General features: G+C 45.1%; 2 protein-coding genes across 3 annotated transcripts in view; one reads left to right on the forward strand and one right to left on the reverse strand.

The window, feature by feature from the left end:
* Positions 1-6,222, reverse strand: part of sult6b1 (sulfotransferase family, cytosolic, 6b, member 1) — a gene marked incomplete at its 5' end in the record, with an annotated part of 59,688 nt that extends 53,466 nt beyond the window's left edge. The window contains one exon of the mRNA XM_079249142.1: positions 6,027-6,222. Coding sequence (XP_079105268.1) covers positions 6,027-6,222 — 196 coding nt within the window. The remainder of the gene's footprint in view (positions 1-6,026) is intronic.
* Positions 6,223-16,284: 10,062 nt separating this feature from the next.
* slc30a6 (solute carrier family 30 member 6) lies at positions 16,285-93,465 on the forward strand (the record flags this gene model as incomplete). 2 transcript variants are annotated; one of them, XM_079248613.1, is made up of 14 exons in its annotated part: positions 16,285-16,468; positions 17,514-17,560; positions 20,984-21,070; positions 28,942-29,026; positions 53,920-53,962; positions 54,330-54,395; positions 55,551-55,631; positions 57,589-57,624; positions 58,949-59,043; positions 70,094-70,142; positions 80,368-80,487; positions 81,796-81,946; positions 82,176-82,244; positions 89,299-93,465. In XM_079248613.1, the coding sequence occupies 14 exons, from the start codon at positions 16,285-16,287 to the stop codon at positions 89,893-89,895; spliced, it is 1,710 nt and encodes a 569-aa protein (XP_079104739.1). In that variant the 3' UTR covers positions 89,896-93,465. The 2 variants fall into 2 exon arrangements, with proteins under 2 accessions (XP_079104739.1, XP_079104740.1); XM_079248614.1 differs by lacking the exon at positions 80,368-80,487.
* Between the last annotated feature and the right edge of the window lie 50,714 nt (positions 93,466-144,179).

Below are 144,179 nucleotides of genomic sequence, written 5' to 3' on the forward strand. Positions count from 1 at the left end.
ATCATGATGAGGTGGAACGGGAGATTCTCATGGTGATGAGGTGGAACGGGAGATTCTCATCATGATGTGGTGGAACGGGAGATTCTCATGGTGTTCTGGTGGAACGGGAGATTCTCATGGTGTTCTGGTGGAACAGGAGATTCTCATCATGATGTGGTGGAACGGAAGATTCTCATCATGATGTGGTGGAACGGGAGATTCTCATCATGATGTGGTGGAACGGGAGATTCTCATGGTGTTCTGGTGGAACGGGAGATTCTCATGGTGATGTGGTGGAACGGGAGATTCTCATCATGATGTGGTGGAACGGAAGATTCTCATCATGACGAGGTGGAACGGAAGATTCTCATCATGATGTGGTGGAACGGGAGATTCTCATCATGATGTGGTGGAACGGGAGATTCTCATCATGATGAGGTGGAACGGGAGATTCTCATTTTGTGAGAATCTCATGGTGATGAAGTGGAACAGGAAATTCTCATCATGATGAGGTGGAACGGGAGATTCTCATGGTGATGAGGTGGAGTGGGAGATTCTCATGGTGATGAGGTGAAACGGGAGATTCACATTTTGATGAGGTGGAATGGGAGATTCTCATCATGATGAGGTGGAACGGGAGATTCTCATCATGATGTGGTGGAACAGGAGATTCTCATTATGATGTGGTGGAACGGGAGATTCTCATGGTGATGAGGTGGAACGGGAGATTCTCATTTTGTGAGAATCTCTTTGTGATGAGGTGGAACGGGAGATTCTCATGGTGATGAGGTGGAACGGGAGATTCTCATTATAATGTGGTGGAACGTAAGATTCTCATCATGATGTGGTGGAACGGGAGATTCTCATCATGATGTGGTGGAACGGGAGATTCTCATGGTGTTCTGGTGGAACGGGATATTCTCATGGTGATGTGGTGGAACAGGAGATTCTCATCATGATGTGGTGGAACGGAAGATTCTCATCATGACGAGGTGGAACGGAAGATTCTCATCATGATGTGGTGGAACGGGAGATTCTCATCATGATGTGGTGGAACGGGAGATTCTCATCATGATGAGGTGGAACGGGAGATTCTCATTTTGTGATAATCTCATGGTGATGAGGTGGAACGGGAGATTATCATCATGATGTGGTGGAGTGGGAGATTCTCATGGTGTTCTGGTGGAACGGGAGATTCTCATGGTGATGTGGTGGAACGGGAGATTCTCATCATGATGTGGTGGAACGGAAGATTCTCATCATGATGTGGTGGAACGGGAGATTCTCATCATGATGTGGTGGAACGGGAGATTCTCATGGTGATGAGGTGGAGTGGGAGATTCTCATGGTGATGAGGTGAAACGGGAGATTCACATTTTGATGAGGTGGAATGGGAGATTCTCATCATGATGAGGTGAAACGGGAGATTCTCATCATGATGTGGTGGAATGGGAGATTCTCATGGTGATGAGGTGGAACGGGAGATTCTCATCATGATAAGGTGGAATGGGAGATTCTCATCGTGATGAGGTGAAACGGGAGATTCTCATCATGATGAGGTGAAACGGGAGATTCTCATCATGATGAGGTGGAACGGGAGATTCTCATGGTGATGAGGTGGAACGGGAGATTCTCATCATGATGTGGTGGAACGGGAGATTCTCATCATGATGAGGTGGAACAGGAGATTCTCATTATGATGAGGTGGTACAGGAGATTCTCATCATGATGAGGTGGAACAGGAGATTCTCATCATTATGTGGTGGAACGGGAGATTCTCATCATGATGAGGTGGAACAGGAGATTGTCATCATGATGAGGTGAAACGGGAGATTCTCATCATGATGAGGTGGAACAGGAGATTCTCATCATTATGTGGTGGAACGGGAGATTCTCATCATGATGAGGTGGAACAGGAGATTCTCATCATTATGTGGTGAAATGGGAGATTCTCATCATGATGAGGTGGAACAGGAGATTCTCATCATTATGTGGTGGAACGGGAGATTCTCATCATGATGAGGTGGAACGGGAGATTCTCATCATGATGAGGTGGAACAGGAGATTCTCATTATGATGAGGTGGTACAGGAGATTCTCATCATGATGAGGTGGAACAGGAGATTCTCATCATGATGAGGTGGAACGGGAGATTCTCATCATGATGAGGTGAAACGGGAGATTCTCATCATGATGAGGTGGAACGGGAGATTCTCATCATGATGAGGTGAAACGGGAGATTCTCATCATGATGAGGTGAAACGGGAGATTCTCATTTTGATGAGGTGCAACGGAAGATTCTCATTTTGATGAGGTGCAACGGGAGATTCTCATCATGATAAGGTGGAATGGGAGATTCTCATCATGATGTGGTGGAACGGGAGATTCTCATCATGATAAGGTGGAATGGGAGATTCTCATCATGATGTGGTGGAACGGGAGATTCTCATCATGATGAGGTGAAACGGGAGATTCTCATCATGATTTGGTGGAATGGGAGATTCTCATCATGATAAGGTGGAATGGGAGATTCTCATGGTGATGAGGTGGAACGGGAGATTCTCATCATGATAAGGTGGAATGGGAGATTCTCATCGTGATGAGGTGAAACGGGAGATTCTCATCATGATGAGGTGAAACGGGAGATTCTCATCATGATGAGGTGAAACGGGAGATTCTCATCATGATGAGGTGGAACGGGAGATTCTCATGGTGATGAGGTGGAACGGGAGATTCTCATCATGATGTGGTGGAACGGGAGATTCTCATCATGATGAGGTGGAACAGGAGATTCTCATTATGATGAGGTGGTACAGGAGATTCTCATCATGATGAGGTGGAACAGGAGATTCTCATCATTATGTGGTGGAACGGGAGATTCTCATCATGATGAGGTGGAACAGGAGATTGTCATCATGATGAGGTGAAACGGGAGATTCTCATCATGATGAGGTGGAACAGGAGATTCTCATCATTATGTGGTGGAACGGGAGATTCTCATCATGATGAGGTGGAACAGGAGATTCTCATCATTATGTGGTGAAATGGGAGATTCTCATCATGATGAGGTGGAACAGGAGATTCTCATCATTATGTGGTGGAACGGGAGATTCTCATCATGATGAGGTGGAACGGGAGATTCTCATCATGATGAGGTGGAACAGGAGATTCTCATTATGATGAGGTGGTACAGGAGATTCTCATCATGATGAGGTGGAACAGGAGATTCTCATCATGATGAGGTGGAACGGGAGATTCTCATCATGATGAGGTGAAACGGGAGATTCTCATCATGATGAGGTGGAACGGGAGATTCTCATCATGATGAGGTGAAACGGGAGATTCTCATCATGATGAGGTGAAACGGGAGATTCTCATTTTGATGAGGTGCAACGGAAGATTCTCATTTTGATGAGGTGCAACGGGAGATTCTCATCATGATAAGGTGGAATGGGAGATTCTCATCATGATGTGGTGGAACGGGAGATTCTCATCATGATGAGGTGGAATGGGAGATTCTCATCATGATGTGGTGGAACGGGAGATTCTCATCATGATGTGGTGGAACGGGAGATTCTCACGTGATGAGGTGCAACGGGAGATTCTCATCATGATAAGGTGGAATGGGAGATTCTCATCATGATGTGGTGGAACGGGAGATTCTCATCATGATGAGGTGGAATGGGAGATTCTCATCATGATGTGGTGGAACGGGAGATTCTCATCATGATGAGGTGGAATGGGAGATTCTCATCATGATGTGGTGGAACGGGAGATTCTCATCATGATGTGGTGGAACGGGAGATTCTCATCATGATGAGGTGGAACGGGAGATTCTCATGGTGATGAGGTGGAGCGGGAGATTCTCATCATGATGAGGTGGAACGGGAGATTCTCATCATGATGAGGTGAAACGGGAGATTCTCATCATGATGAGGTGGAACGGGAGATTCTCATCATGATGAGGTGGAATGGGAGATTCTCATCATGATGAGGTGGAACGGGAGATTCTCATCATGATGAGGTGAAACGGGAGATTCTCATCATGATGAGGTGGAACGGGAGATTCTCATCATGGATATACAGCAACTATATGATGCTTTATGTCAATGTGGAGCAAAATTTCTGTGGAATGTCTCTGGTATTCTATTCTATTCTATTCTATTCTATTCTATTCTATTCTATTCTATTCTATTCTACAGTCATGTTGCAGACACTTTTATCCAAAGCGACTTACATCTGAGTGAGAACAACACAAGCACGAAATCAAACAGTAGAGGATATCGTGGGAAGATGCTGGTGGACTGTCCAGTTGGACGCAGGTCCTTTCATGAAGTGCTACAGACTCTTTTTTTTTTGTTTTTGTTGTTTACTCCCTTCCCTCCCCGTAATATCGCCTATAATCTTGTTCAGTCTACTAAGAATTGAAAGGCGGTTCGGAAGGGAACTCGAAGGTGACCCAGAATAAGAGGACAACCTAGTACTTGAAGAATGTCCTGAGCTCTGGAACTTTCTGCCAACAGATTCAGACAGTCTTGCCATCTTCAAATCCAGACTGGAAATTGTTCAAAACAGCTTTGTCATTGTAGGTCTAGACTGTATATTTACCTGCCAGTCAACCAGTCTGCCATGTTGTCTTAATGTGTTTTGTGTCTCATGTTTATTCTCTATTACTTTACTTTCTGAAGTGTTCTTCAGGGTCTTGAAAGGCACTTTTAAATAAAATGTATTTTTATTATAAGAAAAACATGCAATGTGTGACTGAGCGTATAATTTGTAATGACGGGGGCGGAGACATTTTTCTTTTTATTCAGGTGGATGAATAGAAAAGATAAACAAACTCTGTTTGTAAGAACATTCCTTCCAGCGTTTCATATTTACATTCCAGGCATGGTGTGGTACAAACCAGTTTACCTTTTCCGATCATTACAATCAGTAATGTCATAACCAGTGGACAAAGGTCACAGCGTGGACGGGTGGGACAATGAGCACGTGGAAGGATCTTCACGCTGCCTTCAGCAAGATAAACCTGACGCGCAAGTTCAGACACTGAAGGGTTGTACTGGTTTCTGCATACTGCATACAACATGCAAAATACTTCACACCAAATACTACATCCTAGACATTGTACGCTACATACTACACGCTAAATACTGAACGCTAAATGCTGCACACAAAATACTACCTGCTACACGTTGTACGCTACATACTACATGCTAAATAGTACACACAACATACTACACGCTACACATTAGATGCCACATACTAGATGCTGTGCTACACACTAAATACTATGCTCTAGATTTAACAAGATAAATACTCTGCCCTAAATACTGAACACTAAATACTGAACACTAAATACTGAACACTAAATACTGAACATTCTGCACTGGACACCAACTTGGCCGGTTGCACAACTAACACTGTGTGCTGCTGGCTAAATGCTAAATGCTATGTGATTAATGCTAAATGCTAAATGCTATGTGATTAATGCTAAATGCTAAATGTTATGTGATGAACGCTAAATGCTATGTGATGGATGCTAAATGCTATGTGATGGATGCTAAATGCTATGTGATGAATGCTAAATAGTACATGCTACATTAAGGATGCTGAACGCTAGCACAGAAAGCTACACGCTTTTCCCACAAGGCTCAGGAGACATTCACGCTGCTTTCCGATCAGTCTGAGACTTCTCGAGGAGTCCATCGAGATGCAACAAAATGTACAAAGATAAATCAACAATTAGCAACTTTTGCTTCAAGTAAATATTTCTGCTAATTATTTGGAGACTGAAATTCTATACTAATGTTATAAAACCTGCAGGATGAGACAAGCACATCCCCCATGATGAGTTCACTGAGCTGTTGGTCAGAACTGAAACTTTCCTCTTTTATATCTGGACTCAGGAAAGAACAGCAGAAAACCTCCAGGAGGATCCTGTAAAGTGCTGGTTCCCAGTGGACGGGTCAAAGGTCACAGCATCAGTTGATCTTTAACAACTATTTTAAAGATGAAATAATTCAATCTGCCAGCCTGGTTACTCACCGCATTTGGGATAAGCCACAAGCATGACGTCGTCCTCTCTGGCTTTCATGCCGTCTAGAGCCTTTAGATGCTCCTCAGGACACATGAGGCTTGGGTACAACACCCCGTTAAATCTGTACAGCTTCTCCTCATCACTCATTTCCTTTGCCGTCTGCATCCTGGACTGCATCTTGGTGAGGAGGGGGTTGCTGCTCATCCTGCTGAAGAAGAGACGTGTAAAAGTTTCACTTTCCTGTTTGACTAAACGTCCATCTGCTGCTGAAAGCCAGAGAAAGCAGCCGGACGAACAGAGGAAAGGGTGTGTTCAGTAGTAACAGGAGGGGGAGGAGGAAGAGGAGGCGCCAGACACCTCCTCCCCATGCACATGCAGGAAAATGTGTGTTTGGGTTCATGGAGCTGTGACTGATGGAGGATGGCTGTAAAATGTTCACCAGATGGAGGAACACTCAGAAACAGACCGGCATCAGTTTCTTCCTTGGTGGAACGGGACCCAGGAACTCCAGCTGGACGCTGCGTGTCTTTACTGACGGAACTCAGTCTCAGTTTCCTGAAAATAAAACCTCTTCCTGTCCTACATGTCTCTGTCCACCATCCTCCACCCTGTTCAGTTTTAGACTAGAAGTTTGTTTTAAGTCCTTCATGTAGCATTTGTAGTGAGAGAAAAAAACTTCCATCTCAGCAGGACCAACCTCCAACCGAACCAGGAGCAGAGGACCACCACCAGTCTCAGGTTTCTAAGGGTGAGGGACAGAAAATACTTAACCTGAAGCCCCAACTGCTGGGTCTAACCTAGGTTAAGGTTTTACCTGTGAACAAAGTGGTGTCAACAGTTCATCTGCTGCTTCAGACCAGGTCCTGGACCAGTCCCTGGTCTGTGGGACCATCTGCTGCTTCAGACCAGGTCCTGGACCAGTCCCTGGTCTGTGGGACCATCTGCTGCTTCAGACCAGGTCCTGGACCAGTCCCTGGTCTGTGGGACCATCTGCTGCTTCAGACCAGGTCCTGGACCAGTCCCTGGTCTGTGGGACCATCTGCTGCTTCAGACCAGGTCCTGGACCAGTTCCTGGTCTGTGGGACCATCTGCTGCTTCAGACCAGGTCCTGGACCAGTCCCTGGTCTGTGGGACCATCTGCTGCTTCAGACCAGGTCCTGGACCAGTCCCTGGTCTGTGGGACCATCTGCTGCTTCAGACCAGGTCCTGGACCAGTTCCTGGTCTGTGGGACCATCTGCTGCTTCAGACCAGGTTCTGGACCAGTCCCTGGTCTGTGGGACCATCTGCTGCTTCAGACCAGGTTCTGGACCAGTCCCTGGTCTGTGGGACCATCTGCTGCTTCAGACCAGGTTCTGGACCAGTCCCTGGTCTGTGGGACCATCTGCTGCTTCAGACCAGGTCCTGGACCAGTCCCTGGTCTGTGGGACCATCTGCTGCTTCAGACCAGGTTCTGGACCAGTCCCTGGTCTGTGGGACCATCTGCTGCTTCAGACCAGGTTCTGGACCAGTCCCTGGTCTGTGGGACCATCTGCTGCTTCAGACCAGGTTCTGGACCAGTCCCTGGTCTGTGGGACCATCTGCTGCTTCAGACCAGGTCCTGGACCAGTCCCTGGTCTGTGGGACCATCTGCTGCTTCAGACCAGGTCCTGGACCAGTTCCTGGTCTGTGGGACCATCTGCTGCTTCAGACCAGGTTCTGGACCAGTCCCTGGTCTGTGGGACCATCTGCTGCTTCAGACCAGGTTCTGGACCAGTCCCTGGTCTGTGGGACCATCTGCTGCTTCAGACCAGGTTCTGGACCAGTCCCTGGTCTGTGGGACCATCTGCTGCTTCAGACCAGGTCCTGGACCAGTCCCTGGTCTGTGGGACCATCTGCTGCTTCAGACCAGGTCCTGGACCAGTCCCTGGTCTGTGGGACCATCTGCTGCTTCAGACCAGGTTCTGGACCAGTCCCTGGTCTGTGGGACCATCTGCTGCTTCAGACCAGGTTCTGGACCAGTCCCTGGTCTGTGGGACCATCTGCTGCTTCAGACCAGGTTCTGGACCAGTCCCTGGTCTGTGGGACCATCTGCTGCTTCAGACCAGGTCCTGGACCAGTTCCTGGTCTGTGGGACCATCTGCTGCTTCAAACGAAAAGTGGACAGTAAATCCGGATGGATGGCGCCCGCAGCAGGCTGTAAGCCCCGCCTACATATGGATGGCGCCCGCAGCAGGCGGTAAGCCCCGCCTACATATGGATGGCGCCCGCAGCAGGCGGTAAGCCCCGCCTACATATGGATGGCGCCCGCAGCAGGCGGTAAGCCCCGCCTACATATGGATGGCGCCCGCAGCAGGCGGTAAGCCCCGCCTACATATGGATGGCGCCCGCAGCAGGCTGTAAGCCCCGCCTACATATGGATGGCGCCCGCAGCAGGCGGTAAGCCCCGCCTACATATGGATGGCGCCCGCAGCAGGCGGTAAGCCTCGCCTACATATGGATGGCGCCCGCAGCAGGCGGTAAGCCTCGCCTACATATGGATGGCGCCCGCAGCAGGCTGTAAGCCCCGCCTACATATGGATGGCGCCCGCAGCAGGCGGTAAGCCCCGCCTACATATGGATGGCGCCCGCAGCAGGCGGTAAGCCCCGCCTACATATGGATGGCGCCCGCAGCAGGCTGTAAGCCCCGCCTACATATGGATGGCGCCCGCAGCAGGCGGTAAGCCCCGCCTACATATGGATGGCGCCCGCAGCAGGCGGTAAGCCCCGCCTACATATGGATGGCGCCCGCAGCAGGCGGTAAGCCCCGCCTACATATGGATGGCGCCCACAGCAGGCGGTAAGCCCCGCCTACATATGGATGGCGCCCGCAGCAGGCGGTAAGCCCCGCCTACATATGGATGGCGCCCGCAGCAGGCGGTAAGCCCCGCCTACATATGGATGGCGCCCGCAGCAGGCGGTAAGCCCCGCCTACATATGGATGGCGCCCGCAGCAGGCGGTAAGCCCCGCCTACATATGGATGGCGCCCGCAGCAGGCGGTAAGCCCCGCCTCCATGTGGAGGAAACAGAGCAGGCAGAGAAATTCAATGAGAGGAGAAGAGAAAGAAAAATGGAACTTTTTGTTTTTTTTGTCCCAGTTTTTAACATTTTTAATGTTTTATTTTTTATTTTTACGTTTTTGCTTCCGAACTTCAGGTTTATTGATTTGAACAGGAAGTAAGTCGCCTGCTTCCACAGCCAAACAACTTCACTTACAGTTAGCAAATATTTCTGGAAGTAAACCGATTTCTTTTTCATTCTTCTGACCTTTGTTATGAAGGTCCCACCTGGAGAAGACGGCTCTTCCCTTCACCTCCGACCGCAGTTGGAAGAGAATTAAAGAATGGTGAACAGTTGTCCAGTCCAACGGTACAAAGCCCATCTGAACCAGCCATGTTCACCCCTCTGGGATGACAAAGTCTCTCTGAAATGCCATGAAATGATGAGGTTGAACGATTCCCCGTCTCGTAACTTGCCTTCTGCAGGAGACAGACAAGGAGGTAAAAAGAGGCGTGGATGGACCTTGTTGGCCTTCTGGGCCTGTTAGGCCTCCTGGTTCCCGGGGGCCAGTCGACTTTGGGAGCTGGTCGACCTCCAGAGACATAAGACCAGTGGACGAGATGAGACCCAGGAAAGAGACTGTGTGGACATGAAAAGATTGTGGAGCAGTTGTAGAACCGTTCCAGACCCGATGTGGTTGGACCAGATCCAGATAAGGGGGCTCCATCCTGTTCTTCACCAAACACATGTCTCTGGATCTTTCTCTGCATCATTCATGTTTTTGTCTCGCAGAAGCTCTTTGACTTCAGATGTCAGCACTTCCACCCTCCCCCAAAGCGTCACTTGACAAACTGTTTCCATTCAGCGCTTCACAAATGAGCAGCCGCAGACACACAGTCAGCTGAGACTGAAACCTATCTCCAAACACGCATGTTTCCATGGCATCGGAGACGAGAAGCCAGAGGACGTCTCAAGAGACGGACAGGCTGGGGGTGGAGACCAAGCGGCGACCTCCAGCGGTTAAAAGTGAAGACTAAGCAGTGATGTTTGATGAGCCTGTCATCCACGAGGGGCTCCAAAGCAGAGCTTAGGGTTAAAAAGACCAAATAAACATGTTTACAGCCTGCTGCAAAAAACATTTTAGGTTTAATAGCTCAGGTTTTCCAAACCAATTTCATCTCAAAATTTGGCATAATTAGGGGCGTGTCCTTTTGATTGACAGGTACCTGGTAAGAAGGCAGATTGTAGCACAACTTTTAGCCGACTAACAGCGTGATTTAGCTTTAGCTCGCCTACCCATAGACATCATATATACGTTGACGCTTCGTTGAGCGCTGGAGAGTAAACCAGCGTCGCCGCCATATTGGATGGGTCTCCGCCATATTGGATGGGTATCTGCTTTGGAGTCTTGCTGCAGATCAACGTAGTTTCCCCACAAAACTGTTTTCTGTGGAACAACGTGTATATATTACACACAAACAAAACACTTTTCTACATGACTGGTTTATAAATAATGTTCACACAGTGAATAATCTACTAAATGCAAATGAAAAAGTTTACTCCTATGAGGTTTTTATGGAAAAAATGTAAAACTCTCTTTGTAAAACTCACAAAGAGAGTTTTACATGGTAGCATAATTACCGCCACCAAGGAGGTCATGTTTTTACCAGCTTAATCTGTCTGTCTGTTTGTGTTCAAGATAAATAAAAAAGTTATGGGCGGATTTTCATGAAATTTCCAGGACGAAAAGGAATAAATGGTTTAATTTAGGTGGTGATCCGGATCATCGTTTGGATCCAGGAACACTCTCCGAGTGTTTTTCTGGGTAACTTTTGAATTGCAAAGTTTTGATACAATACTTTATTTTCAGACTTTGTACAACTGTACTTCTATTTTGATAAATTAATACATGTAAATAAAAGGAAGAGTCCGCTGTAGTCAAGAGAAAGCAGCAACTATTCCCGTATTTTGTTCAGCATACGGTTGCAATAACCAGCGAAATGTTGAAAGCAAATCGTGTGGAATTACATTTCACAAGGTTGAATAATAATTTATGTAACCACATAAAAACAAATAAATCCAAATGCATCAATAAACAATCAATCATGTTAGTGTCAAAATCATTTATTCATCTATTCATAATGCAGCTACCTTATGTCTGAGTTAAACAGCATATAAAAATACTTTAGCATAAAAGCATGTTGTTTTTAATGTTTTGCAGTGATCTGTATCATAACAACTGCGATGGACTGGCGAGCTGTTCATGGTGTACCCTGCCTGTCACCCAAAGCCAGCTGGGATAGGCTCCAGCTTCCCCGCGACCCTGAATTGGATTAAGCGGTTCAGAAAATGAATGAATGAATGTATCATAACAATATCTCTGTCCTTTGTAACAAACCAAACTGAGAAAAATCAGGTAAAAATTAGTGAAGTTATTGTCGTGGTTGGACCTACACCTTACAGATAAATGCATTGGAGACGCATGGAGACCCATCCAAGATGGCGGCGCGATGAGACGTCAGCTCGTAGAGGCAGCATGATACGATGCAGCGTCTATGTATATATGTCTATTCCTCCGTTAGCTGGTTAGCTGATGTTAGCTAATGGGATTGGTTAGCTCTTAGCCACAGACAGGCAGGATTTGATGGGTGTCAATCCTCCACCCCCTCACAGCTTCGCTCTCAGCGCCACCTCTTTGTCCAGCATTGTATTTTCCAGAAGAGACGGCATGATGCTGACAAGATGGCGATGGTGGAAACCGCCCAATTAGCCTAATTTGGAAAAAAAATATTATTTAAATTTTATTGGGCTTCAGAAATGATGATGTTACAGGCTCCATTCATCTTTTATTTATTTGTCTATGGTGGATACAGAGGAGGTTTCCGTAGAAGTGGAGCCAGATGGAGTTCAGGTCCATGAGTGGCGGCGTGAAGGGAAGCTGTTGATCATGGATCATGTGTCTGTTGGTAGAGCATGTCTAGATCAGACCAGTCCAGACCTCCATCAGGCTGGTCCCCCTTTAACTTGAAGCTGGAGATCTTCTTCATTCCTGACCACACATCCCTCAGGTTATTCTGCTGGAGCTGCTTCCCTCCTGCACTTCTTCATCATTGTTTGGAGTTGTTTTTGTGTTGTCTTCCATTACTCCAGCCCTTCCTGGAGGCTTATTTAGTAGTTTTTTCAGGTCTCTGGTGATCCAGGGTTTGTTAGTGGGAAGCGTCTCACTGTTCTTGTTGGGACGATGGTGTTCACACAGAAGTTGATTTAATCTGTCATTCATGCAACAGATGTCCACTTCATGAGGTTCACAGAGGAAATCCCAGTCTGTGTCCTCACAGCGTCCTCTCAGAGCATCTTCAGCTTCACTGGACCAGGTTGTAACAGTCTGCGTGATGACTGGTTGCTGCTGAACGATGGGCTTGCAGGTGGAGGTGAGAAGAACCAGATTATGGTCTGATGTTCCTGGAAGACGCAGGACAGAGCAGCTGGATGCAGAAAATCAGTCCAACATCTGACAGACTGCTGGAACATTAGTAACGTTGCAGAGAGGGAGTCGATAAAGTCTCGAGAGATCACAGTGAATTTGTTGGAGCTGAAGATGGGACAGGCTGTCTGCAGCAGTACCAGGTATGATATAACCTGCTACCAGAATAACACAGGTAACTCTGGGTCAATGATACAGAGGAAAACTCAAAAAAGATCTTTACACACGGGACTGATGCAAATAAGCAGAATGAAATTGCTTATAATTTGGAGGTGAAAAATTATATGGTGAATAAATCAAGAAGATTCTAAAACAAATTCCCAAAGTGGCAAAAAACAAAGATGGTTTCCACATGAAGCGACAACGATGTTGTGTTGATGCTGGAAAAGAAAGAAAAAGACTCTGGGTTCATCCAAATCTAGAAAAGAGAAGTTGTTTGGTCCAGGATCTGAAGCTGTACCGCAGTCGCTTCAGGACAGACTTTAGGACAGAATTCAGGATAGACTTTTGGACGTTTGTGGGACAATCTGAGGATCTGCTTCAGCAGCTAGCTACTAGCTTGAAGCAGCCATGATCGTTTGAGGTAGCAGCGACAAAGTGACACCTGCGGAGCCCGCGACAAGCTCTGGTTGGTCGCCCTCTCTGATTGGTTGACTCTGTCTCCATCCATCAGATGAAAAAAACTTGACCTAAAGTTGGGCTGCATGGTGGTGTAGTGGTTAGCACCGTGGCCTCCCAGCAAGAATAGACAAGGAACTTACATAGTCCCATCTGGACAGTCATCTTGACCACTAAAAGCCTTTTAATACCACATTAACTTCTACATTATATATATACACACACACGCACTTTTTAAACTCTATCACACACATCCCTACCATGACAGACACATCGGGAGGCAACATGCTAGTCAGGGGAAGCCTGGACTCAAACCAACAACTTCCACATTAGCAGACGCCTTACTCTTTCACCTGAACCTTCGCTGCCCTAAATGGGTCGCTGGTTCGAGTCTCAGCTGGAGGGAGGTTGGAACAACGGCATTTCTGTGTGGAGTTTGCATGTTCTCCCCGTGTATCCGGGTTCTCCGGCTTCCTCCCACTGTCCAAACACATGCGTGTTAGGTTGACTGATCAGTCTAAATTCTCCTTAGGAGTGAGCACGGAAGGTTAACTGTCTCTCTGTGTTGGCCCATTCAGGTTGTACCTGCCTCTTGCCTGATAACTCCACCCCTGCGACCCAGAAGTGGATGGAAGTGTAGAAAATGAATGAATGAACCTCTGTTGGAATCCACAAACTTCTGAATGAAAGGCAATTCATTTTACCATTATGCCACTACAGTCCGTCTTCACACCCTGGTAGGAGCATTAATATTTTATTTGTACAGAGAGTCCACACTTTAACAGCTAAAGACTTTGACAGAACAGTACACAGCACTCTGCGTACAACAACTGGCATACTACTATGCCAGGAGATATGTGCTATGACTTTTGGTCATAGCACATATCTCCTGAATGAGATGAACAGTTCAACGTTTGAAGGGTAGAAGTGAGGCAACAGGTGTGGGAGGAGTAGTGTCTCAAACATTTTGCAGGAAATATAACCATTTTATCTGAAGCATTTTAGGAAAAACTTAATATTCAACTGCCACTTCTGCACATTTTATTTTTTACTTCAAACAAAATCTTTGCATTTTGTGTTCAACTTTTGAAGACTGACATTACACAAACTTTAACATATTTATGCAGACAGCCCACACCAACTACACTGTTTGAAGCTGAAGTCAAAGCACTTCAATGGGTCAGTGTGCAGTACACTGGGGGTGTCAACTAGCATGCCATCATGGTGCACAATATTTAAGACTGGATTTGAACCCTTGCATTGTATACAAATGCGTACCTGTGTACCGGTTCAGAAAATGGACCAATCGCTGAGCAGAATTCTGTTTTGTCTAATCACAGGAACGGATTTGAATACATTGACAAAAGCTTGAATAACTTGAAAAGTTCACATGTTACAAACACCAAAAGTCGTAGAAAATATCTCCTGAATCTGAAGAGTTTGATACTTGAATGGTTGAAATGAGACAAACGGTGTAGGAGGAGTAACTTTTCAAACATTTTACAAGAAAGACAGTGGACACCGGGACTGAGACGAAACCGGACACTGCAAACCGGTGCAGAGCTCCGAACCCCCGATGAAGCTGTTTTCAGCTCATTATGCAAAAACTGACCAATCGTAGAGCTGAATTCTTTTAACGTCCGATCCCCATTTGGTTTGAAGGACTTTCATCCAATCACAAGGCTGAATTTATCTTTACAAAATGCTAAATATCTCAAAAACTACAAAGATTTAAAATGACAAAAGTCGGAGCACACACACGTCCTGAAGGAGCTGCAGGATTTAAGATCGGAATGATTCTGAATGACTTGAACAGTGCAGGAGTAGTAGCATGTACAGGAGTAGTAGCATGTAGCATGCCAAATTTTGGCATGCTACATGCAACTACTTGAATAAAGATGTTAATAACATATTAATAAAATAAATTATTAATGTGAAAGCCCTATGGGCATTCACTTTAATAATCAGTTGTTTCTGTAATCAACTCTAATCAGTTGTTTCCGGAAAAAGGCACCAACAAATCTCTGTATAATATGAACCTGGTTTTGGAGAATAGTGACTTACAGACATAGATGCATAGACGCTGCGTAGTATCACGCTGTCTATACGAGCTGACGTATCATCACGCCGCCATCTTGGATGGGTCTCCATGCGCCTCCAATGCATTTATTTGTAAGATGTAGGTCCAACCACGACAATAATTTCGCCAGTTTTTACCTGATTTTGGTCAAAGTTTGGTTTGTTACAAAGGACAGAGATATTATGGTTTAGATACCTGCAAAACATTTTAAAACGACGTGCTTTTATGATAAAACATTTTTATAATGCTATTTAACTAAGACATAAGGCAGCTACTATATAAATAAATGTATAAATGAAATTGGTACTAACATGTTTGTTTATTGATGCATTTGGATTTGTCTGTTATTATCTGGTCAAATAAATTTTTATTCAACCTTGTGAAACGTAATTCCACACGATCTGCTTTCAATATTTCGCCGGTTATTGCAACCGTATGCTGAACAAAATATGGGAATAGTTGCTGGCTTTCTCTTGACTATGGTTGACTCTTTCTTTTATTTAGATTTATTCATTTATCAATATAGAGATGCAGTCGTACACAGTCTAAAAATAAAGGATTGTATCAAAACTCTGCAATTCAAAGGTTACCCAGAAAAACTCGGAGAGCGCAAACTTCCACCAAGGCCTTTAAAAATTTCTAGATCCAAACAGTGATCTGGATCACCACCTAAATTAAATCAGTTCTTCCTTTTCACATTTCCTGAAAAGTCCTGGAAATTTAGGATATAATAGGAGTAAATTTGTCATTTGCAATTAGTAGATTATTCTCTGTGTTAACATTATTTATCAACCAATTATGTAGAAAAGTGGGCTAGGGTTAGTGTAGTATATACGTGTTGTTACACAGAAAACAGTTATGTGGGGAAACTACGTTGACTTTGCAGCAAGACTCGAAAGCAGAGACCCATCCAATATGGCGGCGAGGCTCTCCAGCGCTCAGAGAGGCGTCGATGTCTATATGATGCTTATGTCTATGTGTAGATGATGTCTATGCTTGCAGATCTAGGAACGGCGCATGCGCTTTCCAGTTGAACCGAACAGACTTAGGGGTATAGGAAGTCCAAAATGGCGATGGACGGAATGATGTCCACGTCTTCGGGTCTGTCTTATCACAATGCGGCAGATTTTTACCCCCGAAAGTTCGGGCCGAAGCCGGACGTGGTTCCGTCCGGGGTGACGGAGAGGAAGGTGGGCCCGCTGGATAAACCTGACATGGTGTCGGTGGATGTCATTAACATCAAAGATCCAGGTTTGTTATGCTAACAGCTAGCTGCAGTTTGCTAACAGCTGTTTCATCCCAGATGGCGCGTTTTGGTCGCGGTGGAAACATCAGTTTACAGGCAGCGGTGCGCCGTGAGGCCCTCTGCCCTAAGCCTGCACCACGAAGCTGGGGTTTGTCTTTAGGGTTTAGCTGGGTTTCCAGAACCAGGACGCTGCTTCACTTCTGGATGGAGGACGTCACCATGGTAACCTGGGCTGGAGGACGTCACCATGGTAACCTGGGCTGGAGGACGTCACTATGGTAACCTGGTCGGAGGAAGTCACCATGGTAACCTGGGCTGGAGGACGTCACCATGGTAACCTAGGCAGGAGGAAGTCACCATGGTAACCTGGTCTGGAGGAAGTCACCATGGTAACCTGGGCTGGAGGAAGTCACCATGGTAACCTGGGCTGGAGGACGTCACCATGGTAACCTGGGCTGGAGGACGTCACTATGGTAACCTAGGCAGTAGGAAGTCACCATTGTAACCTGGTCCGGAGGAAGTCACCATGGTAACCTGGGCTGGAGGACGTCACCATGGTAACCTAGGCAGGAGGAAGTCACCATTGTAACCTGGTCCGGAGGACGTCACCATGGTAACCTGGGCTGGAGGACGTCACCATGGTAACCTAGGCAGGAGGATGTCACGATGGTAACCTGGGCCGGACGGCTGCTCCGGAGTAGGTTATGCGATGTAAAGGAAAAACGGAGGAAGTTCTGCCCAAACTGGGCTGTACCGAAGTAATCAAAAGACTGTCCATTTATATTGTCTGATAAATCAGGGATGTTCTGCCAGCATCTCTTCCTGGCTGTTGCTATGGTAACATCGTCACGTTTTGCCTGGTGAGGTAGCTGATCTGCAGGGTTTCTCCATGTTTGATTAATCAGAGGTTACAAACTCCGTCCCCTTTTTACCGGTGAAGGATGACTAGTTTATGGTCCAGTTAATGGTAGGAAACTGGTATTTGCATATTTTCTTTCACACAGTCCTGTAATTGTGTTGTTTTGGTTAACATGGACATTTCTTTCTCAGACATTCCTGTGCACAAGAAGAAACACGAACATGACACCTTCATCCTGGTGAGTGATGTGATACTTTAGATGTTTCTTTCATTTTCCATTTAATGTCAACCATTAATCTGGGTAAAATCTAGATTACAGTGTCAGTTCCCTGGATTACAGTGTCAGTAACCTGGATTACAGTGTCAGTAATCTGGATTACAGTGTCAGTAATCTGGATTACAGTGTCAGTAATCTAGATTACAGTGTCAGTAATCTGGATTACAGTGTCAGTAATATGGATTACAGTGTCAGTAATCTAGATTACAGTGTCAGTAATCTAGATTAAAGTGTCAGTAATCTGGATTACAGTGTCAGTAATCTAGATTACAGTGTCAGTAATATCGATTACAGTGTCAGTAATCTGGATTACAGTGTCAGTAATATGGATTACAGTGTCAGTAATCTAGATTACAGTGTCAGTAACCTAGATTACAGTGTCAGTAATCTAGATTACACTGTCAGTAACCTAGATTATAGTGTCAGTAATCTGGATTTCAGTGTCAGTAATCTGGATTATAGTGTCAGTAATCTGGATTATAGTGTCAGTAATCTGGATTACGGTGTCAGTAATCTAGATTACACTGTCAGTAACCTAGATTAGTGTCAATTACCTGGATTACAGTGTCAGTAACCTAGATTATAGTGTCAGTAATCTAGATTACAGTGTCAGTAATCTGGATTACGGTGACAGTAATCTAGATTACAGTGTCAGTAATATGGATTAGTGTCAGTAATCTGGATTGCAGTGTCAGTAACCTAGATTACAGTGTCAGTAACCTAGATTATAGTGTCAGTAATCTGGATTACAGTGTCAGTAATCTGGATTACAGTGTCAGTAATCTAGATTACAGTGTCAGTAATCTAGATTACAGTGTCAGTAATCTGGATTACAGTGTCAGTAATTTAGATTATAATGTCAGTAACCTGGATTATAGTGTCAGTAATTTAGATTGTAATGTCAGTAACCTGGATTGTAGTGTCAATAACCTCGATTACAGTGTCAGTAATCTGGATTGTAGTGTCAGTAATTTATATTATAATGTAAGTAACCAGGATTATAATGTCAGTACCCTGGATTATAGTGTCAGTAACCTGGATTACAGTGTCAGTAACCTGTATTATAGTGTCAGTAACCAGGATTATAATGTCAGTAACCAGGATTATAATGTCAGTACCCTGGATTACAGTGTCAGTAACCTGGATTATAGTGTCAGTAACCAGGATTATAATGTCAGTACCCTGGATTATAGTGTCAGTAACCTGGATTACAGTGTCAGTAACCTGTATTATAGTGTCAGTAACTTGGATTATAGTGTCAGTAACCCGGATTACAGTGTCAGTAACCTGGATTACAGTGTCAGTAACCTGGATTATAGTGTCAGTAACCTGGATTACAGTGTCAGTAACCTGGTTTATAGTGTCAGTAACCTGGATCATAGTGTCAGTAACCTGGATTACAGTGTCAGTAACATGAATTGTAGTGTCAGTAACCTGGATTATAGTGTCAGTAACCTTGATTATAGTGTCAGTAACCTGGATTAAAGTGTCAGTAACCTGGATTAAAGTGTCAGTAACCTGGATTATAGTGTCAGTAACCTGGATTACAGTGCAAGTAACCTGGATTATAATGTCAGTAACAAGGATTACAGTGTCAGTAACCTGGTTTATAGTGTCAGTAACCTGGATTACAGTGTCCCTAACCTGGATTATAGTGTCAGTAACCTGGATTAAAGTGTCAGTAACCTGGATTAAAGTGTCAGTAACCTAGATTACAGTGTCAGTAACCTAGATTACAGTGTCAGTAACCTGGATTATAGTGTCAGTAACCTGGGTTACAGTGTCAGTAACCTGGATTACAGTGTCAGTAACCTAGATTACAGTGCCAGTAACCTGGGTTACAGTGTCAGTAACCTGAATTACAGTGTCAGTAACCTGGATTACAGTGTCAGTAACCTGGATTATAGTGTCAGTAACCTGGATTAAAGTGTCAGTAACCTGGATTATAGTGTCAGTAACCTGGGTTTACAGTGTCAGTAACCTGGATTACAGTGTCATTAACCTGGATTACAGTGTCATTAACCTGGATTATAGTGTCAGTAACCTGGATTACAGTGTCAGTAACCTGGATTATAATGTCAGTAACCTGGATTATAGTGTCAGTAACCTGGATTATAGTGTCAGTAACCTGGATTACAGTGTCAGTAACCTGGATTATAGTGTCAGTAACCTGGATTACAGTGTCAGTAACCTGGATTATAGTGTCATTAACCTGGATTATAGTGTCAGTAACCTGGATTATAGTGTCAGTAACCTGGATTATAATGTCAGTAACCTGGATTATAGTGTCAGTAACCTGGATTATAGTGTCAGTAACCTGGATTACAGTGTCAGTAACCTGGATTATAATGTCAGTAACCTGGATTATAGTGTCAGTAACCTGGATTAAAGTGTCAGTAACCTGGATTATAGTGTCAGTAACCTGGATTACAGTATCAGTAACCTGGAAAGGTTTTTGCTATGGCCGGGGTGGGCGACCTACATTACCTAGAAGCCAACACTGCTTCCTCGTTGGAACTGAAATAATAGAAGGAATGGAGTTATCTTACACCCGCAGGGAAACCAGTATTTACAACGCAACGTATCAGTATTGACAATTAGGTTGGCAGAATTTAGTCATTTATTCAAACTATTGCCTAAAGACTAAATCAATTCCAAAAACTGGGAGTGAGAATCCTTCTGAGTGGGAGTGGGATGGGATTGGGAGTAATTTTATTGGGATTGGGACTGACAGGTCTTTTTATTTTGCTTTGGCTCAGGATTTGGATGGGACTAGATGTTTTCTGTGGGATTGGGGTGAGACAGTAGTAAAAATCCACTCCTGTGTCTCCTGTGAAGATGTTTTCATTAGTAGAGAAGTCAGACCATCAGGACGGTCGTCCTTACTTTCCTGTGGACATGTTTTCTGTGGAACTGGATGGATGTAAAACATCTTCCAGGCAGATGGGACAATGTGTGTGTCCCAGGACTGCTGCAGTATGAACGGTCCTTCTGGGACAAGGAAAGGTCTGCTGAAGCCAAACAGCTGTTGTACCCCAAACCTCCACCTGGTGGCAGCGGAGGACAACCTTAGATAACTGCTCCGCTTCCTCATCTCAGTTGTTTCATCATCATCATCACCTTTCCTTCACATTAAGGAGCGCGGTTTCATCCTCTACAAACTTCCCATGTTCAGCACACATGTTCAGAGCATGACCTATGGTGTGTGTGTGTGTGTGTGTGTGTGTGTGTGTGTGTGTGTGTGTGTGTGTGTGTGAAATCGGACTTGTGCAGGTTTTCTGTGATAATTGTTTGCAACGTTCATGTTTTTGTTCCTGTCAAGCAGTAAATCTTCGATCCCATGCAGTCATCTATATACTCACGCCCGTGTGCTTTGACCTGCAGGGCACCATCCATCCCTTTAGGAAATCCCACAGATCCATCTTTGGGAAACTTCAGCAGGAATTCCGGTTGGTGGCCTCAGACAGACGGGTGAGTGAGATCAAACCGTTGTTCCATCCAGCCGTCAGCATCAGGAGATCCTCAGATTATAATCCAATTACACTGTAAGCTTGTTAGATGCTGGAGTCAAAGCTGAGCACCTCCATTAATCCTGTTTTCTGACTGGGTCACCATGTTCTGGTGAAAGGAGGAAATACACCGAGATAACATCAGCTGGATGCCGCCGCCGTCATCTTCTCTGCAGGTCGTCTGCTTCATGGAATGGGAATCCAGAACTGGTTCCACCAGAACCGGTTCCTCCAGAACCATAACTGTTCATCTGAGTTTCTGTAGATGGACCTGAGGTACATTTGTACCTACATATGTCAAGGGTTCCCCCTCTTGGATCTGTGCCACAACACTAACTGTCCCAGTATAGGCGTATAGAAGCCAGTATATACTGGTATGAATTTGTAAAAGCTGATATGAGTTTGTATAAATCATAGACCGTATATGAAAGATGGACGGAGCCCTTGGCGGTTAAAAGTGAAGCCTATGCGGAAGTGTATAAAACTGCAGTTCCCCCTTCATCCACTAGGGGCTGCAAAACAGAGCAAATCCCTATAGACTCCCATGTTAAAAAGACCAACTTCACAGCAGAAATAAACATGTTTACAGCAGAAATAAACGTGTTTACAGCATGAATAAACATGTTTACAGCAGAAATAAACATGTTTACAGCCTGGTTCAAAAATCCATTTTAGGTTTAATAGGTCAGGTTTACCTTCATGACAACTGTGGGGGGAGTGAATTTTTCTCTAACTCGCCCGTTTAAAAGTAATTTTATCTCCAAAGTTCTGCATATTTAGGGGCGTGTCCTTTTGATTGACAGGTACCTGATCTCCCACTTCAAGTCAGAAGAACGTAGAACAACCGCGGTTTTTTGCCGGTTAACAACGTGACTTAGCTTTAGCCCACTTACCTCTGTTAGCTGGTTAGCTCCTGTTATCTTCGGGTTAGCTCGGTTAGCTCTTAGCTACAGAAAGCTCGGAGTTCGCTCGATGTCAATCATCCACCATGACGCTCACAGCCCCCCTCTCAGCTCCACCTCTTTGCCCATATTTGTATTTTCCGGGCGAGACGACACGCATGCCCCTGCCAAGATGGCGATGGTAGGAACCGCCCACCGAGCTTCAATTCAGCTCTTCAGAAACCGACGGGTGACGTCACGGAGGCTCCACCCATATTTTTATATACAGTCTATGGTATAAATCCATAAGAATCCATGTTTGGTGTTATCTACTGTTAGCCAGCGTAGCAGGTGTTAACCGTTCTCAGATGCTGTTTTTAGTAGGGTTGCGCGGTATACCGGTACCAGTATAGTACAGGAATACTAGGACTTTGAAAACTGTTCTATACCAGCATTTAAAAACAAATGGTACTTTTTTTTTTTAATGCAAAAGAATTTGTAAATTGTCGCCGCATCTTAAAGTGCGATGAGGCCAGCGAGTGCGATGTCGCCGAGGTGGAACTGTAACATGAGGAGACTCCCACTGGTATAAGATGCTGCTTTTTTTCACAAAATTTAAATCCTGCGGCTTAAACAATGATGTGGTCACTGGCCAACGGGTCATTTTGTGCTTCATGATCACATCCTCATCATGGAAAACACACGAAGAAATGCATATGATGCAGCTTCCAGTTAAAAACCATTGATGTGGCTGTTGAAGAAGGAAATATAGCTGCTGCAGCTCAGTAAAGTCGTCGTAGTAGTCGCGGCTTACTCCTGGTGCGCTCAATAACCCGAAAGTTTTGGTTGACAGAGATGACTGGTCAGTCCCAGCTACAGAAAAACTCGTACATGCTGACAAAATATTCACCAAAGGTACGGTTTGGAAACTGAAATATGAAGGCGAGCACCTTCACCCCGAGACACCGCAGTGCAGCGATGCTACAGAGGAAGCAGTGAGCCTACAGTAACCAAAACACACAGAGCTAAAACCATGTATTTTAAAGATATTTTACGTTCTCAAAATCACCAGATGAGTTTAAAAGAAATTAACTAAAGTCAGCCACACAAACATGATTTTATACAGACATCCGATTGCCCGTTTAATCTTTCATATATGTTAGGCAAAGCCTTATATGAATGAACTATATTGATATGTATCTTTTTATAAAACATTCTATTAGCATACAACACTTTAACTTTTTTATATATTAAATATCCAATTTATTTTTCTAGTTTAGTCCATATGATTTTTCATTTTGTGAAACACAAACCTGTTGGAACAATGACAATGAGTAGAATAAAGCATTCAAATTAAAATAAGCGTAAATAAATGAAAATACTGCACCCCTTCTATACTGACCGAGGAAAATGTAGACACGCTTGTTTTCTTGACTAGAACGCTGAAAAACAATGCAACCAGCCAGCGAGGAGGAGTATTTGCAACTGCCGTGTTTTATTTTACATGGTTGTTTTAATTTGAAAGCCATTTCTTTGTTTTACTGGTTCTCTGAAAGGACTGAATTTCATTCCTATGTCAGTTATTTATTTTATTATTTGTGTTATTATTTCCAAAGTCTGTTTTAAAATAAATGATATATTAATGTTAGAGTGTGTTTCATCATTTTACAATAAGGATCAAAGTATCAAAAAGTATCACAATAAAATGGTGTCGGTATTAAAATAGAAATTTGGTAACAACTCACCTACCTAATTTGTAGGTGTCAGCTCAGAGACCATACAGAAAGATGGATGGAGCCTCCTGACGTCACATGTAGGTTTCTGAAGAGCTGAATGGAGTCTCAGTGGGCAGTTCCGATCGTCACCATCTTGGCAGCGTCACGCGTGTCATTGCTCCTGGAAAATATAAAAATGGGCAAAGAGCTGGAGCTGAGAGGGGGGTGTTGTGAATGTGGGGATGGATTTATCCATCTAACTGACACCAACAAACTGCGAGCTACCTGCAGCTAAAAGCTAATTCAGCTAGCCTGGAGCTAACAGATGTTAACTGAGGTACCGTCTCCCGCCAGATATCCAATACCTGATGGACATGAAGCTAATTATGCCAAATTTCAATATTAAATATCTAAATATTAATATCTAAACATAGCTAATACTCCCCTACCCCTCTGTGGATAAAAAATGGATACAGTTAATAAATATTATCAGTATATCAGAAAAGCACTGCAACCTTATTGATACCATATTTCACTACTACTGACAGACTGGCAGGCGGATGATGGACTGGCAGGTTCATCTAACAGATTTTCAAAATTATATTATAAAAAAAAAAAAAAAAAAGAAAAAATGTATATATATATATATATATATATATATATATATATATATATATATATATATACATACATACATACATACATACATACATACATACATACATACATACATACATACATACATATATATATATATATATATATATATATATATATATATATATATATATATATATATATATATATATATATAAAACAACCTGGGGCCGAGCCCCGCTGGGGTTGAAGGGTTAACACGGGAGTCTGTGGAGATTGACTGTTTTAGCCAGTTTGAGCAATTGTAAGCAACAGTTAGCAGATGTTGACAACTGTTAACCAGTGTTGTCTGTTCTTAGTAGGTGATATCCAGTGTTAGGCACTTTAAACAGTTGTTAGCCACAGTAAGCCTTTTTTTAGCAGGTGTTTTCCACCTTTAGCAGGTGTTACCCAACGTTAACCACAGTGAGCTGTTGTTAGCCACTGTTCGCTGTGTTAGTAGGTCTTAGCCAACTTTAACCACAGTAAGCTGGTGTTAGCCACTGTTCGCTGTGTTAGCAGGTGTTAGCAAGTGTTAGTCAACGTTAACCACAGTAAGCTGGTGTTAGCCACTGTTTGCTGTCTTAGCAGGTGTAAGCCAGTTTTAGCTAGTTGTAATTGTTGTTAACTGATCTTATTAACTGTTGCCTGAGTTAGTAGGTGTTTACTTGTGTTATCCAATGTTAGCTTATGGTAACAGTTACATGAAATTAGTAAATGCTAGTTGGTCTCAGCAGAAGCTGTCGTTTGTCACAGTTAAGTGGTGTATGCCGGTTTTGGCACACGCTTCTATATGCTACCTGGTGTTTGCAGTTGTTAACTAATCGTATCCACTGTTAGTTGGTGTTAGCAGGTATTAGCAAGGGTTAACTGATCTCAGCCACTGTTTGCTGATGTTAGCAGGTGTTAGCAGAACACCTATTAGCCAATATTAACAGATATTAGCCAGTGTTAGCCTGTACTAGCAGCTCCACCAGATGTTATTGGGTATCAATTGATCTTATCCACAGCTAGCAGGTGTTGCCCAATATTAGCTGGTGTTAGCCACAGTTAGCTAGTGTTAGCCACTGTTGTTATGTATTAACAGATCTTTTACCATTTTAGCTAATATTAGCAGGTGTTAACAGGTGTAAAGTGATCTTAGACACAGTTACGTAGTTTTAGAAGTCTTATTTACTGTTAACGTGTGTTAAGAGGTGTTAACCAATGTGAGTGGTTGTCAGCAAGTGTCAGCTGGTGTTAACTTTAGATAAGTAATGTTAGCAGTTGTTACCTGGTGTTAGCCACTGCTAGTCGGGGTTAACTGTTGCTATCCGCTGTTAGCTGGTGTTAGCTGGTGTTATCCACTGTTGGCTTGTGTTAGCAGGTGGAAACTGATCTTATCCACTATCAGCTAATGTGAGCAGGGATTAACCGATGCTAGCAGGTGGTATGATGTGTGAACTAATGTTAATGAATATTAGCTGGTTTTGGCCACTGCTAGTAATTGTCAGCAGCTTTACCTGGTGTTAATGACAGTTAGCTGGTGTTAGCAGGTATTAGTAGGTGATAACTGATTTGATCCACTTTGTTGTGTTAACAGGTGTCAACTGGTGTTATCCACTGGTTTTAGCAACTGTTAGCTTTTGTTAACCACGATTGTTAGCCACTGTTTGCCAGTGTTGACAGTAGTTTGCAGGTGTTGCGGGATCGGAGGTTGGTTGAGTTCTGTATTTTATGAAATTGTTACCCATAAAAATGTTTCGTCACATCACTGCCCGAAACTTTTGCACAGTCTGAACCGGATGTCTAACCCAACAAACAGAAGTTCACTCTTACCGGTGGACATGAAGCGGGTTGTTGACATAAAAAGTGAGCCATGTTTGGTTCATTCAGGACACTGTGTAATCTAATCCCAGGGCTCTATAGGGAAGCAAAACCCTTGCTTTAATCCACTTTGGGCAGTGTGTGGTCAAAGTGGATTAAAGGAAAATAACACTGAAAGATCCTTTCAGATTTATCATCTTATCTGCTGCTTTGTATCTTTTATTTATGATTTTTCTGCTTTTCCTTGGGTTCTAGCTCCACATCTGTCCAGCGTTTTGCTGTGAAACACTTTGGTTTGCATTAACTCCGCTGTGTTCAGGACAAACAAAGTCACTGGTACCTTGTTTTCCAGTAAACAGAACCAGAAAATTATAGAAGACTGAACTGGACTTGACATCATCATAACAGCCCTCGTTCCAAAAGTCTGTTGTTACGCAGGTTTTCATTGTTAGATAAAGTTATCTGACAGATTTAGCGCTCTGTCTGGCATCATATCAACCCATCTCTGATCTGCTGTAGACCCGTTGGATCGTCTAGCCAATGTTTTTTTTCAAATTAAGACTCAATAATTAAACATAAGCATGACATATATGACACATACAGCTTTATGAGACGTTTGGCATCACTTTATGACACAAACTTTGCTCAAAATAATGTGGAATACATTCTGATATTTGTCTTCTGCCCCTTAATGGACACCAGAAAGCAGAAGATTAATTTTTTATTTTCCTTTTTATTAAAGGGATAAATAAAGACATCATATTCAAATAATGGGACTTAACGATGTTTTGATGAGTTAAGTCTTTGCGGGTTAAAACCGCAGCTTTCTGTGGCAACGATGCTCCATAGCAACGCTTTGAGGCAGCGGTGGTGGCTCGCCAATGCAATGAAGCACCAGGTGACATCATGTCCGAATGTGGCGAGGACATCAGGACATGTCTGCAGGACAGCAGTGAGACGGGCTGGCGTCATCAGCCGGGTCGGAACAAACCCATCTGCCCATGCTCACAAGCTGCCGTTGAGTTGTTATGTAAGAGTTTATTTTGAGGGGAGAACACAGCTTCCCCGGGGACGGAGGTCCCTGATGGCATAGATGGCGCGTGCGTGCGTGTGTTTGGACAGCACCGTCCGTCTGAACACACTCCTGGTGTGATGAAGCCGCCTCCCTCCATCTGACTGATGATGTCATCAGAAGGAGCCCCAGATCGACCTCATTACCTGTGGAACGGGCCGTTCTGTCACTCCAACGCCGGCACGCCGGTGGACAGTCGACGTCTCAGCTGACGGACAGGTGGGGGCAGCAGAGCGTCACGATGAGCTGCCCCCTCCCTCTGGGCTACGTCTGCGAGGGGGGGGTCGAGGATGTTTTGGGTTGAGAGCTGTCTCTCTGTTTGCACACACAGAGTTGTGCACGCCCGTGCACGCACACACACACACTGCAGGTCTCCGGCGGCCGGCGCTGTCACCAGACGCCCGGCGCTGTCATAACACAGAACACCACCGTAATTGTAGATTTCACAGCACTCGCCGTTCCTCAGCTCACCGTGAGACGCCAACAGGAAGTGACAGGCCAGGACACACACACACACACACACACACACACACACACACACACACACACACACACACTTACAGAAACACACACTCTAACACAAACACACACATTCACACACACTAGCGCTGGTCCTGTGTGAGTCTCCAACTCACTGCTCTGAGGTTGTTTATGCTCCAGGTTTCAGTTTTATTCATCTGGAGGCAGGAGAGCCCTGCAGAACCAGAACCAGTGCCAGGACCAGTGCCAGAAGCAGAACGAGCAACAGTACCAGAACCAGAACTGGAACCAAAATCAAAACTAGAACCAGTTCTACAATAAGAAGTAGAACCAAAACCAAAACCAGACTTCCCTCAAGGAACAGCAGTGTTGGTCGCATGTCCATCTGGTCGGTGGATGAGGCTGTAGGTCACCATGCACTGAAGAGGTTCAGGAGGGCAGTCTGGGGATTGGTGTGTTGGTGTGGTGGTCTGTTGGTTCACTGGTCAAGTGGCCTGGTGGTCCAATGGCCTGGTGGTCCGTTGGTTCGTTGGTCAAGTGGTCTGGGGGTCCAATGGTCTGGTTGTTCGCTGGTCCGTTGGTTGGCTGGTACGGTTATCCACTGATCTGGTGGTTCGTTGGTCTAGTGGTATTGTGGTCTGGTGGTTTGCTGGTCCGTTGGTTCGCTGGTCTAGTGGTTTGGTTGTCCAATGGTCTGGTGGTCCATTGGTTTGCTGGTCCAGTGGTATTGTGGTCCAGTGGTCTGGTGGTTTGCTGGTCCGGTGCTTAGATTGACGGAAAAGCTTCTTCTGAAGGAAAACTTTGGATCGTTGAAACATTTTGTGAATGATTTAAGAAGTTCAATAGAAGAAGGAGAAGTAGAGAAAGGAGGAAGAGGAGGAGGAGTAGGAGCTGCAGAATGTTTCAGGCGTTGCATGTGGTGGAAAACTGCATTTTCTGCAGATGAAGATGGACGGAAGCATCTGGAGCTTTCACGTCTCCAGCTTTCCTGAAATCAATCCTTTTTATTCAGAGAATCCAGGACTGAAACCTTTCATGGCTCTTAAGTTCAGGAGCGCCGCTTATTGATTGGCTGTCATAAGTTTGCCATAGTTTCATGATTTTTTAAAAAGATGCTCGACTCAGACAGGTGGGTGTGGTCCAGGTTCCAGTTTGAACTGGCAGATGACATGATGAAGACCCAGGTCTTGATCCCTCCTGCTTCTGCTGATCTCTAACAGTCACTGTTTGATGTTGTTTCCAGTCGTGGAGGATCCTGCTGTTCGGGGCGTTCAACCTGCTGTGTACCGGCTGTCTGCTGATGTGGTGCAGCTCCACCAACAGCATGGGTCAGTTCACACACACACACACACACACACACACACACACACACACACACACACACACACACACACACACACACACTGACATGCAGATGGAGACATGCAAACTGACACAGAGACATACTCAAACTGACAGTAACACACACACATGCACAGTTTGAGAGTCGGATGTTAACATGCTCAGATACCTGTCCACACACACAAAGCACACACTGACAGCTACACGCACACTCTGTGTATGTGTGCATGTTATGTTACCATAGTGAGGACCACCATATGCTTCCAACCTTCAAAGTCAGGACATTTTATAACGTGAGGACATTTTATAAAGTCAGGACATTTTATAAAGTCAGGACATTTTATAAAGTCAGGACATTTTATAAAGTCAGGACATTTTATAAAGTCAGGACATTTTATAACGTGAGGACATTTTATAACGTGAGGACATTTTATAACGTGAGGACATTTTATAAAGTCAGGACATTTTATAACGTGAGGACATTTTATAACGTGAGGACATTTTATAACGTGAGGACATTTTATAAAGTCAGGACATTTTATAAAGTCAGGACATTTTATAACGTGAGGACATTTTATAAAGTCAGGACATTTTATAAAGTCAGGACATTTTATAAAGTCAGGAAATTTTATAACGTGAGGACATTTTATAACGTGAGGACATTTTATAACGTGAGGACATTTTATAACGTGAGGACATTTTATAAAGTCAGGACATTTTATAAAGTCAGGACATTTTATAAAGTCAGGACATTTTATAAAGTCAGGACATTTTATAAAGTCAGGACATTTTATAACGTGAGGACATTTTATAAAGTCAGGACATTTTATAACGTGAGGACATTTTATAAAGTCAGGACATTTTATAAAGTCAGGACATTTTATAAAGTCAGGACATTTTATAAAGTCAGGACATTTTATAACGTGAGGACATTTTATAAAGTCAGGACATTTTATAACGTGAGGACATTTTATAAAGTCAGGACATTTTATAAAGTCAGGACATTTTATAAAGTCAGGACATTTTATAACGTGAGGACATTTTATAAAGTCAGGACATTTTATAACGTGAGGACATTTTATAAAGTCAGGACATTTTATAACGTGAGGACATTTTATAACGTGAGGACATTTTATAACGTGAGGACATTTTATAAAGTCAGGACATTTTGGCACTTGGATTGTTTTTCTGTAATGACCTTTAGGTTTATACAGAAATGTGGTAAAATGAGAGAAAAAGTCAGCAGCTACATCTGAAATTTACATTGTTCATATGTACAAATGAAAAAAGAATAGAGATATTGATGTGTTTGATGTCAAAATGAACCAAGGATCTACTTAAACATTTGCAGGTGGACTGGTAAGTGTCTGAACCAATAACATTTGTGTCTATATTATCACCAGAATGTTGACAATCCCAGATACGAGCAAGCTGTGTGTGTGTGTTAAGAATATAAGACAAAAGTAGTTCATGGCAGTCCAAGATGATTTCCAGCTCTGAATAATTTGAGTTTATAATCTGGTCTTTAGATGTGAGATGGAACTTCTTCTCATCAATGTAGTTACAGTCCTCATCTCAACCTTACACAGGAATCTGTGTAAGGTTGAGATTGCTGCTTTGTGTGTGTGTTTGTGTGTGTGTGTGTGTGCGGTTTTGCATGTGGATGGGTGGGTTTGGGGGTGGGGGTCACTTCAGTAAAGATGTGGTGCTTTAAAGGGCATGTTGTAGAAACATAGTCCTTCACAGCGTCTGTTTTCCCCTCTGGTCATACAATACAGAGAACACATCTGTCACATTGACAGACGACCCCCCCCCCCCCCCCTCCCCGTCAGCCACTGGATGGTTTAAAGATGGCAGAAAGATCATAGCTGGGGCATAACCGTGGTCTTCCTGGTGGTTCTGAACCAGCAGGGGCCTTGTGGTTCCCAGCACTCCAGCCTGCTGAAACCTTATTGTTTTTGCTTAGTTATTTCTTCTTTTTAGCAGCTAAACTGTACGCGTATGCATGATGACATTTACAGGACTTGTACAAAATGGCGTCATTATGTATTGGCATCTATTATGACAACTGAAAGGTGCCAGGTCAGTCTGGATACATTCCCAGATTCCTTGGATTTTTGCTCATCTTTTATCTGCTTTATTTTTATGGGTCTGCAGCAGAATTTGTAAAAACTTATTTCTCTTCGCTTCTCTGAGGGCATTAACCCGATCAGTGGGAAATGTTGGCTCCTCAAACTGCAGTCCAAGCTGAAACAAAGGACTAGAACGGACTCTGCAATTTCAACTCTGTTGCTAAGTTATGCATATCAAAGCAAAATGTAAAAACTTTTTAAATGATAAATGGTCTATATATACCTCTAAACAATTTGAAAACATTTAAAATCTAGGGGGTGTGACAGCAGAGTAGTTTATACGACAAAAAATGCTTGACGGCTTTCTGCACATATTGTTCAAATCCTCCTGAGACGACATGTAGGAGATAATGAGTGGTGATAATTTGAGAAGATATATCCCTTGCATCAAACCAAGTATCCGCTTCCTTTCAACTTGCAGGAACCGAAGTTATGCAGTCTACTAACTATGCAAATGATCTCAACATGTAACTTTTTTACCAGGTATTTCAGTTGCCATCAAACTTGCCAAAGCCATTCTGTGGATGGCATAGTAGCATGTTGGATTTTTTACATTTGCTCCTATAATGGCTAATTTATTTCAGCATAATGTCAGTTTGAGGACGGGCTGGCAATATAAATCTTTTGGACAATAGAAAATGTCTATTGTTTCATATGAGGCTCTATTGTTTACACCACAATAAGATACGCTTTACGGCATGCATGCTGCAAGAAAGAAACAAACGTGGAGAAAGACGGTAGCAGATGCTAGTTTGAGGTGCATCCAAAAAACTGATGAAACTCTAAACACGTTCTTGATCATCTGAATATTTTCATGAATTTTACCCAAACAGAAGGCGTGAAATGGATAATATTATAAATTTAACATATTTTACATTCCTAACGTGGGCTTACCTGCAATTGATGCACTGGCTTGAAGTCGCTGTTTTTTTCATATTCTCTTGTTTCTGCCCTGAATCGTGATGTCTGAAGGCCATGGCGTACTTAGGCCTTCGTCTCAAGCCAGCGTTAATGCTCGTTTTGTTTTGTTTATATTTTATATATTAAGATATAAACTTACCTAACCTCCTGTGGGAGGACACCCCAGGGACACGAAGGAGGCATTATATCTCTCAGTTGGACGAGGAACACCTTGGAATCCCCCCCCAACCCTGCAGAGAATGTGGCTGGGGAGAGGGAAGGCTGGGCTTTCCTGCTTAGGCTGCTGCCCCAGCGACCCGACCCCGGATAAGTGGAATAAAATAGATGGATAGACATAACCCTGGATATGGTACACTGATTGTGCCTTAGCTGGCTGATTTTTGGGCCGCCCCAAAGAAAATCATTCTGGGGCCCTACAAAGAGTGCGTTATGGGCGTGTTAGAAGCTGCGGTCCTGAGTAAGATGGTGCATTTATGTGTAATCAGGTCAATGTTGGTTCTTTGCTGCATGCCGACATGCAGGGAGATGGTGCGTTTACATGTCATCAAGTGAACGTAGGCGCTTTGCAGCATGCTGATGTGCAGTAAGATAGTTTCTGTATGTTCAGATGAATGTGAGCGCCTTGTCACACCCGAATGTACAGTGAGATGGTGCGTTTACATGTCATCAGGTGAATGCAGGAAGTTTCCTGCATCCAGACGTGCAGTGAGATGATGTGTTTATGGAACCGGAGATCCTCAGAGGGATTCCATGGCACAGATCCGGAGCAGGCAACCTGATCTCTGGCTGCAGGAGAACGCTCTGTATCGTACTGGGAGTGGGGGTGGTGTTGGGTATCATGCAGACAGGAAGTGGTATTGAACGACTGGGACAAGGCGACACCCCCGTCGATACTCGGCCATGATGAGAACACAGACGGGAGTCCGGTCTCAGTCCTGCTAGACTGTCCTCGTGTTGGACTCGTCTCCTCTCCCAGGAGGACCGGAAGTTTTCCTGAAGCAGCGCCTCTGAAATGAACTTTATTGATGTTGTGATAGTCCATCAGTGTTCTGTAAGGGACTGTTTAGGAACCAGTTTAGGATCCAGTCTTCTTTGTAATGTCCCAGATTGTTCCAGTTTCAGTAAAAGTGACACAATTCCAATCTTTCCTAACGGAGACCTGATCCTGTGGTAGCGGGACCCCCTACACTTGGTCTGGATTAAACTGGCTTGGGTGGGAAACATCCTGATGAGTGTTGTGTTGGGAATTCAGGGTAAACTGAGTTTATTCTGATCAACATGATTGACACATTGTATATAATCAATTCTTTGTGTAAACGTGACTTTGCAGCAGAAAGCCTTCATGCCTGAAAGATTCAATTCCAGTCATTTCTAATGATTTGTTGCCAGTTTAAACATATTAGTAACATGTAGTTTATGCATGGGTTGCACGTCTGTCCTCATATTGGATGCTTGTTTCCAGGAACGTGCACGGGAGGTGCCGAACGTGCACGCTGCCTTTATTTTAAATGAAGCAGAAGACACACAGAAATAAAAACACACACATGCACAGCGTCCCCACTGACCTCCCTCTGCAAGTCTAATACCATGTTCCAGAGTGGTGACGCAGACAGAGGTACAGACTGTTCCGTCTGCAGAGGGAACACGGGAACACCACCACGCTGCCTCTCTGGACGCATCACGGCTTAGCGGGCGGCGTGGAGGCGTGTAGACTGCTCGGCAGGATAATCAGAGCACTGCTGATCCTCTAACCAACGGCATGGCTTGGTTCTCCTCCGCTGACCTGCGATCCACTGTTTTCTAAGAAGGATTTATGCATGTAAACATGTTTCTGAGAACATGTAAACAAGCCACGTTTGCTGGTGTTGGCATGAACAGAAATCAGCTGATCGATCTGCAACAGATTAATCTGTGATGATCGATGGATGCTGGATGATCATCTGATGCTGTGCTTCAGGTTTCCTCTCAAAGTCTGACATATTTATATATATGTATATGTATGTATGTATAATATAAATAATTTTTTACGAGGTAAAAAGTATTATTAAATTAGAATTGCTAATTATGATTTGATAGTGAATGTGGTCCAGGTGTGGAAGATAGATTAGGATCGTGGTCCAGGTGTGGAAGATAGATTAGGATCGTGGTCCAGGTGTGGAAGATAGATTAGGATCGTGGTCCAGGTGTGGAAGATAGATTAGGATTGTGGTCCAGGTGTGGAAGATAGATTAGGATCGTGGTCCAGGTGTGGAAGATAGATTAGGATTGTGGTCCAGGTGTGGAAGATAGATTAGGATTGTGGTCCAGGTGTGGAAGATAGATTAGGATTGTGGTCCAGGTGTGGAAGATAGATTAGGATCGTGGTCCAGGTGTGGAAGATAGATTAGGATTGTGGTCCAGGTGTGGAAGATAGATTAGGATCGTGGTCCAGGTGTGGAAGATAGATTAGGATTGTGGTCCAGGTGTGGAAGATAGATTAGGATCGTGGTCCAGGTGTGGAAGATAGATTAGGATTGTGGTCCAGGTGTGGAAGATAGATTAGGATCGTGGTCCAGGTGTGGAAGATAGATTAGGATCGTGGTCCAGGTGTGGAAGATAGATTAGGATCGTGGTCCAGGTGTGGAAGATAGATTAGGATTGTGGTCCAGGTGTGGAAGATAGATTAGGATTGTGGTCCAGGTGTGGAAGATAGATTAGGATTGTGGTCCAGGTGTGGAAGATAGATTAGGATCGTGGTCCAGGTGTGGAACACTGACAGCATGTCTCTGAAACTCAAACTGTAACTTTGACTTTCAGAACTGAAACATAATGTTTTGTATAGAGCATGTGAGGCTTTCACTGTGGATACATTTCTAACAAATAATAAATGTAATGAAAAATGCAATGTCTTTGACCATTACCAGTTTAGATATTTCTGCATTGTAAATACATTTGTTCTAATGTTAAAACCAAGTACAATACGAGCTGCTCTGCTCAATCATGTCTGCTAAGGAGTTAGACCAGTAGACAAGATTTGACAAGATTAAAGCTTGTATTAATAACCTGATTAATATTTGTGATAAATGAGGCTTGCATCATCTGACGACAGAGATGCCACTTCCCATTTTTATTAACAAGTTTATTTATGTGTGATTTCCATGAAAGTTTGTCATCTGCGACGACTCCCAGCAGCTTGGTCTCTTGCACTTTGATTAATTCCTCGTCCAATTTCAGCTTTAACTGTGTCTTTTTGCTGAGACTGTGATGGGAACCAATGACCATACAGTTGGTTTTAGATGCATTCGAAACTAGTTTGTTGCGTTTTACCCAGTTTACAACTGCTTTTAAATCTTCTTTAAAAACTGAATTGAACTCATCGATGCTCAGTGCAGATGTGTACAAGGTTGAATCTTCAGCATACATTCCTATATTTATATTTCTCAAACAAGCGGCAGGTCATTAGTAGAAAATGGTAAACTGTAAAGGTCCCAAGCGACTCCCCTGTGGTACTCCGCAAGACACGGAAATATGACCTGTTCCATAATCTTACTTATTAGAGGTAGGAGGCTAATTGGACGGCTTTTTGCTCCTGAAAATGTCAATTTCTTGTTTTTCGATAATGGAATTATCTTTTTACGTTTCCACTGTGGTGGACACTGACAGCTGGAAAAATACATATTTATAATATTACAGATAGGTGATTAAACTTCCTCTACGGCCATTTTTAGTACCTTACCATCAAGATGATCAATGCCTGGAGGTTTATTTTTACTAGTTTAATTTAATATATTTTCTACTGTCTCTATACTCACGTTTTCAATGAAAAAGAACATTGTTTACTTTTATTAAAAGGTTAGATATGTTATTAATATCCATAGGGGGTATATTATCATTCAGTTTATAAACTTCATGTATGAAATATTTATTTAGATGGCATGCAATGTCTGATGGTCGAGTGAGGACACTGCCGTCCACTTCCAGAAATGATGGTATTTTATAAGATTTTCTTCCCATCAGCCAATTTATTGTTTTCCTTTTTTTGCTATCATTGTTAACATCACTATTCCTGTTTTCATATTTTTCTTTTTTAGTCGGTTTAATTTAGTAGCAGAATTTCTTAGTTTATGATGTATAATCCCGTCTAATTCATATCCTGTTAGTATTGCAGTTTTCTTTGCTTCATGTGCTCTTTGCTTTCTGGATCTAACCAGGGAGTACCGGTGCCTCTGACTGTTCATATCCTGAGAGGGGCACATTTGTCAACTACAAAGCTACGATCAAGCTACTTTCTTTAAGGTTTCATTCCAAGTTAGGCTTTTAATCTCCTCTATAAAGCATTCAGTATTAAACATTTTGTATCACCTTTTGAATATTATTTTGGGTTTAGCTTTAGGAACTTTTGCTTTCCTTACTACAGCCATAATGTTGTGATCACTATAACCAACAGGCACTGAAAAAATTGTGAGACATTGTTTCAGAACATTTCTGAAAATATGGTCAATAAATGTTGAGCTCTTGGTGCCATTACGTGTAAGACAAATTCTAGTAGCTGTATTTGTTTGCTGGCGAAGACCAGCTGGCGAAGATTGTAGTCCAGGTACGGACAGTGGTGAGGACTGTGTTGCAATTTTTCTAGCGATTAGTGCACATCTTCAAAGAGAAGCTCTAGATATCTGGAAACACTTGATCACAAACGGACCAATCACAACAGAGTACTTTTGAATAACTGCGCAGCGCAGCAGGGGTGCATGATGGGTCCTTGAGGACACGTTCACATCAGCTTTTTTTATCCAAATCCGAGTCTGTTTGCTCTAAAAGTCGCTTCGTTTGGGGAAATGTGAACGCGGCAAACAAATTCTGATTCGGACCAAAGAAGGGGAATCGGTCCGCCTACAAATGCAGGTCTCGCCCCATTTCAAGCCGACCAAATGCAGGAAGCGGACTACAAAAAAAGGTAATTTTCTGCATGTGGCGTAGCATTGCATTGTGGGTAAATCCATAGCGATGACGTTAAGGGTCCTCTGCCTCGTCTGGTGTTCATACTGCGTCCATTGTTGCAGTGGATTTCTGCAGTATACTTGCATAAGACACAATAAAAACCCAAAACAGCCATAGTTTGGTCTCCATGTTTAACTGGCAGGTGGAGGAAACAGAGTTTTCTTCTTCACGCCGGTCTGGTCCTCTCTTCTGCTAAATACTAGTGCAGCGCCACCTCTGGTGGGAATGGGGAGATATTATTCTAATGGTTTGGCTGGTTTCACCAAAATGCAGCATGAACACGGTCCGCATGGATACACCCCCCTACAGCTGGACCCCTCATACATAATCTGACGATTTCCCCTTTTCAGTGAAGCATGAGCTATGTATACGTCATGCTCTATACACACACACACACACACACACACACACACACACATATTCAGACGCCCCCGTTAACCTCCCCTCACAGATGTAATACCCGCTGCAGAGAAGCTGCAGATGCGCACATTGTACCACAACACACTCTGCCCCCATTAGCTTATGACTGTGGGCTTAACGGACACGTCTGTACGTACACCAACACACACACACACACACACACACACACACACACACACTGCTGCGAAGTGCATGTACATTTTACTGGCCGATGCAGTAAAACCAAGGACTTGAAACTAGATAGAAATATCCAGCTGTTGCTCGTCCACAATCTGATCCTCCAGTAATGTTCAGAACAACTCATCACCAGTCAGGGTACCTACATCCATGTCAGATATGTCCGCTTCTGTCAAGTTTAGACCAGTTTTAATGGCTTGACTGGTTTTACTGGTTCTGACCTCCATTTGGCCAGGTATGAACAGAGAGGCTATCAGTCGTATGGATAAAAGCTAGGAGAATGGTCATGTTACTGGACGTCCAACCAGAGTCTGACACAGTTATAGGATCAGACATCAGCATTATTTAACTGTAAGAACCAGTTCGCTGTGTAGACATCGGCTCTTTCTGTGTTTGTGTGTGTTCTCTCCATGTACAAGTGGTTCTGTCCGTATACATGTTGGTCTTCACATGTATGAGTGTGTTTTCTCTGTGTATGAGTGTGTCATCTCCATGTATGTGTGGGTTCTCTCTGTTTGCATGTGGTTCTCTTCGTGTATCCGTGGTTTCTCCTCAGGTTCTCCAGCAGCCTGCCTCTCTGTATAGTATATAGCTTTATGTCCTTGGCTTTTCTGACTTTCTACCAAAAAGCTGAAAAGAAAAACCTGCTTTTCGAATAAATATGTGGGAACACGAACACAGAGATTCTCAAACAGCTGATGTGTTTAGATGCTAGAAGCTGATCTGGTTTTTCACTGCAAAATTTGACACCAGAGGACTGGCCTGACTGTACACGTATACATGCACATACACACACAGTCGGTTCTGTAGAATCATCATCAGATTAAGTGTCAGCAACGCTGCAAACAATGCTGATACACACACACACACACAATCACACACACACAGTTGCAGCATGTCAGGCACATTTCACTACCAACCTGATCAGAGGACAGTCTAAAGAAAACTTGTTCATCAAGCTCAAAGTTGCTGGACTTCTGATTCTTTATTCCCATCAACAAAATCTGCTGGAAACCATCAATAAAATGGCTGAAAAAACTTTTTATTGATTTATATTCAATATTCGGTCTGATCAACATGCTACGTTCAGCAATCTGACCCAAAGCCGCAACTTTATCCATTAATGTATGTGTAGATGTTCTGTGCTTGAAGTCTGGTCATTAACCAGTAGTTTACTTACTGACTAGTATTATGCTCCAAGTCCAACATTTTAACCCAGACAACGGATACTAAGAGTAAACCAAAGACAAACTATGACGACTGTTGCCAGTTATCCACTTATCCAAAACAACATTAACTTTAATGATGCTGAGCTGTTAAAAGGGTATTTCCTCAATCATGTGGTATCATGACCACCGTGGTAGAACTGCTCCGGGATGCATTAACTTCACTGCCCAAAATAAATAGCCCACAAAAACTGGAGATCAGAGTTGTTTGGATCCAGCAATAAAACGCCTGCAGCATCTCTGTCATGAATTTACAGACAGAGACTTAAAACAAGCAAAGACCTAAGACAGCCAATCGCATTGTCAGGAAACATGACATCATCCATAGCAACGGGGTCAACCCTTCTCTTAAGAGTTCTCTCAGTTCCTTCGTAAAAGTTCATTTCAGCAACTTTGGTCAAAGTTTTTAAGAGGGAGCTCTTAGATTAAAAACTTTTATTGGTGTTTAGGAATCCTCCAAGTGGTGCAAATAGGATTCTTTGTGAATATGGCCCCTGAACCGTGTTTTTCTCTTCAGACTTGAAAATATCCAATTAGTGTTAGCAGGTGTACACGTCAGTTTTGTTATGAGTCTAAACGTCACAGGGTGGTGATGAACGTAAACGTCACAGCATGGTGATGAACGTAAACGTCACAGTGTCACGATGAATGTAAATGTCACAGCGTCACGATGAACGTAAACGTCACAGCGTCACGATGAACGTAAATGTTACAGCGTCACGATGAACGTAAACGTCACAGCCTCACGATGAACGTAAATGTTACAGCGTCACGATGAACGTAAACGTCACAGCGTCACGATGAACGTAAACGTCACAGCATGGTGATGAACGTAAACGTCACAGCGTCACGATGAACGTAAATGTAACAGCGTCACGATGAACGTAAACGTCACAGCTTCACGATGAACGTAAATGTCACAGCGTCACGATGAACGTAAATGTTACAGCGTCATGATGAACGTAAATGTTACAGCGTCACGATGAACGTAAACGTCACAGCGTCACGATGAACGTAAATGTTACAGCGTCACGATGAACGTAAACGTCACAGCCTCACGATGAACGTAAATGTTACAGCGTCACGATGAACGTAAACGTCACAGCGTCACGATGAACGTAAACGTCACAGCATGGTGATGAACGTAAACGTCACAGCGTCACGATGAACGTAAACGTTACAGCATCACGATGAACGTAAACGTCACAGCGTGGTGAGGAACGTAAACGTCACAGCGTCACGATGAACGTAAATGTTACAGCGTCACGATGAACGTAAACGTCACAGCGTCACGATGAACGTAAACGTCACAGCATGGTGATGAACGTAAACGTCACAGCGTCACGATGAACGTAAATGTAACAGCGTCACGATGAACGTAAACGTCACAGCTTCACGATGAACGTAAATGTCACAGCGTGGTGATGAACGTAAATGTTACAGCGTCACGATGAACGTAAATGTTGCAGCGTCACGATGAACGTAAACGTCACAGCTTCATGATGAACGTAAATGTTACAGCGTCACGATGAACGTAAACGTCACAGCGTCACGATGAACGTAAACGTCACAGCGTCACGATGAACGTAAACGTCACAGCGTGGTGAGGAACGTAAACGTCACAGCGTCACGATGAACGTAAACGTTACAGCATCACGATGAACGTAAACGTCACAGCGTGGTGATGAACGTAAACGTCACAGCGTGGTGATGAACGTAAACGTCACGATGAACGTAAACGTCACAGCGTGGTGATGAACGTAAACGTCACAGCGTGGTGATGAACGTAAACGTCACAGCGTGGTGATGAACGTAAACGTCACAGCGTGGTGATGAACGTAAACGTCACAGCGTGGTGAGGAACGTAAACGTCACAGCGTGGTGATGAACGTAAACGTCACAGCGTGGTGAGGAACGTAAACGTCACAGCGTGGTGATGAACGTAAACGTCACAGCGTGGTGATGAATGTAAACGTCACAGCGTGGTGATGAACATAAGCTTCACGGCTTCCAGATGAATGTAAATGTCACGGCATCGTGATGAATGTAAACATCACAGCGTCACGATAAACGTAAGCGTCACGGCGTCGTGATAAACGTAAACGTCACAGCGTGGTGAGGAACGTAAACGTCACAGGATTCTGCCACACACTCTGCACTACGCTTTCTGCCCTTTTCAGTGTGAAATGGTCCCACACTTGCGACTTTTTCGGTCTTTTCCTCCCCTCTTCTTCATTCTCTGCCATTAGAGACCAAAGCAACGAGAATCTTCAGACAGAAAGCAAACCGTTCGCCGCTGCTGGTGGAAATGTCATCAGTCCGGCTGAAACAGTCAGACTGTACAGACACACTGTAGGCCACAGCTTCTGCTTTTATAGATTTTATACATGTTTAGATGTTTATATGTTTACTGAAACAGTGATGTTGTCCCTCCAAACAGCGCAGTGGTCTGAGAGTGCCGCCATGATGCAGAAATTAAAATATATCACCACGTGATGTTACTTAAACGACGCCTCGAGGCAGATAATTTGCCTCGATCATTTTTTGTACTCGGGTTACCCGAGTAATTGTCGCAGCCCTAGTCACGATGAACATGGATGTAAACGTCACGATTAACGTAAACATCATGATGAACATGAATGTAAATGTCATGATGAACGGAAACATCACATGAACGCAAACGTCACATGAACATGAATGTAAACGTCACAATTAACGAAAACGTCACAATGAACATAAACGTCACAATGAACATGAATGTAAACGTCACGATTAACGTAAACGTCACGATTAACGTAAACGTCACAATGAACATGAATGTAAACGTCACGATTAACGTAAACGTCACGATTAACGTAAACGTCACAATGAACATGAATGTAAACGTCACGATTAACGTAAACGTCACGATTAACGTAAACGTCACAATGAACATGAATGTAAACGTCACAATTAACGTAAACGTCACGATTAACGTAAACGTCACAATGAACATGAATGTAAACGTCACAATTAACGTAAATGTCACGATTAACGTAAACATCACGATGAACGTAAACATCATGATGAACATGAATGTAAATGTCATGATGAACGGAAACATCACATGAACGCAAACGTCACATGAACATGAATGTAAACGTCACAATTAACGAAAACGTCACAATGAACATAAACGTCACAATGAACATGAATGTAAACGTCACGATTAACGTAAACGTCACAATGAACATGAATGTAAACGTCACGATTAACGTAAACGTCACGATTAACGTAAACGTCACAATGAACATGAATGTAAACGTCACGATTAACGTAAACGTCACGATTAACGTAAACGTCACAATGAACGTAAACGTCACAATGAACATGAATGTAAACGTCACATTTAACGTAAACGTCACGATTAACGTAAACGTCACGATTAACGGAAACGTCACGATTAACGGAAACGTCACGATTAACGGAAACGTCACAATGAACATGAATGTAAACGTCACGATTAACGGAAACGTCATGATTAACGTAGACGTCACGATTAACGGAAACGTCACGATTAACAGAAACGTCACGATTAACATAGACGTCACGATTAACGTAAACGTCACGATTAACGTAAACGTCACGATTAACGTAAACGTCACGATTAACATAAATGTCACGATGAACGTAAACATCATGATGAACTTCGTCAAGATGAACGGTAACCTAACGTGTTTTCGTCTGCTTCATGTTTTATTCTTAATGTTTTAAATGAAGTGAGAAACAAAGTTAGGTCTCTTCCCCAGTCCAATAAACACCTCGTCTTCTTCACCCTTTTCATCCTATCTTCCTCTTTTTCCTACTCTTACTCTTCCTCCTCCTCTGTCTCCTCTTCGTCGTCGTCTTCTTCCTCTATCCTCCTCCTCCTACCTCCTCGGCGTGTCGTCCTCTGTGTGTATTGCTGCTTTGTTTGTGTGCATATCCATTAGTTTGTTTGTTTGTCATGCAGAGATGGTTGAGGGCACGCGTGTGATCAGAGCCGTGTGTGTGTGTGTGTGTGTGTGTGTGTGTGTGTGTGTGTGTGTGTGTGTGTGTGTGTGTGTGTGTTGTCCCCGGGCTCTCAGTGTTCCTGTGTGTCAGAACACAGCTGGTGAAGCATCCCATCATCCCACGGGGCTTTTCGTACAACACACACACACACATGCTGTACAAGTGTGTCATCAGTTCCTCTTCCTCCCTGAACGGCCACCACATCTGTTTCAGTACGGCAGGATCTCCTACCGATGAGGAAGATGATGATGATGATGAGGAAATGATGATGATGAGCTCCGTTAAAGGAACACTATCACCAAACTGTTTGTTTTGTCTGCTGAAGGCATGAAGGAAACACATCTCCCAGACACTTGTTCCATCTCTGCTCTGACTCGTTCAGGGTTGAGAAACCCAAATAAAGAAAACATGGGAAACTGTCTGTAAATAGAGTTTCACCGAATACCAGACGGGGGTTGAAACTCTGTTTAGTGCCTAAAAACAAAACCTGAATGAGGAAAACAAACCTGAAGAACTGAATTCTGTCAGGTCAAACCGAATCCTAAGCTGCTGCTCAGGAGAAAGTGGGCGGGACTTTAGTTTGATGGACACGACATGCGGCCAGTCACGCTGGGAAGACTTGGTACATACCATCCTGAGAAGGAAGGGTTACTATGAAGCCGTCGTCATAGCAACATTGACATCAGATTCAGGAGAAGCATTAGTCCTACCAACGCTAACATTAGTTTCAGATGATGCCGTTGTCATAGCAACGTTAACGCTCATATTTAGGAAACATAGACATGTAGGCTTTTGTTTTTTCTACTATTTGTTTATTTTACTGATTTTAATTCGTAAATCACTTTGATCATAAATACACTTGGCTAATATGACATTGTAAGGACATGTCAAACATAATTCCATGGAAATATAACATGTTCTTCCTGGCGCTGCCGGTGACATCATGGCTGCCTGTATCATATTCAGTGGCTTCTTTCAAACATGTCAAGAAATAAAACAAAAACAATAAGAAACAGCTGGACAGTCAAACACATGAAAACATAATCAGCGGACGGTAGCTGCATCAAGGTTCCTTTAACCGCCACAGAACGTCGTATTATAGATGACTTAGTATTGATTATGGGGGTAGGGGGGTATCAATTCTCTGCCAGCTGCTCCTTCAATCCCGCAAGCAGACGAGGGAATCGGTTTCAGCTCAGAGACAAACTTCGGTCCGGTTTCATATCGACTGCAACTGTTTGTCATATCACAGGACAACATGATGAGGATATATTTTGGGAGGGGTTGGGGTGGCGGGCGGACAGGAAGTCTGCGTTTCACTGCTTATTCATGTTTCTTCCATAAAACACCAACAAAGATTTAAACACTTGTTTTATCAAAAGTGCCATCAACCACCTCTTCCTCTCTCCTCCTCATTCTCTGTCCATGTCCTATCTTTACCTACTCCTCCTCTTCCTCGTCCTTGGGGGATCTTCCTCACCGCAGCAGTTGAGGCGTTCGATAGAAGCTTTTAGTTTACATCTGCAGCACACATTCGCTGAGCCGACACCCCGCCAGAGGTCTCAGTTTACTGTTTACCGGAACCAGTGGCAGTAAGTTTCTGTTTGCTGTGGTTAGCACTTCCACCTCATGATGCTATGTGTGTCTGTGTGTGTGCTTCACTTAATTTATTTACTTCTTAGAAAGGACATAGATCCTATTTATGCGTCATACATGTGAAATGTCCACCGCAGCATATCAACACAAAACAGCAGGTCAATAACAACATAAACAAGAAAAAGAAATAATACATCATTTAAAATTAAACACTAGAGTAAAGAGAGAAGCATCGTAAAGTTCTGAATTCAGTTGTTAATAATTACTCATTAAAATTACTTTAATGTGCAATATTCTAATTATTGTACTTCTCTGTATGTTATACATTCTCTACTTCACATTTAGTATCAGATGTTAGTACCAGCTAACATCATTGTTAGCATCAGATAATATCACAGTTAGCCATAAGCTAACAGCAAAAATCACAGTTAGCAGCAGATAACATCACAGTTAGCCATAAGCTAACAGCAAACATCACAGTTAGCAGCAGATAATATCACAGTTAGCCATAAGCTAACAGCAAACATCACAGTTAGCAGCAGATAATATCACAGTTAGCCATAAGCTAACAGCAAACATCACAGTTAGCAGCAGATAACATCACAGTTAGCCATAAGCTAACAGCAAACATCACAGTTAGCAGCAGATAACATCACAGTTAGCCATAAGCTAACAGCAAACATCACAGTTAGCAGCAGATAACATCACAGTTAGCCATAAGCTAACAGCAAACATTACAGTTAGCAGCAGATAATATCACAGTTAGCCATAAGCTAACAGCAAACATCACAGTTAGCAGCACATGACATCAGTTAGCCATAAGCTAACAGCAAACATCACAGTTAGCAGCAGATGACATCAGTTAGCCATAAGCTAACAGCAAACATCACAGTTAGCAGCACATGACATCAGTTAGCCATAAGCTAACAGCAAACATCACAGTTAGCAGCAGATGACATCAGTTAGCCATAAGCTAACAGCAAACATCACAGTTAGCAGCAGATGACATCAGTTAGCCATAAGCTAACAGCAAACATTATGGTTACCTGTCAAAAATGTGTGATTTTCTGATGATCTGATTTTCTAAACAGTTCCATGGTTTTCATGAAAGAGTTGAGAGTAGAACAAAATGACAGCCCATTACAACCGTGATCCATCTGGGTGCTTCCAAGTCCAGAGAAACTGACATCTTATGCATCTGTTTATTTTTTTTATAAGGTATGTAGTTCTGGTTCTGGTTCTTTCCTGGTTCTGGGTTCTGTTCTGCAGTCTGTTCTCGGTTCTGTTATGCAGTCTGTTCTGGTTCTGGTTTTTTCCTGGTTCTGGGTTCTGTTGTGCAGTCTGTTCTGCAGTCTGATCTTGTTCTGCAGTCTGTTCTGGTTCTGGTTTTTTCCTGGTTCTGGGTTCTGTTGTGCAGTCTGTTCTGCAGTCTGATCTTGTTCTGCAGTCTGTTCTGGTCCTGGTTCTTTCCTGGTTCTGGGTTCTGTTCTGCAGTCTGATCTGGTTCTGCAGTCTGTTCTGGTTCTGGTTCTTTCCTGGTTCTGGGTTCTGTTCTGCAGTCTGATCTGGTTCTGTTCTGGTTCTGGTTCTGCAGTCTGTTCTGGTTCTGGTTCTGACCCACATCCTCATTCTGTGCTTCCTCTTCAGTGAACTTTGAGTGTTTTGGCTGCTTTTGTTCAGACAAAATTATTCGTCCTGCGACTCAGCTTTGTCGTCCTTCCATCCATACGTCTTTCCTTCCTTCCCTCCACATATCCATTTAACCAGACCTCGACCTATCGGGTAAAGGTACGTTGACGCCTTCCTTGAATTCTCAGGCAGAACCCTGAAGTTGATCCTGAACTAAACTCAAACTCCTTCCTTAATAGTTGGACTGGTTGAGATCCCAACAAACGTAACATGGCTGAGATGTTCTTCAGCCTTTCCAGTTTCACCGCTAATAACACGAAAATGTAAATAGCCGTCTCGTCCTTCCTGTCCTCCTCTGGGTGTGTATTTGTTTCTGTGGCGTCCATCGTGACGTCCTCTGGGTGTGTGTTGGTTACCGTGGCGTAGGGCTGGGTGATTAATCGGATTTTCATCTAAATTACGATCTGGGTTTCCAACGATGATAAAAATAAAAGGGTGTGATTATTTTCCTCTCTGCAGTTTCCTCTCCTGCTGTCTCCAGCTGCTAATCGAGCGTCTCTGGCGTTGCAGCGCTGTGCTGTAAACTCCTCCCACAGCCGCTTTGCTTTCATTCAGACACTGTTGCCAACTTTGAGACTTTCTCACTAACTTTTTTTGTTAAAAGCAACAAATCTAGCAGCTTTTACTGGAGTTATTAGAGACTTTTCTGGTGTTTTGGTGACTGACTTGAAGGCACATATTGTTCTGCAGTTACTGTAAGGAAGGAGCAGCGGGAGCCTCTCCCGTCCTAAAGCACTCCCAGGCGGCCAGTCTCAGTCGGCTCCGGCTGCAGGTCAATGTAGAATAACTGCAGTAGGTTGTGGAAGTTCACCTAAACATAGTTTATACCATTGTCAGTGACAACTGGCTGCATTATTTTCCTATACATAGTTCGGCCAGTTAAACACTGTAATATCCCTCCGTTATGGAGCGTTACCATAGCAACGCGTTAACCAGCTGGTTCAGATCAGCCGTCTTTTAACAGGTGAATGAGAGAAACGCGCTGCAGCCTGACAGCGGTTGTTTGGTATAAAACGTACATCCAGGCCAACGTAAAATAGTTCCTAGATAAGCGGTAAAAGCGGATTAAACAACTCGGAACCGTCCATTAGACAGTTATAATGCACGACACGGAGTCTAGAACACCACGACGCGCAGCATTGTTTAAAAACACTGGATAATCGTGTTAAATAATTGAGATCTCAATTTCAGTCAAACTAATCATGATTATTATTTTTGTCATAATCGAGCAGGCCTACTGTGGCGTCTGTCTTGACGTTCTCTTGGTGTGGCTTTGTTGCCATGGAATCCATCATGGCGTTTTCTGGGTGTGTTTGTCATTGTGTCATCTATCATAGTGTGTTGGTTGCCGTGGCATTCATCTTGACGTCCTCTGGGTGTGTGTTGGTTGCCGTGGCATCCATCTTGACGTCCTCTGGGTGTGTGTTGGTTGCCGTGGCATCCATCTTGACGTCCTCTGGGTGTGTGTTGGTTGCCGTGGCGTCCATCTTGACGTCCTCTGGGTGTGTGTGAGCTGAAAACGGATGGAGGAGCTGTGTGTCCGTGTAAATGTATCCTGCTGGTGTGAGGGGAAATTTCAGCCCGGTTATTGATCTGACGGACTCTGTTTCAGGGTCACTGTGATGTCAGCGTTTGTATTATTATTGCTTTTATTGTCTTCTGCTTTTAATTCAACACAACACGATGACATCATCGATCCTGGCGGACAGACGAGCCGCCGCGGATCAAAATAACAGGCGGATGCAGCAAAAACAAGACAGTTCGAACAGCACAAAGACGTAAAACGATCCCGCTGACGAGGATGTCCAGAAAGTATCGACAGAAGCTGGAGAATCACTCAGTCTGCTTTTGGATCCATGAAAACTTTATTTATCCAATACTATCAACAGATAGCAGCGTGTGTGTGTGTGTGTGTGTGTGTGTGTGTGTGTGTGTGTGTGTGTGTGTGTGTGTTTTACAAACAAAATATAGTGGAAACCAGACTTATTTTCCTTTATGACTTTCTTGTCATTCATGACATGTTCTAAATGAATAAGTCATTCAGTAAAAACCTTATGATAAAGTATTTGTACATGTTAGTAGTAAAGTAAAGTTACAGGTTACTATTCTGTTATTTTACTGGTCCCACTGTAGACCACTTTGTTCCGAATGTTGCGTGTGAATGTTTTTGATGTCGACCTGTGATGGACTGGTGAGCTGCCCGGGTGTACCCGCCTCTCGCACCATGATTGCTGGGATGGACTCCAGCTTCCTGCGACCTTTAACTGGACTAAGTGGTCAGAAAATGAATGGATAAAATGTTTCCATGACCTCCAACCGCAGTGTGAATGAGATGTAGTTCATAGAGGTGACCCATAGGCGGGGCTAATTTTCCATTTTGACTTGAGACGACAACCTTCCATCCATGATCCTAACCGCCTAGTCCGATGGAGTGTCGCAGAGAAGCTGGAGCCTATCCCAGCAGTCATCAGGCGAAGGCAGGGTACACCATGGACCAGTGTGGTCCATAGCAGGACCACACTGAGACAAACAACTCACACCCACGGGCAATTTAGAGTAACCAGTTAACCTGAGCTGCATGTCTTTGGACGGTGGAAGGAAGCCGGAGTACCCAGTAAGAACTAGAGGTGGGAAAATCAAATCGAAGAATCGAAAATTGGAATTTTTTTGCTTCGCAATTTAAAAATCGATTTTTTTGTTAAAAATTTTTTTCAAATAAAAATAATCCATGATGAAATTTTTGTCATTTTTATTGTTTTTATTAATGTTTTTACTCGTCTTCTTGGGCATTATAGCAGCAGAATGATGGTCTGGCTACTGTGTTTTTTACTAATTGAAATCAAGAAAAATGACGAGCAAAAGTTTTATACATTTATTTTGTTTTTAATCTACAAAAATTAGCAATATCAAAGAATTGCGAGAATCGCAATTTGAGTTGAATCGGCATCCAAATAAATCAGAATGAAATCGGGACAAAAGCCCTAGTAAGAACCCACGCATACACTGGGGGAACATGCAAACTCCACACAGAAAAGGCCACCGTCCGAGCCTCGCCCCAGCCGAGGATCGAACCAGCGACCTACTTGTTTTAAGGCCACAGTTCTAACCACTATGCCACCGTGCAACCCAGAAAACCTGGTACGTAGAAGGAAAATCCGAACACTGTGACAGGAGTCGTTTCCTACATTTAGACCTGCTGTTTCCATGGAGACCGCTTACTTCCTGCTATTTTCCTCCATGTAACAGCTGCTGATATTTCCAGAAAGGGTCTCAGTGATATTTGCCGTCTTCTTCCTTTACATGTCCTGGTCAGTTCCTTGGACAAACAGACCTCTGTACCTGGACATCATCCTCGCTACCTACGAGTTTAATAAGCAGCGTCCTCGCTGCGTTTCAGCTCCTGGACGTTGTTTTTCATTTGTAAACGGAAACCTGACTGTTCGGATAAAGTTTGTTCCAAATTATTGTGAAAGAAGCTCGATGCCATGAAGTTCTTCCCTCAGTGATTGATCTGACCGGGTTGAGTCCGCACCTTCTTTAGTTTTCTTCTGGATTTAAGGCGGGAGCTAACCTGTGCAGCTGCCATCTTATTGGTCCGTTTTGTTTCTGCTGAATGAATGTTGATCAGATTGGATCAATATTCTCTGATGAATTGTTCCAGATCTTCACTGAGCATCTTGTGTTTCATTCTCTCTCTTTTCATCACTTATTCTCTTTCCCTTCATCAGTCTGTGTCCATCATCCCGTCTTCTGTCCCATCACGTCTCGCTCTCTACTCATCCATCTCTCATCCCTCCCCCCTCAGTCCCCCCCCCCCCGGCTGCCGGTCTGTCAATCATCCGTCCATCTGTCTGCAGTTGTTGCCTCTCTGTCAGGATTAGGGGGCGTCAGGTTGGCCAACATGAACACTGGTGGAGGGAAACAAAATGTTCCTCTCTGCATAAAGCTGCTCTAATCCTCAGATCCCCCCCAGTCTGATTACAGGAAGCTGGCTGGTCCGCTGCAACAGAGACGAAGACGGACAGGAGGGCGGATGGGGAAAGACAGGAGGACAGAGAGGGACGGACAGGAGGACAGATGGCGAAAGACAGGAAGGCGGAGGGGGAAAGACAGGAGGACAGAGAGGGACGGACAGGAGGACAGATGGCGAAAGACAGGAAGGCGGAGGGGGAAAGACAGGAGGACAGACATGGGGGCAGATGGGGAAAGACAGGATGACAGGAGAGGGACGGACAGGAGGACAGATGGGGAAAGGCAGTTTGGGAAATGGACAGATGGACGCAGCGATTGACAGTAAGTCTGGTTTCAGACTGGTTAACGAGCTGATTAATCAGTTGACTATCTGGTTAACTTAACCCGCTGCTCTCCTGGTTTCAGGTTGTCTCAGTAAGTTTCACCAGGAAATAAAGTTGAAAATAAAAAAATATGAATGAAAACAAAATGTTCTAGGGGAGACATTTTCTCCATGTTGTTATCGATTCTGCGGGCCAGCTCCGGGACCGCGGCCAGATGACCAGTATGAGCCAAACTGGCATCCTGCTTACAGTTGAGTCTGGTCAACGCAAGAGTCTGTGCACTGCTAGCCCGGCCCATACCGTTACAGAATTCAGGCAGTCTACCAGTTGTTGCCAGAATCTCACGGGTCGTGAGGTAGATCAGAACTCCACCAGCGCCAATCAGCAGAATCCCGATCACCAATAATCCAAAGATGTAAACATCCTCCACGTCCTCAGAGGACAGAACCGCCAGACACATCGGTCTCCACCTGGCCCATGGGTCCTGAACGTATCCGGCCGGAAGTGTCCCCTCAGGACATGCGGGCTCCCCTCTGCCCGATCTTCGAGTTGAGAAAATTTGATCAATAGCGTTGAGAGACCAGCCGATCAAATCCATGATGTAGTTTGAGTGGAAGTAAAGAGATGTGAAAAGAGGCTCTGAGTCAGACAGGACAAAGTCGCAGGCCAGAGTGGGAGGAGAGGGAGGAAACAGGAGCGCAGATAAAAAGCGTCTGCCTTCGCTGAGGGCAGGAGTAGAATTAAAAGTCAGATTTAGATGAAACTCTTTACGTTGCTCAGCGACGAATTAAAATAAACAATTGATTATGGAAATAAAATTCTTCTGTTTGATATTCTGGGAGGTTCTGACTCAGGAAAACCAAGGAAGGAAGTACACGACTAAGTACTTAATGCTTCATAGTTCATTTTACCGTTTATACTGTGTAAAGATATGAGGAAATACACACCAGAGACATGTCAGATCTATGATTCTATTCAAGATCTATAAATTGCGCAAAGATCACACAAATACACGAAAATATCCATCCATCATCCACCCGTCCATCTGCCTGTCCATCCATCCATCATCCTTCTATCCATTCACCCATCCATCCATCCCTTCATCCACCCATTCACCCATCCATCATCCATCCATTCATCCATTCACCCATCCATCCATCCATCCATTCACCCATCCATCCATCCGTTCATCCACCCGTCCATCTGCCTGTCCATCCATCCATCATCCTTCTATCCATTCACCCATCCATCCATCCCTTCATCCACCCATTCACCCATCCATCATCCATCCATTCATCCATTCACCCATCCATCCATCCATCCATTCACCCATCCATCCATCCGTTCATCCACCCATTCACCCATCCATCATCCATCCATCCATCCATTCACCCTACCATCCATCTATCCATCATCCACCTGTCCATCTGCCTGTCCACCCATCCATCCATCATCCATCCATTCACCCATCCATCCATCCATTCATTCACCCATCCATCATCCATCCATTCATCCTTTCACCCATCCATCCAATTTATCAATTCACCCATCCATCATCCATCCATTCATCCATTCACCCATCCATCATCCATCCATCCGTTCATCCACCCATTCACCCATCCATCATCCATTCATTCATCCATTCACCCATCCAACCATCCATCCATCCATCCATTCACCTTACCATCCATCCATCCAGCCATTCATCCATTCACCCAATCCATACATCCACACGTCCATCCATCCGTCATCCATCCATCCATTCACCCGTCCATCCATCAGTTCATCCACCCATTCACCCATCCATCATCTATCCATCCATCCATCCATACATTCACCATCCATCCATCCATCCCATCCATCCATTCACCCATCCATCATCCATCCATCCATCCGTTCATCCACCCATTCACCCATCCATCATCCATTCATTCATCCATTCACCCATCCAACCATCCATCCATCCAGCCATTCACCTTACCATCCATCCATCCAGCCATTCATCCATTCACCCAATCCATACATCCACACGTCCATCCATCCGTCATCCATCCATCCATTCACCCGTCCATCATCTATCCATCCATCCATCCATCCATTCATCCATTCACCCATCCATCCATTCATCCATCCATCCATTCCCCCATCCATCCATCCATTCATCCACCCATTCACCCATCCATCATCTATCCATCCATCCATTCATCCATCCATCCATCCATCCCCCCATCCATACATTCACCCATCCATCCATCTGTTCATCCACTCATTCACCCATCCATCCATTCATCCATCCATTCATCCACCCATTCACCCATCCATCATCCGTCCATCCATCCATCCACCCATTCACCCATCCATCCATCCATCCATCTATCCATCTATCCATCCATCCATCATCCATCCACCCATTCACCCATCCATCATCTATCCATCCATCCATCCATACATTCACCATCCATCCATCCATCCATCCCATCCATCCATTCATCCATTCACCCATCCATCCATTCATCCATCCATCCATTCCCCCATCCATCCATCCATTCATCCACCCATTCACCCATCCATCATCTATCCATCCATCCATTCATCCATCCATCCATCCATCCCCCCATCCATACATTCACCCATCCATCCATCTGTTCATCCACTCATTCACCCATCCATCCATTCATCCATCCACCCATCCATCCATCCATTCATCCACCCATTCACCCATCCATCATCCGTCCATCCATCCATCCACCCATTCACCCATCCATCCATCCATCCATCTATCCATCTATCCATCCATCCATCATCCATCCACCCATTCACCCATCCATCCATCTATCCATCCATCCACCCATTCATCCATCCATCCATCCATCCATCCATCTATCCATCTATCCATCCATCCATCATCCATCCACCCATTCACCCATCCATCCATCTATCCATCCATCCACCCATTCATCCATCCATCCATCCATCTATCCATCTATCCATCCATCCATCATCCATCCACCCATTCACCCATCCATCCATCCATCCATCCATCTATCCATCTATCCATCCATCCATCATCCAGCCAACTGGGTATAATGAAGTGTTATCTCTCTTTCTCCCCATTCATTATGGAGCTCTCTTGTCTGGTTATTAAAACTTATCCTGGTTTACGAGCAGCTTCTGGGATCAAACATGGAAATAAAATGTTGGGAATAAAAGTACTAATCAGAGTTGTTCATGTGTGGAGAGGGAGGAAGTTGACATCAAAGATGAGAAACAGCTTCACGGAACGAACATGGTGACGAACCTGAACCAGGTTTCATGTTTCATAATGACAGACCAGAACCGGGTTTTATGGTTCTGACCCTGAACTTGTCTTCACATGGCTACCTGGAAGCTGAGCTCTGTTTCTATGTCGTTGCAGCTCTAACTGCCTACACCTACCTGACCATCTTCGACCTCTTCAGGTAAGTTTTTCTTACCTTTATCAAGTTTATACCAAAATAACCAAATAGTGATCACTGATCAATAGCTTTTAGTGTTCGTAGGAAGTGGAGCAACTTATGTTTGATGACGTTTAAAGATTTAATCAGATTTAGTTGCATTTGTTCACATTTTGCTTGTGACTGAAGCAGGAATGAATTAATAAAAGCTGCTTCATCGAGGTGAAGGACGTGAACTTCCTCTGACCTCTGTGTTCTCTGTCTGTCTCGTTTCCTGCATCCCTCCATCAATCACATTCCTCTTCCCTGCCATCCTCCTCTCCTTCCTCTCCTCTCCTCATCCCCTTCCTCCCTCCCTCCTCCCTCATCTCCTCATTCATCCCACCTGCAGCCTGATCACCTGTCTCATCAGCTCCTGGGTCTCCATGAAGAAACCCAGTCAAGTCTTCTCATTTGGGTAAGTTTCATCTTATGTATGTGTGTAGGCTTTTATACATATATATATACATACAAACACACACACGCACACAATTATTTATATATATATATATATATATATATGTATATATGTATATATATATATATATATATATATATATATATATTTATGTATATATATATATTTGTGTGTGTGTATAATGTGTAAATATATAACATTATACACACATTATAATGTGTAAATATATAATGTGTATTGGGGTGGGAATTAATTTAATCTAATTAATTACTTTGTAATGAATAAATCTCATTTAATTACATTTTAATCACTATATTTAGCCAAAAAGCAACTTTTTTTTTAGTGTAAAGATATTAGTAGACAACTGACTTAAATAATACACACAGATATTAATACTGAAACTCTGACTCTGTTAATGTCTGGAAAATATATTTTAATTAGTTTCTACTTGTAGGAGTAGAAAGAATATAAAATATTTCTGGACAAAACTGAACAGACGTGAAATGAAAATGTCATTCCAGGTACTTTAACTGAAAGCTTCCGTACTTTTAACCTTCATGATAAACGCATGACAGTAAAGCTAATGAAGATGATGATGAGGAAGATGATGTCTTTGTCATCTGTTGACGGTTTTCCTTTGTGTCCCGGACGTCCCTCTCAGGCCTCGCACCACTGACAGATGCTCATTAGTTCGTGTTACATTGCGATGTGAGCTATAAGATTGCCGTCTGTCAAATTAAGCGTGGTTAATCTGAGAGAAAGCTCAGTGAGCTGACACTAAACACAGGTCAGAGGTCGCGAACCGTCACATGACTGACCTGATTCTGGGCCGCGGTGGGAGGCGACCTTCGGTGGGAGGCGACCTTCGGTGGGAGGCGACCTGCGGTGGGAGGCGACCTTCGGTGGGAGGCGACCTGCGGTGGGAGGCGACCTGTGGTGGGAGGCGACCTTCGGTGGGAGGCGACCTGCGGTGGGAGGCGACCTGCGGTGAAAACCGCAGGTCAGGAGGAGGTTCAGGTCCTCCTGGCCTCCTCCTGGAGGAGGTTCAGGTCCTCCCAGGACCTCCTGGAGGAGGCCAGGAGGACCTCAGCTGCATGTGATGTTTAATGTCTCGTCTCAAACTGGTGCAGAGTGAAGCTGAACTGGTCTCTGCAGGTTCGACAGACTGGAGGTCTTGGCGGTTTTTGCCTCAACGGTTCTGGTCCAGCTGGGAGCCCTGTTCATCCTGAAGGAGAGGTGGGTCTGATGTGGATCGGTTTCTCCTCCTCCTCTACATCTCCATCTTCCTGATGGTTCACCTGATACATTTCAGTCACATCTCCTCTGTGTGTGTACGTGTGTGTATATGTGTGTATGTGTGTGTGTGTGTGTGTGTGTGTGTGTGTGTGTGTGTGTGTGTACGTGTTTGTTCAGTGTGAACCAGGTCCTGGTCCTGGTCCTGGCTCTGGTCCTGGTAATGGTCATGGTCCTGGTCCTGGTCCTGGCTCTGGTACTGGCTCTGGTCCTGGTCCTTGTCCCGGTCCTGGCTCTGGTCCTGGTCCTTGTCCCGGTCCTGGCTCTGGTCCTTGTCCTGGTCCCGGTCCCGGTCCTGGTAATGGTCCTGGTCCTGGTCCTGGTCCCGGTCCTGGTCCTGGTCCTGGCTCTGGTCCTGGTCCTTGTCCCGGTCCTGGCTCTGGTCCTTGTCCTGGTCCCGGTCCCGGTCCTGGTAATGGTCCTGGTCCTGGTCCTGGTCCCGGTCCTGGTCCTGGTCCTGGCTCTGGTCCTGGTCCTTGTCCCGGTCCTTGTCCTGGTCCCGGTCCCGGTCCTGGTAATGGTCCTGGTCCTGGTCCCGGTCCTGGTCCTGGTCCTGGCTCTGGTCCCGGTCCTGGTCCTGCTCCTGGTCCCGGTCATGGTCCTGGTCCCGGTCCTGGTCCTGGCTCTGGTCCTGGTCCTGGTCCCGGTCCTGGTCCTGATCCTGGTCCTGGTCCTGGTCCTGGCTCTGGTCCTGGTCCTGGTAATGGTCCTGGCTCTGGTCCTGGTCCTGGTCCTGGCTCTGGTCCTGGTCCTGGTCCTGGTCCCGGTCCCGGTCCTGGTAATGGTCCTGGTCCCGGTCCCGGCTCTGGTCCTGGTCCTGGTCCTGGCTCTGGTCCCGGTCCCGGTCCTGGCTCTGGTCCTGGTCCTGGTAATGGTCCCGGTCCTGGTCCTGGCTCTGGTCCTGGTAATGGTCCTGGTCCCGGTCCCGGCTCTGGTCCTGGTCCTGGTCCTGGCTCTGGTCCCGGTCCCGGTCCTGGCTCTGGTCCTGGTCCTGGTAATGGTCCCGGTCCTGGTCCTGGCTCTGGTCCTGGTAATGGTCCTGGTCCCGGTCCTGGCTCTGGTCCTGGTCCTGGTCACGGTCACAGTCCTGGTAATGGTCCCGGTCCTGGCTCTGGTCCTGGTCCAGATCCTGGTCCCGGTCCTGGCTCTGGTCCTGGTCCCGGTCCCTGTCCAGGTAATGGTCCTGGTCCTGGTCCTGGTCCCGGTCCTGGTAATGGTCCTGGTCCCGGTCCCGGTCCTGGTAATGGTAATGGTCCTAGTCCCGGTCCCGGTCCTGGTAATGGTCCTGGTCCCGGTCCCAGTCCTGGTAATGGTCCTGGTAATGGTAATGGTCCTGGTCTCGGTCCCGGTCCTGGTAATGGTAATGGTCCCGGTCCTGGTAATGGTCCTGGTCCCGGTCCTGGTAATGGTCCTGGTCCCGGTCCTGGTAATGGTAATGGTCCTGGTCCCGGTCCTGGTAATGGTCCTGGTCCTGGTCCCTGTCCTGGTAATGGTCCTGGTCCTGGTCCCTGTCCTGGTAATGGTCCTGGTCCCGGTCCCGGTCCTGGTAATGGTCCTGGTTCCGGTTCCGGTCCTGGCTCTAGTCCTGGTCCTCTGCTAAGTCATCTGGACCTCCTCCTGGTGTTTCTGAGCGGACGTTTTGACACGTCTCTGTGCTGCGCTGTGATTGGCCAGAGACGTGTGACGGCTGCAGTGATTGGAGGAATCTGCCAGGTGTGATGAGAACTGGATCAGACTCTCAGACTCAGGACCTGCTCGGTGTCTCTGGCTGTAAAAACGGTTTATTGTGGTGAAATGAATCGTTTCTGTTTGTCTTTCTGTCCGTCTGCTCCTCGTCTCCTCTGGTCCATCACAGAGTACGCCTGCTGTTGTTTACTCTTGTTTGTTTGTGTTTTGTTAGTGTGGAGCGCCTAATGGAGCAGCCTGAGGTCCATACGTGAGTATTATCCCCCCACATGCATGTAAAATGAACACACACAACCGTGTGTGTGTCTGAGAGCGACACATGTACACAGAGAGCTCCAGCTGTTGTCAGGACAAACAAACAAGTGGATTCGACAGCTTCAGACTGTCACCCAGACTGACGGACATGTTCATCGCCGACTTCACGCTCTGACAGGATCTATATCCGTCCACATCCAGACCAGAGGCTTGCCTCAGGCACAACATGTCCCTTATTTATTTATTTAGTTGTGTTTTTCTACCAGAGCCTGAAACAATAAACGCAGAACAAGACGTTTCTGTTTCAGCTCATTTTACTGATTTAACCTTAAACCTCCATCAGATCTCCTGAGGTCTACCTCTTCTACAAACATCCGTGATGTGATGGAGATCTGACCCCTCAGCTCATCTACCACACCTGCTGGGACTGGTTCACAATCCAGACACGACATGTAGAGTTTATTCAGAGACTCTATGATACATGATAACGCCATTATTTATCACATCTTCATCACCATGTTGCTAAGAGACCTCTATTTTCACCTGGACATGATGATGAAGTCACTTCCTGTCAGACTTTCCACCAATCAGAGAGCTTAAACTGACGGTAACGTCCAATCAGGAGCAGCCAAAGATTAACAAGTGATGAGAAAAGCAGGAAAATAACCAGGATGTTTCTTCTAAAAGCCAAGACTCGAGAGAAGGATGTGTGGATGAGAAAATTAATGTTTTTAATGTAAACGGTTTATGTGTGTTTTCCAGAAGTCTTTAGCAGGTGATGGAAAATGTTCATGTTTTTGTAGCATACAAGCTGGGATTACATGACCTGATAACAGGGCCTGTGAAGATTCATTTACATGCTTTAGTCCCTGCAGGCCCGATGAAGATGGCGTTTATTTACATGCTTTAGTCCCTGCAGGCCCGATGAAGATGGCGTTTATTTACATGCTTTAGTCCCTGCAGGCCCGATGAAGATGGCGTTTATTTACATGCTTTAGTCCCTGCAGGCCCGATGAAGATGGCGTTTATTTACATGCTTTAGTCCCTGCAGGCCCGATGAAGATGCCATTTATGTAGCGCAGCATCATGTGACCCGGTCCCGCTCCCTGGATCAGGACTGTGTCTTCTTGAGTCATGTATGCACGTATAACTTCATGGCTGAATGGACATTGCATACGAGTCTCCAGGGAGGCTGGTGGGAGGAGTGGAACATCAGACATTTGATCAATCACCAAATAGTCCTGATAATCACTCAGCAAACCTCCAGGGAGTCGGAGAACAGAGCTGGAAGTGCATCCATGTTTGTTTTCTCTCTGCAGAGGACGCCTGCTGGTCGGGACCTTCGTCGCCCTCTGTTTCAACCTGCTGACTTTACTGTCCGTCAGGAACAAGCCCTTCACCTTCGTCACTGAAGGTACGTCCCAGTAAAACCAGTTTAACTCAGCATGTATATGAAGGAACGTCCCAGTTAAGCCAGTTTAACTCAGCATGTATATGAAGGAACGTCCCAATTAGACCAGTTTAACTCACCATGTATATGAAGGAACGTCCCAGTTAAACCAGTTTAACTCACCATGTATATGAAGGAACGTCCCAGTTAAACCAGTTTAACTCACCATGTATATGAAGGTATGTCCCAATTAGACCAGTTTAACTCACCATGTATTTGAATTTGTGTCCCGGTTTAACCAGTTTAACTCACCTTCGTCAATAATGGTACATCCCAGTTAAACCAGTTTAATAAAGCCTGTCTCTGAAATTACGCCCCAGTTAAACCAGTTTAACTCACCATGTAAATGAAGTTGTGTCCCAGTTTAACTCAGCATGTATCTGAAGTTGTGTCCCAGTTAAACCAGTTTAACTCAGCATGTATCTGAAGTTGTGTCCCAGTTAAACCAGTTTAACTCAGCATGTATCTGAAGTTGTGTCCCAGTTAAACCAGTTTAACTCAGCATGTATCTGAAGTTGTGTCCCAGTTAAACCAGTTTAACTCAGCATGTATCTGAAGTTGTGTCCCAGTTAAACCAGTTTAACTCAGCATGTATCTGAAGTTGTGTCCCAGTTAAACCAGTTTAACTGTGATCTCAGTTAAATGTAATCATGCCAGGTCTAATTCAGTTTGGTTCATTCAATTAATTTAATTTTAATGAAATGAAAGTAAATTAAATTCAGTCACTTTAAATTAATTTTATTGCAACAAAACTATATTCCCTTCTATCCCTACCTCTGAGGTGGTTAAAAAGCTCCTTGGCGGCAAGGCCCCGGGGGTGGACGAGAAGGGGGACCGGAGGGTGTGTTCCAATTACAAGGAAATCACACTCAGCCTCCCTGGTAAGGTCTATTCAGGGGTCCTGGAGAGGAGGGTCCGCTGGATAGTTGAATCTCAGATTGAGGAGGAGCAGTGTGGTTTTCGTCCTGGTCGCGGAACAGTGGACCAGCTCTATACCCTCTTTGGGGTCCTGGAGGGGGCATGGGAGTTTGCCCAACCAGTCTACATGTGCTTTGTGGACCTGGAGAAGATGTTCGACCGTGTCCCCCGGGGATCCTGTGGGGGGTTGGACTCCACCAAGGCTGCCCTTTATCACAGATTCTGTTCATAACTTATATGGACAGAATTTCTAGGTGCAGCCGAGGTGTTGAGTGGATCCAGAGCCAGAAGGCGAAGCTCTCGATTTACCAGTCGATCTACGTTCCTACCCTCACCTATGGTCATGAGCTGTGGGTCGTGACCGAAAGAACGAGATCTCGTATACAGGCGGCTGAAATGAGTTTCCTCCGCAGGGTGGCCGGGCTCTCCCTTAGAGATAGGGTGAGGAGCTCGGTCATCCGGGAGGGGCTCAGAGTAGAGCCGCTGCTCCTCCGCATTGAGAGGAACCAGTTGAGGTGGCTCGGGCATCTGGTCAGGATGCCTCCTGGACCTCCCTGGTGAGGTGTTCCAGGCACGTCCCTCTGGGAGGAGACCCCGGGGAAGACCCAGGACACGCTGGAGGGATTATATCTAAATACAGTTCATGAGTATACAGGTACATCTCAGAAAATAAGAATTTTATGATAAAGTTTAATATTTTTCGTCATTTCATAATGTGAAACCCAGATCTTATATAGATTTATTACACAGAGTGAAACATTTCAAACATTTATATCTTGACATCTTGATGATTGTGACTTATAGATATGAAAACCCATAATGTCTCAGAAAATTAGAATATTACATGAGATCAATGAAAAACAGGATGTTTTCAACAGAAATGTCAGGCTTCTGAACAGTATGTTCATTTCCCTGCACTCAGTACCTGGTTGGGCTCCTTTTGCATGAATTACTGCATGAACGCGGCGTGGCAATGGAAGCGACCAGCGTGTGGCGCTGCTCAGGTGTAATGGAAGCCCAGGTTGCTTTGATAGCAGCCTTCAGGTCATCTACATAGTTGGGTCTGGTGTCTCTCATCTTCCTCCTGACAACACCCCACAGGTTCTCTACGGGGTTCAGATCAGGTGGTCTGTTGGCCAATCCAGCCCAGTAACACCGTGGTCATTGAAGCAGCTTTTGGTACCTTTGGCGGTGTAGGCAGGAGCCACGTCCTGCTGGGAAAGGAAATCTGCATCTCCATAAAGCTTGTCAGCAGAAGGAAGCATGAAGAGCTCTAACATGTCCTGCTAGATGCTGTGGTGACTGTGACCTTCAGAAAACCCAGTGGAGCAACACCAGCAGATGACATGGCTCCCAAACCATCACTGACTGTGGAAACTTCACTCTGGACTTCCAGCAACATGGATTCTGGGCCTCTCCACTCTTCCTCCAGACTCTGGGACCTTGGTTTCCAAATGAAATGCAGAATCTGCTTCCATCTAAGAACCAGTCCTTTTCCTCCTTAGCCCAGGTGAGATGCTTCTGTCGTTGTCTCTGGTCCAGGAGTGGCTCGACACAAGGAATGGGACATCTGTAGTCCATGTCTAGGATCCGTCTGTTCATAGCGGCTCTTGATGCACTGAGTCCAGCTTCAGTCCACTCCTTGTGAAGCTCCCCAGATTCCTGAATAGATGCTGCTTGACAATCATCTCCAGGTGGTTCTGCCTTTTGCTGGTGCATCTTTTCCTTCCACTCAACTTTCCATTAATATGCTTGGATACTAGGGGTGGGAAAGTCAAATTGAAAAATTGGAAATCAAGATGTTTTTCTTAACAATTTTAAAATCAATTTTTTTCAAATAAATAACATGACTGTGCTATAAAATTTTAGTCATTTTTATTGTTTTTTTATGATTTTACTTGTCTTCTTGGGTGTTATAGCAGCAGAATGATGGTCTGGCTAATGCGTTGTTTTTTCCTCATTGAAATGAAGAAAAATGACGAGCAAAAAAAAAAAGTTTTATACATTTTTGTTTTGTTTTTAATCTACAAAAATCAGCAATGTCGGAGAATTTTGAGAATCGCAATTTAAATCGAATTGGCACCCAAAAAATCGGAATCAAATTGAATCGGGACAAAAGCATATCGTCACACCCCTATTGGGTACAACACTCTGTGAACAAGCAGCTTCTTTAGAAATGACCTTTTATGGCTTTCCCTCCTCGTGGAGGGTCAATGATCGCCTTTTGGACTTCTGTCAGGTCAGTAGTCTTCCCTGTGGTTGTGTCGCCATCTGAACCAGACTGAGAGACCATTTAAAGGTTTGTGATACCTTTGCAGGTATTTTGAGTAGGGCTGCACGATTCTGGATAAAATGAGAATCACAATTTTTTTGCTTAGAATTGAGATCGTGTAGCGTATTCTTATTAACGTTAATCTGGGATCCAATGTCGGAGCGACAGTGGGTGTTTTATTATTAATTCGCTGTGTCCTTAGACAAGCAGACAATCTCAAGGCACCAACCAGCCCTAAATTTTTTATACGGTCAGGCATGGAATACCGTAATATGACAATAATATTTGTCTAATAACAGATAACCATCAGTCTCAGAATACGCTTGCTGTAAGTTCTCGTCAGAGGGAACAAATCACTTCTCAAAGATCGATCACGCTACCACTAAAATTTAACACACTTTATTAAAAACCACACCGGTTAAAATCAACAGGCACAAATTGAATTAATAATGTAAACCAGAAATAGCGTCAGCAAGCATCAATAATGAATTAGCCAAGATATGAGAGAGAGAGAGTATGGAAGCTCGAGTCGAGCCAACAGCAAAAATGTAAAATAAAATTATTAAAGGTAAAGTTATGTAAGAAGCTTACATATCTTAAACAACTAGGAAGGTTGGAAAGATGGCAAGTCTTATGAAATTAACTTCTTTATATCAGGCTAGACTATCAGGAGGATACCGCGGGGGATGGTTTTAAAAAGGGCAGCTTCTGCTTACTAAGACACCAGCTTGTGATCGGAGACAGTGGAATAATGGGTCAGCCTTACTTCAGCGTCGGTGGTCGAGAACCCGAACCTTGGGTCCAGTGGGCAAGGATTCAGTGGTCGTCCTGATACTTGTCCAAAGGGGACCTCCGCAGAAGTCAGGAGCTCGCCTGAAACCACCTGGTTTGACGTCTGAAGCTGGACCCAACTCCAATAAGAATCCACGGGTGCCGGCCAAGTCCTGGGATGGTTGGACAAGTAATGTGCGGGTCGTCCGTACATTATCAATCACAGTCTCGGGGAGGCCGGAGTGTGACTTAATGATGTCAGAAGCAAAAAAAATTGTTCAGCCAGAATTGGATGAGGTTTTCTGGTGTTAAGCAGTCAAGCAAGCGGGCTTACTGTAATAAAAACGAACACAGCGCCAGAAGGACAAAAACACGACTAAAGCAAACATCAAACGGAAACAAAAAAAGAAAAAGTAAAACAAGCCAAGAAAAAACGAACAGAAAAGCAAGAGAGGAAAAAAACGAGAGAAAAAGCAAGACAAGAGAAGAAGCAAGTTCCGTGAAGACCCGCAGTTAAATTTGCCGGCGCTCTGGGGCGGACTTTAGGTTATCCAATCAGAGCGCAGGGGTCAGGACATGGGGTCTGAAAGTTTGGTCAAAATACTAAGTTCTTGGGGAATTAAACTTAACATTTTTCCAACCTCAAAACATGTCTATAAAATCCATTTATAGATGAGCAGAAGTATGAATGATCCTTATAAACATGAACCTTAAAACCGTTTTGCTGCTGTCAAACGGGAAAAGGTTTGTTAACAGGTTCAAGACATTTCAAATACATTTCATCGATGATTTTCACTTTCCACAGACCTGTTGGGTCAAGAAATCCTTTCCACACAAGTTCTTACCTTGAGCCAGAGTCGTTAATAACAACAGCATATAATAATTACTGTGTATTTAGTCAATCTGAAAGGCATATCTCAACCTGTTTGAGGGTGTCTGCTAGATGGCGCCATTGCTCCATCCAAGGAATCACAGAAATTAACTAACTTGCTAACTTCTGTGGATTTCACATCTGAAAAACAGTCAAAGTCTTGGATTCATTGAGAAAGGAAGGAGAGTCCATTTATCCAGCTGTGCTGAGGGTTCATCCAGGATTTTATACAGTTCTAAGAATTCAGAACTTAAAGGTTCTGCTCTTGAATCTGGTCTTTGTGTGCTGTGGATACAAAGAGACCTCCTTGGGAGACGGACAACAGGCTCTTACCAGGGTCCAACTTCAAAAAGGTGTCACAGTCTGTCTTTGTAAACATTTTAAACCAGGAACCAGATAAACCAGCAGGGTTCTTGGTTTAACGTGGAAGTCTGTCTGCAGTATTGAGATGGATCTGAATTTTAGGGCTTTTATTGAGCTCTGTTTTGGAGATGTGTGGATGGACTTCCTTTTGAAGTAGAAAGCCATGAGTTCTTATCTGATTTGGAGGTTAGTTCAGCCTTGGGAGGTTGCTACAATTGCGATTCTCTCACGATTTCTTTTCCAATATATATATTTATTGCATGTATTACCAGCACATCAACTTTGCAACACTTTGACTAATTTTAATAGTAACATTTTTTAACAATATTTTTCTGTGCATAAGGTGATGAGAGGTAGGTATGTTTCTTAAAATATAAACAGGAGGGTTGGACATGAAGCTAGAAATTTCACACAACAGTCCTTTGGTTAAATTTGATATTCTGACGTTTAACAATGGAGGACAAAAGTGATTTATGCAATGTGGGTCGAAAGGGATTCAAAATCGACTTTTTTTTTTTTTTAAAGTGATAGCCTATTTCAATGGCAAAATAAAATAAAAAAAAACAAAAACACTTCAAAAAAGCCCAACAGAATAGAGTTTATTCATAGAACTAAACATATTTAGGGTGGTTTTAACTCACCTTTTGTTTCTCCCACAACATTATTTCTCCCTCCTTCAACATCCTTTACATTACACGCATATGGCTATTTATGCAAATTAGGCGATGACGTCATTCAGTGACTTCTAGCGACTTTTAGAACAGCCAATAGCTGCTTTCTTTACTTAGGACCAGCAAAGTGACCCAAAAGAGACACTTTGGCAGAGTTACTTTGTTTTGTTGTTGCTTGTTTGTTTGTTTTCAGTAGTTTTCTTACTTTTGGTTTGTTTTTAGCCAAAGTAAAACATGAACATATGTTGGCAAAAACATAACTTTTTAAACTCCTTACTGGACAGACAGTTTAAACTGGACATTAACAATCTAAATGGACCAAACAGAGACAACAGAAATGATGTTAGTTTACATCCCACTCTGTAAGCCAGGCTGGGATCAGCCGTGGATTTGCACATGCACTATTCATTGTGACTGTCCACGTGGACTTGTGCAGGTGTCCTCTCTGCTCCTCTGGCTGGGAGTGCTTTATGATGGGGAGAGGCTCCCACCGCTCGTTCCGGACAGTCACTGCTAAACAATGTGTGCTTTCAAGTCAGTCGCCAAAACACCAGAAACGTCTCCAATAACTCCAGTAAAAGTCGCTAGATTTGTCGCTGGTCGCTTTTTACAAAAAAAGTCGCCAAGGGGGTTTGGAAAGTCTCCAGACTTGGCGAGAAAGTCGCCAAGTTTTTTCCTACCAGCCGGCATCTGCGTCACGTTGTATAAGGATCGGCCATTGTCATTTGTTGAGGGAGAAAGCTTGTTTTGATGCAGTTGGTGTCCCAGTTCGAAATGTGATCATTTGTGGTCTTTTTTTTATTTTTTTATTTAATCGTCGTCCTTTTAAACTTAGATTGTATACAAGATCGATTTTTTAACAATTAATTGTGCAGCAACCCTAAATTGGATTAAGTGGTTCAGAAAATGAAATGAAATGATAATTGTGCAGCTCTAATTTTGGGTTAATTAGTTGATTAGGGTGTGACACCATTTTCTGAGACACTGCATTTTGGGTTTTCATCATCTATAAGCCACAATCATCAACATTTCAAGGATTGAATATTTAAAAGGTTTCACTCTATGTTTAATGAATCTATATAATACATGGGTTTCACAATCTGAAACAAAAAACATTTAACTTTTTCATAATATTCTAATTTTCTGAGATGAACCTGTATTTAGCAACTTACTGTATATTGACTGCTAATGCTAAGACCGCGGGCTCCCATATTAGCAGCTAATGCTAAGACCTTGGGCTCCTACCTTCTTGCCTAACACACAGACCACTAACGCTAATCTGATAACTTTGTAACTGAGCTAAGTGTCAATTCCTCTGCATCTGCTCTTCTTCTCTAGTTTTCTTTCCTCCTTCTGCTTATCTTCCTTCCCCCTCCTCCTCCTCTCATCCTCCTCTTGGATGAATTAGGTCAGTGTGTTCCTGTGTGTGCGCAGACTTTCTGCTTGTGTGTTCCTGTGTGTGCGCGGACTTTCTGCTTGTGTGTTGCTGTGTGTGCGAGGACTTTCTGCTTGTGTGTGCCTGTGTGTGTGTGAGGACTTTCTGCTTGCGTGTGCCTGTGCGTGTGCGAGGACTTTCTGCTTGTGTGTGCCTGTGCGTGTGTGAGGACTTTCTGTTTACTTCCGTCTCAGCATCACTTAACTTCTGACATTTTGGAGACGGAACACACAAATGTCGACACTTCAGCCTAATGTTTGCGCTTGATAAGTGCGTGCACGTACATGCACTGCGATGTACTAAAGTGCATTATGTAACTATGTTCCAGACGGCGGCGATGCATTTGGGGGGGGCAGTTCCATGTTGTTCTTCCTCGTACACATGGATCATAAATAAGTCACTCCATTAAAATGTTTGTTTGGACTGACTCACCCTGCTGGAAAAACAAACAAAGCACACACTCCCTGCCAAGTGCGCGCACACACACACACACACACACACACACACACTCTGAGTGGCATGTGGAGGCCTCTGGCCCAACGTGGAGCCTTCAGGCTCGTCATGTCGTCACACATTAAAGGTGGGATGATGAGCCATTCTCATCTCTTCATAAACAGAAGTGGGATGTATTTTTATCCTGGTGGAGAAGAAGACGCTAACGGCTCGGCTCAATGCCAACTTCTTGATGCTGGTGGTTCAATGTCGACCACTCAGCCCTGAAAGTTCAACATCGGTGGTTTGTGATGATCATTAAATGGAGATGGCTTGATACCTTCAGGCCTCTGTTCCTGGTGATCAGGTTACGTAGCTGCAAAAAGAGACGCTAAAAGAGTTAGCTGATGCTAACAGTATTTGCTAATGCTGAGAGTAATTGATAATGCTAACTGCATTGGCATACTCGCACAGAGTTTGCTTATGCTAGCAGTGTTGGCTAACACTAACAATTTTATAATTATAATTCAATAATATTTGTCAATGCTAATGCTGTCGGCTAACTCCACCAGCAGTGAGGGATGCCGCCACGCTGAAGAAGGAGTCCTATCGGGCCTTCTTGGCCTGTGGGACTCTGGAGGCAGCTGATGGGTACTGACAGACTAAGCGGCATGCAGCTTTGGCTGTCGCCAAGGCAAAAACTCAGGCATGGGAGGAGTTTGGCGAGGCCATGGAGAAAGACTTCCGGACGGCTTCGGGGCAATTCTGGTCCACCATCCGGCGGCTCAGGAGGGGGAAGCAGTGCTCCATCAATACTGTGTACAGTGGAGGTGGGGAGCTGCTGACTTCAACTCGGGATATTGTGGGTCGGTGGAGGGAATACTTCGAAGATCTCCTCAATCCTACCAACACGTCTTCCGATGAGGAAGCAGAGCTGGTGGACTCAGGGGTGGACTCTCCTATCTCTGGGGCTGAAGTCGCTGAGGTGGTCAAAAAGCTCCTTGGCAGCAAGGCCCCGGGGGTGGATGAGATCCACCCGGAGTTCCTTAAGGCTGTGGAGGCTGTCCTGGCTGACACGCCTCGGCAGCATCGCGTGGACATCGGGGGCAGTACCGCTGGATTGGCAGACTGGGGTGGTGGTCCCCCTTTTTAAGAAGGGGGACCGGAGGGTGTGTTCCAATTACAGGGGAATAACACTCCTCAGCCTCCCTGGTAAGGTCTAGTCAGGGGTCCTGGAGAGGAGGGTCCACCGGATAGTCAAATCTCGGATTGAGGAGGACCAGGTTTTCGTCCTGGTTGCGGAACAGTGGACCAGCTCTATACCCTCTTTGGGGTCCTGGAGGGGGCATGGGAGTTTGCCCAACAAGTCTACATGTGCTTTGTGGACCTGGAGAAGGCATTCGACCGTGTCCCCCGGGGGCTCCTGTGGGGGGTACTCCGGGAGTATGGGGTAGTGGACCCCATTGTACGAGCTGTCCGGTCCCTGTACGACAGGTGTCAGAGTTTGGTTTGCATTGCTGGTAGTAAGTTGGATTCGTTTCCGGTGAGGGTTGGAATCCACCAAGGCTGCCCTTTATCACCGATTCTGTTCATAACTTATATGGACAGAATTTCTAGGTGCAGCCGAGGTGTTGAGGGGATCCGGCTTAGTGGCCTCAGGATTGGGTCCCTGCTTTTTTCAGATGACGTGGTCCTGTTGGCTTCATCTGGTCGTGATCTCCAGCTCTCGCTTGAGCGATTCGCAGCCGAGTGTGAAGCGGCTGGGATGAGAATCAGCACTTCCAAATCTGAGACCATGGTCCTAAGCCGGAATAGGGTGGATTGCCCTCTCCGGGTCGGGAGTCAGGTCCTGCCTCAAGTGGAGGAGTTTAAATATCTCAGGGTCTTGTTCACGAGTGAGGAAAGGATGGAGCGTGAGATCGACAGACGGATCGGTGCGGCGTCTGCAGTAATGCGGACTCTGCGCCGGTCTGTCGTGGTGAAGAAGGAGCTGAGCCAGAAGGCGAAGCTCTCGATCCATCAGTCGATCTACATTCCTACCCTCACCTATGGTCATGAGCTGTGGGTCGTGACCGAAAGAACGAGATCTCGTGTACAGGCGGCTGAAATGAGTTTCCTCCGCAGGGTGGGCGGGCTCTCCCTTAGAGATAGGGTGAGGAGCTCAGTCATCCAGGAGGGGCTCAGAGTAGAGCCGCTGCTCCTCCGCATCGAGAGGAACCAGTTGAGGTGGTTCGGGCATCTGGTCAGGATGCCTCCTGGACCTCCCTGGTGAGGTGTTCCAGGCACGTCCCTCTGGGAGGAGACCCCGGGGAAGACCCAGGACACGCTGGAGGGATTATATCTCTCGGCTGGCCTGGGAACGCCTCGGGATCCCCCCGCAGAGTTGGTAAATGTGTCTGGGGAGAGGAAAGTCTGGGCTTCCCTGCTTAGGCTGCTGCCCCTGCAACCCAACCCCGGATAAGCAGCAGAAGATGGATGAATGGATGGATGTTGGCTAACTCTAAACGCATTGCTAATACTAACAGTATTTGATGCTGCCAACAACATTTACTGATGTTTTAAGTGTTTGCTAATCCCATAGACTGTATATAAAAGATGGGTTTCTGAAGAGCTCAGTTGAAGCTTGGTGGGCGGTTCCTACCATCACCATCTTGGCAGGGGCATGCGTGTCGTCTCACCCAGAAAATACAAATATGGGCAAATAGGTGGAACTGAGAGGGGGGCTGTGATCCTCATGGTGGATGATTGACATGGAGCGAACTTCGAGCTGCCTGTAGCTAAAAGCTAACCGAGCTAACCCGGAGATAATTGGAGCTTACCAGCTAGCGGAGGTAAGCAGGCTAAAGCTATCCGGCAAAAACCGGGGTTGTTCTACGTTCTTCAGAACAAGAAAAGAAAACATGCTGTTACTACAGCTGTTACACTGCACCGGCTTCACTGACTGATTACAAATTAAACCAAGAGTAAGGTCTGTTAAACTAATGCGAATGGGCCCCAGGGCCACTTTGGGCTGGAAACGTTGAACCCAGCGGTGAAAATGGTTAAGGAGCTGGTTTACTGGGCTCTGAGTGGCCAGATCAGCGAAGGAGGAAGGAAGGAGTTTGAGATGAGCGAAGAGGAACAGAAAGAACCTAAACAAGCTGAATCAGGTCACAGAATAACTGATCAGTTTTTACCAAAAGTCATTTATCAGTTGATCAGTTGTCACACACCTGGAAGATGTTAATCCCAGATGCTGCTGTTGTTCCGGTGTGTGACGGTGAATCTTCTTCTCTCTGCAGCCGCCAGCAGCAGCTGGCTCCAGGAACACGTAGCCGACCTCAGCCGAAGGTAAGATCATCTTCCTCGTCTGTCCCCTCTGTTGCCTTCGTCAGCAGCTCTCAGTTTACCCTGACTCTGCACACACACAGACACACAGCCGAGGTAAAACTAGCCATCTGCTCCCCATGTCCGTACGTCCAGGTGTGTTGACGAAGACACATCTTCCTCTGAGATGGAGTTCAGTCAGCTGTGATATCAGCCCATACTGATCCTGAATATTAGCAAATATCACCATCAGACTTTTCATCCATTCATGAATATGTTGCTTAAACCACTTCCTGTCAGACTTTCCACCAATTAGAGAGCTTAAACTGACGGTAACGTCCAATCAGGAGCAGCCAAAGATCAACAAGTGATGAGAAAAGCAGGAAAATAATGATCCTCTATGGCTGGAATAAAGCCAGGAAGACGTTTGGGATGCAGCTGAGGTGGAGGTGCTGCAGTGAGGACAGCAGGTAGATAGTAGCAGGAAGACGTGTGGAAACATGGAACTAGTTTCTGTAAGTCACTGGGACTGGTCTTAAAGCATCATGTCTGCATTCTGACTGGGATTAAAAGGATTCAGCTGCGACAGGATGGTTTGTGGTAAAAAAAAAAAAAATAAAGCAGGCAGACCTGACATAGGACAAGAATTCATATAATAGCATCACAATGTTTGTCTCGTTACCGAATAAATGCTTTGTGAGCTTAAATGTAAGTTTGCTGCTGATGTGGTTCATCTGAAAACTCTCCACCATCACCGACTTCTGCATACCTGGTGGCTCGAAGCTGATATTTTCTGAGAGAAAATGTCCTAAATTCTGCAGAAATGATTTTGGAGAACATGTGGGTTTCATCAGATTGTCAGAATGAGTGACCCCCGGGTTTACCGCCTCTCAGGTCCTGAGATGGTAAAAACCCCTCAGATAAATGTTGTTATTGCTCAGAAAGCTCCTAAAGCTACCTGATATAATATAATCCTGATCAACTCAATAGAAGTTGATCAAGTCAATTAGTTACATGATGTAATGACTCTGTAAACATCATGTCTCGCCATGCCATGCCAAATTGTGCCATACTGTGTCATATCATACCATGCTATTACATTTTGTGCCATGTGAAACACGTTGGACACCCAGGTGTGAACCAAACACAAATCATCTCCCTCAGACATGTCTCATCAGGAAAATAACATCTGGACACATCCAGACTGTCTCCAGGTGTTGTTCCAGGTGAGGGAAGGTCAGTGGGGTTCATCGTCACATGACAATCTAGCTGTTTACTTCTGGAATCATGAGAATCTGTATAGATCCATTCATCTGTTTAATTTACTGCGATTTCCAGGTTTTTTTTGTATCTCCGAACATAAAGTCAACTGAAGTAAGAAAATGGAGGGAAAAAAAAAGAGTTAAAATAATGTCGATCTGGACAAAAAGCTGATTCTCAGTCCAGCTGTACATCTAAATGTCAGTTGCCATAGTAACACGTTGACCTACTGTGGAGCTGCTGACCGTCGTGATGAATATTACATCCCGCTGCTCATTCCCACATCGAAGCTGGTGAAGTATACGACATGCACATGCACATGCATGCACACACACAGCAGCGGCAGCTCAGCCGGCGTGGGTTGCTCGGGGCGACAGCCTGGAGAGTTGTGCAACAGAGCTGAGCCATGATTGGCTGAGAGGACAGAAGTGAACAGGACGTCCCAGCCTAGTTTCCACTCTTTTACTGTGTGGAAGACAGCGTGCACGTCAGTGTGCTTTGTGTGAGCGTTTGGTGTGTGCGCAGCAGCTTTTCTGAGCGCATGCAGCAGCAGTCTGCCCCAATTTAACCCGAACAGGGTCTGGGGGCCAACAGGGTTATATAAAGCCTGCTGTTCTCTTACCCACACCAGCCGGAAGCCTTACATCTCTGTGCATGTGTGTGTACGTGCATGCCTGTTGCACAGGGTACGATGCAGGTTTAAAAATGTGTGTTTGATGGAGGATAATTTCATCAGATCTGGACACGGACCTAACATAAACATTAGATACATCTACTCACGTCCACAAGTCTCTGCAGAAGAGTCTGGAGACAAATCTGGTAATGAATCTCTTTTTACGAGTTTCTGGAGACGAGTTTCTGAAGACGAGTTTCTGGAGACGAGTTTCTGGAGACGAGTTTCTGAAGACGAGTTTCTGGAGACGAGTTTCTGGAGACGAGTTTCTGGAGACGAGTTTCTGAAGACGAGTTTCTGAAGACGAGTTTCTGGAGACGAGTTTCTGGAGACGAGTTTCTGGAGACGAGTTTCCGAAGACGAGTTTCCGAAGACGAGTTTCCGAAGACGAGTTTCCGAAGACGAGTTTCCGAAGACGAGTTTCCGGAGACGAGTTTCTGGAGACGAGTTTCTGGAGACGAGTTTCCGGAGACGAGTTTCCGGAGACGAGTTTCCGAAGACGAGTTTCCGAAGACGAGTTTCTGGAGACGAGTTTCTGGACACGAGTTTCTGGAGTCAAATTCCTGGAGACGAGTTTCTGAAGACGAGTTTCTGGAGACGAGTTTCTGAAGACGAGTTTCTGGAGACGAGTTTCTGAAGACGAGTTTCTGGAGACGAGTTTCTGAAGAAAAGTTTCTGGAGACGAGTTTCTGGAGACGAGTTTCTGGAGACGAGTTTCTGAAGACGAGTTTCTGGAGACGAGTTTCTGGAGACGAGTTTCTGGAGACGAGTTTCTGGAGACGAGTTTCCGAAGACGAGTTTCCGAAGACGAGTTTCTGAAGACGAGTTTCTGGAGACGAGTTTCTGAAGACGAGTTTCTGGAGACGAGTTTCTGGAGACGAGTTTCCGGAGACGAGTTTCCGGAGACGAGTTTCCGAAGACGAGTTTCCGAAGACGAGTTTCCGGAGACGAGTTTCCGGAGACGAGTTTCTGAAGACGAGTTTCTGAAGACGAGTTTCTGAAGACGAGTTTCTGGAGACGAGTTTCCGAAGACGAGTTTCTGAAGACGAGTTTCTGGAGACGAGTTTCTGGAGACGAGTTTCCGAAGACGAGTTTCCGAAGACGAGTTTCTGGAGACGAGTTTCCGGAGACGAGTTTCCGAAGACGAGTTTCTGAAGACGAGTTTCTGAAGACGAGTTTCTGGAGACGAGTTTCTGGAGACGAGTTTCTGGAGACGAGTTTCCGAAGACGAATTCCTGGAGACGAGTTTCTGAAGACGAGTTTCTGGAGACGAGTTTCCGAAGACGAGTTTCTGGAGACGAGTTTCTGGACACGAGTTTCTGGACACGAGTTTTTGGAGTCAAATTCCTGGAGACGAGTTTCTGAAGACGAGTTTCTGGAGACGAGTTTCTGAAGACGAGTTTCTGGAGACGAGTTTCTGAAGAAAAGTTTCTGGAGACGAGTTTCTGGAGACGAGTTTCTGGAGACGAGTTTCTGAAGACGAGTTTCTGGAGACGAGTTTCTGAAGACGAGTTTCTGGAGACGAGTTTCTGAAGACGAGTTTCTGGAGACGAGTTTCTGAAGAAAAGTTTCTGGAGACGAGTTTCTGGAGACGAGTTTCTGGAGACGAGTTTCTGAAGACGAGTTTCTGGAGACGAGTTTCTGAAGACGAGTTTCCGAAGACGAATTCCTGGAGACGAGTTTCTGGAGACGAGTTTCTGAAGACGAGTTTCTGGAGACGAGTTTCTGGAGACGAGTTTCTGAAGACGAGTTTCTGGAGACGAGTTTCTGAAGACGAGTTTCTGGAGACGAGTTTCTGAAGAAAAGTTTCTGGAGACGAGTTTCTGGAGACGAATTCCTGGAGACGAGTTTCTGGAGACGAGTTTCTGAAGACGAATTCCTGGAGACGAGTTTCTGGAGACGAGTTTCTGAAGACGAATTCCTGGAGACGAGTTTCTGGAGACGAGTTTCTGGAGACGAGTTTCTGGAGATGAGTTTCCGAAGACGAATTCCTGGAGACGAGCTTCTGGAGACGAGTTTCTGGAGACAAGTTTCTGAAGACGAGTTTCTGGAGTCAAATTCCTGGAGACGAGTTTCTGAAGACGAGTTTCTGGAGACGAGTTTCCGAAGACGAGTTTCTGGACACGAGTTTCTGGACACGAGTTTCTGGACACGAGTTTCTGGAGTCAAATTCCTGGAGACGAGTTTCTGAAGACGAGTTTCTGGAGACGAGTTTCTGGAGACGAGTTTCTGAAGACGAGTTTCTGGAGACGAGTTTCTGAAGACGAGTTTCTGGAGACGAGTTTCTGAAGAAAAGTTTCTGGAGACGAGTTTCTGGAGACGAGTTTCTGGAGACGAATTCCTGGAGACGAGTTTCTGGAGACGAGTTTCTGAAGACGAATTACTGGAGACGAGTTTCTGGAGACGAGTTTCTGAAGACGAGTTTCTGGAGACGAGTTTCTGAAGACGAGTTTCTGGAGACGAGTTTCTGAAGACGAATTCCTGGAGACGAGTTTCTGGAGACGAGTTTCTGAAGACGAATTCCTGGAGACGAGTTTCTGAAGACGAGTTTCTGGAGACGAGTTTCTGAAGACGAGTTTCTGGAGACGAGTTTCTGAAGACGAGTTTCTGGAGACGAGTTTCTGAAGACGAGTTTCTGGAGACGAGTTTCTGAAGACGAATTCCTGGAGACGAGTTTCTGGAGACGAGTTTCTGAAGACGAATTCCTGGAGACGAGTTTCTGAAGACGAGTTTCTGGAGACGAGTTTCTGAAGACGAATTCCTGGAGACGAGTTTCTGAAGACGAATTCCTGGAGACGAGTTTCTGGAGACGAGTTTCTGGAGACGAGTTTCTGGAGACGAGTTTCTGAAGACGAATTCCTGGAGACGAGTTTCCGAAGATGAATTTCTGAAGACGAGTTTCTGGAGACGAGTTTCCGAAGATGAATTTCTGAAGACTGGTCTCTTCTGCTTCTGTGATTAAACTCATTCGTTGAAATTACTGGGTCTGCTTTTCATTTACAATCAGATCCAGTCTGCACTAATAAGCAGTCACACCATCCCTGGTCTCATCATCTTCTCCCATATATTGTTTTACTGACAGGTCTTAACAGGTCACTTCTTGGGTGTAACTCGTCATTAACTGGTTGCACTGGTGACTTACTGCCCATTATATACAATACATGTTAGGATGGAGTTAGCATAATGGTAATACTGTGTTTGCACGATGTTAATACACTGCTAGCATGATGTTAGCATTGCACTAGCATGGTTTTAGCATTATGCTAGCACGTTTATATGGTGTTTACACTGTGCAAAAATGCTGTTAGTATGATGATAGCATAGTTTTTGCATGATGCAACATGGTGTTAGCATGATTCTATTATATTCAATTCTATAGCATAGTGTTTGCATGATAAAAACTTAGTGTTAGCATGATGCTATCACGGTGTTACTATGACAGCATGGTGTCTGCATCATGCAAACAGGGCGTTAGCATGTTGCAACCATGGTGTTTTCATGATTGTATTACCATAATGCTAGCATGATGCTAGTCTGTCAGATGGGGGATAAAAGATTTAGTATTTTTTTGGTCATTTCTTCAGGCATAGTAACATTTATGACTCTGGAAGTCCATTCTTTGGCATCTCCTGATGTCCCTAAATATCCTCAGATGTCCCATTGGCATTAATCACATTAAGACCAACCAGATTATTGTGGAGACATTCTACAGCTTTTTGGCTACATCTTATTCATGTTTTATCTCTGAATCGATGAGGAATTATTTATGTCCAAGATTAATCTTAGTTTAAACCAATGAAGCCATTGGTTAATGGTGGACTTGTCTGGAAACTCTGGTCAGTAGAAACTCCAGTTTGTCCTGGAGGTTCTTCTCTACATTCTGAGTGACAGTCGGTTAACAGAAGTCTCTGATATGTAGTGGTATGTGGTCTCTAATGGTCCTGGTCTCTCTGATAGTCTGTGGCTGTTAATCCTAATCTCTGTGTTTGCATCAACAATCAGTCTCATGTCCAATTATATCAATGTATAATCAGAGATTAAAGGATTTCTAGTCCATCAGATTAATTCCCAACTTTCTCTCACTCTCTCGTTCTCTATCTCTCTCTCTCTCTATATATATATATATATATCTCCCCTACCCCTCCCCTTTTTCTTTCTCTCTCTTTCTCTCTCCCCCCATCCTTTTCCCTCTCTTTCTCTCTCCCCTTTTTTACTTCACAATCTGTTCTTTCTCTCATCTCACTCTTTGGCCTTTTCTAGTTTCTTGCATCTATTTTTATTTCCACTTTCTTTTCTTAAATCTGTTTAAATCAAACATCCAGAGTTCCTATCTAAACAAATTTTCTGTCTCATAGATGTTTCTGTTATTTTCTAATAAATGATCTGATTATCAGAGAAAGTGTCAGATTATTTACAGCGAAATCATCAGATTATAATTACAGAAATCACCAGATTATTTTCAGAAATCAACATATTATTATTATTAGAAAAATAAACAAGAGTAAAATCAGTAAAAATCAGATTATTAACAAAAAATCATCAGATTAAGAGACATCAACAGATTTTTAGAGAAATCAACAAAATATCAACAGAGAAATAAACAGATTATGTGAAAAATCATCAGATTATCAGAGTTTAATTTGTAGAGAAATGATCAGACTATTAGAAAAATCAACAGATTACTATCAGAAAAATCACTAGATTAACAGAAAAATCAGCATATATAGAAATGACCTGTTCATTAACAAAGAAATCACCAGATTATTATCAAATAAATCATTAGACTATCAGAGAAATCAACAGATTATTATCAGAGAATCGTCAGATTATCTGAGAATCAACAGATTATTAAAGGTAATAGTAAAAACCCATTTCCATCACTATCGAGTAAATCTACATCAACCCTCCTCTTACTTTTATTTATTTGTCTTCTGATGGCAACATTTTGCATTAAAGAGTACAAACCTGGACCTCTATTTGGTCCTCTAACCCGGACCTCTGTCTGGTCTTCTAACCTGGTCTTCTATCTGTACCTCTACCCTGTCTTTGATCTGTACCTCTACCTGGACCTATACCTGGTTCTCTATCTGGACTACTACCTGGAACTCTACGTAGTTTTCTACATGGACCTCAGCGTGGTCCTCTATCTGGACCTCTACGTGGTCCTCTACCTGGACCTCTATGTGATCCTCTACCTGGACCTCTACGTGGTCCTCTACCTGGACCTCTACGTGATCCTCTACCTGGACCTCTACGTGGTCCTCTATCTGGACCTCTACGTGGTCCTCTATCTGGACCTCTACGTGTTCCTCTACCTGGACCTCTACGTGGTCCTCTATCTGGACCTCTATGTGTTCCTCTATCTGGACCTCTACGTGGTCCTCTACCTGGACCTCTACGTGGTCCTCTATCTGGACCTCTACGTGTTCCTCTACCTGGACCTCTACGTGGTCCTCTATCTGGACCTCTATGTGTTCCTCTATCTGGACCTCTACGTGGTCCTCTACCTGGACCTCTACGTGGTCCTCTATCTGGACCTCTACGTGTTCCTCTACCTGGACCTCTACGTGTTCCTCTATCTGGACCTCTACGTGGTCCTCTACCTGGACCTCTACGTGATCCTCTATCTGGACCTCTACGTGTTCCTCTACCTGGACCTCTATGTGTTCCTCTACCTGGACCTCTATGTGTTCCTCTACCTGGACCTCTACGTGTTCCTCTACCTGGACCTCTACGTGGTCCTCTACCTGGACCTCTACGTGTTCCTCTATCTGGACCTCTACGTGGTCCTCTACCTGGACCTCTATGTGTTCCTCTACCTGGACCTCTACGTGTTCCTCTACCTGGACCTCTACGTGGTCCTCTATCTGGACCTCTACGTGATCCTCTATCTGGACCTCTATGTGTTCCTCTATCTGGACCTCTATGTGTTCCTCTACCTGGACCTCTACGTGGTCCTCTACCTGGACCTCAATGTGTTTCTCTACCTGGACCCTCTACGTGGTCCTCTACCTGGACCTCTACCTGGACCTCCACGTGATCCCCTACCTGGACCTCTACGTGGTCCTCTACCTGGACCTCTACGTGTTCCTCTATCTGGACCTCTACGTGGCCCTCTACCTGGACCTCTACGTGGTCCTCTACCTGGACATTTATGTGGTCCTATACCTGGACCTCTACTTGGCCCTCCACCTGGTGCTCTTCCTGGTCCTCTACCTGGAGCTCTAAGTGGTCCTATATCTGGACCTATACCTGGACCTCTACCTGGCCCACTATGTAGTCCTCTACCTGGACCTCTAACCTGGTTCTCTACCTGATCCTCTGGCTAGATCTCTGCCTGGTCCTCTATTTGGACCTCTACCTGGGCCTCTATGTAGTCCTCTACCTGGACCTGTACTTGGTCCTCTACCTGGACCTCTACCTGGTTCTCTACCTAGTCCTTTAGCTAGACCTCTACCTAGGCTTCTACCTGGTCCTTAATCTAGTTCTCTACCTGGACCTCTAAGTGGTCCTAAACCTGGACCTATATCTGGCCCTCTACCTGGTCCTCTATGTAATCCTCTACCTGGACCTGTACTTGGATCTCTACCTGATCCTTTATCTCGACTTCTACTTGAACTTCTAACTGGTCCTCTACCTGTACCTCTATGAGGTCCTCTACCTTGACCTCTATGTGGTCATCTACCTGGACCTCTCTGGGGTCCTGTACCTGGACCTCTATCTCGTACTGTACCTATACCTCTGCCTGGACCTCTACATGGACCTCTACCTGGTCTTCTATCTGGACGTCAATATGGACGTCTACGTGGTTCTCTACCTGGACCTCTACGTGGTCTTCTACCTGGACCTCTAAGTGGTCCTATATCCGGACCTCTACATGGTCATATATCTTCTTTCTGGACCTCTACCTAGACCTCCACCTGGTCATCTTCCTGGACCCCTACCTAAGTCTCTTATCTGGACCTCTACTTGGTCCTCTATCTGGTTCTATACCTGGACCTCTATCTGTACCTTTTACCTAGTCCTCTGTCTCGATCTCTTAACTGGACATCCACCTGGACCTCTACCTTATCCTCTTTCTGGACCTCTACCTAGTCCTTTATCTGGACCTCTTCCTGCTACACTACCTGGTTCTCTATCTGGCTTTATACCTGGACCTTTATCTGGACCTCTATCTGGACTTCTATATAGACCTCTACCTGGACCTCTATCTATACCTTTACCTTGTCCTTAGTCTGGACCCCTACCTGATCCTCTTTTTGGACCTCTACCTGAGTTTCTATCTGGACCTCTACCTAGTCCTCTATCTGGACCTCTACGTGGTCCTCTATCTGATTCTATACCTGGACCTCAATCTGGATTTCTATATTGACCTCTACCTCGACCTCTATCTGTACCTTTACCTAGTCCTCTGTCTGGACCTCTACCTAATCCTCTTCCTAGACCTCTACTTGGACCTCTACCTGATCCTCTTTCTGGACGTCTACTTGCTCCTGTACCTGGACCTTGAGCCGGACTTGGAAGGCTTCTTTCTGGAAAGCACATTATTCAAAACTTTTAAACATTTCTTTATAAAAAAAAAAGATCAGGCTTGATCCCAGTCTGACCCAGATTCTGTAGAAACTCCTGTAGATGATCCAGACTCAGGGTCCGTAATGTGTGTGGTCTCCCATGTTTCTGCATGAACTTCCTACAACATCTGGACTCCTGATAAAGACGTGCTTTGTGGACATCAGGTCCTCACACCCCCCCTCATAGAGCCTGTTTACATCAAAGCACATCTCTGGGTGATTTTGCGTCTTTCTCTCCATTGTGTCTGCTTTTCTAACCGGTTCATTCTTGCTTTGTTTCCTACATCCCTCGTATGGGGAAACCTAAATACAGACATGATTCTGATCCTGGAGACATTTCTCACATGACAAAATGATGTCTTGGTCATGATTTCAGGGTTCCCGGTTGCCATGGTATCACCACCTATAAAACAGAACGCATCGTTAGCGTTAGGTTCCTGAACCTAACACGATCATCATCTCTTTAATAGACCTGGTCAAACCTGGAACACGCTTGAACGCACCATCAGTGTAAAGTTCCTGAAGCTACAGCTAAAAATTCACAGAAAGAATAGCTGAAAGTGTTGAACCTCCTAAAAATGTTAAGTTAGACATTTCAGGGAGTAATGGGTCAGGTTTGCACCAGAAATGTCTCTGTAGGGACCTTATGGATCTTTCCTTGTAATGAGTCTAATGTTGAGAGTTAGAGGATGAATATAAGTGCCGATGTTGACTAATCCTGTTTCGCTTGTCATGTTGTTTGCAGTGTGTGTGGCATGGTTCCAGGCCTCAGCAGCGTTCTGCTGCCTCGCATGAACCCCTTCGTCCTGATTAACGTGGCCGGAGCTCTCTCCCTCTGCACCACCTACATGCTGATAGAAATCAAGTAAGGATTAATGTGAAAATCCCTGACCTTGGCTGCTGCTCTGACACCACACCACTTTGTTTTGTTGGTGAAATAACTTCGTCATATTCATCTGGCCTGAAACTTGATCCTGAAACGAGTTGGTGCACCAACCTTTGTTCAAAGCTAGAACAAAACGGGCTGAGATTACCTTAAAGGAGATGAATGAAAGTCGTCCAGGCTTGTGGAGTAAACAGCTGTAGCTGTTGTAGAAATGAAATAAAGATTAACATTTAAATTCTCCACATTTCTGTGGATGATGATAATATTTGGTTTAACAGGTAAACAAAGTTTACAGAAAGCCAAAAAATGGCTCCACCTGTTCTCCTCACGGCATGTTTTCATCATCCCCAACCAAGGTTCACTGGATCTGAGAAAACAAAATTCTGCTTTTTCATCGTGAATTCTGCTGTCTGTCCCGCAGGACTTCTGTTCTTCTGGATAAAATCACAATTACTGGAAAAGTTCTTTTGGAACAGCTTCCCTCCAAATTCACTGTTTTCTGCCCGTTACATTCATTTCATTGGACAAAGACAGCTGTCAGTCATTTTGTGTCCCAGATAATTCCCACATGCCACATGCAACATGCCATGATGTGTTTAAGATTCCTGCTGTAATAGACGTTCTACTAACTGCTGTTCTGAGGATGAGCTGGGCCCTTCAGAGAGTCTGTATGAGCGTTAACTGTACCATCTACAAATCAGAACTCAGCAGAGACGAGTGTAAACTCCTCCAAGCTTTACCAGATCTCACATCTCTGTCCAACAAGTCACTGTTAGGTACTTTTCTCAGTTCAGACATCCTTTTTCTCACATTTTCCCCACATTTCAGACTTTTTCTCAGTTCAGACTATGTTTTATCATAGTTCAGACTTTATTTTCTCACACTTTCATCTCAATTTTTCTGTTCACACTTTATTTTTACCCACATGACAGTTTTTTTTTCCCTCACAATTTAGACCTTTTTTTAAATTTTTATTTAGACTTTAAATTGTAGTCCCTTTATGCCAAACTTTCCACCAATCAGAGAGCTTAAACTGACAGTAATGTTCATCAGGAGCAGAAAAAGAGAAGCAAGTGATCAGAAAAGCATAAAAATAATGATCCTCTATGGCTGGAATAAAGCCAAGAAGACGTTTGGGATGCAGTTGAGGTGGAGGTGCTGCAATGAGGTTAGAAGGTAGATAGTAGCAGGAAGAAGTTTGTGTTGTGCGTTTGTTTCAATGCCATTTTTTTCTCCTAAGTAAATAACCTATACAGGATGTTTGTTCTCTGCCATCTGTAACATCAGTAACTACACCGCTGTGGACACGGCGTCGGCGGTGGCCATCGCCCTCATGACCTTCGGAACAATGTATCCCATGAGCGTCTACAGTGGTAAAGTTCTCCTCCAGACCACGCCCTCCCACATCATCGGACAGCTCGACAAACTCCTCAGAGAGGTGAGCAGACACCCGCCCCAATTCACTTAAGCTTTATTTATACACCTTCATTACAGCATATACAACATTTTACAAACACGATTAATTCAAGCCGGTTCATTGTGAGCCAGTTCAAACCCGTTAATCCTGTTCATAATAACTGTGTTTATATAAGCTGAAAACATGAACCCAGCGGATGAATATCACCTGTTGGAGTCGACTCATTCTAGTTTGGTTTGTCTCCCATCAGGTGTCGACGCTGGACGGAGTTTTGGAAGTTCGTAACGAGCACTTCTGGACTGTTGGATTTGGATCTCTGGTATGTCATAAAATCCCTTAGATCTACAGGTGGAGGGTGGAGCAGTAGATCTACAGGTGTAGGGTGGAGCAGTAGATCTACAGGTGGAGGGTGGAGCAGTAGATCTACAGGTGGAGGGTGGAGCAGTGGATCTACAGGTGGAGGGTGGAGCAGTAGATCTACAGGTGTAGGGTGGAGCAGTAGATCTACAGGTGGAGGGTGGAGCAGTAGATCTACAGGTGTAGGGTGGAGCAGTGGATCTACAGGTGTAGGGTGGAGCAGTGGATCTACAGGTGTAGGGTGGAGCAGTGGATCTACAGGTGGAGGGTGGAGCAGTAGATCTACAGGTGTAGGGTGGAGCAGTAGATCTACAGGTGTAGGGTGGAGCAGTGGATCTACAGGTGTAGGGTGGAGCAGTAGATCTACAGGTGTAGGGTGGAGCAGTGGATCTACAGGTGTAGGGTGGAGCAGTAGATCTACAGGTGTAGGGTGGAGCAGTGGATCTACAGGTGGAGGGTGGAGCAGTGGATCTACAGGTGGAGGGTGGAGCAGTAGATCTACAGGTGTAGGGTGGAGCAGTGGATCTACAGGTGTAGGGTGGAGCAGTAGATCTACAGGTGTAGGGTGGAGCAGTGGATCTACAGGTGTAGGGTGGAGCAGTAGATCTACAGGTGGAGGGTGGAGCAGTAGATCTACAGGTGGAGGGTGGAGCAGTAGATCTACAGGTGGAGGGTGGAGCAGTAGATCTACAGGTGTAGGGTGGAGCAGTGGATCTACAGCTGGAGGGTGGAGCAGTAGATCTACAGGTGTAGGGTGGAGCAGTAGATCTACAGGTGGAGGGTGGAGCAGTAGATCTACAGGTGGAGGGTGGAGCAGTAGATCTACAGGTGGAGGGTGGAGCAGTAGATCTACAGGTGGAGGGTGGAGCCGTAGATCTACAGGTGGAGGGTGGAGCCGTAGATCTACAGGTGGAGGGTGGAGCAGTAGATCTACAGGTGGAGGGTGGAGCAGTAGATCTACAGCTGGAGGGTGGAGCAGTAGATCTACAGGTGTAGGGTGGAGCAGTAGATCTACAGGTGGAGGGTGGAGCCGTAGATCTACAGGTGGAGGGTGGAGCAGTAGATCTACAGGTGGAGGGTGGAGCAGTAGATCTACAGGTGGAGGGTGGAGCCGTAGATCTACAGGTGGAGGGTGGAGCCGTAGATCTACAGGTGGAGGGTGGAGCAGTAGATCTACAGGTGGAGGGTGGAGCAGTAGATCTACAGGTGGAGGGTGGAGCAGTAGATCTACAGGTGGAGGGTGGAGCAGTAGATCTACAGCTGGAGGGTGGAGCAGTAGATCTACAGCTGGAGGGTGGAGCAGTAGATCTACAGGTGGAGGGTGGAGCAGGAAATCTACAGGTGTAGGATGGAGCAGTAGATCTACAGGTGGAGGGTGGAGCAGGAAATCTACAGTTGGAGGATGGACCAGTAGATCTACAGGTGGAGGGTGGAGCAGTAGATCTACAGGTGGAGGGTGGAGCAGTAGATCTACAGCTGGAGGGTGGAGCAGTAGATCTACAGGTGGAGGGTGGAGCAGTAGATCTACAGGTGGAGGGTGGAGCAGGAAATCTACAGGTGGAGGGTGGAGCAGTAGATCTACAGGTGGAGGGTGGAGCAGTAGATCTACAGGTGTAGGGTGGAGCAGTGGATCTACAGGTGGAGGGTGGAGCAGTAGATCTACAGGTGGAGGGTGGAGCCGTAGATCTACAGGTGTAGGGTGGAGCAGTAGATCTACAGGTGGAGGGTGGAGCAGTAGATCTACAGGTGGAGGGTGGAGCAGGAAATCTACAGGTGTAGGATGGAGCAGTAGATCTACAGGTGGAGGGTGGAGCAGGAAATCTACAGGTGTAGGATGGACCAGTAGATCTACAGGTGTAGGATGGAGCAGTAGATCTACAGGTGGAGGGTGGAGCAGTAGATCTACAGGTGGAGGGTGGAGCAGTAGATCTACAGCTGGAGGGTGGAGCAGTAGATCTACAGGTGGAGGGTGGAGCAGTAGATCTACAGGTGTAGGGTGGAGCAGTAGATCTACAGGTGGAGGGTGGAGCAGGAAATCTACAGGTGGAGGGTGGAGCTGTAGATCTACAGGTGGAGGGTGGAGCAGTAGATCTACAGGTGGAGGGTGGAGCAGTAGATCTACAGGTGTAGGGTGGAGCAGTAGATCTACAGGTGTAGGGTGGAGCAGTAGATCTACAGGTGGAGGGTGGAGCAGGAAATCTACAGGTGGAGGGTGGAGCTGTAGATCTACAGGTGGAGGGTGGAGCAGTAGATCTACAGGTGGAGGGTGGAGCAGTAGATCTACAGGTGGAGGGTGGAGCAGGAAATCTACAGGTGGAGGATGGAGCAGTAGATCTATAGGTGGAGGGTGGAGCAGTAGATCTACAGGTGTAGGATGGAGCAGGAAATCTACAGGTGGAGGGTGGAGCAGTAGATCTACAGGTGTAGGATGGAGCAGTAGATCTACAGGTGGAGGGTGGAGCAGTAGATCTACAGGTGGAGGGTGGAGCAGTAGATCTACAGCTGGAGGGTGGAGCAGTAGATCTACAGGTGGAGGGTGGAGCAGTAGATCTACAGGTGGAGGGTGGAGCCGTAGATCTACAGGTGTAGGGTGGAGCAGTAGATCTACAGGTGGAGGGTGGAGCAGTAGATCTACAGGTGGAGGGTGGAGCAGTAGATCTACAGGTGTAGGATGGAGCAGGAAATCTACAGGTGTAGGATGGAGCAGTAGATCTATAGGTGGAGGGTGGAGCAGTAGATCTACAGGTGTAGGATGGACCAGTAGATCTACAGGTGGAGGGTGGAGCAGTAGATCTACAGGTGGAGGGTGGAGCAGTAGATCTACAGGTGGAGGGTGGAGCAGTAGATCTACAGGTGGAGGGTGGAGCAGGAAATCTACAGGTGGAGGATGGAGCAGTAGATCTACAGGTGGAGGGTGGAGCAGTAGATCTACAGGTGTAGGATGGAGCAGGAAATCTACAGGTGGAGGGTGGAGCAGTAGATCTACAGGTGTAGGATGGAGCAGTAGATCTATAGGTGGAGGGTGGAGCAGGAAATCTACAGGTGTAGGATGGAGCAGTAGATCTACAGGTGTAGGATGGAGCAGGAAATCTACAGGTGGAGGGTGGAGCAGTAGATCTACAGGTGTAGGATGGAGCAGTAGATCTACAGGTGTAGGATGGAGCAGGAAATCTACAGGTGGAGGGTGGAGCAGTAGATCTACAGGTGGAGGGTGGAGCAGTAGATCTACAGGTGTAGGATGGAGCAGGAAATCTACAGGTGGAGGGTGGAGCAGTAGATCTACAGGTGTAGGATGGAGCAGTAGATCTACAGGTGTAGGATGGAGCAGGAAATCTACAGGTGGAGGGTGGAGCAGTAGATCTACAGGTGGAGGGTGGAGCAGTAGATCTACAGGTGTAGGATGGAGCAGTAGATCTATAGGTGGAGGGTGGAGCAGGAAATCTACAGGTGTAGGATGGAGCAGTAGATCTACAGGTGTAGGATGGAGCAGGAAATCTACAGGTGTAGGATGGAGCAGGAGATCTACAGGTGTAGGATGGAGCAGTAGATCTACAGGTGTAGGATGGAGCAGTAAATCTACAGGTGTAGGATGGAGCAGTAGATCTACAGGTGTAGGATGGAGCAGGAAATCTACAGGTGGAGGGTGGAGCAGGAAATCTACAGGTGTAGGATGGAGCAGTATATCTACAGGTGTAGGATGGAGCAGGAAATCTACAGGTGTAGGATGGACCAGTAGATCTACAGGTGTAGGATGGAGCAGGAAATCTACAGGTGTAGGATGGAGCAGTAGATCTACAGGTGTAGGATGGAGCAGGAAATCTACAGGTGTAGGATGGAGCAGTAGATCTACAGGTGTAGGGTGGAGCAGTAGATCTACAGGTGTAGGATGGAGCAGGAAATCTACAGGTGTAGGATGGAGCAGTAGATCTACAGGTGTAGGATGGAGCAGGAAATCTACAGGTGTAGGATGGAGCAGTAGATCTACAGGTGTAGGATGGAGCAGGAAATCTACAGGTGTAGGATGGAGCAGTAGATCTACAGGTGTAGGATGGAGCAGGAAATCTACAGGTGTAGGGTGGAGCAGTAGATCTACAGGTGTAGGGTGGAGCAGTAGATCTACAGGTGGAGGGTGGAGCAGGAAATCTACAGGTGTAGGATGGAGCAGTAGATCTACAGGTGTAGGGTGGAGCAGTAGATCTACAGGTGGAGGGTGGAGCAGTAGATCTACAGGTGGAGGGTGGAGCAGGAAATCTACAGGTGGAGGATGGAGCAGTAGATCTACAGGTGGAGGGTGGAGCAGTAGATCTACAGGTGGAGGGTGGAGCAGTAGATCTACAGGTGGAGGGTGGAGCAGTAGATCTACAGGTGGAGGGTGGAGCAGTAGATCTACAGGTGGAGGGTGGAGCAGGAAATCTACAGGTGGAGGATGGAGCAGTAGATCTACAGGTGGAGGGTGGAGCAGTAGATCTACAGGTGTAGGATGGAGCAGGAAATCTACAGGTGGAGGGTGGAGCAGTAGATCTACAGGTGTAGGATGGAGCAGTAGATCTACAGGTGTAGGATGGAGCAGGAAATCTACAGGTGTAGGATGGAGCAGGAGATCTACAGGTGTAGGATGGAGCAGGAAATCTACAGGTGGAGGGTGGAGCAGTAGATCTACAGGTGGAGGGTGGAGCAGTAGATCTACAGGTGTAGGATGGAGCAGTAGATCTATAGGTGGAGGGTGGAGCAGGAAATCTACAGGTGTAGGATGGAGCAGTAGATCTACAGGTGTAGGATGGAGCAGGAAATCTACAGGTGTAGGATGGAGCAGTAGATCTACAGGTGTAGGATGGAGCAGGAAATCTACAGGTGGAGGGTGGAGCAGTAGATCTACAGGTGTAAGATGGAGCAGTAGATCTACAGGTGGAGGGTGGAGCAGTAGATCTACAGGTGTAGGATGGAGCAGGAAATCTATAGGTGGAGGGTGGAGCAGGAAATCTACAGCTGGAGGGTGGAGCAGTAGATCTACAGGTGGAGGGTGTAGCAGTAGATCTACAGGTGGAGGGTGTAGCAGGAAATCTACAGGTGTAGGATGGAGCAGTAGATCTACAGGTGGAGGGTGGAGCAGTAGATCTACAGGTGGAGGGTGGAGCAGTAGATCTACAGGTGGAGGGTGGAGCAGTAGATCTACAGGTGGAGGGTGGAGCAGTAGATCTACAGGTGGAGGGTGGAGCAGTAGATCTACAGGTGGAGGGTGGAGCAGGAAATCTACAGGTGTAGGATGGAGCAGTAGATCTACAGGTGGAGGGTGGAGCAGTAGATCTACAGGTGGAGGGTGGAGCAGGAAATCTACAGGTGTAGGATGGAGCAGTAGATCTACAGGTGGAGGGTGGAGCAGTAGATCTACAGGTGTAGGATGGAGCAGTAGATCTACAGGTGGTGTTTGCTGTGGTTACAGGTAAATTTGTTCGGGCTGGTGTGTATAACTGATCAGATGTGGTATAAATGGAAACATTGATAATTTTTTAATGATCAGATGCAGTTAAGCTGAAGCCTGCAGCTACACCGTCTTACATTCAGTTTCTGAAATTTCCTGCCTCATGAAGGTCAAACTGAATTTGTTTGGTTTCTGAAACGAGTCAGTCATCATCAGGATGTAGCGGTGATTCCTCCCACCGCCTCCAGAGGGCGCAGCATCCTCTATTTACCTCTGTTTACCCTGACTCTGCTGCTGTTGTCGTCTACGACGTTGCCGCGGTAACACAAGCGCTCCTTGTTTGCCCACCACTAACGGAGCAGCTGTCCAAACTCATTTGACCCTCTGACTGCACCCGTGCCCCATGGGCACGCTCGCTGTGTGTGTGTGTGTGTGTGTGTGTGTGTGTGTGTGTGTGTGTGTGTGTGTGTGTGTGTGTGTGTGTGTGTGTGTGTGTGTGTGTGTGTGCGTGCGTGCGTGCGTGTGTGTGTGTGAGAGTGTGATTGTGGTTTTGTCCTTTCGAGGTCTGAATGTTCCCGTGAGGAAATGAAAACGAGGAAATGAGGCCACAGCAGAAACGTCACAGTTTACAGGGCAGAACCTGGAAAACCGTGGTCTGGTGCTCCTGATGTGGTCCTGCTGTGGTCCTAGTGTGGTTCTAAAGAGTCCTGCTGTGGTCCTAGTGTGGTTCTAAAGAGTCCTAGTGTGGTTCTAAAGAGTCCTGCTGTGGTCCTAGTGTGGTTCTAAAGAGTCCTAGTGTGGTTCTAAAGAGTCCTGCTGTGGTCCTAGTGTGGTTCTAAAGAGTCCTAGTGTGGTTCTAAAGAGTCCTGCTGTGGTCCTAGTGTGGTTCTAAAGAGTCCAGATGTGGTCCTGGTGTGGTTCTAAAGAGTCCTGCTGTGGTCCTAGTGTGGTTCTAAAGAGTCCTGCTGTGGTCCTAGTGTGGTTCTAAAGAGTCCAGATGTGGTCCTGGTGTGGTTCTAAAGAGTCCTGATGTGGTCTTGATTTGGTTCTGATGTGGTCCTGATGTGGTCCTGATTTGGTACTGATGAGTCCAGATGTGGTCCTGATGAGTCCTGATGTGGTCTGATGTGGTTCTGATGTGGTCCTGATGTGGTCCTGATGAGTCCAGATGTGGTCCTGATGAGTCCTGATGTGGTCCTGATGTGGTCTGATGTGGTTCTGATGTGGTCCTGATGTGGTCCTGATGAGTCCTGATGTGGTCCTGATGTGGTTCTGACGTGGTCCTGATGAGTCCTGATAAGTCCTGATGTGGTCTTGATTTGGTTCTAATGTGGTCCTGATGTGGTCCTGATTTGGTACTGATGTGGTCCTGATGTGGTCCTAATGAGTCCTGATGTGATTCTGATGTGGTCCTGATGTGGTCCTGATGAGTCCTGATAAGTCCTGATGTGGTCTTGATTTGGTTCTAATGTGGTCCTGATGTGGTCCTGATGTGGTCCTGATGTAGTTCTGACAGCATCACTTAGACCAGATTTCTCTCCTTTGTCTCTCGTTTCCATGGAGACGTCCAGATTTGAATGTCTTTCATGTGTTTCAGGCTGGCTCCGCCCACGTCCGGATTCGCCGGGATGCCAATGAACAGCTGGTTCTGGCCCACGTCACCAACCGCTTGCTGCCCCTGGTGTCCACACTGACCGTCCAGATCTTTAAAGACGACTGGACCCGTCCCCTGCTCACAGGAACCCTGTCCTCCGCCTCCGGGGCCCCCCCTCAGGGATCGGGTGAAGGCTACCCGTCCTCCTCTGTGCCTCCTGGTCTGCTGAACCCGCTGACCTCCACCCCATCCAAACCCGGTGGGCCTCCTCCTGAGTTTTCCTTCAACTCTCCTGGCAGGAACGCTCAGCCAGTGCTCCTCCCCGCCCCGGGTCACCACAGGCCCTACGGAGGCCTGGGACTCGCCTACGGAGCACCACCCTACAGGGGGGTCCTAAGTCAGGGCCTGGCCAGGCCTAGTGCCGGGCTGGAACTCGGTGTCCAAGGTCTGGGACCTGGATTTGGACTGGGTCTGAGGGGGAGCGGCGTCACGTCGTCGCATGGCTACAGGACTGCATTTGGAGCCTCAATGGCTCCACTCCAGTTCGGAACCAGCAACCCTCCGACCCACCAGTCCCAGTTCAGTCAGTACAGACCCTGACTGGACCAAATCTTTGAGGTCACTTCCTGTTTCAGGCTGGACATGACGTTTACCTTCCTGAGGAAGACTCTGGTCTGAATTTGTGTGATGAGGATTTTTATGGTTGATGATGGTTTGATTCCAGGAAAACAAACGGAAGAAGATCGACTTCCATCAGGTGTCCTCCTCATCATCACCTTCATCATCATCATTTGACTTCTCAGAAACATCATGTTGGAAAAAATGATTTATTTGTATTATTTCTATTTTTTAACAACTTTTTTTCTCTTTTCATTTTTTCTGCTTGTTTTTTCTTCAAATGTCTGATCAGATGATCAGAGACGTTCCAGATGTCTTTGTTTCTGACTGTTAGATCTGAAAATCTTCTTACAACATGACGCAATGTAGCAGACATCCGCACATAGACGTCAGGGTGTAACCGTGGGAACGTGGACATCATGATGAGGATGTCGGGGTGTAACCGTGGAAACGTGGACATCATGATGAGGATGTCGGGGTGTAACCGTGGGAACGTGGACATCATGATGAGGATGTCGGGGTGTAACCGTGGGAACGTGGACATCATGATGCGGATGTCGGGGTGTAACCGTGGAAACGTGGACATCATGATGAGGATGTCGGGGTGTAACCGTGGGAACGTAGACATCATGATGAGGATGTCGGGGTGTAACCGTGGGAACGTGGACATCATGATGAGGATGTCGGGTGTAACCGTGGGAACGTGGACATCATGATGAGGATGTCGGGGTGTAACCGTGGGAACGTGGACATCATGATGAGGATGTCGGGGTGTAACCGTGGGAACGTGGACATCATGATGAGGATGTCGGGGTGTAACCGTGGAAACGTGGACATCATGATGAGGATGTCGGGGTGTAACCGTGGGAACGTGGACATCATGATGAGGATGTCGGGGTGTAACCGTGGGAACGTGGACATCATGATGCGGATGTCGGGGTGTAACCGTGGAAACGTGGACATCATGATGAGGATGTCGGGGTGTAACCGTGGGAACGTGGACATCATGATGCGGATGTCGGGGTGTAACCGTGGAAACGTGGACATCATGATGAGGATGTCGGGGTGTAACCGTGGGAACGTGGACATCATGATGAGGATGTCGGGGTGTAACCGTGGGAACGTGGATATCATGATGAGGATGTCGGGGTGTAACCGTGGGAACGTGGACATCATGATGAGGATGTCGGGGTGTAACCGTGGAAACGTGGACATCATGATGAGGATGTCGGGGTGTAACCGTGGGAACGTGGACATCATGATGAGGATGTCGGGGTGTAACCGTGGGAACGTGGACATCATGATGAGGATGTCGGGATGTAATCATGGAAAACGTAGACGTCTGCATGTAGGTGTCAGGATGTCACCTGAGATCGGGGATTAGACTCGTACTTTCTTGCTGTCCTGAGTTTGGTTTCACATCATTTGCCATGAAGAATTATTTTGTGCAGCCAGGCTAACAGGCTACATCAGGGTTAACAGGTTACCTCAAGGCTAACAACCAGGCTAACAGGCTACATTAATGTTAACAGGTTACTTCAAGGCAAACAACCAGGCTAAAAATGGTACATCAAGGCTAACAACTAGGCTAACAAGCTACAGCCAATCTAACAATAAGGCTAACAGGCTACATTACGGTTAACAGGTTACATCAAGGCAAACAACCCGGCTAACAAGTTACATCAAGGCAAACAAACAGGCTAACAAGTTACATCAAGGCAAACAACCAGGCTAACAAGTTACATCAAGGCAAACAACCAGGCTAACAAGTTACATCAAGGCAAACAACCAGGCTAACAAGTTACATCAAGGCAAACAACCAGGCTAACAAGTTACATCAAGGCAAACAACCAGGCTAACAAGTTACATCAAGGCAAACAACCAGGCTAAAAGGCTACATCAAAGCTAACAATAAGGCTAACAGGCTACATCAAAGTAATAACCAGGCTAAAGGGCCATATCAAGGCTAACAACCAGGTTAGCAGGCTACATCAAGGCTAACAACCAGGTTAGCAGGCTACATCAAGGCTAACAATTTACATCAAGGCTAACAACCAGGCTAATGGACTGCTTGACACTAACAGTGGGGCCAAGTCTAGTTTTGGGATTTCCAAGTCCAGTTTCTGACATTTTTTTTGCGATGTAGAAAAGCCATCCTGCCTTATGGGAGACCTCACCTTCCTCCTCTCATTCACCTCTTCCACCTCTTTTTCTCCCTATTCCTCCTCCTCATATTTCTGTGAAGCAGTTAACTTTCTGACATGATGTTTTTGTTCTACTTGGAATAAAATGTGGGAATGACGAGCTCCTGGGTTTTTCTCCATGTGAGTCTGGATGTTTCCAGAACTGAAGAGGAAAAATCAGTTCGCAGAATCTTCCTTAAAACTTCGTTAAACCAGATGCTGCCTTAACAGTCTGAGATGACTGCATGAAGTGGACAATATGAGGTCCATCCGTGTCTTTTTGACCCTAAGGTCGCCTCCCCTTGACCCCTGACTACTGCCGCCATGAGGCAAGCTGATGAGGTCACCTGACTCCTGATCCCATTACTGCACAAGACAAAGCACTATTGAACCACTTTTCCCATCTTTCCACACCAGTAAGCACTGGTCTTTGGTTTGTTTAGAACCAAACAAGGGGGGCGGAGGGTGGTCATCCCTCCTCATAATGACATGGATGGACAGACATTTTGTCTCCAAACATGAGAAAGACTCAAAGGTTTGTTCAGGTCATCATCGGGACCTGTGATTGGCTGTTGGATAGCTGGTGGAGCTTTTTTAAACTGATGTTTTTACCAGCAGTATTTATTTACAGACAGTGTACTTTAACAAACAACATGTGGTTGAGGATTGACAATCCGGCTACTGTGTTGTGTTTCGCTCCATATTGCGGTGGAGACATTGTTGCTGTGGCAACCAGATATCTGCTGTTATCGGCAGACACGGCAGAATGGACATCTGAACTGACTGTTCGACAGCGGCCCGCAGTTACCGATTAATGCATCTGCCTTGAAGTTAATTGGTTTCATGCCAGTTACTGTTTTCGTTACCTTCCTAAAGGCAGCAATGTGGGACAATTGAGAGCGTCATCTTCCTGCACACTGTGAAACTGTGCATTCGTGTTCCAGTGGTTATGCCAGTTTCACAGCTGTTTTCTGAAAACTAAAATAAAATTATTCATATGAACTTCAGAGAGAATAAAGTTGCCTTAATGTCTGATTTAATGGTCCAACATCATCATCATCACAGCAGAATGCCTCCACGACTCAGCAAAAATTGCAGCGCCCCCTCCCCAATCCAATAGGGGCTCCTAAACAGAGCAAACCCCCATTGACTCCCATGTTAAAAAGACCAACTTAATAGCAGAAATAAACAGCTGAAATTACAGCTGAAATAAACATGTTTACAGCAGAAATAAACATGTTAACAGCAGAAATAAACATGTTTACAGCAGAGATAAACATGTTTACAGCAGAAATAAACATGTTTACAGCAGAGATAAACATGTTTACAGCAGAGATAAACATGTTTACAGCAGGAATAAACATGTTCACAGCAGGAATAAACATGTTTACAGCAGGAATAAACATGTTCACAGCAGAAATAAACATGTTTACAGCAGAGATAAACATGTTTACAGCAGAGATAAACATGTTTACAGCAGAAGTAAACATGTTTACAGCAGAGATAAACATGTTTACAGCAGAGATAAACAGGTTTACAGCAGAAATAAACATGTTTACAGCAGGAATAAACATGTTTACAGCAGAAATAAACATGTTTACAGCAGGAATAAACATGTTCACAGCAGAAATAAACATGTTTACAGCAGGAATAAACATGTTCACAGCAGAAATAAACATGTTCACAGCAGAAATAAACATGTTTACAGCAGAAATAAACATGTTTACAGCAGAGATAAACATGTTTACAGCAGAAATAAACATGTTTACAGCAGGAATAAACATGTTCACAGCAGAAATAAACATGTTTACAGCAGGAATAAACATGTTTACAGCAGAGATAAACATGTTTACAGCAGAAATAAACATGTTTACAGCAGAAATAAACATGTTTACAGCCTGGTACAACACAAATACTTTAGGTTTAATAGGTCAGACAACTGTTGTTAAAATTAAAAGTAATTTCATCTTTATATTTGGCATATTTAGGGACGTGTCCTTTTGATTGACAGGTACCCAATATCACACTGGAAGAAGGCATGATGTAGAACCACGGGTTTTAGCTGGTTAACAGCATGACTTAGCTGTAGCCTGCTTAACTTCGTTAGCTCGGTTAGCTCTTAGCTACAAGCAGGAAGGAGTTTGCTAGATGTCAATCATCCACCATGGCGCTCACAGCCCCCTTCTCAGCTCCACCTCTTTGCCCATTTTTGTATTTTCCGGCAGACAACATGCATGACTGCCAAGATGGCGATGGTGGGAACCACCCAATTAGCTTCATTTTAGCTCTGTGTGGGTGACGTCACGGAGACTCCGTCCATCTTTTATACACAGTCTATGTGAATTCCCCCAAGGCAGGATACTACCTGTGCAACAAGCCGAGTGATGAAATGTCCTCGCCTGTAACGATTCCACACACTGTCGGCGATTTACAGCAAAGCTGAAGCAACTGAGAACAGCAGCAGTTCAGCCAGGAAGCGGACGCCACTGCAAAGCGTTGATGCGGTGGTGTGAAACCACCACCACTGGACTCGGTGCACAGTGGACACAGTGGAAACGTGTTCTCTGAAGGGCCATCACGCTTTTCCATCTGATAATCTTACAGAAGAATCTGGGTTTGGCAGTTGCCAGGACGACGGTACCTGTTTGACTGCATCGTGGAGTTTGGTGAAGGCGGGGGGGTGATGATGAGGGGTTGTGATTCAGGAACTAGACTTGGACCCTTTAGGCAAATTTCTGGTCTTTATGTACGTAAATGAGGACATCCATATCAAAAGTCATACGTCACCACTCTCATACTTCCATGCATCTTTTACATTGCCATGGTTGTTGGGTCAGTTCATCCTCCAGTTGGCAGTACTGAGGACAAAGTTCACTTGCCTATTATGATGATAGCCGTAATGCACCGCTATAAAGTTGTTTACAACTGTTCAAAAACAGAAGAAGAAGAAGAATAAAACTACACAGTTTTTTTGCTGTTCTTAACTTCTTCTTCTTCAGAAGATTTGATGAAGTCACACACCCCTTTTAGTCTTTCAGCAACTCCATTAAAGAAATCTACTCTAAAGACATGATTTATTCTCTGCGCTCTAAATACTTACAATTCCCTTTAAAAAATCCAAAAGCTAAAGAAATCCTTTTAAAAATCTTAAATGGAGTGTATCCATCGGGGGAATTTCTACAACAAAGAGTTGGCCTGAAAACGATAAAATGTGTATTTTGTGATGGTATTGGAACATCCATTCATTTATTTTATCCTTGTATTTTCTCTGAGGCTCTCTGGACTGACATATATGACAGGCTACACACCAAACTGAATCTCCAGCCGTTCTCTGAAACGGTGTGGTGATGGACAATGAGGAATGGGACGTTACACAAATGCAGGTTTATTAAGGTGAAACCCAGATTTACCATATTTCATAATGAGCTCCTTCCCCATACCAAAGCCTTGAACTTATTGAAAAGTAAATATGCTATACAACTTGTCCAGTTATTTACAATGTATAATTTGCAACTTAAGCCCTAACAAATTATTATTATTATTTATTTTTTATTATTTGTACATGCAAGTATGTCTATATGTACTAGTTCAGCATTCTCTAATGATTTTCTTGTTTTTTGCTTTCGTACACGCTCCTGCTCTTGAAAATGGTTTTGTTTTTTAAAAATAAGTGTTGCCAGATTGTTTGTATATGACTTCGATCAATAAAAAAAAACGGTTTCTGCACCGTATTCTTCTTGTCCCTCTTCTTCCTCTGGTTGCGTATCAGCTGTATAACTCAACATTTTCCCGTCATTTCTGGTGGTATCGCTTCATTTTCTGCATCAACACAAAGCTGAGCTCCTAAAAAATGGACCAAGTTATGTACGGAACTGAAGCAGAAGTAAAACTGTCCATCTCCTGCGTCCAGGATAAACTGGTCTTTGGTTCCAGTGGAAAAAAACACTGAATATAACGAGATTCTGAACAATTCCAGGGAGATGGCTCCTTCTTTTTTCCCAACATGCCGGCACCGGTGCACAAAGCAAGGTCTATAGTGTGAAAGAACTTGACTGGCCTGCATAGAGCCCAGGGGCCTCATTTATGAAGCCGTCGCACAAAACCCGGTGAACACCAATCATAATCAACTTTTGGGATTTATCGAAACACGACATGGCGGTAAAACGTCCCGACCTCCACGCCAACTCTGACCCCGGCGTACGACAACATCTGGAGAAACGGGAAACGGCGACACCAAAGACAGAAAATAAAACCAAAGAAATGGCGTGAAATTTGATACATTTGTTGTTACGCAGAATGCCGTACATTAACAGCATTTGCAAAAAAAAAACAAAAAAAAACCAACAACGTACATTTGATATTGTTCCTCCGCCACGTAAAACGTCAACCAGTAAAATCTGTTCTGAAACGAAGCAGTTCTACGTGTTATAAAAACCATTTCTCACAGCTGCCATAATAATAAAAGTCTAAATAAATAATTGTTTAAAATGACGTGGTCGCCATGACAACAGCCCATCATCAGGCTGATCAGGTGTTTCCTCCACCTGCAGATACAGAACATGAAGTGATGGTTGGATATAAAATGCTCCCCAACGTGGCTTATCTGTCCCTGCTGGTGGACATGGAACATGGAGACTCTGGACTCCAGTCCGGCACCTTCCAAAGGGAAGGGACTGACAGGTCGGGTCCGCTCCTTTTCCCAACCCAGAGCAGAGGAACAGAACGATGTTCTCCACAGCCAGACGTGGTGTAGCGGCCATCGGGCAGATGGAGGCAGGTGGAGGTGCCTCCATGCCCAGGAGGAAACCTGTTGTACAGCTGCAGATGTCTGCAGATAGTGGAGACGCTACATAACATGCTACTAAATGACGTCAGCGCTTCACCTGCGTTCACCTGATCAATCATCCAGTCTGAATGATTGTGTTGTCAATCATCCTCTCACGTTGGAACCAAACGCTGCTGCTTTACGTCTAGAAGTGATGCAACACATCAGAGGTGGAGAATTCTCATTTATTCACAAGTTTATGTCAGGGTGGTATTTATTTCTCTCCATCTCCTGCACCTCCTCCTTCATGGCAGTTATTGGTTCCTCTGCGAGGACACCGCAGCTAGGACACAAGGTGGAACCACTGCCCCCCCTCTCCGACCACATCTGCAGCGCTGCAACCCAGCTGGGACACACAGGAACACCAGTATGTTCCCAGTAAATAAACTGGAGTCAGAGACATCTCATTTATGTCCGTTCATTTTATAATCTGAAACCAAGGAATGAAGCACTTCCAGCATCATCTGGAGCATTTTGTTCCAGCGTATCTCTGGATTCCTTCATTTTCCCGCCAGCTTCTAATCTGTGGGAGTGGGCAGCGCCCCCCCTTCCTCCTCCTGTGGACCAAGATGCACTTTCTCCCTACATTTTATTGTCTGACCACTTTATTTGTCCTTTCTGGATAAGTCCAGTGGTCTGATGAGACGCTGACAGCATCTGTCCCCTGCTGACCTCCTCTGTCTTTCTGCTGGTGCTGATGTCCATCCCGTCTCCACCAGATAAAATACTTTACATTTTACAACTTTATCTGTTAGAATTTCTTCCTCATTAAAAAAAAAAAAAAACCAACTCTTTTTTTTGCCTTTCTCCTGCTGAACCATCATGGAAATGAGATGGATTAATATTTATCAGGGTGTTCACCTGACCTTTTATGGCCAACATGTGGGCGTGACAAGATGTTCCCTCACGTGTGCAACATTTAGTTTTGATCCTGATTTATGATGAGAAACAGACGTGGGACGTGCGTGCGCACGGCTTTGTGAATCGTGAAGTCTTTTTTGCGCCGCATTTCCAGTTTTCTGTACGTACGCCGCTTGTAGTCAGCGTTGCTACGCACAGTTTGATAAATTAGGCCCCTGACGCGTATTCTGTGCTTCAATTCAGCCTGGAGGTGGTCTAACAGGAGAATGAATGAATGAATGCTACGATAATCCGGAGACAGAAACGGTTTCATCTCCTCTGAATCGGGACAATCTGTTTGTTCTGTTTCTGCAGATTTGAACAAACAATCAGAAAAGTGCTTTTCACTGCAGCTTAGAGGCGCTTCAGCTCCCCGAGCAGCCCGATAAGCCTCTGAAAGGCCCCGGATCCAGGTCCCAGATCAGAGCCATCATCTATGTTTGTATTAACTTCACATGTTGCTAAACAACAGCTGAGCTGCAGTAATCTGATGGGAACTGATGAGATCCGGCTCACAGCTTCCTGGAGCATCCTCATGCATGGACCAGGTCCAACCAGATCCAGACACCTGAAACCAGTTCCAGAGACCAGGCTGAAAACTCTTAGTGGGAGCTTCATACTGGCGCCGATGGTTCCGTATAGCTTCATACTGGCGCCGATGGTTCCGTATAGCTTCATACTGGCGCCGATGGTTCCGTATAGCTTCATACTGGCGCCGATGGTTCCGTATAGCTTCATACTGGCGCCGATGGTTCCGTATAGCTTCATACTGGCGCCGATGGTTCCGTATAGCTTCATACTGGCGCCGATGGTTCCGTATAGCATCATACTGGCGCCGATGGTTCCGTATAGCTTCATACTGGCGCCGCTGGTTCCGTATAGCTTCATACTGGCGCCGATGGTTCCGTATAGCTTCATACTGGCGCCGCTGGTTCCGTATAGCTTCATACTGGCGCCGATGGTTCCGTATAGCTTCATACTGGCGCCGATGGTTGCGTATAGCTTCATACTGGCGCCGATGGTTCCGTATAGCTTCATACTGGCGCCGATGGTTCCGTATAGCTTCATACTGGCGCCGATGGTTCCGTATAGCATCATACTGGCGCCGATGGTTGCGTATAGCTTCATACTGGCGCCGATGGTTCCGTATAGCTTCATACTGGCGCCGATGGTTCCGTATAGCTTCATACTGGCGCCGATGGTTGCGTATAGCTTCATACTGGCGCCGCTGGTTCCGTATAGCTTCATACTGGCGCCGATGGTTCCGTATAGCTTCATACTGGCGCCGATGGTTCCGTATAGCTTCATACTGGCGCCGATGGTTGCGTATAGCTTCATACTGGCGCCGATGGTTCCGTATAGCTTCATACTGGCGCCGATGGTTCCGTATAGCTTCATACTGGCGCCGATGGTTCCGTATAGCATCATACTGGCGCCGATGGTTCCGTATAGCTTCATACTGGCGCCGCTGGTTCCGTATAGCTTCATACTGGCGCCGATGGTTCCGTATAGCTTCATACTGGCGCCGATGGTTCCGTATAGCTTCATACTGGCGCCGATGGTTGCGTATAGCTTCATACTGGCGCCGCTGGTTCCGTATAGCTTCATACTGGCGCCGATGGTTCCGTATAGCTTCATACTGGCGCCGATGGTTGCGTATAGCTTCATACTGGCGCCGCTGGTTGCGTATAGCTTCATACTGGCGCCGATGGTTCCGTATAGCTTCATACTGGCGCCGATGGTTGCGTATAGCTTCATACTGGCGCCGATGGTTCCGTATAGCTTCATACTGGCGCCGATGGTTCCGTATAGCTTCATACTGGCGCCGATGGTTCCGTATAGCTTCATACTGGCGCCGATGGTTCCGTATAGCTTCATACTGGCGCCGATGGTTCCGTATAGCTTCATACTGGCGCCGATGGTTCCGTATAGCATCATACTGGCGCCGATGGTTCCGTATAGCATCATACTGGCGCCGATGGTTCCGTATAGCATCATACTGGCGCCGATGGTTCCGTATAGCTTCATACTGGCGCCGATGGTTCCGTATAGCTTCATACTGGCGCCGATGGTTCCGTATAGCATCATACTGGCGCCGATGGTTCCGTATAGCATCATACTGGCGCCGATGGTTCCGTATAGCTTCATACTGGCGCCGATGGTTCCGTATAGCTTCATACTGGCGCCGATGGTTCCGTATAGCTTCATACTGGCGCCGATGGTTCCGTATAGCTTCATACTGGCGCCGATGGTTCCGTATAGCATCATACTGGCGCCGATGGTTCCGTATAGCATCATACTGGCGCCGATGGTTCCGTATAGCTTCATAATGGCGCCGATGGTTCCGTATAGCTTCATAATGGCGCCGATGGTTCCGTATAGCTTCATACTGGCGCCGATGGTTGCGTATAGCATCATAATGGCGCCGATGGTTCCGTATAGCTTCATAATGGCGCCGATGGTTGCGTATAGCTTCATAATGGCGCCGATGGTTCCGTATAGCTTCATACTGGCGCCGATGGTTCCGTATAGCTTCATACTGGCGCCGATGGTTCCGTATAGCTTCATACTGGCGCTGATGGTTCAGTATAGCTTCATAATGGCGCCGATGGTTCCGTATAGCTTCATACTGGCGCTGATGGTTCAGTATAGCTTCATACTGGCGCCGATGGTTGCTTATAGCTTCATACTGGCGCCGATGGTTGCTTATAGCTTCATACTGGCGCCGATGGTTCCGTATAGCTTCATACTGGCGCCGATGGTTCCGTATAGCTTCATAATGGCGCCGATGGTTCCGTTTAGCTTCATACTGGCGCCGATGGTTCCGTATAGCTTCATACTGGCGCCGATGGTTCCGTATAGCTTCATAATGGCGCCGATGGTTCCGTATAGCTTCATACTGGCGCCGATGGTTCAGTATAGCTTCATAATGGCGCCGATGGTTGCGTATAGCTTCATAATGGCGCCGATGGTTGCGTATAGCTTCATACTGGCGCCGATGGTTGCGTATAGCTTCATACTGGCGCCGATGGTTCCGTATAGCTTCATACTGGCGCCGATGGTTCCGTATAGCTTCATACTGGCGCCGATGGTTGCGTATAGCTTCATACTGGCGCCGATGGTTCCGTATAGCTTCATACTGGCGCCGATGGTTCTGTATAGCTTCATACTGGCGCCGATGGTTCCGTATAGCTTCATACTGGCGCCGCTGGTTCCGTATAGCTTCATACTGGCGCCGATGATTCCGTATAGCTTCATACTGGCGCTGATGGTTCAGTATAGCTTCATAATGGCGCCGATGGTTCAGTATAGCTTCCTGCAGTGCAACCCGATGGCTGTGGTGGGGATCCCATCCTGTAGTGGTGCATGCTTTGTCATGAGTGGGCTGGTTCTATGTGTTCATGAATCCCCAAACACTGTTTCCCTGCAGCAGCACAAAATCTGATGTTCATCTTTATTATGTTTCATTTTATTTTGTTAGTTTTTTTTTTACATTCGGTTAAGAGACAGAAATGAGCTGATTGGGCAGAATGGGGAGCGAGTGTGTGTTTGTGTGTGAAAGACAAACTGGAACATTTTCTATTTCATCATGTTGTTTTTCTTACCTTGTAAATCACTCTGTGTTGCTTTGTGCCATTAAAAATGATTGATAAATAAAATATGGTAGTACCCCTGCCCCCTAGTCCACAACTAGGACAACATTATTTACTGTGGTGGGACATTGTGTTGATGCACAACAATGAGTCTGTCTGCATCTGACATAGACCAGTTACACCACAGCGCAGGTGAGTCAACTGGTCCTGCTTCACTGTTTTTAGAAATGTTCTGTGATGTCCTGGTGTGGATTAAGAGCTGCGTCATGGCTCAGGACGGGGTCATTAACTCAGCAGCGGACATCACAGAGACATCTTCTGGCTCAACCAGAGACACAATTATAAACATTAAACAGAGAATCAGGCTAACTTTGGCAGAACAAGCACTGATTTTAAGCGTAGTGGTTCAGTCAGCTAGGACAGTTACTACTAGAGTTTCAGTCTTGGTTTCGGGTCTTTGTTTGGTGCCGGGCTCTGTCGTTACCACGTTTTCTCTGAGATCAACAACAGCTGAGTCCGTGACGCGGGTCACACTCCCTGTTCAACTGCTGGGGGCGAGCAGAAAGAGACGGTTTCAGCCGGCTGCGCAATCATGCTGAGTAGACTCAGCTGTGTCAGTCCCAGGTACTTAACCAAGATAGACTTCTATCAGAACCAGCTCCGCAATGCTCCTAACACACAACAGCTATTCATGGCATTCAACTCTCCACCTGCTGCTCAGCCACCATCCATGCTGACTGCAGAAATGTTTGCATCCTTTTTTACCGAAAAGGTTGCTACCATCAGTAATCAATTCTCTGAGCCAGACCAGCTCAGTCCAATCCAGCTAGTGGTGCTTCATTTTGCTCCTTCTGCACTCTGAATGAGAATGAAGTCCTAAAGCTTCTACAAAACTCTAAACCCACTACCTGTGCACTTGATCCAGTCCCTACCGACATCCTGCAGAGCATTTGTGTTGGATGTTAGATCCATATCAGTCTGGCTTTAGGCAAGGCCATTCCACTGAAACTGCTCTCCTGTCTGTTACTGATTCCCTCCGGCTTGCCAGATCCACTGGTCAGTCCTCAGTCCTGGTCCAGATCCACTGGTCAGTCCTCAGTCCTGGTGGACCTGTCTGCTGCTTTTGACACAGTGAACCATCAGATTCTCCTCTCCACACTCTCTGAGCTCTCTGGATCTGTCCTCTCCTGGTTCTCGTCCTACCTCTCAGGAAGATCCTTCAGGGTACCCTGGCGAGGAGAAGTGTCCAGCTCACATGAGTTGAAAACAGGGGTGCCTCAAGGGTCGGTGCTCGGCCCTCTTCTCTTCTCACTATACACCTCCTCACTTGGTGCGGTCATAAGTTCTCACAGCTTCTCCTATCACTGTTACGCTGATGACACTCAGCTTTTCCTCTCCTTTCTTCCAGATGACACAACCGTCTCAATGAGAATATCAGCTTGCCTTGCTGATATCTTGGCATGGATGAAGAATCGCCACCTTCAGCTCAATCTGTCCATGACAGAGCTCATTGTCTGTCCAACCAATCCTTCCTTACATCCGCAATTAAGTGTGAAGCTTGACTCTGTCACACTTGTTCCTACGCCTGCTGCCCAGAATCTTGGGGTCATGGTGGATGACCAGTTGACCTTTAAGGTCCATGTTGCCTCGGTTGCCCGTACCTGTCGATATGCTCTCTACAACATCAAGAGAATCAGACCGTACCTGACAGAACATACAACTCAGCTTCTGGTTCAGGCTCTGGTCATCTCACGCATCGATTACGGCAATTCCCTACTGGCAGGTCTGCCTGCATGCTCTGTTAAACCTCTGCAGATCCAGAACGCCGCAGCGCATCTGGTTTTTAACCAACCCAAACGAGCTCATGTCACTCCGCTGCCAATCGCTCTTCACTGGCTTCAGGTTGCAGCACGCATCAAATTTAAAGCTTTGCTTCTGGCTTACAAAACAATAACTCAAACGGCTCCCGTCTACCTTCACGCCCTAATCCAGGCCTACACTCCCTCTCCACAGCTACGTTCCACCAGTGGAAGACGCCTCGTGTTACCACCACAACGTGGGACTAAATCACCAACCAGACTCTTTTCCTCTGTTGTGCCACGATGGTGGAATGATCTCCCAAACTCTGTCCGCTCTGCAGAGTCCCTGTCTACTTTTAAGAGCAAGCTGAAGACTCAGCTCTTCAAGGAGAACTTCAACACTTAGTATAGCTGTATTTGTTGGAAAGTTGGAGAACTTAGCCCAGTTCTTTGCAACAAACATTATGATACTAATTCTTTGTATTGTAACATAGGTGACATTATATGGTAGGAAGGGAGTAAACAAAAAAACAAACAAACAAAAAAAAAGCCTATAGCACTTCATGCAAGGATCTTTAATTTTGTGCTTGTGTTGTTCTCACTCATATGTAAGTCCCTTTGGATAAAAGTGTCTGCTAAATGACCGTAGAATAGAATAGAATAAAAACATTTTTAAGGACCACTTCCATCACACTGCAGGTTCATCAGGGATCAAACAACACACAGTTAAGTATATATATATATATATATATATATATATATATATATATATATATATATATATATATATATATAAATAAATGCAAGATTTAGAAGTGCCATTCAATCAATATATCATGAATAAAATTGATGGAAAACTTGCAATTATGCAAATTATTTTCTATTCTGGATGGTAGTATCCAGAATGTTGTTTCTGTTCTGGATGGTAGTATCCAGAATGTTGTTCCTGTTCTGGATGGTAGTATCCAGGATGTTGTTCCTGTTCTGAATGGTAGTATCCAGAATGTTGTTCCTGTTCTGGATGGTAGTATCCAGGATGTTGTTCCCGTTCTGGATGGTAGCATACAGGATGTTGTTCCTGTTCTGGATGGTAGTATCCAGGATGTTGTTCCTGTTCTGGATGGTAGTATCCAGGATGTTGTTCCCGTTCTGGATGGTAGTATCCAGAATGTTGTTCCTGTTCTGGATGGTAGCATCCAGGATGTTGTTCCTGTTCTGGATGGTAGCATCCAGAATGTTGTTCCTGTTCTGGATGGTAGTTTCCAGAATGTTGTTCCTGTTCTGGATGGTAGTATCCAGAATGTTGTTCCTGTTCTGGATGGTAGTATCCAGGATGTTGTTCCCGTTCTGGATGGTAGCATCCAGGATGTTGTTCCTGTCCTGGATGGTAGTATCCAGGATGTTGTTCCTGTTCTGGATGGTAGTATCCAGAATGTTGTTCCCGTTCTGAATGGTAGCATCCAGGATGTTGTTCCTGTTCTGGATGGTAGTTTCCAGAATGTTGTTCCTGTTCTGGATGGTAGTATCCAGAATGTTGTTCCTGTTCTGGATGGTAGCATCCAGGATGTTGTTCCTGTCCTGGATGGTAGTATCCAGGATGTTGTTCCTGTTCTGGATGGTAGCATCCAGGATGTTGTTCCTGTCCTGGATGGTAGTATCCAGGATGTTGTTCCTGTTCTGGATGGTAGTATCCAGAATGTTGTTCCCGTTCTGGATGGTAGCATCCAGGATGTTGTTCCTGTTCTGGATGGTAGTTTCCAGAATGTTGTTCCTGTTCTGGATGGTAGTATCCAGAATGTTGTTCCTGTTCTGGATGGTAGCATCCAGGATGTTGTTCCTGTCCTGGATGGTAGTATCCAGGATGTTGTTCCTGTTCTGGATGGTAGTATCCAGGATGTTGTTCCTGTTCTGGATGGTAGTATCCAGAATGTTGTTCCTGTTCTGGATGGTAGTATCCAGGATGTTGTTCCCGTTCTGGATGGTAGCATCCAGGATGTTGTTCCTGTTCTGGATGGTAGTTTCCAGAATGTTGTTCCTGTTCTGGATGGTAGTATCCAGGATGTTGTTCCTGTTCTGGATGGTAGTATCCAGGATGTTGTTCCTGTTCTGGATGGTAGTATCCAGGATGTTGTTCCCGTTCTGGATGGTAGTATCCAGGATGTTGTTCCTGTTCTGGATGGTAGCATCCAGAATGTTGTTCCTGTTCTGGATGGTAGTATCCAGGATGTTGTTCCTGTTCTGGATGGTAGTATCCAGAATGTTGTTCCTGTTCTGGATGGTAGTATCGAGGATGTTGTTCCCGTTCTGGATGGTAGCATCCAGGATGTTGTTCCTGTTCTGGATGGTAGTTTCCAGAATGTTGTTCCTGTTCTGGATGGTAGTATCCAGGATGTTGTTCCTGTTCTGGATGGTAGTATCCAGGATGTTGTTCCTGTTCTGGATGGTAGTATCGAGGATGTTGTTCCCGTTCTGGATGGTAGTATCCAGGATGTTGTTCCTGTTCTGGATGGTAGCATCCAGAATGTTGTTCCTGTTCTGAATGGTAGTATCCAGGATGTTGTTCCTGTTCTGGATGGTGGTATCCAGGATGTTGTTCATGTTCTGGATGGTAGTATCCAGAATGTTGTTCCTGTTCTGGATGGTAGTATCCAGAATGTTGTTCCTGTTCTGGATGGTAGTATGCAGGATGTTGTTCCCGTTCTGGATGGTAGCATCCAGGATGTTGTTCCTGTTCTGGATGGTAGTATCCAGGATGTTGTTCCTGTTCTGGATGGTAGTATCCAGAATGTTGTTCCTGTTCTGGATGGTAGTATCTAGGATGTTGTTCCTGTTCTGGATGGTAGTATCCAGAATGTTGTTCCTGTTCTGGATGGTAGTATCCAGGATGTTGTTCCCGTTCTGGATGGTAGTATCCAGGATGTTGTTCCTGTCCTGGATGGTAGTATCCAGGATGTTGTTCCTGTTCTGGATGGTAGTATCCAGAATGTTGTTCCTGTTCTGGATGGTAGTTTCCAGAATGTTGTTCCTGTTCTGGATGGTAGTATCGAGGATGTTGTTCCCGTTCTGGATGGTAGTATCCAGGATGTTGTTCCTGTTCTGGATGGTAGCATCCAGAATGTTGTTCCTGTTCTGAATGGTAGTATCCAGGATGTTGTTCCTGTTCTGGATGGTGGTATCCAGGATGTTGTTCATGTTCTGAATGGTAGTATCCAGGATGTTGTTCCTGTTCTGGATGGTGGTATCCAGGATGTTGTTCCTGTTCTGGATGGTAGTATCCAGGATGTTGTTCCTGTTCTGGATGGTAGTATCCAGGATGTTGTTCCTGTTCTGGATGGTGGTATCCAGGATGTTGTTCCTGTTCTGGATGGTAGTATCCAGGATGTTGTTCCTGTTCTGGATTGTGATATGCAGGATGTTGTTCTTGTTCTGTTCTCTTTTCTCCTTGTCCATATCCAGACCTCTGAAGTTGTTCCAGGGTTTTCATGACCTTCTGGAGCACTTTCCTCTTAGTGGAGTTGCTGGCGAGTACCACATGGACACCAGCAGTCTCTGCTGAATGTAAAAAAAAACACTTCAGTGGTTTATTTACAAAAATGTGAAAAATGTTGCATTGTTTTTATTATTAACTCATGCATGAAAGGGTTAATGAACTTTAAGTTTATGTATTTACTTTACAGTGTTATTTTTCATGTCCAGCAATGAGGCTTGAAGTTCACAAGTGTCTCCATGGCACTTTGATTCGGCAAATGTGGAACTTTATTTAGAACCTACTGTGTTTGTTTTCTGTGCTATAAAACTATTAATCTACAGATCAATTTATAGATCTACATGTCAGTATCAGCCATGTTTTTGTCCAATATTTGAATGACAAACTGACAGCAAGTCATTAATGGAGTATCACCACTTATTCTGTTCCACTTAAAGCACTGGTTACACTGAAAGCAAAAGTTTCATTTCCACTGACAGATAAATGCTGCCAGTGTGCTCTCTGATCTGGTCTCTGGGCTTGTCCCCGGCCCGGACCCTGTTCTGGACTCTGATCTGGTCTCTGGTCTGGTTGCTGGTGTGGAATCTGGTCTGGTGTCTGGTCTGGAATCTGGTCTATTCTTTGATCTGGTCTATGGTCTGGTCTCTCTTCTAGTCTCTGGTCTTGTCTCCGGCCTGGACCCTGTTCTGGACTCTGATCTGGTCTCTGGTCTGGTAACTGGTATGGTCTCTGATCTGGTGTTATTTCTGGAGTCTGGTCTGGACCCTGGTCTAGTAACTGGTCCTGACTCTGGGTTAGTCTCTGGTCTGGACTCTGGTCTGGTAACTGGTATGGTCTCTGATCTGAACTCTGATCTGGTCACTGGTCCGGTCTCTGGTCTGGACTCTGGTATGGGATTCTGTAAACAATCAGCAGGGTTTAAAATCGATCCTGTGACTGACTGGAAACCAGTGTAAAGTTCTTGAACTGGTGTGATGTGTTCAGATCTCTTAGTCCTGGTTAAAGCTAAATCACCATCTGAATAAGCTGCTGGTGTTTAATCCAGTCCATTCCAGTAATCAAAACTACTGATTTTACTGGAAAGTCCTGTCAAAAGACCATTCCAGTAATCCAGTGGAGATGAATGTAGTTTTTACTGGTTTCACTGGAAGACTAAACTTTTCATTCTCTTAATGTTTCTGATGGTAAAAAGTTTCTTAGTGAAACTTTGATGCTGAAAGTCACATTTGAGTCTATCAACATTTTGAGTTTCCAGAGCTGGTCTCCGAGAATCCAGGTTTCAGACCTGGTCGCCAAGACTCCAGGTTCCAGACCTGGTCTCCGAGACTCCAGATTTCAGACCTGGTCGCCGAGATTCCAGGTTTTAGACCTGGTCGCCAAGTCTCCAGGTTCCAGACCTGGTCTCTGAGTCTCCAGGTTCCAGACCTGGTCTCTGAGTCTCCAGGTTCCAGACCTGGTCTCTGAGTCTCCAGGTTCCAGACCTCTATATATATATATATATATATATATATATATATATATATATATATATATATATATATATATATATATATATATATATATATATATATATCCACGGCTGTCCAACGTCTCTGCTGAACGAAGGACTTCAGCAGGTTAAGAGGCAGAAAAACATGATGAATGTGTGAATAAAGAAGCAAGAATGTGGTGCATGAACGTGTGTGATTCATCATGGCTGCAGCAGCCAGGATTTAATGATGTCAGAGGTCGCGGCTCGTGGCCTCGGCTTTGCTAACTGGAGCAGAAAATGCGGCAGGACCGAGCGGAGGTGGCGGTGCGGTTTCTACATATCAGACGCCTCGGCAGGAACCAGCGGCGTTAAACAGAGAATCAGTGTGTTAATCTGCTGAGTGTGTTGTGTAACGCTGGCAGTGAACACTGTGTTCAGACGGGCCGGATCACTGCATCTGTTTACAGCGACCTGCAGATTAAACCAGACCTCACACTTCCAATAGAGACTAATCTCCCCGCCCCCCCCCCCTCCCCCACCACACACACACACACACACACACACACTCCACAAACATGGAAGTACAACACACACACACACACACACACACACACACACACACACACTCCACAAACATGGAAGTACAACACACACACTCCACAAACATGGAAGTACAACACACACACATACACACACACACTGCAGAAACACGGAAGTACAACACACACACACACACACACACACTCCACAAACATGGAAGTACAACACACACACTCCACAAACATGGAAGTACAACACACACACATACACACACACACTGCAGAAACACGGAAGTACAACACACACACATACACACACACACTGCAGAAACACGGAAGTACAACACACACACATACACACACACACTGCAGAAACACGGAAGTACAACACACACACATACACACACACACACTGCAGAAACACAGAAGTACAACACACACACATACACACACACACACTGCAGAAACACAGAAGTACAACACACACACATACACACGCACACACTGCTGAAACACTGAAGTACAACACACACACATACAGACACACACACTGGAGAAACATGGAAGTAACATGGCGGGACATTTTAAGCATGTAAGCATTAGGCAGGACTTGTTTCTCTTAAGACATTTGGCAACTACAGGCTTGACCTAGTTAAACAATCTCAATGGACATCAGCATATTGACCCTTCTCTTCATTAGAATGTGTATTTATTAACAAGTTGCACTTATTTACAAAATGCAGAGAGGGCAAAAACCAAATTACTCGTGGATCTGCATGAACAAGCAGTCAACATGGAAAGTCCATCATTCCATCTTCTGCCGCTTATCCGGGGTCGGGTCGCGGGGGCAGCAGCCTAAGCAGGGAAGCCCAGACTTCCCTCTCCCCAGCCACATTTGCCAACTCTGCGGGGGGGATCCCGAGGCGTTCCCAGGCCTGCCGAGAGATATAATCCCTCCAGCGTGTCCTGGGTCTTCCCCGGGGTCTCCTCCCAGAGGGACGTGCCTGGAACACCTCACCAGGGAGGTCCAGGAGGCATCCTGACCAGATGCCCGAGCCACCTCAACTGGTTCCTCTCGATGCGAAGGAGCAGCGGCTCTACTCTGATCTCCTCCCGGATGACCGAGCTCCTCACCCTATCTCTAAGGGAGAGCCCGGCCACCCTGCGGAGGAAACTCATTTCAGCCGCCTGTATACGAGATCTCCTTCTTTCGGTCACGACCCACAGCTCATGACCATAGGTGAGGGTAGGAACGTAGATCGACTGGTAAATGGAGAGCTTCGCCTTCTGGCTCAGCTCCTTATTCACCACGACAGACCGGCGCAGAGTCCGCATTACTGCAGACGCCGCACCGATCCGTCTGTTGATCCCACGCTCCATCCTTCCCTTACTCGTGAACAAGACCCCGAATGTGAGAATGCCCACACCTGCTCGGCGCCTCCCACCATGAGCAACTCCAGAGTGGAAGAAGGTCCAGCCCCTCTCGAGGGTTCTGGTTCCAGAGCCCAAGCCATGCGTCGAGGTGAGTCCAACTATATCTAGCCAGAACCGCTCAACCTCCTGCACAAGCTCAGGCTCCTTCACCACCAGAAAGTTGACATTCCACGTACCTAGAGCAAGTTTCAGCAGCCGAGGATTGGACCACCAGGGTCCCCGCCTCTTGCTGCTGCCCAGCTCACACTGCACCCGACCCCTACGGCTCCTCCAGCAGATGGTGAGCCCATGGGAGGTGGGGCCCATGTAACTCTTTCGGGCTGAGACCGACCAGGCCCCACGGGCAAAGGCCCGGCCACCAGATGCTTGCTATCGCGCACCACCCCCAGGCCTGGCTTCAGAGGGGGGCCCAGCTGACCTGTGTCCGGGCAAGGGAACATTTCTGCCCATGGTCGTTATCATCACAGGGATCTTTGAGCCACCCTTAGTCTGGTCCCTCATGTTGACACCTATTTGCTATGGGTGATCCTGCCAGGGCATAAAGCCCCTGACAACATAGTTGCTAGCATCTTCAGGACACACAAACCCCTCCACCACGATAAGGTGACGCCCCAGGGAGGGGAACATAGAAAGTAGCAAAAAAATGTTCATTAACATGGAAATAAACATAGTAGTACATAGTACTACCATGCAGTACATAATATAGTAGCACTTAGAAGAATTTGATAAGAGTTTGTAAGTTGTGAGTACTCCAACCATAAATGGAAAACCACTTGTAACTGAAGCCCTGTCTCCTGTCGTTATTCAAGGTCCTGGGATAAAACTTCAGGTGTGGCTGTTCTGGGCCATCTGCCCGTGACTGGGATATGTCTGGAATAACAGATAAAAGCAGTCATAATAAAAACATGATGGGACCTTCTTCCAGAAATGAGCTACCATCAGGACAACATCATCCCAACCTGCTGGTCCACAGGTCCACCTGTTCATGGTGGTCAGGATCCAGCTGTTCTGATCCCGTTCCTGCAAGACGGATACAAAAGAATGAAAATTAGTTATATAAGGGGGTTTGGAGTTGCATAGAGAAGATAAATGGAGAGAAAGAGGGGGAAAATATGCAACATTTATTTAATTTTACTATTAACACTTCATCCTCACCTGGTAGACCATGGGCAGGTTCATGAGAAGTTGAAGGCCTAAAGTGGTCTGAATCCTCAGACTCTGAGCTGTAAAAGATAAGTGTAAATAAATCCGTGGCTATAATTGATCATCATATTGAAAGAACAGAGCCTGCTGTTAGAATAAGAGGATTTATCTTCTGAGTATTACTACAGCCTCCACATTACAACATCATGATATAATATTTAAACTATTTCTCAGGACTCAGAGCCCTCTCCTGTTGAATGGATATAGGTAAGAATTTTATTTCACATGAGAAGTTCTTGTCAACATAGCATCACACTCAACATTTAACTAAAGATAAATCTGGAGAAATAAACAATTAACAGCTATAGAAGAAGCACAAGAACCGTTAATATTACACTCCAAAAAAGGGTCTAGGATTTTATAAACACTGAGACATTGATATGGATAAATAAATCTACAGCTGATGTCCCCAGGAGTCAGGGAATTGGCTTGATTTAAAGGGGTGCTATTATGGTGTTTCAAGTTCTCTGAGCTTTCTACAGTGTTACAGTTTTGAATCCTCATCAGACATGTGAACGGCACTGTTTTTTATCACCTAAATGCATATTTGAGTTTGAGTTCCAGCACGCTCTCCGTTCGGTTTCCATGGCGACAAAAACCGCGTTGTTTTCGAGAGTTTTTTCTACTTCAAAATCCTTGTGACGTCCCGGGGGATAAGGTTCGGTGATTGGTTACCTTCTACTGGTTAACAAGGGCATGTACAAATACATCAGGCGGGTGGAAAACGTGGGATAAAGTTATTTCCAACGATGGCTGGTGAGTTTACCAAAGAGAGACATCCTGCTGCATTCGTTGCTGTGGGTTGCTGTTTTCCACTTCGTTTTCAGGCTCTGATTCAGGTTCCAACATGTAGGGCTGGATGCTATGTGTTGACATTGTAGTTTGTTTTTTGTTTTTTATTGAGTTTGTATTAGCTTAATCATTCTGTTTATGAGATGTTACAATGACGGCGAAAGCAGTTTTGGTGCGCGCTCCCGATGTAGTGCAGTGACAGCTGACCAATCAGTGGCAACTTATATCTGGCGGGAGGCGGGGCTTAATGCGGAAGAGTCTCAATCCACTCGTTTTGCCCACAGGCTGATCTGACAGCCTACGGAGAGGGTCGGTCTGAAGCAGATAAAGCGATTTGTGGCAATAACTCGATCAATCCCGGCCCTTCTGGTCTCAGAAATAAAAATAAATTAGGCCAAAATGCACAGAATAGTTCCACTTTAAGTTACCTTCAGCAGACTCTCTCTGGCTGCCTATCTCTATCCCTGTGCTGATCTCCTGAAACTTTGTCTCTCATTGTACCTCCTTGTATTTCCTTGGAGGGCTTTCTCTTCATTGTCTGCAAATGAACATAACATTAGCACACAGTGACAACTTAAATCATAACGCTATTATACCAACTTCTGTATAATGTTAGCTGCCTGGCTCAGCAGTGGCATTCTATGCTAATGTAAGCTAGCATTAAAGACAAGTTTGCAATGTTGTTAAGAGTGTTCTTTTTCTAGCATAGATACTGGTGATATCACTTTTAACTAGCTAACCAGAGCAAGTGTTAACTTGTGAATGGCTTGATTTAATGGACAGTGGCTAACATTAGCTTGGTAACCATGCTAATGTTAGACAGGCTTTGGTAGCATTCGCCCAAAAAAAGCCTTTGTAGCATTGCCCATGAAACAGGAACAGATTTTGTTATTCATTTTCGGAAGTACCACATGTCAGTGCTAGCCATCCCAGTAGATATTTAAAAACCACTGAGAATGGATTTTTATTATATCATATACTTACTGACAACTCTTGTTGTGCTGCAGCTGCTCGCGTCAATCCTACATCGCTCTTTGATCTTTGATCCGTCCTGCCTCTCATGTGGGGTCCTTTTAGTAGGACCCTCTGCCCACCTGATTGAAATACGCTTTTATTTCTGTTTTTATTTGCTTTTAAAATATTTGGACACACAAATATGAGTAAACTATAAACTGTAAGCAGAAAATACAATATTTGCAGGTCAGGCCAGAGGAGTGGCCACTGCCCCGCTGGCCACCACTTGGGGGCCAGCGGGGCAGTGGCCAGATCAGACCAGATCAGACCAGAGCCCTTGAGATCAGGGCTCTGGTCTGATCTGGATCAGGACAGCTCTTCACCGCTGCAGGGGAAGTTTCTCAGTCATGTTTCAGGTGATGGAGCGTCTTTGTGGGTTCGTATCCGTGTTGTTGAAGCCACGAGGTGCAGGGAAATGGTTCCAGACCTGGTCTTTACATCTCCAGTTTTTCTTTGAGTGTCAGCCTTATATTTCAGCTATCTCAGAGTTTCCCTTATAATTAATTCATATTACAGTCTAGTTATGACACAGTTGTTTTATTTAATTATGTAATAAATAATCTATATCTCTAAATGCCTGTAATTTGGTGTTTGCAGCTCCACGGCGTTTTGAAAAGCCCTTAGTCTGGATGAGTTTGCACTGATTGGAAACGGTTTTTGTGGCAATAAACTCTCTGAATGTTTCCTTTAATCAGGTGCAGCTTTGCTGGTACAACTGCTGTTTGTCTGAAAACACGCGAGAGCAGCAGAAAAATCCTCCCTTTGCTCTTTGTTTGTTGTTGTTGTTTCAGCCAGCAAGGCTACCCTGCCAGGGGTCAGAGGTATGAGACGAGGCGGAACAAGGCTGCAGTATTGGTGCTTCAGCAGCAGGGCGGCGCTGGAGAGCTAAACCAGAGCTCTGCTCACACTGACGATGATTCTGTTTGACGTCTGGCCGCCTCCTCACTCACCCACAGTCAAACACAGACTGCTTCACTCCTATTAACAATGCATGGAGCATGCATGTGCGTGTGCACGTTTAGCGCCGATCCTATGGGAAGCGCTACAACCCCACCACTCCTCCGCTTTGTTCCTGAAATGCTTCGCTGAGGAGACACTGATGGAAATGTTGCTTCTAGTGCTTCTATTACTAAAACCCAGAAAACCTACGAAGCAGTTTCTGAGATTATTTGAATAAAAATTTTCATTTTAATCCCAGTCAACATGATGTTTTCAGGACAGTTAACTGGAGACTGAACAGCTAAAAATTTGCTGAAATACAATTTAATGATATAAGACGATGTTTTTTTTTCATTTAATTGAATTGAAAAAATGAAAATCAGTACTGGACAATTAGAGCACTTTTATGATGAACAGTGGGACATTTTAGTTCTGTTTTTTCAAACTGGAGGATTTGTTTAAAGTCTTTAATCTGAAATTTCAGTTGAACTTTTTCTTGAAGGCCAAAAGGACAAATTGAACAAACATTCAGAACATTTGTGGATACAAGTGTCTTCTCCTAAAAACTGCTGTAAAACAATCCAGGTACATATTTTTTCCTAACTGATGACATGTCAGTGTTTTTATGAAAATAAAAGTCATTATTTTCCATAAAACAGATGTTACTGGGATGAATATTATATCCAAATCCTATCCTAGTGGAATAAGAATACATACTGCCAATTGCAATGTTATGTAATTTAATGCATATGTAAAGGGTTAAAATCATCTACATTTAAAAGTTCCAAACAGGACTTTGAAAGATTTGATGAAAAAGTGGATAAAATATAAATCTGTAATTTTTTTTTTGAACAGTTTATGTCCATTAATAACCTAAAAGGACAGTAAAATGAAGGTTAACTGACATAAAAAACATTTAGAAAAACCTTTGCAGGAAAAAAACTCAGAGATCTTCATTTTACTGTCACATTAAACAGAAGAAGTAGAAAAAAAGTAGAAGAAGAAATAGGGCGTGTTTCAGTTTGGCTACATGCAGCACAACCTGTCTGGATCCATCCCGGTTAGAAATTTAGTTAGACTTCAGACTGTGCCTGGAAAATGTGATTACATGACCATTAAGACATGGCGAGAGCCACCCGACGGCAGTCAGAGCTCACCAGCTGCAGCTTGTGGACCTGCTTCCACTGATGACAGAACGGGTGTTTCATATTGCAATTAGCTAATTTGCCTGTTGTTTGGCTGCTTCAACAAAGCAACACATGTCCTGCAACCTGCAAGATGTTCCACTCAGGCCCAGATCTAATAAAGGTTTGCATGTGCAGAAACTGCAATTCCAAACTCACTGCACACGCAAAGAAAGTACAAACTTATTTACTAACTGAGGGTTGCGTCTTTCAAAGGCACACAATAGCATGTCTGAATCCAGTCAGAACGTCTGCAGCAATGAATATGCATTAAAGGCATTGACACGATATTCTGCATGTTTTGAGAGGAGAAAATGTAAATATAATCATTTATCAGCTGCAATGTGATCTATCAAACCTGAGATTAATGTTGCTGATAGAAACTGCGTCTATATTTAACATTTTTCAAAACGACGTGCAAACAGTCTGTGTGTGTGTGTGTGTGTGTGTGTGTGTGTGTAATTGCATACATGGCTGCAGGTATTATTGCAAGAAGGTGACGTGGAAACCAAGCAAGGTGACGCAGAGAACGCCTTTTTCACCCTTGTGTGAGGATTTCTGGGATAAACAAGGAAACAATCATCAAAACATATGGCTTATCCAGCATGTTGGAGCTGTTAGAGAAAGTCAGGATTGATGTGGAGAAGAGTCACGCATACCTGCAGATCACAGGTGTTGAGTCAGAGCTGGGATCCTCTGGTACAAGTCCTAAATTAACTGCGACCAAACCTTTATTCCATTAGCTGCATTTCTTAGAGTAACAGGAGCAAATGATTGTGCAAAATATCTCGGGTCAGTGCATGGTGCTTTTATTTTGAAAAACAGTCTTGTGTTCTGGAGCTGTGAGCTGGTGCGTTTTCTGGCAGCTGGCTTATAGGCGGGTCAGTTTATAAAATGTTTAGTAAAAAAAAAAAAAAAAAAAAAAAAAAAAAAAAGAGGCCTTTATTAGAAACATGTTTAATATATGCCAATTTTTTCTTTTCTTCAACTTTTAACGTCTTTATACATTTCATTTTCATTCCCTGTTCGCATCATTCGCCTGTGGGTGGGGTGAGTGGCCAGACCTTTGCCCATGGGATCCGGTTGGGCTCAGCCCAAAAGGGTTACATGGGCTCCACCTCCTATGCGCTCACCATCTGCAGGAGGAGCCGTAGTGTGAGCTGGGCAGCAGCGACCTTGGTGCTCCAAACCCACGGCTGCAGAAGCTGGCCCTATGGACGTGGAACGTCACCTCTCTGGTGGGGAACACATGGCTTGGGCTCTGGAACCAGTACCCTCAATAGGGGCTGGACTTTCTTCCACTCTGGAGTTGTTCATGGTGAGAGGCGCCGAGCAGGTGTGGGCATTCTCGTCAGCCCCCGGCTTGGTGCCTCCACTAGGTGCCTCCTTGGTTTCCCTCCACCTTTGTGTGGGGGGACGGGTCCTGACTGTCTGTGCTTATGCACTGAATGGCAGTTCAGAGTACCCACCCTTTCTGGAGTCCTTGAAGGGAGTGTTGGAGGAGTCTCCTTCTGGAGTATCTCTTGTTCTGCTGTGGGTCGGTGGAAGGAATATTTCAAAGAGCTCCTCAATCCTACCAACACATTTTCCGATGAGGAAGCAGAGCTGGAGGACACAGGGCTGGATTCTGCTATCTCTAGGGTTGAAGTTGCTGAGGTGGTTAAAAAAGCTCCTTGGCCGCAAGGCCCCGGGGATGGATGAGATCCGCCCAGAGTTCCTTAAGGCTCTGGATGCTGTGGGGCTGTCCTGTCTGACACGCCTCTGTAGCATCGTGTGGAGATCGGGGACAGTGGACTAGCAGACTGGGGTGGTGGTCCCCCTTTTTAAGAAAGGGGACCGGAGGCTGTGTTCCAATTACAAGGAAATCACACTCCTCAGCCTCCCTGGTAAGGTCTATTCAGGGGTTCTGGAGAGGAGGGTCTGCTGGATAGTCGAATCTCGGATTGAGGAGGAGCTGTGTGGTTTTTGTCCTGGTCTCAGAACAGTGGACCAGCTCTATACCCTCTTTGGGGTCCTGGAGGGGGCATGGGAGTTTGCCCAACCAGTCTATATGTGCTTTGTGGACCTGGAGAAGACGTTCGACCATGTCCCTCGGGGGCTCCTGCGGGGTTATGGGGTGCCGGACTCCCCTTGTACGAGCTGTCCGGTCCCTGTACGACAGGTGTCAGAGATTGGTCCGCATTGCCGGTAGTAAGTCGGATTCGTTTCCGGTGAGGGTTGGACTCCACCAAGGCTGCCCTTTATCACTGATTCTGTTCATAGATTATATGGACAGAATTTCTTGGTGCAGCCGAGGTGTTGAGGGGATCCGACTTGCTGGCCTCAGGATTGGGTCCCTGATTTTAGCAGATGATGTGGTCCTGTTGGCTTCATCTGACCGTGATCTTCAGCTCTCGCTTGAGCGATTCGCAGCAGAGTATGAATCAGCACCTCCAAATCTGGGACCATGGTCCTCAGCCGGAATAGGGTGGATTGCCCTCTCCAGGTCGGGAGTCAGGTCCTGCCTCAAGTGGAGGAGTTTAAATATCTCGGGGTCTTGTTCACGAGTGAGGGAAGGATGGAGCGCGAGATCAACAGACAGATTGGTGCAGCATCTGCAGTAATGCGGACTCTGCACCAGTCTGTCGTGGTGAAGAAGGAGCCGAGCCAGAAGGTGAAGCTCTTGATTTACCAGTTGATCTACGTTCCTACCCTCACCTATGGTCATGAGCTCGGTCATCCGGGAGGAGATCAGAGTAGAGCCGCTGCTCCTCCGCATCGAGAGGAACCAGTTGAGGTGGCTCAGGCATCTGGTCAGGATGCCTCCTGGACCTCCCTGGTGAGGTGTTCCAGGCACGTCCCTCTGGGGGGAGACCCAGGACAGTAGATGGTATGGTATGGTATGTATGGTATGGTAACGAAGTAGAACTACTTCACTACTGTACTTAAGTAATAAAATGTGGTATCTCTACTTTATTGAAGTATTACTTTTTCTCTCCTACTTCCACTTTTACTCCACTACGTATGTTGGATCACAGAAGAACTAGCTTATAGTCGCCAACTTGCCTTTAGTTGCCATAAGTTAGGGATAAAGAAAAAAATGAAAAAAAAAAAAAATTTTCATGGATGTTACTGTTCATGTACTACTGCTCCAGCAAAAGGATTTCTGAATGTTGGGCTTTTTTTTAATTTTCATTGGACAAGTACAGACAGCTGTAGGAACAATGAAACAGGAGACGCTACAAAGTGATGCTGGTTCTATTACAAGCCAAAAGAAATAAAATAGAAAAAAGGAAGTGAGAACCCATAGCATTTTTAAATTTACAACGAGGAAGGCAAATGCCACAAGACCTTCCATCCTTGCTGTCGTCACGCTGACGAACTTTTCTGCTTGGTAACTTGTATAGTCCCTGACGATTAACAAAGTTCTTGTCTGACCATAGAGTCAGACAGGAGACAGACACCGTCTATCCCAACAGGTCTAAGGAGAAGAAGATGAATTAGTAAAGAAGGAGAAGAAGAGCATTAGATTAATAATTGATGTTTGATAAATTGAAAGCTAATTGATCATCTGACCTTATGACAATTAGTTTGATTGTCGGAGTAAATTATTGATTTCAATCTTGTGTTGGCTGCTGGTTCTGCAGTTAAGCAGCAAAACAGCAAATGTTGTTTTTTGTGGCTTCAAGTTGTAAATGTATGCATTTTAATGTTTACATGATGCTCTTGACTCATTTTCTGTTTGTGGACTAGCCCATTCTTCATTATCACCTCCTTCTTATTGCTTGTCTGAAACCACAGCTGCTAATTAGTTGCGCTGCTAACGGTGTGCACATTTACATTTTGTATTTTAAACTCATTTTCTTCAACGCAGAAATAAACAAATGAATAAAAAACAAAATATAATAATAAAGAGGCCACGAAACCTTTGAGTTGAAGCATGTTTCTGAATAGGTTTATTAAGAGCCTGATTAGCTTCAGCAGCAGATGCTTGTACCAGCAGTAAGAAGAGGTAGTGAAGTGACGGCTGGATGGGTTGATTGACAGACGAGGTGATCGGCTGGTTTAGCAGGAACACATAAAGGCCATGAGGGTCAGCTGTGTTTCCATACAGCAGCGCACCGCCGAAAGGTTGGGGGGAGGGAGGCTGGAATGAAGGGATGGAGAAAGCAGAAGGAAACACAGAAACTCAGTCATGTGACCTGAATGTTGGCAGTTTGAAGGTCAGGCTTCCAGTTTTGGAACGACAGAGGAACGATCTTGTCTAGTGGGATTATATCCCTCTCACTTCACAGTTCAGGACCTGAAGTTCCAATTTTACAGGCTGAATTTATCTGACAGCATCCATCAGAATCTCAGAGATGCTTCGAGACGTCGTCCGGGTAACAGGTCCTGCAGCCCAGAGATGTTTAGAATGAAGCTTCAGAACAACTTTAAGTCCAGTAAACACTCAGATTTAAGATGTGGGTCAGTTGGAGAAATGCTCATCCCAGCAACGTTACTGGATACTGGATACAGGTTTCACAGTGGAGGAACCACCAATATGGAATATATCTCCTGCTCCAGGAGGTGTCTCTACCTGCATGAGTAGTATTCTGCTGTAGGAGGTGTCTCTACCTGTAGGAAGTACCACTAACTTTAGGAGGTGTTTCTACCTGTAGGAGGTGTCTCTACCTGTAAGAGGTGTTTCTACCTGTAGGAGGTGTCTCTACCTGTAAGAGGTGTTTCTACCTGTAGGAAGTACCACTAACTGTAGGAGGTGTCGCTACCTGTAAGAGGTGTTTCTACCTGTAGGAAGTACCACTAACTGTAGGAGGTGTCGCTACCTGTAAGAGGTGTCTCTACCTGTAGGAGGTGTCTCTACCTGTAAGAGGTGTTTCTACCTGTAGGAAGTACCACTAACTGTAGGAGGTGTCGCTACCTGTAAGAGGTGTTTCTACCTGTAGGAAGTACCACTAACTGTAGGAGGTGTCGCTACCTGTAAGAGGTGTCTCTACCTGTAGGAGGTGTCTCTACCTGTAAGAGGTGTTTCTACCTGTAGGAAGTACCACTAACTTTAGGAGGTGTTTCTACCTGTAGGAGGTGTCTCTACCTGTAAGAGGTGTTTCTACCTGTAGGAAGTACCACTAACTGTAGGAGGTGTCGCTACCTGTAAGAGGTACCACTAACTGTAGAAGGTGTCGCTACCTGTAGGAGGTGTTTCTACCTGTAGGAAGTACCACTAACTTTAGGAGGTGTTTCTACCTGTAGGAGGTGTCTCTACCTGTAAGAGGTGTTTCTACCTGTAGGAAGTACCACTAACTGTAGGAGGTGTCGCTACCTGTAAGAGGTGTTTCTACCTGTAGGAGGTGTCTCTACCTGTAGGAGGTACCACTAACTGTAGAAGGTGTCGCTACCTGTAGGAGGTGTCTCTACCTGTAGGAAGTACCACTAACTTTAGGAGATGTTTCTACCCGTAGGAGGTGTCTCTACCTGTAAGAGGTGTTTCTACCTGTAGGAAGTACCACTAACTGTAGGAGGTGTCGCTACCTGTAAGAGGTGTTTCTACCTGTAGGAAGTACCACTAATTGTAGGAGGTGTCGCTACCTGTAAGAGGTGTCTCTACCTGTAGGAGGTGTCTCTACCTGTAAGAGGTGTTTCTACCTGTAGGAAGTACCACTAACTGTAGGAGGTGTCGCTACCTGTAAGAGGTGTTTCTACCTGTAGGAAGTACCACTAACTGTAGGAGGTGTCGCTACCTGTAAGAGGTGTCTCTACCTGTAGGAGGTGTCTCTACCTGTAAGAGGTGTTTCTACCTGTAGGAAGTACCACTAACTGTAGGAGGTGTCGCTACCTGTAAGAGGTACCACTAACTGTAGAAGGTGTCGCTACCTGTAGGAGGTGTTTCTACCTGTAGGAAGTACCACTAACTTTAGGAGGTGTTTCTACCTGTAGGAGGTGTCTCTACCTGTAAGAGGTGTTTCTACCTGTAGGAAGTACCACTAACTGTAGGAGGTGTCGCTACCTGTAAGAGGTGTTTCTACCTGTAGGAGGTGTCTCTACCTGTAGGAGGTGTCTCTACCTGTAGGAAGTACCACTAACTTTAGGAGATGTTTCTACCCGTAGGAGGTGTCTCTACCTGTAGGAAGTACCACTAACTGTAGGAGGTGTCGCTACCTGTAAGAGGTGTTTCTACCTGTAGGAAGTACCACTAACTGTAGGAGGTGTCGCTACCTGTAAGAGGTGTTTCTACCTGTAGGAAGTACCACTAACTGTAGGAGGTGTCGCTACCTGTAAGAGGTGTTTCTACCTGTAGGAGGTGTCTCTACCAGTTGGAGGTGTCGCTACCTGTAGGAGGTGTTTCTACCTGTAGGAGGTGTCTCTAGCTGTAGGAGGTGTCTCTACCTGTAGAGGCTATCGATAACTGTAGGAGGTGTCGCTACCTGTAGGAGGTGTGTCTACCTGTAGGAGGTGTCTCTACCTGTAGGAGGTGTGTCTACCTGTAGGAGGTGTGTCTACCTGTAGGTGGTGTGTCTAGCTGTAGGAGGTGTGTCTACCTGTAGGTGGTGTGTCTAGCTGTAGGAGGTTTCTCTACCTGTAGGAGGTGTGTCTACCTGTAGGAGGTGTCTCTACCTGTAGGAGGTGTGTCTACCTGTAGGAGGTGTCTCTAGCTGTAGGAGGTGTCTCTAGCTGTAGGAGGTGTCTCTACCTGTAGAGGCTATCGATAACTGTAGGAGGTGTCGCTACCTGTAGGAGGTGTGTCTACCTGTAGGAGGTGTGTCTACCTGTAGGAGGTGTCTCTACCTGTAGGAGGTGTCTCTACCTGTAGGAGGTGTGTCTACCTGTAGGAGGTGTGTCTACCTGTAGGAGGTGTCTCTACCTGTAGGAGGTGTCTCTACCTGTAGGAGGTGTCTCTACCTGTAGGAGGTGTCTCTGCCTGTAGGAGGTGTGTCTACCTGTAGGAGGTGTGTCTACCTGTAGGAGGTGTGTCTACCTGTAGGAAGTGTCTCTGCCTGTAGGAGGTGTGTCTACCTGTAGGAGGTGTCTCTGCCTGTAGGAGGTGTCTCTGCCTGTAGGAGGTGTGTCTACCTGTAGGAGGTGTGTCTACCTGTAGGAGGTGTCTCTACCTGTAGGAGGTGTGTCTACCTGTAGGAGGTGTCTCTACCTGTAGGAGGTGTGTCTACCTGTAGGAGGTGTCTCTGCCTGTAGGAGGTGTCTCTACCTGTAGGAGGTGTCTCTACCTGTAGGAGGTGTCTCTGCCTGTAGGAGGTGTGTCTACCTGTAGGAGGTGTCTCTACCTGTAGGAGGTGTGTCTACCTGTAGGAGGTGTGTCTACCTGTAGGAGGTGTGTCTACCTGTAGGAGGTGTCTCTACCTGTAGGAGGTGTGTCTACCTGTAGGAGGTGTCTCTGCCTGTAGGAGGTGTCTCTACCTGTAGGAGGTGTCTCTACCTGTAGGAGGTGTCTCTGCCTGTAGGAGGTGTGTCTACCTGTAGGAGGTGTCTCTACCTGTAGGAGGTGTGTCTACCTGTAGGAGGTGTCTCTACCTGTAGGAGGTGTGTCTACCTGTAGGAGGTGTCTCTACCTGTAGGAGGTGTCTCTACCTGTAGGAGTCACATGATGTAACCGCCTGATATTATGGGCTACTACACAAATCTCACATGTGCTCCTGCTCCTCCCCTTCCCTGTCCTCCATCTCCTTCTCCAAAGGTTTGTCCTGCTCTTCATGATTATTCTTCTGTCTCCTCCTGCTCTTCTTAAAAAAAGCCCACACCTCCTCCTGCTTCTCCTGCTCCTCCATCTCCTCCTACTCCTTCTGGACATGCTGTTGGACAGTGTCCAGGTGTTCATGGAGGCAATGCATCACAGTTGTGTGTCCCATGACGTTTACATGATGTCATCACCTGGACAGGTAGATCTCTGCCTTTCCTTGGACTCTTATTAGAACATAGAGCTGTCAATCATGAAGATATGTGGAGGTCAGAGGCCAGGAGGAGGTGGTGCACCACCTCACCTCCTGCAGGATGGCGGCGGTGCGGCGGCGTTCCCTCTGGACGGTTTCTGCTGCTTCGCAGGATGAACTGAATCTGCTTGCAGAGCTCTGATTGGTCCATGAGAGGGAGCCATGAGCGAGAGGGAGATCCTCCTCTTCCTGCAGCCTGGAACGTCTGGCGGACCGTCGGCCGGGTGCAAACCCCCGCCGACCGTGACCTCAGCTGCTGCGGCGGCTTGATACTGATGCGGGGCGCCGGCCGGGTCAGAACCTGGGACGTTTCCTGGCCGCCCGCCAAACCGTCTCCATGTTGGATTGGGGGCAACAACAATGGCGCCCTCTCAGTCCCAACACCTCCGACAAAGACACACATGCAGAGTGAAGCATGAACTCACACACGGCAGTAATCCTGCTCCTCTTACTCCTCCTGCTCCTCCTCTTCCTGCTCCTCCTCTTCCTGCTCTTTCTCCTGCTTCTCCTCTTCCTGCTCCTCCTCCTCCTCTTCCTGTTCTTTCTCCTGCTCCTCCTCTTCCTGCTCTTTCTCCTGCTCCTCCTCCTCCTGCTCCTCCTCTTCCTGTTCTTTCTCCTGCTTCTCCTTTTCCTGCTCCTCCTCCTTCTCTTCCTGTTCTTTCTCCTGCTCCTCCTCCTCCTCTTCCTGCTCTTTCTCCTGCTCCTCTTCCTGCTCCTCCTCCTCCTCTTCCTGTTCTTTCTCCTGCTCCTCCTCTTCCTGCTCCTCCTCCTGCTCCTCCTCTTCCTGTTCTTTCTCCTGCTTCTCCTTTTCCTGCTCCTCTTCCTGCTCCTCCTCCTTCTCTTCCTGTTCTTTCTCCTGCTCCTCCTCCTCCTCTTCCTGCTCTTTCTCCTGCTCCTCTTCCTGCTCCTCCTCCTCCTCTTCCTGTTCTTTCTCCTGCTCCTGGTCCTCCTCTTACTCCTCCTGATTGTCCCATAATCCAGGATTTCCTCTTACTGCATCTTTCCTTTGTTTGCTTCTCGGGAATATTGAGAGAAAACCTCAGCAGCACCTCCTGCTCCTGCTGTTCCTCCTTCTCTCCCTGCTCTTCCTGCACCTCCTGGATCTCCTGCCTCTCTTGCTCCTCCTGCACCTCCTGGACCTCCTGCACCTCCTGCTCCTCCTGCACCTCCTGGATCTCCTGCTCCTTCTGCACCTCCTGCTCCTCCTGCACCTCCTGCTCTTCCTGCACCTCCTGCTCTTCCTGCACCTCCTGCACCTCCTGGATCTCCTACACCTCCTGGATCTCCTGCACCTCCTGGATCTCCTGCACCTCCTGGACCTCCTGCACCTCTTGGATCTCCTGCACCTCCTGCTCTTCCTGCACCTCCTGCTCCTTCTGCACCTCCTGGATCTCCTGCACCTCCTGCTCTTCCTGCTCCTCCTGCACCTCCTGCTCCTCCTGCACCTCCTGGATCTCCTGCACCTCCTGGATCTCCTGCACCTCCTTATTGTCTCCCTCTGTTTTCTCCTCACATGTTGGTGCTGGAGCCGCTGCGACTGCAGCGAATCTGCAGCTTGTTGCGTATTTCTCCACGTTGGACACGATTTCCATAAAGAACGTTTCTTGTTTACGTAAAAAAGACGCGGATTAAAAAGTTCTGACATTAATCTCTGTTTTCTGGTCCAGGTCGGGTCCGAACACCTGCCAGGTTCACGCCTGAAGAGGGAAGCAGGAGAACGCTGTTGATGTGGAGCAGTGGATGCCAACAGAGAGGAGGACACGGAGGAGGGAAAGGATTCTGATCTTCCATGTGGTCAGCCGCAGGTTAAAGAGGCATTCCGTGACTTTTTTACCTTAAAACGCCGCGTCCTGGACGTGTTTGATGACACGTCTATCATTTCTGCAGCCCAGCAGAGAAACCGACATGATAAAACGTCTACATCCGGAACGCCACGCTTCGCTTCCCGGTATCCCATGACGGGATACCTCCTGACGGAGTCGTCTTCTGCTGGCTGGGTCCAGATCTGGACTGGAGTCTGCAGAAACCTCACTGAGCGGCACAGTGGTGTAGCGGTTAGCTCATCCCAGCACGCAGGTTCGATCCTGGGATGGCGGGAGGTGTGCAGTTTGCATGTTCTCCCCGTATGTGCCGGTTCTCTTCCTCCCACCGTCCAGACATGATGTCAGGCCGACTGCTAGTCCAACTCCCTCGCAGCGTGTGTGTGTGTGTGTGTGGTGCTGTGATGCACCTGTCCAGGTGTTCCTGCTCCAGCTTCCTGAGACCCTGACAGGTTTGGAAGAGCAGGACTCGGCTTGTTGTCTTCCTACACGTCACTGTTGGTTCTGCAGAGATCTCCATCTGCGGAACTGGAACCATTAGAACGTCACGCCGTGACATCACAGCAGAAACAAGGAACCGCATTAGAAACGCGGAGATACGTTGTGATGGATGTGAGTTTCAGGGAGCTTGGTGCACAGAGCACCAGCTGAAAAGACGAAGCGTGGAAGGAACATCACACAGCGAGTGCCCACCACGCCGTCGTCCATCGTTCCCGTCGGACCAGAGCAGCTCGGGCTTGTGGTTGTTTGGCGGCTCTGCTTCTGGTTCACTGCCTCCGTCACTTCGGTCCTATCCAGGAATTCTTTCCTACCTGCGGATGGAAAGTGGAAGACGGAAACCCCCTCCCTTCATGCTGTGGAGGAGGACGTGACGATTTGGTGTGTGATGCTATCAGAGCTGGAGTCGCCATGCAGGGGGATGACCCCCCCCTTCGCTGCTTGGCCAGGGCGGGGGGGGCCGGGGGCGTGGACCAGGCGCTGCGACCGGACCGAACGCCGGATGCAGCCTGTAAATCCAGCTGCTATGTGTCGTTTGGGAAAAGGAGAAAGTATTTCTTACCGTGTATTTGTGTGTTCTGAGTATACAAACAATATTTTACAATATTACACAATGTGTGTGTGTGTGTGTGTGAGAGAGATGTACTCGGTAACAACTTGTCAGCGTTGCTGCTTCCTGCTGACTGCATACATCTTCTGAGCCGCGTTTCCACCGAGCGTGTCGGTTCAGGCGGGTCCAGCTCATCCAGGAGAGCGTTTCCGCTGCAGGTCGTACCGCCAGCGTGCACGCAGGGTTTCGCCAAACGCCACGCGCCATGGAAGCGATGGGGAAAAGCCCAACTACAGCTGGGAAAGTTTGTACTTCCAGACCTTCCTTTCTCTTCCCACGTCCAGTGAGCGTTTCGACTGAACGGCAACGTTGTGCTTCTGGCGCGAGCGGCGGCGTTTTTAAGTTCACCAATCAGCAACCAATGTGCACGCAGCGATCAGCTGGACGACTTCGGACTGAAGTGCAGGTGGTGATGAAGATGTGAGGAGGAGGAGTCCAGCAGAGTCTTTATGAAGATGTGAAATGTGAGTTTGTTTTCATGTCGCAGAAGCAGAGAAACATCCCATTTCTTTGTTTCTCCTGTCTGCAGCTGAACCTGGAAAGGCGTCTGGACAGAAGTTCTTCGGGTTTCAGTCGAACATCAAACAAAAACGCCGTTCCATGGGGTCTCCAGGCTCTTTGTTCGCAGCAGCCTCAGATCTGGATCCAAATCATCATGAACTTATTTCACAGCTATTCCAGTAATTCTGCTGACAAAGCAGCAACAAGCCCTCCCTTTGCTGCAGGTTCACGGGTCAGTCTGTCGCTGCGCCTTTCCAAAGGAAAAACATGTTTTCCTTCACACGGGCCACGGCGGACCAGCCTGCAGGGGTTTTCATCCCTGTCAGGTAGAAGCTCCTCTGTCGAACCCGGGGGCCCAGCAGGCAGGACATCTGAGACCCGATCGGAGCTGATTGATCCGGGAAACGGTGGGAAAAGTCCTGAGTCTGGTAACTGGGTTGTGTAATCGCTGCTGGCGCGTCCACCAGGGACACGCTGGACCGTCGCTCGAGCTGCTCGCCGACTGATGATCCAGTTTGCCGCCGCAGAAGGGTCTGAATGTCCTTTGTGATCTTTGCAGAGCAGGACGGCAGGTGCCGACCCCCCCGCGGCGAAGCAGACCCTCTCACTGCCAGGATTAAAGCTTTCGCTCGGCTCCCTGCAGAAATCTCCCTCCCAGCAGTTTGGTTAAACACATTAAGACATTCTTACGGGACCCCAGTGGTCCTCGGGAATCATCCTTTGTTTTCCTTTGCTTTTTTCTTTTAAACAGCCACACAAACGGTGTGTGTGTGTGTGTGTGTGTGTGTGTGTGTGTGTGTGTGTGCGCGCGCGCGCGCGTTTGGCAGAGTGGGACTTTCTACTGGGCTTTTCTCGCCTCGGCCTTCAGTTGGTGGTGCAGCAACAGGCTTGATGGAGTTCAGCTCGAGCAGACTAACGCTGCTCTCCGATTGGCCGTCCAGCAGGATTCTGGAAATGACTGCGAGTCCTGAAGACGAGCAAGCTGAAGGTAAGACATGAACTCCAGGGCCGAGCTTTTTATCCTGTCTGAAGGAAACATTTCCACAACCCGCAGGAAGCAACAAAGAAAGCAAGATAAAGCACAAATGCAGAAAACATCTGTCGTATCCGGTTACTCTTTAAAATTTTTAAGGGGACCTAACTTAATAAATAAATTGTTTATTCACTCCTTGTCCTGTTGTAAGAAACATCTAATGATTACTAGTTTAGTGATTATAATCTTTACTTTTTGACTGTTTTTATTTTTTTTCCATTTTTTTTAAAACAGGGCTCTGTTTTTCTAACAGTTCAGTTAACCAAAAACCAAACCCCGTATGCTGAACATCCCAGTCTATTTGCTAAATTAAACATATTAGCCAAATCTATATTAGCCAAAACTAAAAAAACTGATAAAAGTCTTCTTTTAGTGTCATCACACTAACAGTGACCGTACACAAACACAACCACGAAAAATTCATATTTCTAAAATTCATTTTTTACGAAAAAAAAATTTCACTGGGAAATATTGTTTGAGAGCACAGATATGAGAATCCAGATGACAAAGATATTTGCAGTCTCGATACATTGTTTATCACTACTTCGAGGTATACAGGTAAAGTACACAAATACTGTAACACTACTCAACACTGAAGCTGCAGACTGGAAAGATTGATTTCCTGCCATATGATCACTTACAGTATCATGTCATTCATCAAGCAAAATCAGAGCAAAAATAGTTTCTCACAGTAACTGTAAAAAAAAAAAAAATTACTCTAAAAAGTTACAGTAAAGGCCAGTTAATGTTTTCTAACGTACATAAACTGGGACGTCCATTTCAAATATCATCATACATCCCTGCTCTCACACTTCATGTATCTTTTACATTGCCATGGTTGTTAGTCAGTTCATCCACTAGTGGGCAGCGGTGAGTTCAGATGTCAGATGTTCTGACTGCGATTGGTAGCCGTAATTTACGTGATAAAGTTTATTTACAACATCCAAAATCACCAGAAGAATAAAACCATGAAGTTTTTTTCTGTTCTCAGCTTCTTCTTCTTCTATGGGTGCTTTCTATTGGTGGATTCTGCTTTAGCTTCTTCCCGTTCCTTTTCTTCTTCTCTGGTTTGTTCCTTTCTCTGGAAAGCAAAGCAACAACAATAATACTGTAACTTCTAACATGATCAGTATCCTCGTGGGATATGTAGCGCAGTGTTACGCCTTTGAAAGTTTACATCTCATCATTAACAGACTCATAATCGTCTAAATGAGCCAAATAAATAAATCCAGCACAAATAAAACAAAACTCCTTCAGTAACTGAACGTTTTTCTGTCCTTTATGGTGTGTCTGGCTGTGTTGTCAGCACAGCCACACCTGGTGGATGGGGTTACCAGTTTGTTCATTGGCAAGCCAGGGTTTTGTAAAGAGCCTCACAGTCCCGAACAGCGTCAGCGGCAGGAAAACATGTTTTGCAGAAAGTGAGAAGCGGAGTTTATTGTGTGACTGGAGACGTGTTCTTCTTTTCTACATGCAAAGATTAAATAATTGTGTGAAAATGTTCATTTTAGATTTAAACAACTGACAACAAAACCTGTTGATCTCTGGAGCGAAATACAAGACATTGTTAAACTGTTATTGATCAGTTAGTCAATATGGAGAGATTATTATCTGCACGGAGCCAAGTTCGGTCTGAGCTGCGAGGACTCCCTGTCGACATGGATCAGTCTGAGGACGGACAAATGAAGATCACGTCTGGCTGGTGCTGATTGAAGTCACACTAACACCTTGGTACCAAAGGCTACAGGGGCCTTGTAGAGTTCAGGCCTCACTGGGTCACGGCCTCCATATAGGAGCACAACAGACCCCCCCTCACCACCACCACACACACACACACACACACACACACACACACACACACACACACACACACACACACATACACACAGAGTTCTGGATGATTTTCTACCCCTCTCCTGTTTAACCACCCCGTCTGGCGTCTCTTTGTGTTTGCATTGACCTTCTCTCTTATATTTCTTTCTTTGGGCCTTCAGGTTCAACATACTGAAACAGAAGTTTTAAACCGTCTCTCATTTCTCTTCACAACAGAAAAACCATCCAGCATCCATCTCACGGCCAATCAGAACTCACCAGTTCACATGACCAAACCTCTATATTCAACCTCCCCCCCCCCCCCCCCCCCCCCCCCCCCCCCCCCCCCGCGATAGGGTTCAGCATGGAATCCTACAGACCAGCAGGAGGCAACAATGCTCACATGTAGCATAGCAACAATGCTCACATGTAGCATAGCAACAATGCTCACATGTAGCATAGCAACAATGCTCACATGTAGCATAGCAACAATGCTAACATGTAGCATAGCAACAATGCTCACATGTAGCATAGCAACAATGCTCACATGTAGCATAGTGATGATGCTAACATGTAGCAAAGCAACACAACAGGAGAAACTCAGCGACCACCAGCATCAGTATCCAAACCAACCATAGTTCAAACCAACCCAAACCCAAACAGGAAACATGCGAACATCCCTGATCATTTCTCCACATAAACAAGGCATCATATGAAAGCTCTGCTGGTTACAGAAGCTGTTATGGCCGTTGTGTATGGAAATAAAATTGACTCAATACTCTTTTGTGTGTGTGTGTGTGTGTGTGTGTAATCTATTATTTGCTAACTGTACAAACGCAGAAAAAAAATTTCTGTGTTCCTTAGGGTATTAATATATTTTTATAATGAGCACAAAATTATCTATAAGTTACATGCACAAAAAGTATACACAAATTACAAAATTTAGCCAATATTATTTACACACAAATTTTTAACATTCAGTCTCACAGATCTAGTGGTTTTGTGGCTCCAGCAAACACAAATGGTTAGATACTGTGCATGAATTGTTTGATACGCACCGACAAAACTGCAAATACACACAGTTTCCAAGCACTGGCGATGTTGGTGATGCTTCTCATACTTCTGGGTGCCTTTTAGACTACGTTCACTGCAGTTAAATGTGAGTTGAGCCCTATTTTCTGCTCAAATGTGACTCAATCTGTTTCTGATAGTATGAACAGCACAAGTAACATTTAATCAACAGATTCAGGTCACTTTCCAATGTGGGACTGAATCGGATACATTTCGGACCTTGTTCGCTACAACTTTTGTCTGAACGGCCAGAACGGTCAATGTGACTGACGTCATTCTGCTGATCATCTTTCTGAGGTGGCTCGATCTACTCAGGCATTTTTCACAGGTCTGCAGAAGCATGGACTGTGGAGCAAACAGAGGATCTGGTGATGCCAAACAATGTGCGATAACCCCCCCATTGCTAACCCGTACCACTCCCACTCACCTTTTCAGAGTGACGGATCTCCTGAATGACGTGGCGCTCCTCGAAAGTCTTGAGGCGATGTGTTGACAGATGTGTGAAAGGAATTTCTTGACATTCTGAGGTTTTGGAAGAACTGCAGCTGTGTGAAACCACTGGCATCCGGATCCCACCCCTTCTGGCTCCGACGCCGCGTCCACACTGTTCTGATGTTGCAGCACTTCTCAGATTATGGGCGTCATAGCAATATTACATTTCTCTCTCCTCTTCATCCTTTTTACCAGAACCCGTTTGGAAAATCACCATCTCCAAACTGTTGCATTCTCTTATCAAAAGAAGCCCATGAAGAAAGTTACCTCGGTTACCTCCATGTTTGTTTCCCTAAACACTGTCCTGTGCGTGACGTTATTAATGTTCAACTGAGCATGTGTGTCGGCCATTCCTTCTTGGCTTTTTGCTTGAAAATTAGAACTCACACACTCATGTTTAACAATTTTCTTCAAGGTTAAAAAATAAGTTGCAGAAACAGAGATCTGGGTTCAGCGTTGCTCTCCCAGTTGCAGACTGACATGGGTCAGCTCAGCCAGTCTGAAGTCTGAACCCAGACTACATGTCCCTCCACCCCCCCCGTACAGAATGTGTGTTTGGGTATTTTTTTGTCATTTGTGCGTGCGTAATTTGGGGCAACAATTAGTTTATACAGTTTGAGAATAATGTATTACACACACATGATATCACTAAGTAGATTTTCTCTCCATAGTTATGAGTCGGTTAATGATGAGATGCGAACTTGCAATTACGTCACACTGCCATTAAATATCCCACAAGGATGCTGATCATGTTAGAAGTTACAGTATTATTCTTGTTGCTCTCCGGTTTTCCAGAGAAAGGAACAAACCAGAGAAGAAGAAAAGGAACGGGAAGAAGCTAAAGCAGAATCCACCAATAGAAAGCACCCATAGAAGAAGAAGAAGAAGCTGAGAACAGAAAAAAACTTCATGGTTTTATTCTTCTGGTGATTTTGGATGTTGTAAATAAACTTTATCACGTAAATTACGGCTACCAATCGCAGTCAGAACATCTGACATCTGAACTCACCGCTGCCCACTAGTGGATGAACTGACTAACAACCATGGCAATGTAAAAGATACATGAAGTGTGAGAGCAGGGATGTATGATGATATTTGAAATGGACGTCCCAGTTTATGTACGTTAGAAAACATTAACTGGCCTTTACTGTAACTTTTTACAGTAATTTTTTTTTTTTTTACAGTTACTGTGAGAAACTATTTTTGCTCTGATTTTGCTTGATGAATGACATGATACTGTAAGTGATCATATGGCAGGAAATCAATCTTTCCAGTCTGCAGCTTCAGTGTTGAGTAGTGTTACAGTATTTGTGTACTTTACCTGTATACCTCGAAGTAGTGATAAACAATGTATCGAGACTGCAAATATCTTTGTCATCTGGATTCTCATATCTGTGCTCTCAAACAATATTTCCCAGTAAAAATTTTTTTTCGTAAAAAATGAATTTTAGAAATATGAATTTTTCGTGGTTGTGTTTGTGTACGGTCACTGTTAGTGTGATGACACTAAAAGAAGACTTTTATCAGTTTTTTTTAGTTTTGGCTAATATAGATTTGGCTAATATGTTTAATTTAGCAAATAGACTGGGATGTTCAGCATACGGGGTTTGGTTTTTGGTTAACTGAACTGTTAGAAAAACAGAGCCCTGTTTTCAAAAAAATGGAAAAAAAATAAAAACAGTCAAAAAGTAAAGATTATAATCACTAAACTAGTAATCATTAGATATTTCTTACAACAGGACAAGGAGTGAATAAACAATTTATTTATTAAATTAGGTCCCCTTAAAAATTTTAAAGAGTAACCGGATACGACAGATGTTTTCTGCATTTGTGCTTTATCTTGCTTTCTTTAATGATGGAATATTCCTGGTAATGTTAGCTGAAGCTGGTAGCGTTAGCTAAAGCTGGTAGCGTTAGCTGAAGCTGGTAGCGTTAGCTGAAGCTGGTAACGTTAGCTAAAGCTGGTAGCGTTAGCTGAAGCTGGTAGCGTTAGCTGAAGCTGTTAACGTTAGCTAAGGCTGGTAACGTTAGCTGAAGCTGGTAACGTTAGCTAAAGCTGGTAACGTTAGCTAAAGCTGGATATGTTTGCTAATGGTGGTTGTTGCTTCCCTTTTGGCTTGTCCCTTTGAAAGGTGTCGTCACAGCAAATTATTGTACAGTTGAATGTTTGCACATTTTTTTTATGCCAAATGCCCTTCCTGAAACAATCCTCTGCATTTTTCAAAGCTAATAACGTTAGCTAAAGCTGATAACGTTAGCTAAAGCTGATAACGTTAGTTAAAGCTGGTATTGTTAGCTAAAGATGGTATTGTTAGCTAAGGCTGGAATTTTTAGCGAAAGGTGGTGATGTTAGCTAAAGCTGGTCATGTTAGTTAATGCTGGATAACATTAGCCAATGCTGGTAGCTTTAGCTAAAGCTGGTAACTTTAACTAAAGCTGTTAAAGCTAGCTAATGTTAGTTATATTAGCTAACGCTGGTAATGTTAGTTAATGCTGGATAACATTAGCCACTGCTAGTAACTTTAGCTAAAGCTGGTAACTTTGGCCAAAGCTGGTAATGTTAACTAAAGCTGGTAAAGTTAGCTAATGCTGGTTATATTAGCTAACACTGGTAATGTTAGAAAATTCTCGATAATGTGAGCTAATGCTGGATAACATTAGCTAATGCTAGATAAAGTCCTTTCTGTTATTATTCTTGACCCAGCATCCTTATCTTCTGTCGACAGACTGAAAGTCTTTCTGCATCAAATGTCCGTGTTCTTCCCTTTCCGTTTTATTCCACAACTGAGGTTTTCCATTACAGTGGTTGATGGGTGCAAATGAGCTTCATATACAAAAATTCATTGCACATAGGAAAACAACTGCAAGTAGAAAATTATGTATTTTTACTCTCACAACAAAAGATGGAACCTTTCCTTCCTGTTCTGGTTCCGATGGAGGCTTTCCTTCATACATACAGTTCTGATGGAGCTTTTCCTTCCATGGATGGATGGATGGATGGATGGATAAACCAGTAGAAACTAGCAGCAATAATCCCATTTGAGGAAATCCTGAAGATGCTTACTGACCAGAGCATGGTGTCCAAGAACAAAGATCCCTCCTTTCAGGTTTAGATTTGGTGTAATCAGATTATGTAACCTGAAATGATCTATTAGTCCAGGGGGAGAAGGAGGAGGAAGAGGAGGTTTATCAGGTAGATCAGCAGTGTTAATCATTGATCATCATCACCACATGATGAAGCAAACAAACTTTATTCATATTGGTTAATGTGACAGAATTGAGTCCTGCAGCAGGGGAAAGATGAAAGATTCAGTTTTTGCCCTACTTGGAGGTTTTTCCTGAACAGGGTTTTGTCCGTCTCATTGGTGAGGATAGATGTCTGCAGAATTTCATCTTTATGTTTAGAGCCTCCTTCCTCTTCTACATTTACTGCATTGTTCTGAAACTCACGCCACGTTTACGTTTAGCAGCAGATTCCTTTTTCTGAAACTGTGTAACATTTCTAATGTTTCAGTCGAAAGGCACTACTGAGCTACTTTTCCTTTACTTTCAGACTCCGCCCACTCAATCAGGCTCCGCCTCTTTACATCTGCCCTACGAACGTAACTAAAATATCATAATAGTAAAAACTTTTTAAAACCACGTGTTTTCAGCTCCATGGAAACTGACTGTAGAACCGTGCTGGAGAACTCAAATATGCGTTTAGGTGATGAATGGCGCCGCTTGCTTGTCTGGTGAGACCGTGTAAAGCTGAGAACAGAGCCTCTTCAACCAGTCCAAGTGCTGGTGGGCTCCTATGGGTTCTGGTTTGGTTTAAGTCCCTAACAGCATCATGTTTTTCCTGAAGTTTGTTTTTTCCGATGGAACATGGCTTGTGCGTTCAGGATAAATCAGAAAAGAGATGGTTAGAAATCCAGTTCCTTAAAACATGAAAGGAAGTAGAATTGTTTTAGAGAATCAATATTTATGATTGGTTTTAATAGCAAAGCAAATAGTTTGTTCAGTGAACACACAGCATCGTGTGATTATGTCGTCAGGTGGAGATCCAAATAGTTGTGATTTGTTTGAATGCTTTTGTTTTCAATCGTGCTTTTAGGTGACTTGATGCTAATTGTGGTGCGTTCAGGTGCTTGTGATGTTGATCAGGGTGCGTTCTAATGCTTTCGAAGTTAATTGTGGTGCGTTCAGGTGCTAGTAATGTTGATTGTGGTGCATTTAGGTGCTAGTAATGTTGATTGTGGTGCATTTAGGTGCCTGTGATGCTGATTGTGGTGCGTTCAGGTGCTAAAGATTAAAGTGGCGTCAGTTCTTTTTCCAACCACGGCAGTTTGTGTTGGTGTGAAGGTCAGCAGCTGGAAATATCGGCAGGTTTTCCTCAGATGCCACATTGGCGACAGCAGAAGCTTTGTTTGTTTGTTTGTTTGTGTTTGTGACCATCAGTAGCTATGACAACAGCCTGAACTTTACGACTGAAGCAATAAAAACTTTATTTTACTTTATTTCTACGATTTAATGGAGGCTTGTTGACCTGATGTGGACCAGCAGACACATAAAAACAAGTTTTAAACCTCAAACAAACATGTCAGTATAATAAATATCCGTCTCTGTCAAAGGTTTGGAAACATTTATCCATTAATCCAACAGGTGTCCAAATATGTCCAATTATTTCTGTACTGACATGAAATAACAAGCAGCCGTTCGTCTTGGAGATGTTGACGCAGATTCAGAGAACAAAAGCTGTCGCGCTGATCAGTTCACAGCTCATTGGAGCTTTAGAAAAGCTGAGAACGAAAAGTCGGATTTCCCCTGAAGCTCACACGCCATTCACATATCAGCTATTAGTTCATAATAAAACTAATAAAAAGAGACCAAAAGCTATGATTTGAGCTGCTAAGAAGTGGCGAATGAGACAGACGCTGCGTCAGTGTCCACAGTGTGAGTCCATACTGGACAAGTCCCAGTCTGATTGTGCAGCAGAGTGGAAACCAGTTCAGAACTCACAGTGCTCAGTGTCCCTGGAAAACTCCAAAGAGTCTGAAGAAGACGAGCAGCTGAAGGATGGGACGTCCTGGACGGCTGGAGGCTGCAGGGTTGGACGCACGGGGACCGCTAGAGGACGTTTTCTGCAGGACAGATTTTCACTGTCGTCACATGGCTTTGTTTTGCTCCCTCGGCGGTTTGAGGTCGGACATTTTCTCCTTTTTTTGCATCTTTGATGTAAACAAACTTCCTGTTAACAGTTTAACTTTTCGGAGTTTAAAATGTTTGTTTGTTTTGTTTTCTCATTTTAAAAATGCTCCTGCAGAAATAAGAATTTAAATATTTAACCATTTTATTTATCTAAAAGGGATCAGTGCACATATAGATGTAAATATGGCAGAATCAACCAGCTGCTGTTTTCTATCTGCCTGGAAACGAACCAAAGATCGTCCTCAGTCCAACGGCGAGAACACCAGACATGACTGACACAGCGTCCACGGCTACTTTCACATCTGGGTCCTGTTGAAACGTTCTGGTATTGTGGACCAGTGGTACAGTGACACGGAGGACCGGCGGTACAGCGATATGGTGGGACTGGCGGTACGGTGGAGTGGCGGTACGGTGGACCGGCGGTACGGCGGTACCGTGGACCAGCGGTACGGCGGTACCGTGGACCAGCGGGACATTGTGTCATGTCAGCTGACTGAACGCTGTCCGTCCTCCGGGTCGTCTCTGGACGACGGTCTGGTTTCTCTGGAACTCGTCATACTTCAGTAAAGTCTCGTCAATAAAATGGTTTAAATTGATCAGAATATTTTAAGTAAAACTGTTTTCTAAAGTATTTTAAATCTTTTTATGTCGAGTCTCTGAGTAATGAGTTAAAATAAAATGTTGAGTTTGTGAAAAATGAATCGGTTTAAAAAACATTTCAATATGAAGATTAATGATCTGAATGAAAACTACAACCTTTAAAGCGTAGTTAAATTTTCAATAAATTCTGTTTCTGCTTTGAATAAATGAATAAAATACTTAAATTGCTGGAAAATAAAATGTTTCATTTAAAAAAAATCTTAATCTAGTTTTTCTGCATTAATCCTTGTTAAGGAGGTAAAAACTGGAGGCGGATCAATAACGCGTTGCAAAATCCATTTTCCTTTTTAATTTAAATATTTTCATTATATTCTAAATAATCTGAATCATTTTGAAATTTTTAGTAAAACAAAAAGAAATTAAAAATGTCAAAATGCCTGAAATTTATTTGGAAACAAAATATTTTGTCTGTAAAATAATAAATATTCAATTTTTTATGTTGTTTTTTTTTTAAACTGCAATTTAATAAAGTAAATTTTATACATTGACTTTTACTTTTTATTTAAAAGAAATCGTTGTCTTCCAGAAATCTAATGTTTTTGTTTCATTTAGAATTTTCTTTTATGACTTAAATTTAATGAATAACATTCAGTAATTTTATTCAAAATTTGAAACTAATTGCATTAAAATAATATTATTTTTCTGATTGATGTGAATTTATTCCACATGAAGGAAAAATGTTTTTTCATGTAGAATAAATTTATGGCGTGTTTTTATGACATGATAAAAATGAGCAGCGACAATGTTTAAACAAAATGGCCGCACTGTTTATTATGGGATGTCAAAAATAATTAATGTATATGATGTAAATAAATTATTAATCTATCAGGATGTTTCATATGGATAAAAAATTAAAATCTTTTTTATGTTTCATTTCTAAATGAAGCTGATTGAATTTATTAAATCAAAAATTGTGATGGTAACGGTCAGTGGAGTCGAAGCGCCACAAATAAAATAAAATAAAATAAAATAAAATAAAATAAAATAAAAAGGTCTCATATGAACGACGGATCTGCTGGAAAAGGGAAAACATGCTGAATCAGAACTGGAGACGCTGATGTGGGTCTGAGGCGAAAACCAGGACAGCGTCTTGGAGGACGGTCCGCCAACCCAGATGACAGTCCGGAATCCGTCCTGGATCCTGAACCTGGTCCCGTTCGGACTGGGATGGGAAATGGGAGCAAACGAGGCGTGGTGTTGCCTACCTCAGTCGCGTTGCCGTGGTGACCACAGCAGCCATTTCGAGTCCTTGAGCTGATTTTGTTTACAGTCAAAGTTTTGCCAACAGGAAGCTTCTGTCCTCGCCGCTGCTTTCAGGTTTTGGCACCAGAAAGCCGGAACCCCCCCGGGCTGAGAAACCCGGACCGACCCCCCATCACACAGAAAACCTCCTGCTTTGTTCTGGTTTCCTACTCCTTCACAGTCAACGACCTCATTGTTTATGCTGCAACAGCCGCCATCTTGTCTCATTAAAGTGTAGGAAGCGTGTGCATGTCAGCGTCGGGTGGGGGTTGGGGCATGGGGGAAGGGGGGGTGAAGATGGGGGGGGAGTGCTGAAGCATGATCTATTGTTTGGATGAGTTTCTGGCGATCTCGTTGCTCTTTATTCTGCTTTTCTTTGGTTTCGTTCAAAGTAACAAGTTTAAGTCCAACTTTTCTCTTTTATCTTTATTAATAAAAAATAAATAAAATTCAGGAAGTGACGACTTTTACTGTAAATTATTTCTGTAAATATGAATATTTCTGTCTGCCTCAGAGCAAAACTTGAAGTTGTTTCTGTAATTCAGAGCAGAAGAAGTCTGGTTCTGACTGGTTGGACAAGGCGGACCCGTCTCCAGGACATCATGATGGTGGAGGGATGTGGTCTGTCTTCAAACCGGTCGGTACCGGTCAGTAGAGGGCACACTCGTACTGTCCCATCACCCCAGGCCACTGGGATCCAGTCTGGGAGCAGTAAATCATCAGACTTCAGGTTTTTTTCTGTTTCTGTTCTGGTCCAACACGGCAGAAACAAAGATGGACACATCTCGTTAAAACATGACGCTCTGCGTCCTCATCAGGGTCTGGACGCCTCTGCCTGTTATCCCAGGCTACTGGACATCCCATCGGTACCAACACTCATGACGTTTCAGTCCTGAGCCCACACGACCCATAAACCACTGGTTCTGCCGGGTCAAAGGTCAAACATAGAGGGAGACAGACAGCAGAGAATTTAAGATATTTAGGGGCCAAAGTAAAGACAGACATGAGGCCCTCTGCAAAATAATGCACTTTCCACTCCACTGCTGTACACGGTTTATGCAGCTGGTGACATATTTAAAACTGTTCCTGCTCAGTGGAAACCAAGTGCCCCAAAATGATGATTTAATTGTAATATTATAAAGAAACTGAAGGAGTTCTCATGTGAGGGGGGGTTCTTCTGCCAAAGCTCATTGAATATTGTGGCCCTGATGGAAATATATCATGAAAACAGGCTGCATGTCACAGGAAAGACTTATGATGCTACTTATATGAAAAGTGCTTAAACTGTCCAACAGTAAATTATCATGTTAAACAGTAAATAATAAGACAGGTTAAAGCAATGTTGATACAAAGACCGATATGGATAGTTTTAACACAGAACAAGGTGTTGTTAATAATAGGGCCAGACCAATATGGATTTTTTTAGGCCGATGTCAGTTATGATATTTGGCAGAAAAAGAAAAAAAATCAGATAACCAATTAATTAAAAAACATATAGAATTAATAAAATAAGTGCTTTTTTGGTCCCTTAACACGTACAACAAATAAAATATCAATTACAATCTGAATATTTTACTTGACAGCAGAAAGGAATTTTCAGCCATAAAAACCTGTAACAAAGCATTAGTCCTCTGGCTAGCGGCTGTACTGATGGATTTACCTTTACATTTATACTAGAGGTGTATGCCGTATGCAAGCAACGTGATGAGTGAAGTTACTGGAAAACAATGATTATGCTAAAGACCTTCAACCTTTAGTTACATTTTCTTTACGCCATTATTTTTCTTTGCCAGGAAGTGAGGACTCATATGATCTGAATTAAAAAACAGAGACGCCTTCCTCAAACGTCAGAACAAATCATCTTTATCTAGAGTTGCATTTTAAATATATATTTAAAAACAGTCCGACAGTATGTTGCTAAACGGTCCTCTCCTACATGTTCAACATCGTTGTGTATTCTCAAATATTTTGTATTTCTGCAAAAACTTACTGGCTTTAAGATGTCAGCTAACGCTATGCTAAGTTAGCATAGCTACAGAAATGTTATTGCTAATAAACAGACTGTAAAAGTGTCTTTGCTAACTGAGAGGATCATGTATTAAAACCATAGACTGTATATAAAAGATGGGCGGAGCCTCCGTTACCTAGGTTTCTGAAGAGCTGAATTGAAGCTCATTGGGGGGTTCCCACCGTCGCCATCTTGGCAGCGACACGTGTGTCATCTCTCCTGGGATATTAAAAAATGGGCAAAGAGGTGGAGCTGAGAGGGGCCTTCGAGTGAGGTGGATGATTAACATCTAGCAAACTTCAAGCTGCTTGAAGCGAAGAGCTACTTGAGCTAACCTGGAGCTAACAGGAGCTAACCAGTTAACGGAGGTAAGCGGGCTAAAGCTAAGTCACGTTGTTAACCGGCTAAAAACCGCGGTTGTTCTACATTCCTCCGTCTTGAAGCGGGAGATCAGGTATCTTTCAATAAGAAGGACACGCCCCTAATTATGCAAAAATTCGAGATAAAATTACTTCTGAAGTTAGAGTAAAGGAGTTGGAAAATAATTCACTCCCTCCACAGTTGTCATGAAGGTAAACCTGACCTTTCAAACCTAAAACATTTTTTTTTTTTACCAGGCTGTAAACATGTTTATTTCTGCCGTGAAGTTGGTCTTTTTAACATGGGAGTCTATGGGGATTTGCTCTGTTTTGGAGCCCCTAGTGGATGAAGGGAGAGCTGCAATTTTTGGAACTTCCGCATAGGCTTCACTTTTAACTGTCGGATGTTGCCGCTTGGTAATAACAAGGAAGGTTTGGTCCACTCAATGATACGAACTAATCAAAAGCATTCACTTGTCATTTCATATGGCAAAAAGAGTAAAACAGAATCTAAAGAAACGTTGAGTCATTATTCATTTCACAACATTATTTTTAAACTTGCCTGTTGCTCCGCCCACCTGTATTGTTGCCTGACAGTAGCTTTACTTCCATTACAGCGGTAAGGACTTAGGGTTGAATGGAGTTAGAGCGCCATTGATTAGACAAAAGCCGCAGGTTTATTATTCTGCATGACTCTTAACAGTTTTTAGCGTTTTGTTAGAAATTAAGAATAAATTTGAGTTTAATCAGCAAAATATGGCAGATGATTATTGTTCTTAAAAGGGCCATAATTGAGCATGGTACTTTTTTTCTATCAGTTTGTTACCAAGATATAAAAGGTACCAACAGAAACTAAAAACAAACAAACAAAAAAACCCATAGGAAACAGTTTGCTTTTTCCATTTAGCATTTACAGCAATAAATAAATATTAAATTAAATTTAAATTACATATTAAATTAAATTCAATTATATTTAAATTTAAATATAAATATATTAGTATTATTCATTTTCATTATGCATCCATCCTCATTTGAAAGACTTAGTAGAATCTAATACCTTTACTTCTTTTGTGCAAAGGAATGAAACGTTAAAGGGGTCCTATTCTGGTATTTGGAGTTTTCTGAGCTTTCTACAGTGTTCCAGTGTTGAATCCTCATCAGACATGTGAACGGCACTTTTTTTTATCACCTAAATGCATGTTTGATATTGAGTTTGGGTTCCAGCACGCTCTCTGTTCGGTTTCCATGGCGACGAAAAACGTGTGGTTTTAGAGAGTTTTTTCTACTTGGAAATCCTTGTGACGTTCCGGGGGATAAGGTTCGGTGATTGGTTACCTTCTACTGGTTAACAAGGGCATGTACAAATACATCAGGCGGGTGGAAAACGTGGGATAAAGTTATTTCCAACGATGGCTGGTGAGTTTACCAAAGAGAGACATCCTGCTGCATTCGTTGCTGTGGGTTGCTGTTTTCCACTTCGTTTTCAGGCTCTGATTCAGGTTCCAACATGTAGGGCTGGATGCTATGTGTTGACATTGTAGTTTGTTTTTTTTATTGAGTTCATATGAGCCTAATCCTTCTGTTTATGAGATGTTACAATGATGGTGAAAGCAGGTGCGGTGCGCGCTCCCGATGTAGTGCAGTGGCGGGAGGCGGGGCTTAATGCGGAAGAGTCTCAATCCACTCGTTTTGCCCGCAGGCTGATCTGACAGCCTACGGAGAGGGTCGGTCTGAAGTAAATAAAGCCATTTGTGACAATAACTCGATCAATCCCAGCCCTTCTGGTCTCAGAAATAAAAATAAATTAGCCTGAAATGCACATAATAGTTCCACTTTAAGTTTATGAAACACAAAATAAGTACACTGATTGATATAAATGCTTAGATGTGATTAGCTTGCTTTTGGTGTTTGCAGTAGCTGCAGCGTGAACAGCGTTAGCTGTGATGTTGTTGCTAATATTAGCAACAATTGTGTTGTTCCTGTTTCAGTTACTGTTCTGTAAACTTCTTGCATTCCTGACTGTGGCGTTAGCAGCAAGGGCCCCGAGATTTCTTCTGGTATTAGCCTAACTGTAGTGCACCAGTCTTGGGCTGAACATCCACACTATCTAACCTCCCCATTTACTACATGGGGCAGCAACTATATAGCAGACTACACAGTGACGACATTATGGCGAATCAGACAAAGAGCTGGGTATTTTCTCCTCATCAAAGAGCACATGACTACGAGCGTACAGATGTCATTCCAAATCCAGTCTGAACTCTTTTGTGAAAATATTTTACTTCCTTATATTTATTCTTTCTATGTTGCATATCTATTAAATTATAAAAAACTGATAACTTTATCGTGAACAGATTTCTAAACCATGCTTTGATGTTTGCCTGACTTGCGTCATTTAGAGCTTCTGCCTGCACTGCATTGTAGTCTATATTGGCCTATATAGTGACCTTTGATGCTCACTATAGTTTAAAATGATTTGTGGGTAATTTTGAGCATGCTACTTTTTTTTCTCTCTGGACAACCATAGAAAATAGTGACTGCTACATAATACTACTACATTTTATAGATTACCAGGCTGGAGTTCCTCGCGGCTCCATTCTTGGACCCATTTTTTCACATTATATGTTGATTTACTTTTACCAGCACATTAATACCCTGCTTTATGCAGATGACGCCATTGACAAATACACTACAAACAGCAATTATTTTTAATTGATGAAATTAACATAGAATTCAACTCAATTTTGTTTGACTTAACAGCTTAAAAAAAATCAAGTAAACAGAGCAGAATTGACGTAAAGTGTCGGCATTCTAATGGTTCTGGGACAATCTGAAAAAGATGGCGGCAGGCAGGCTTGATGGGCACAGCGACTTGAAATTCAACCTGACTCGGCGGTAAGAAATTTTGAACATATTTATGACTCAGTCTCCTTTGTTACAGAAGCCACAGATGAACATGAATTGTCAACTGACAAGCATTCGCATCACGACGTTACTGCTAGCTTAGCCAGGCAGTTTCCCTTGTTAGCATCTTAATGACTCAAGGCTTATACTACAGCAGGGGTATCCAAAGTCTGTTTTCGAGGGCCGACTGGTTTTCTATGTATCCCTGTTCCAACACACCTGACTCAAAATAAGCAGTCACTGCAGAATTTCATTGACTGTTGGCTACATTTCATAGAAGCGAGGTGTGTTAGGACAGGGATACATCAAAAACCTGCAGGACGTCAGCCCTCAAGGACAGACTTTGGACACCCCTGCACTACAGGCTGCATGGTGGTGAGTTAGTACCGTGGTTCACAGTAAGAAGTTCGCTGGTTTGAGCCTTGGCTGGGGGGAGGTTCAAACAATGGTCTTTTTTTTTTTTTTTTTTGCATTTCTCCCGTGTATGCGTGGGTTCTCTCCATGCTTCCTCCCACCTTCCAAAGATAAGCATGTTAGGTTGACTGGTTACTCTGAAGAGTGAGTGTGTGTGTGGTTGGTTGGTTGTCTCTCTGTGTTGGCCCTGCGATGGACTGGTGACCTGTCCAGGGTGTACCCTGCCTCTTGCCCGATGATTGCTGGGATAGGCGCCACTATTCCACGACCCTGAATTGGACTAAGTGATTAAGAGAATGGATGGATGGATGACTTACACTATTTGAAGTCAGTCATGGGCTTCTTGCACTCATCGTGTAGCAGCTCGCCT

Source organism: Telmatherina bonti, assembly GCF_933228915.1.
Source record: "Telmatherina bonti genome assembly, chromosome: 11".
Lineage (NCBI taxonomy): Eukaryota > Metazoa > Chordata > Actinopteri > Atheriniformes > Telmatherinidae > Telmatherina > Telmatherina bonti.